Source organism: Pelophylax lessonae (genome assembly GCF_965119305.1).
Source record: "Pelophylax lessonae genome assembly, chromosome: 4".
Lineage (NCBI taxonomy): Eukaryota > Metazoa > Chordata > Amphibia > Anura > Ranidae > Pelophylax > Pelophylax lessonae.
In genome coordinates, this window is record NC_138771.1 from 246740744 (window position 1) to 246884922 (window position 144179).

Here is a 144179-nt window from a genome sequence, read left to right on the forward strand (position 1 = left end):
ACCAGGAATTATTCTGAGCCAACAGAAACATGTCTTTCTTGGGTTGCTTGGGGTTTTGCATACTGAGACCCACTTACTGCAAAATTCAGACATGGCGGTGAAGATGCTGGTGCTCCTGCATGATGCCACACATAAAGTCTTCTTGAACATATTGTGATACTTTAATTTAAACAATGGGGCTAGGATTGCATGAATTATATCTGGCCACCAGATTTTCTAAAAAGGCCATAAAGGTAAGGACATGAGATTTTACTAAAAATCAAAAATATGAATGTGTAGTATTTTGTAGATAAAGTGTATTTGTAGATAAAAGGTGGTTATAATAAAAAAATGTCACCACCAGGTTGTTTTAAACTAAGAGCCCATTTAGACTAGCGCGACTTGTCAACCTGACAAGTCGCGGTCGGTCGCGGTCCATTGAGTAGTACAGGACCCGTTCTAATAGGAGCGACACAAGTCGCTCCGACTTAGAAAAAGGGTCCTGTACTACTTTGGGGCGACCTGGGAGCGACTTGCATAGACTTCCATTATGTGAAGTCCCTGCAAGTCACGCCGAAGTCGCGGTGCACAGCGGTGCACGCGACTTCATAGGTCGCCCCCCGAAGTCGGATCGCCTCAGTGTGAACCGGCTCTAAGACCTTTCACAAAGTTAAAGTAGTGTCATTGAAAAAGAAAAACACTGCTGACAAATATGGAGAACAAGCATCTAGAGCAGTGATGGCAAACCTTGGCACTCCAGATGTTTTGGAACTACATTTCCCATGATGCTCATCTACACTGCAGAGTGCATGAGCATCATGGGTAATGTAGCTCCAAATTATCTGGGGTGCCAAGGTTCGCCATCACTGATCTAGAGGTTTCTGAACATACCTGTAACTACTTTCAGACAACTACTCTGCTTAAATGTTGGCCGTTCTGATCAGGCAACGTTCTATGTTACCTGCTCTCTCTCATCCCACATGCATTACAATTTGCCCATTATTATGATGGGATACCCAATTGGAAACAGTTAGAGGGGGGAGTCAAGAAGGGTCATGCAAGCTTCATCATTAGAAGGAAGTGCTGAAACGTTGTCTGTTTCGAGCCTGTTACTCATTTGGAATGGGATGACCAAAAGCTTCTGCAGATATATCCAGGCACCTCTGGGAGGTGTGTGTTGCACTCTATGTCTCTCAGCAGATTTTTTTTTTTTTAAATGATGGCAGTGGTGGGGCCCATGCTCAAAAGGCACTGCTTGTATCACTTCATTAAACTTAAAGAGGGACTTCAGTCTCCTTTTGTTTGTTTCCACCACCTCCACTGGCACCGCCATTTTTGATATTCTGGTGCATGCCAAGATGTCCCAAAGAGCTCTACCTAGCCTTCAGGTCCTGGTAGACCTGCAAATCTGCACATGCACAGGGGGAGCTTTCATGCATGCTCTGACACCGCAAATTTGAGACATCCAGGACAACCCTCATCTTTGTGCATCTGTGGGAGACCCCAAGTGCGCACAGATGTGTGGGAAACCCATACATATGCAGATGTTTTGCAGGGCTCTGCTGTGACCCCGAAGCCTGCGACACATTTGCACACATGCAGAATCTGGACATGCGAACATCGTTTAAATTCCTTAGGGTTTCATCAATAACTACACCCCAGGTAATTGTTACCATATTGACATTCTGGTGTAGAATATTATACATATACATAACATATATTTATTTAAATAGTATAGCAGGCTGCCATAATTGCCTCCACTCAATAATATTGTTGGCACACTCACATCAATGCTTCTTACACTTCAGATAAAATATAGCTGATTTTCTCTGAGATGCAATTTTGGTATAAGTTGTATGGTATGGTAGTATGGAATAAATACTTGTTTTCTTTAAAAAGCTTGTGTTTTGCCAATTGTTTCCTGGAGATTCCTTTTTATTGAACCACATAGATCTATGTGAATTAAGGCCAGCAGCTGTTGAGCTTTGCTGTTGCTATAATTCAGAAAACAGGTTTGTCTTTTCTTCTTTTTATGCAGCTCGTACATTATTTGATTGCATGGATTCATTTCATGCCAATAGCATGCTGATTTTGTTAGCTTTTATATTGTTTTAGGATTCCTGTGCCCATGATAGTGCCAGGTGTGTATACTGTTCAAATGTTTTCCTCTTTCGACAGTGTTAACCACTTCATTGCAGTAGTTCAACTGATACAATTCATCAATAATTTTAACATTTTAAAGCATGCAGCTACCTTTTGTGGTAATACAGCAGTTACCTTTGAATGTCACTACTTTGCCCTGCTTTGGTAAGGGTTTGCGCTGACAAAAAGTTGCTTTCAAGAGTAAGTATATTGGTATATCTTTGAAAGGTACTACATACAGTATTTCTGGTGGAATGTTAAAAAGCAAGGTAGTAAAAGTTAACTTCCTCTAGTATATCCTTTTTATATAATTCCTCTGGTATATCTTTTTTGATATAATAGGCTGATTATTATCTTTAGTAATTGTCTTTGCCTTGCTTTATTTGTGTTGGGGGAAGACATTTTTTTATAATTAGTCTTAAGCCTGGTACATACTATTATTATTATTTTTTTGTTCAACCCAGTGGTTAAAAAAAAAATTGTCAGCTCTGGTCGGAGCCGCTTTACTAACTTTCCTGCTGGGATGTTGTGTTCTTACAGGGGGATGGCCCCCTCGCCAGAACACTCCAATTAGCGCTCTCAGACATTGGACACAGAGTCCGAGTGGATTTAGATCTCTCCTGAAAGGATTAAAGCAGTGAGTCAGAAAGTAGAACATTGCACCAGAGGTGCTACCTGTGCAGATATCATGGGAGTCTGTTAAAGGTGTTCCCCAGTATTACTGCAATATATCCCAGCTGAGAAGTGAGGGGCTGCCCAGACTGATGACAAAGGACCTGCAAGAGGAGCAAAAGAAGGATCCCCTCTGCAATCTGACTAGGGAGGCCCTCAGGACAAGCAGGCAGACACATTGCTAGCGGAGGACCCGAAGGATGCCCAAATAGTGCTTAAAGTGGATTGTCACTGCATCTGAGCACCACAAACCAAAAACACTACTTGATTAATGTTTAATATTCAAAGCAAACTCCCTTATCCATCCTTGTCTCCCTGCTTTATTTTGGTGAGAAATCACTTTGAACCCCCCCCCCCAGCTTTTCTGGATTTTGGCCATCTTGTGTAGGGACAAATGTTTCATGTAGCATTTACTTCCTGCCCTTAGCTCAAGTATGAATGCAGGAGAGTGTGCTGAGCTGTGAAAACCCCTCCTCCCCTCCTGAAGACTCCTGGGATATATGACATAATTTACCTAGGCATGAAACCAGGAAGTAACTGAACAAATGTAAAAGAATAAGTTTAAAACAAGTAAATATGATGATTCCTATCTATTTACTAATGCTAGCAGCATGAGGATTCAACATAATCAATGTTGATTAGGAGAATGAAGTTCCACTTTAAAGAATTGAACTGGTGACAGCTGCGGGAAGGGGGTCCCCTCGAATCATGCAGATAATTCATGGGAATACCAGAAAAATACAGGGAAACAGTGTTGAAGTCATTACATGATGAACATAGCCATCTAGGTCCGGAGGGGATTTTCAAGTTGATCAAAGATCGTTTCTACTGCCCCTTTATGCAGGATGATGTAGAGGGATATTGTCATACTTGTTTGCACTGCATTCAGCAGAAGACCCTGCCATGACAAGCAGCACCCATGGGGCATCTCTAGAGTCAAGGGCCAAAGGCAAAGCAGGGAGAAAAAACAACAACGTCTCTTAGTAAAAGCAGCACACATGACACACATTACACATTGTTAGGCACACAGTTAACCCATTGATTGCCCCTAGATGTTAACACCTTCCCAGTCAGTGTCATTAGTACAATGACATTGTATTATAGTATTAACACTGATCACTGTATTAGTGTCACTGGTGAAGTCAGTGTCAGTTGGTCATTTCCCACCCAGTGTCAGTTAGTGTCAGATTGCAGTACTATCACAGTTCCACTATAAGTCGCTGATCCCTGCAATTACTAGTATAAAAAAAAAAAAAAAAATTCCAGTATATATACCATCAATTGTAGATGCTATAACGTTCACCCAAACCAATCAATATACACTTACTGGGATTTTGTTTTATTACCAGAGACATGTAGCAGAATACATTTTGGCCAACATTTATGACCAAATTAGATTTTTTTTATTTTTTTATTGGATATGTTTCATAGCAGAATGTAAAAAATATCATATATAATAAAAAATAAAAAACCCAGTAGTGATCAAATATCACCAAAAGAAAGCTCTAGTTGTGTGAAAAAAATTATATAAATTTCATTTGGGTGCAGTGTTGCATGACCGCGTAATTGCCAGTTAAATTAAGAGCAGTGCCGCTTAGCAAAAAATGCCCTGGTCATGAAGGGGGTAAAATCTTCCCGAGCTAAGGTGGCTAATACAAGGTGTGCTGTCTCTTTAAATGGATAAAAGTGCCTTAGTGCTGCAAAATTCAGAAACTGAATGAAATATAAAAAAATATTCAAATGTATGCACACACCTATCCATATGAATGCATAAACACATTAGTGTTACAGAGTGCTCCAGTGCACATTTAGATAGAATCAAAAATGTTATAGTGCATATAGATTAAAGTGCAAGTGCATCAATCACAGTCTACCTGTGCAAAAATAAAGTTCATCCAAAGCCTTCAAGATGTAAAGTTGATCAGAGGATGTGGACCAGGAAACTTCATATATCACCACAGTGCGCCACCATCACCACATAAAATGGCCACTTAATGCATTATACTAACCTCCAAATTATAAGAGGCAAAGGCATCAGTTACACTCCTCGCATGCACCCAAACTGTGGTCCACCTCTCTACAGGATTCCCCCAAATAACACTGGATACAGCAAGTTATCACCCATAGCCAGGAATAAACTTGTAATATTCAAAAAAAACAAACCACGAAAAACCATGGCCCAAAATCTCCCAAAAAAACGACAGGATTTTTTGTTAAGTAAAATACTCACATACATCAATAAAAAAAACAGCATGTAATACATCGCTGCCAGGTCCACAGTGCACGCGCTGAATCTTGGGATTCCAGAAAAGCATAAAATAGCTGATCCCTGAAAGTCTCAGCCCTTTGTAATTTGAAAACAGTTACCTGGGCAGCCTGTGTATAAAATCCACACAGAAAGGAAAACTGGTCAAATAAAATAATATAAATGTGGCACTGAAATCACTTACTACCTATCACAGATGCTGTTAGAAACTCACTACCAACAGACTCTACTTCTCTAAGTGACTCAAGTAGGCCTTGACCTCTAACACACCCCCCACCCCCCCTCCAGACTCCCCTCTTGTCACCAGGGCCGGACTGGGAATAAAATTCAGCCCTGGAAAAAATTTCATACCAGCCCCATAGCATTATTATACCGACCCAACAGCATAACGCCATTATTTTCTTGTTCATAAAAGGGTAAATCATGCATTTTAAAGCACATTTGAAGAGTGTATTATATATAGATAAGAAAGATATGAAAGCATGTAGTGCTTCATAAATATATATATGAGCAAATTCCGGTTAAAAGCGGTAAAAGTGGGGACACGATAAAGGAGGTGCAGGGGCTGCGGGCACGGTACAGGAGATGTCGGGGGCTGCGGGCATGGTACAGGAGATATCAGACTGTGCTGACATGGTACAGGAGATGTCTGGCGCTGTGCGGGCATGGTACAGATGTCTGGCGCTGTGCGGGCATGGTAAAGATGTCTGGCGATGTGCGGGCATGGTACAGATGTCTGGCGCTGTGCGGGCATGGTACAGATGTCTGGCGCTGTGCGGGCATGGTACAGATGTCTGGCATGGTACAGATGTCTGGCGCACAACACTGGATATCCAGAGCAGAGATCACACACATACCCACAATGGAGGCAGAGTTCAGGCTCCTTACCTTTACCAAGAAAAAAATAGCCCTAGAAAATGGGACACTCAGCCATAGAATCTGCTATGCCAACTGCTCACTCAGACACTCACTCTCATTACTTTGTGACCTCAGGCTCACCCCTCACCTGCGATCACATGCTGATGATGATGGCGGTGAAGTCTCGTCGTCTGTGTCTGTGTGGGAGACTGGGGAGGGATCGTCGGCGCCAGCTCGCCTCAGTAACTTGCACCAGCACCGCCGTCCGCCGCGAAGGGCACAGGCGCAGCTGCCCCGTGACGTCATGCCGCTCACAGCGGCTGACGTAGAAAGAGAAGGACGGTCACGGACCGTCATTCTGGAACACAGGGGGGGCCGGGGGCGGGGCAGTGTAGCCTGCACAGCGGCCAGCGGCGAGCGGCCACAATCAAGGCAGCGGCCGGTTTACCGGCAATACTTAAAGCGGCGCTGCGGGCGGCCCCATTAAACCGGCCCCAGGGCCGGCGGCCCACCGGGGATTATCCCGGTATCCCGCTAGGCCAGTCCGGCCCTGCCCGTGACATCATGCTGCTCACAGCGGCTGACGTAGAAAGAGAAGGACGGTCACTGTCACAGACCGTCATTCTGGAACACAGCGGGGGCCGGGGGCGGGGCAGTGCAGCCTGCACAGCGGCCAGCGGCGATCGGGCACAATCAAGGCAGCGGCCGGTTTACCGGCAATACTTAAAGCGGCGCTGTGGGCGACCCCATTAAACCGGCCCCAGAGCCGGCGGCCCACCGGGGAATATCCCGGTATCCCGCTAGGCCAGTCCGGCCCTGCTTGTCACTGAGGAACAGGGGAGTAAAGAGGAAGAGGAAGAAGAGACAGCGTTTGGCAGTGGGCTCTGTTCCCTGTTGAAGAGAGTGTGTCCAGCTCTAGCATTGAAGTGGAGACCCCAAACTCTGAAATATCTGACCTTGAGTCCTTCAAAACATTCCTGTAGGAAGCTGAAGGCTCCTCTGAGTTACAAGTTACAGAGCCCACTAGTTTCAAGCAAGAGCCAGAGAAGGAGGAAGCTCTGGAAGTTGAAGATCAACCTGTACAGTCTCCAGAACCAAGGGACAAGCATACTGTGGGGCTCCCCAGAAAACTAATGTATGATATATTGGGTAAGAGCTCTGAAGAAATCATCCACGTAAGCCAACAGACTCTTGATGAGCCAATTCCCTGCACGACACAATGCATGTTGGGTAATAAGAGCCCACTCACTGACACCACCAGATGGGTAAGTCTTAATTAACTGACCTATAGCCATAGCTACTCCACTTACTTTACCCATTGGTGGGAGGTTCAGCTGTTGAGTTTGTATCACAATTAGTGATGGGCCGAACACCCCCCTGTTCCGAACATCTCGAACAGGGGAAAACGTCTACCGAACATGCAAACATAAAGTCTACGGGACACAAACATGAACAATCAAAAGTCCTCATTTTAAAGGCTTATATGCAAGTTATTGCTATAAAAACTGTATGGGGACCCGGGTACTGCTCTGGGGGACATGTATCAATGCAAAAAAATTTGTTAAAACCATTTTTTTCGCAGGAGCAGTTATTTTATTAATGCTTAAAGTGAAACAATAAAAATTAAAAATTCCTTTAAATATCATGCCTGGGGGGGTCCCCTTAATGTGTCTGTAAAGTAACGCATCAGTACGATGTATGGAGCCAGCTACAGCAATACTGACATTTCTAAAGGAAAAAATGTCAAAAATTTCTAAAAAACTTACGGCTGTAATGTATTGTCGGCTCCTGGCAATACAGTTAAAAAACCATGAAAAAAACAAAATTGAAAAAAAAACGTTGTGTGGTTCCTCCCAAAATCCATACCAGACCCTTATCCAAGCATGCAGTCTGGTAGGCCAGGATGGGGGGGCGAGCGAGCACCCCCTCCCCCTAGTACCACACCAGGCCGCTTGCCCTCAGCAGGGGAAGCCCCCTTTAACAAGATCCCGCCCCCCATGTAAAAGGGTATCAGGTACATCGTACCCCTACCCATTCATCAAAATAGTGTACAAAAGGAAAAACCATAGAACACAGTTTTTGACAAGTCCTTTATTAAAAAGAAAAAAATAAATAGTGTGCCCCGATATAAATCTTTCGTCAATCACGATACCTGCCAACCGGCTTCAGCTTTGACAGCTATTTTCTAGGCAAGAGGCGGGGCCACCCGGTTAAGTCACCTGGTGGCACTGCCCCTTCTGACGTCACATGACATTATGTAACGTCAGAGTGGGCGGTGCCACTGGGTGACCTATCCGGGTGGCCCCGCCGCTTGCCTATAAAACAGCTGTCAAAGCTGAAGAACATCATACGGTGGGACGCTTTAAAGAAGCAGAATTGTTTTTGAAATTATTTTCTTTTTTTCAGGTCGGCGGGCGTCGTGATTGACGATGGATTTACATCGAGGGACACTATTTTTTTTTCTTTTTAATAAAGGACTTGTCAAAAACTGTGTTCTGTGGTTTTTACTTTTTTGCACTTTTTTGGTGAATGGGTATCGGTACAATGTACCCGATACCCATTCACACGGGGGGGGGGGGGGCTGAGATCTGGGGGCCCCCTTGTTAAAGGGGGCTTCCAGATTCTGATAAGCCCCCACCCACAGACCCCTACAACCACAGCCCAGGGTTGTTGGGAAGAGGCCATTGTCCCCTTCAACATGGGGACAAGATGCTTTGTCAGAAACTGTCTGTGCTCTGCAGTGTGTACAGCAGGTGTTGTACCTGGAAGAAAAAGATCCCTTAAAGAGACAGTACTCCTGTTGTTGCTCTCTGCAAGGAAGTAGTATGAGAGAGTCCACCAGTGTTTGAATCTGTGGTGGACTGGTGCAAGCAGCACTGAACCAAGCTAAAGAGGAAAGCAAGCCAACCTTCAGGACAAGGAGAAAGCTGCTGGATGTCCATACCTGGGAGAGGGGAGTTATTGCCCTGGCAACGCTGCTGAAGTTAAACCAGTAGCTGTTGTTGAAAATATAAATGTGTCACAGCTTGAGACAGGGTCCAGCGGAGGGAAGCCTGTGATATGTGCCAGGAAAGAGGCTGACCAAAGGCCACGACCAAGAGTGGTTGCCTGTAGCAACACAGAGGAGGTCAGTTAGGTTGTTTGTGTACCATGGGGTATGCCTACCAAAGGTCGTGGCAAGTGGCTTCAGGAGGAGTCGATACAGTGTGTTGGAAAAAGCCAGCAAAGTCCTGCTGTCAGAGAGTGTGGTCTTCCATAGCAGCAGGAGGAAGATAGCCAAAGAAAAGGAGGAGCTCCAGTCGAGATTTCACTCAGTGTCCCCACAAAGAGGCCTGTGAGTTCCTGCCAGCTGGGAATCACCAGGAGAAAAGCACCCTGGGAAAAAGTCATCCAGTACCATGCCTGGAATGTGGACATCTGGGGCACAACATTTTTTCTTGCCCTAGGTTATGGAATACAGCTGGAGATAATATTGCTGGGCAAAAGTATTTTTCTGTAGGCCCACATTCTTGTGCAAATATGTTTGCAGTCACCTCTGGCAACAAGGTGGAACTTTCTGTTGTGTCTGCAGGTGCTAAACAGTTGGAGATGCCTGCTGTAATTTCATCCTGTGGCCACCAGGGGAGTTGGCAAGTAAAAGTGCAGCAGAGGACTGGTTCATGAGGCATTGTACTCAAATGAAGATGGTGAACTCTACTAGTGCGGTCGGTAAGACTGTCTGAGATAAAGCTGAAACTGCTAATGTCCTGTCAAGAAGGACCAGTTATGAGACTGTCCATGATGATGTTAGTTGGGCCACTAAATGTGCTCTTGAGAGTGGCTTTTTCCTGCACAGTACTCTGTACAGTGGGAGACAGGGGTTAAAGTCAAGCCTTCACCTGTGTGTGCTTCTCAAGAGGAAAATAGTGATGCGTCTAGTGTCTGCCAGTGGCAAGCTGATAGTAGGCTAGGACAGCCTGCAAGAGCTAAAAATGCTGTAAAAATGTTGATGTTAATAAAAGTTTGCTGCTCTTGGGAAAACCCCAGGTTCTTGCAAGGAAAAAGCTGTGGTTAAAGATAGGCCATTTCCCATAGCAACTGGTGGTAAGACAGCACAGTTGTCCCTAGAAATCTCCCGTGAACTTTGTCTGTTGGAGTCGGAGGTTGCCCTGGACAACTGTGATGTCACTCTGTTAATGGGAATGTGTTAGTGCAATCTGCTAATACCGAAAGTGTGCAGGTAAATAGAGGCCTAATGCAAGCTGTGGAAAATGCAAAGATGTGTGAGGTTTATGAAGCACCACCCGAGCAAGGTGGTGGAGGTGGTGTATTGTAACCTGCTGTGGGGAGTCATGTATTACCGAAGTCTGACATGATTCACAATGACTTCTGTAATGAGTCTGCAGCTGAGCCCATCTGTTCTTATGTGTCTCCTTGGGCAGATGGATCAGTGTTGAAGCTTACCGGTGAACAGAGCGCACATACAAAGGGGACATACTAAAACATTTAATGTGAAAATGGCTTAATGTAGCTTAATGTGTAATAAAGTGCCTAAACCATAATCAATTGCCCTGAAACTTTGCACAGACTAAGTTTTTAACTTTCCTAATCTATCCTAGAAGTTTCATGTAGTTTGGTCTTCCAGGAGGCAAACAAGGGACATTAAGCTTGTTTTTTGGGGAGCTTAATGTGGCTTAACGTACAAAAAAGAGCTTAGATGTTAACCAATTTCCCCCAAACTTCACACAATAGAAGACTCTATTGATGCTAAGATAGTCTGAAAATTTTAGCTCATTTGGTAAATCACACCAAAAGTTATTCACATTAAGCTATTTTTTTACAATACTAAAACGTTTAATGTCCACGGCTTAATGTAAAAAGAGCTTAATGTACCAAAATGTGCCTTAACCTCAACCAATTGTCCTGAAACTTTGCACAGCCCAAGTTCTGCACTTCCCAAAGCTATCCTGAAGGTTTCATCGATTTTGGTCTCCCACGTGGAAAACTGGGGACATTAAGCTCTTTTTTTGGGGAGCTTAATGTGGCTTAACGTACAAAAAAGAGCTTAGATGTGAACCAATTTCCCCCAAACTTGGCACAATAGAAGAGTCTATCTATTCCAACATATTCTGAAAATTTCAGATCATTTGGTAAATCACACCAAAAGTTATTCACATTAAGCTCTTTTTGTACAATACTAAAACGTTTAATGTCCTTAGCTTAATGTGAAAAGAGCTTAATGTACCAAAATGTGCCTAAACCTCAACCAATTGTCTTGAAACTTTGCACAGCCCAAGTTCTGCACTTCCCAAAGCTATCCTGGAGGTTTCATCGATTTTGGTCTCCCACACTGAAAACTGGGGACATTAAGCTCTTTTTTTGGGGCACTTAATGTGGCTTAATGTACAAAAAAGAGCCTAGATGTGAACCAATTTCCCCCCAACTTGGCACAATAGAAGAGTCTGTCTATTCCAACATATTCTGAAAATTTCAGATCATTTGGTAATTCACACCAAAAGTTATTCACATTAAGCTCGTTTTTGCAATCATAAAAACGCATAGTTTAATGTGAAAAGAGCTTAACGTACCAAAATGTGCCTAAACCTCAACCAATTGTCTTGAAACTTTGCACAGCCCAAGTTCTGCACTTCCCAAAGCTATCCTGGAGGTTTCATCGATTTTGGTCTCCCACACTGAAAACTGGGGACATTAAGCTCTTTTTTTGGGGCACTTAATGTGGCTTAACGTACAAAAAAGAGCCTAGATGTGAACCAATTTCCCTCAAACTTGGCACAATAGAAGAGTCTGTCTATTCCAACATATTCTGAAAATTTCAGATCATTTGGTAAATCACACCAAAAGTTATTCACATTAAGCTCTATTTTGCAATCATAAAAACGCATAGCTTAATGTGAAAAGAGCTTAACGTACCAAAATGTGCCTAAACCTCAACCAATTGTCTTGAAACTTTGCACAACCCAAGTTCTGCACTTCCCAAAGTTATCCTGGTGGTTTCATCGATTTTGGTCTCCCACACGGAAAACTGGGGACATTAAGCTCTTTTTTTGGGGCGCTTAATGTGGCTTAACGTACAAAAAAGAGCCTAGATGTGAACCAATTTCCCCCCAACTTGGCACAATAGAAGAGTCTGTCTATTCCAACATATTCTGAAAATTTCAGATCATTTGGTAATTCACACCAAAAGTTATTCACATTAAGCTTGTTTTTGCAATCATAAAAACGCATAGCTTAATGTGAAAAGAGCTTAACGTACCAAAATGTGCCTAAACCTCAACCAATTGTCTTGAAACTTTGCACAGCCCAAGTTCTGCACTTCCCAAAGCTATCCTGGAGGTTTCATCGGTTTTGGTCTCCCACGTGGAAAACTGGGGACATTAAGCTCTTTTTTTGGGGAGCTTAATGTGGCTTAATGTACAAAAAAAGCCTAGATGTGAACCAATTTCCCCCAAACTTGGCACAATAGAAGAGTCTGTCTATTCCAACATATTCTGAAAATTTCAGATCATTTGGTAAATCACACCAAAAGTTATTCACATTAAGCTCTATTTTGCAATCATAAAAACGCATAGCTTAATGTGAAAAGAGCTTAACGTACCAAAATGTGCCTAAACCTCAACCAATTGTCTTGAAACTTTGCACAACCCAAGTTCTGCACTTCCCAAAGCTATCCTGGTGGTTTCATCGATTTTGGTCTCCCACACGGAAAACTGGGGACATTAAGCTCTTTTTTTGGGACGCTTAATGTGGCTTAACGTACAAAAAAGAGCCTAGATGTGAACCAATTTCCCCCCAACTTGGCACAATAGAAGAGTCTGTCTATTCCAACATATTCTGAAAATTTCAGATCATTTGGTAATTCACACCAAAAGTTATTCACATTAAGCTCGTTTTTGCAATCATAAAAACGCATAGTTTAATGTGAAAAGAGCTTAACGTACCAAAATGTGCCTAAACCTCAACCAATTGTCTTGAAACTTTGCACAGCCCAAGTTCTGCACTTCCCAAAGCTATCCTGGAGGTTTCATCGATTTTGGTCTCCCACACTGAAAACTGGGGACATTAAGCTCTTTTTTTGGGGCACTTAATGTGGCTTAACGTACAAAAAAGAGCCTAGATGTGAACCAATTTCCCTCAAACTTGGCACAATAGAAGAGTCTGTCTATTCCAACATATTCTGAAAATTTCAGATCATTTGGTAAATCACACCAAAAGTTATTCACATTAAGCTCTATTTTGCAATCATAAAAACGCATAGCTTAATGTGAAAAGAGCTTAACGTACCAAAATGTGCCTAAACCTCAACCAATTGTCTTGAAACTTTGCACAACCCAAGTTCTGCACTTCCCAAAGCTTTCCTGGTGGTTTCATCGATTTTGGTCTCCCACACGGAAAACTGGGGACATTAAGCTCTTTTTTTGGGGCGCTTAATGTGGCTTAACGTACAAAAAAGAGCCTAGATGTGAACCAATTTCCCCCCAACTTGGCACAATAGAAGAGTCTGTCTATTCCAACATATTCTGAAAATTTCAGATCATTTGGTAATTCACACCAAAAGTTATTCACATTAAGCTTGTTTTTGCAATCATAAAAACGCATAGCTTAATGTGAAAAGAGCTTAACGTACCAAAATGTGCCTAAACCTCAACCAATTGTCTTGAAACTTTGCACAGCCCAAGTTCTGCACTTCCCAAAGCTATCCTGGAGGTTTCATCAATTTTGGTCTCCCACGTGGAAAACTGGGGACATTAAGCTCTTTTTTTGGGGAGCTTAATGTGGCTTAATGTACAAAAAAGAGCCTAGATGTGAACCAATTTCCCCCAAACTTGGCACAATAGAAGAGTCTGTCTATTCCAACATATTCTGAAAATTTCAGATCATTTGGTAAATCACACCAAAAGTTATTCACATTAAGCTCTATTTTGCAATGATAAAAACGCATAGCTTAATGTGAAAAGAGCTTAACGTACCAAAATGTGCCTAAACCTCAACCAATTGTCTTGAAACTTTGCACAGCCCAAGTTCTGCACTTCCCAAAGCTATCCTGGAGGTTTCATCAATTTTGGTCTCCCACGTGGAAAACTGGGGACATTAAGCTCTTTTTTTGGGGAGCTTAATGTGGCTTAACGTACAAAAAAGAGCCTAGATGTGAACCAATTTCCCCCAAACTTGGCACAATAGAAGAGTCTATCTATTCCAACATATTCTGAAAATTTCAGATCATTTGGTAAATCACACCAAAAGTTATTCACATTAAGCTCGTTTTTGCAATCATAAAAACGCATAGCTTAATGTGAAAAGAGCTTAACGTACCAAAATGTGCCTAAACCTCAACCAATTGTCTTGAAACTTTGCACAGCCCAAGTTCTGCACTTCCCAAAGCTATCCTGGAGGTTTCATCGATTTTGGTCTCCCACACTGAAAACTGGGGACATTAAGCTCTTTTTTTGGGGCACTTAATGTGGCTTAACGTACAAAAAAGAGCCTAGATGTGAACCAATTTCCGTGTGGGAGACCAAAATCGATGAAACCTCCAGGATAGCTTTGGGAAGTGCAGAACTTGGGCTGTGCAAAGTTTCAAGACAATTGGTTGAGGTTTAGGCACATTTTGGTACGTTAAGCTCTTTTCACATTAAGCTATGCGTATTTATGATTGCAAAAACGAGCTTAATGTGAATAACTTTTGGTGTGAATTACCAAATGATCTGAAATTTTCAGAATATGTTGGAATAGATAGACTCTTCTATTGTGCCAAGTTTGGGGGAAATTGGTTCACATCTAGGCTCTTTTTTGTACGTTAAGCCACATTAAGCGCCCCAAAAAAAGAGCTTAATGTCCCCAGTTTTCCGTGTGGGAGACCAAAATCGATGAAACCACCAGGATAGCTTTGGGAAGTGCAGAACTTGGGTTGTGCAAAGTTTCAAGACAATTGGTTGAGGTTTAGGCACATTTTGGTACGTTAAGCTCTTTTCACATTAAGCTATGCGTTTTTATCATTGCAAAATAGAGCTTAATGTGAATAACTTTTGGTGTGATTTACCAAATCATCTGAAATTTTCAGAATATGTTGGAATAGACAGACTCTTCTATTGTGCCAAGTTTGAGGGAAATTGGTTCACATCTAGGCTCTTTTTTGTACGTTAAGCCACATTAAGCGCCCCAAAAAAAGAGCTTAATGTCCCCAGTTTTCCACGTGGGAGACCAAAACCGATGAAACCTCCAGGATAGCTTTGGGAAGTGCAGAACTTGGGTTGTGCAAAGTTTCAAGACAATTGGTTGAGGTTTAGGCACATTTTGGTACGTTAAGCTCTTTTCACATTAAGCTATGCGTTTTTATGATTGCAAAATAGAGCTAAATGTGAATAACTTTTGGTGTGAGTTACCAAATGATCTGAAATTTTCAGAATATGTTGGAATTGATAAACTCTTCTATTGTGCCAAGTTTGGGGGAAATTGGTTCACATCTAAGCTCTTTTTTGTACGTTAAGCCACATTAAGCTCCCCAAAAAAAGAGCTTAATGTCCCCAGTTTTCCGTGTGGGAGACCAAAATCGATGAAACCTCCAGAATAGCTTTGGGAAGTGCAGAACTTGGGCTGTGCAAAGTTTCAAGACAATTGGTTGAGGTTTAGGTACATTTTGGTACGTTAAGCTCTTTTCACATTAAGCTAAGGACATTAAACGTTTTAGTATTGTACAAAAAGAGCTTAATGTGAATAACTTTTGGTGCGATTTACCGAATGATCTGAAATTTTCAGAATATGTTGGAATAGATAGACTCTTCTATTGTGCCAAGTTTAGGGGCAATTGGTTCACATCTAAGCTCTTTTTTGTACGTTAAGCCACATTAAGCTCCCCAAAAAAAGAGCTTAATGTCCCCAGTTTTCCACGTGGGAGACCAAAATCGATGAAACCTCCAGGATAGCTTTGGGAAGTGCAGAATTTGGGCTGTGCAAAGTTTCAAGACAATTGGTTGAGGTTTAGGCACATTTTGGTACGTTAAGCTCTTTTCACATTAAGCTATGCATTTTTATGATTGTAAAATAGAGCTTAATGTGAATAACTTTTGGTGTGATTTACCAAATGATCTGAAATTTTCAGAATATGTTGGAATAGATAGACTCTTCTATTGTGCCAAGTTTGGGGGAAATTGGTTCACATCTAAGCTCTTTTTTGTACGTTAAGCCACATTAAGCTCCCCAAAAAAAGAGCTTAATGTCCCCAGTTTTCCACGTGGGAGACCAAAATCGATGAAACCTTCAGGATAGCTTTGGGAAGTGCAGAACTTGGGCTGTGCAAAGTTTCAGGACAATTGGTTGAGGTTAAGGCACATTTTGGTACATTAAGCTCTTTTTACATTAAGCCGTGGACATTAAACGTTTTAGTATTGTACAAAAATAGCTTAATGTGAATAACTTTTGGTGTGATTTACCAAATGAGCTAAAATTTTCAGACTATCTTAGCGTCAATAGAGTCTTGTATTGTGTGAAGTTTGGGGGAAATTGGTTAACATCTAAGCTCTTTTTTGTACGTTAAGCCACATTAAGCTCCCCAAAAAACAAGCTTAATGTCCCTTGTTTGCCTCCTGGAAGACCAAACTACATGAAACTTCTAGGATATATTAGGAATAGGGTTGAGCGGACACCTAGATGTCCGTGTTCGACGGGTTCGGCCGAACTTTAAAAAAAAGTCCGGGTCCGTGTCCCGGACTTTTACCGAACTTTTCCCGGACACCGAACCCCATTGAAGTCAATGGGGACCCGAACTTTAAGGCACTAAAATGGCTCTAAAACACCAAAGGAAAGGGCTAGAGTGCTGCAAATGGCAGCAAAACGTAATTAAGAGCATGGCAAGTGCTCTGCAAACAAATGTGGATAGGGAAATAACTTAAAACAACAAAAAAAAACAGAAAAATAAAACAATGTTCTTCTTCATCTCTGAAGGACGAGGCCCATATGGAGTAGGAGGGAGGTTGAGGTGGTGGTGGATGTGGCGGTGACATAGGCGTGCGCACAGGGTGTGCTGGGTGTGCCTGGGCACACCCTAATCACCTAGGGCACATAGCATTGCCAGTGAGGAGATGGGAAAGATCTCCCTGGGACCTGCTCTGCTCTATTTCTCCTTGCCTACAGGTACATGGCCCCGATACATTACTCTCCCTGCTGGCAAACACATGCATGTGTATTTCAACTTTGGGGTGCACACCTTAATGCAATAGGCTGCGCACACCTATGGGCGGTGTAGGTGGAAGCGGCGGTGGAGGAGGACCAGGGCCGGATTAACAGCATCATGGGCTTGGTGCTGAGGATTTTGAAGGGCCTTAAGGGCCGTGCCTTGCCATGCACCCAGAGGAGGAAGGGTGCAGCCATGCATGCCTAATTCAACATGGGATGCTGTCTCTGAAGCCCATAAACACATCCATGCATCGCCAACTGTCCCTCCTTGTCCGGCCTTCACGCTGTGTGGGGAGGTTCTGAGGGTGCTGCCTGGGGAAGCGAGCATAGAAGCCAGACTTCTGTGTTTACAAGTGACAGAAGAGCGGTAACAGTGAATATGGCCAACCCGGGGCCTATATAAAAGGTAGGGGCCTGGAGCTGCAGCTCCAATAGCCCCTACATTAATCTGGCCCTGAGGAGGAGGACGAGGTAGCCAACACTGCTTCTTTTCAAAAATTTTAAATGAGGGTACACCCCAAAAGAGTGAGAAAGAGCAAAAATGGAACAATGGGTGGGTAAGGTCGGTATCCATTGCTATTCTGCATAAGGTACGGAAAAGTCCCGTGGGATCCATGCCTGGTTCATTTTAATGAACGTGAGCTTGTCCACATTGTCTCTGGACAGGCGGCTGCGCTTGTCTGTTATAACGCCCCCAGCCGTGCTAAATACCCGTTCAGATAATACACTGGCTGCAGGGCACGCCAGCACCTCCAAGGCGTAAAGGGCAAGCTCAGGCCATGTGCCCAATTTGGAGACCCAGAAGTTGAAGGGGGCAGACCCGTCATTCACTACATGTAGGCGTGTGCACACATACTGCTCCACCATGTTGGTAAAATGCTGCCTCCTGCTAAGACGTTCCATCTGAGCTGCTGGTGCTGCTGTTTGTTGTGGCGTGCTGACAAAGCTTTTCCACATTTCGGCCATGCTAACCCTGCCTTCTGAGGTGCTGGCGGTGCCCTGGTTGCGTTGGCGACCTCCTCCTCCTCCTCCTCTGCCTTGTGCTTCCACTGTGGCCCCGCTGTCAGATGGGAATGCCAGCAGCATGGCGTCTACCAGCGTGCGCTTGTACTCGCGCATCTTGCGATCGCGCTCCAGTGAGTGAATTAAGGACGGTACGTTGTCCTTGTAACGGGGATCCAGCAGCGTGGCCACCCAGTAATCAGCACAAGTTAGAATGTGGGCAACTCGGCGGTCGTTGTGGAGACACTGCAGCATGTAATCGCTCATGTGTGCCAGGCTGCCCAGAGGCAACGAAAGGCTGTCCTCTGTGGGAGGTGTATCGTCCGTGTCCTCTGTATCCCCCCAGCCACGCACCAGTGATGGCCATGAGCTGGCCTGGGTGCCACCCTGCTGTGAACATGGTTCCATCTCCTCCTCCAGCTCCTCCTCCTCCTCATCCTCCTCATCCTCCAGAACTGTGCCCCTGCTGGACAATTGCGTCCCTGGCGTTTGCGTGTGCAGGAACCCACCCTCGGAGCCCCTTGCGAATGACTGCCCTGAAAGCCTTGGAAATGTTACCTCTTCATCCTCCTCCTCCTCCTCATCCTGTGCCACATCCTCTTCCATCATCGCCCGAATTGTTTTTTCAAGGAGGCATAGAAGTGGGATAGTTAAGCTGAGAACGGCGTCATTGCCACTGGCCATGTTGGTGGAGTACTCAAAACAGCGCAACAAGGCACACAGGTCTCGCATGGAGGCCCAGTTATTGGTGGTGAAGTGGTGCTGTTCCGCAGAGCGACTCACGCGTGCGTGCTGCAGCTGAAACTCCACTATGGCCTGCTGCTGCTCGCACAGTCTTTCCAGCATGTGCAAGGTGGAGTTCCACCTTGTGGGCACGTCACATATGAGGCGGTGAGCGGGAAGGCCGAAGTTACGCTGCAGCGCTGCCAGGCGAGCAGCAGCAGGGTGAGAACGCCGAAAGTGCGCACAAACGGCCCGCACTTTCTGCAGCAGCTCTGACATATCGGGGTAGTTTTTAAGGAACCTCTGCACCACCAAATTCAGCACATGCGCCAGGCAAGGGATGTGCGTCAAACCGGCTAGGCCCAGAGCTGCTATGAGATTTCGCCCGTTATCGCACACCACCAGGCCGGGCTTGAGGCTCGCTGGCAGCAACCACTCATTTGTCTGCTGTTCCATGCTCCTCCACAACTCCTGCGCGGTGTGTGGTTTGTCCCCCAAACAGGCAAGTTGTAAAACTGCCTGCTGTCGTTTACCCCTGGCCGTGCTGAAGTTGGTGGTGAAGGTGTTACGCTGTCCGGATGAGGAGGCGGTAGAGGATGAGGAAGCGGAGTAGGAGGAGTTAGGAACAGGAGGCAAACTGAAGCGCCCTGCAATCCTCGGTGGTGGAAGGACATGCGCCAAATTGCTATCCGCCTCAGGCCCATCCGCCACTGCATTTACCCAGTGTGCCGTTAGGGAGATATAACGCCCCTGACCGTGCTTACTGGTCCACGTATCCGTAGTTAGGTGGACCTTGGCACAGATGGCGTTGCGCAGTGCACACCTGATATTTTCCCCCACTTGGTTGTGCAGGGAAGGGATGGCTTGCCTGGAAAAGTAGTGGCGGCTGGGCACGACGTACTGTGGGACAGCCACCGACATAAGGTTTTTAAAACTGTGCGTCTCCACCAGACGGAATGACAGCATTTCAAAGGCCAATAATTTTGAAATGCTGGCATTCAGGGCCAGGGATCGCGGGTGGGTAGGGGGGTACTTCCTCTTCCTCTCAAGTGTTTGGGAGATGGAAAGCTGAACGCTTCCACGGGACATTGTGGAGATGGTTGTTGGTGACCCAGGTGGTGGTGTTGCTGACAGATCGTCTGTTTGCGGGGTGGCAGGTGCCGGTATCACTACAGATGTGGCTGGAGCGGCCGAGACTGCAGCAGAAGAGGAAGCAGGATGAGCCAGAGACGTTTCTTGGTTTTGAAGGTGTGTACTCCACTGCAGCTCGTGCTTTGCACTTAGATGCCTGATCATGCAGGTTGTGCTCAGGTTGAGAAGGTTTATGCCTCGCTTCAAGCTCTGATTGCACAGGGTGCAAACCACTCGTGTCCTGTCATCAGCACATTTTCTAAAGAACTTCCACGCTAGAGAACTCCTTTGAGCTGACTTTGGTGCGCTCGTTCCCTTGCTGCGTTGGGCAGTAGCGGGCGTAGTGTCTAGGGCACGGCCGCTCCGCTTCTGCACCCTGCTCCCTCTTCTGCTGTGCTGGTGGCTCTGTGCGACCACCGCCTCTTCCTCCAAACTACTCAGGTCACCTGCATGACGTTCATTCCATGTGGGGTCGAGGACCTCATCGTCCTCCACATCATCTTCCACCCAGTCTTCACCCCTGCCCTCCTTGTCGGTCTCCACAATGCTGAACGCCGCAGCAGTTGGCACCTGCGTTTCGTCATCATCGGAGACGTGCTGCGATGATCCTTGCATGTACTCATCTTGAGAAATAAGTGGTTGGGCATCGCTGCACTCAATCTCTTCCACTTCTGGGGCAGGGCTAGGTGGATGGCCCTGGGAAACCCTGCTGACAGAGTCCTCAAAAAGAATAAGAGACTGCTGTATGGCTTGGGGCTCAGACTGCTGGCCTGATTTGCAAGGGGGTGAGGTGAAAGACGGTTGGACATTGGCTGCAGGTGCCAACTCTGACCTTTCTGCAGTAGACTGGGTGGGAGACAATGTGAAGGAACTGGAGGCACTGTCAGCAGCAAACCAATCTACTATCGCCTCAACTTGTTCTGGCCTCATCACTTCTAGGGGCGTTTGATGCCCTACCAAATACTGATGCAGGTTCTGTCGCCTACTCACACTTGAGGAAGGTGTTTCACTTGTGCGTGTAGCTGGCACAGATCGACCACGTCCTCTCCTTGCAACAGGAGCTCTACCAGCAGCACCACGACCCAGGCCACGGCCCTTATTTGACGGTCTCCTCATATTTCTGTAATTTAAGATCTTGCCCTAGAAAGGTTTTTATTGAATAGCGGAATAGGAAATATGATCCAAAAAAGTGTATGTATCTCGCACGTACAAAACCACACTAGGCCCCAATTACTATTGTTTCTACCCCTAAAAGGATGGATGAGGAGTAGGAGGAGTATGGAACAGACAGCACCCTCAAATCTTCAGAAGTATGAGATGAACCCCAAAAACTTGGAAAGGTGGATCTCACACGTACCGACACAGACTATCCCGCAATTCAATTGATCCTCAAAGGTTTTTATTGAATAGCGGAATAGGAAATATGATCAAAAAAAGTGTATGTATCTCGCACGTACACAACCACACTAGGCCCCAATTACTATTGTTTGTACCCCTAAAAGGATGGATGAGGAGTAGGAGGAGGAGTATGGAACAGGCAGCACCCTCAAATCTTCAGAAGTATGAGATGAACCCCAAAAACTTGGAAAGGTGGATCTCACACGTACCGACACAGACTATCCCGCAATTCAATTGATCCTCAAAGGTTTTTATTGAATAGCGGAATAGGAAATATGATCAAAAAAAGTGTATGTATCTCGCACGTACACAACCACACTAGGCCCCAATTACTATTGTTTGTACCCCTAAAAGGATGGTTGAGCAGTAGGAGCAGGAGTATGGAACAGGCAGCACCCTCAAATCTTCAGAAGTATGAGATGAACCCCAACAACTTGGAAAGGTGGATCTCACACGTACCGACACAGACTATCTCGCAATTGAATTGATCCCCAAAGGTTTTAATTGAATAGCGGAATAGAAAATATGATCAAAAAGAAAGTGTATGTATCTCGCACGTACACCACCACACTAGGCCCCAATTACTATTGTTTGTACCCCTAAAAGGATGGTTGAGCAGTAGGAGGAGGAGTATGGAACAGGCAGCACCCTCAAATCTTCAGAAGTATGAGATGAACCCCAAAAACTTGGAAAGGTGGATCTCTCTCACACGTACCAACACAGACTATCCCCCAATTTAACTGATCCCCAAAGGTTTTTGATTAAATAGCGGAATAGAAAATATGATCCAAAAAAAGTGTATGTATATCACACGTACACAACCACACTAGGCCCCAATTACTATTGTTTGTACCCCTAAAAGGCTAGATGAGGAGTAGGGGGGGTATGGAACAGGCAGCACCCTCAAACCTTCAGAAGTATGAGATGAACCCCAACAACTTGGAAAGGTGGATCTCTCTCACACGTACCAACACAGACTATCCCCCAATTTAACTGATCCCCAAAGGTTTTTGATTAAATAGCGGAATAGAAAATATGATCCAAAAAAAGTGTATGTATATCACACGTACACAACCACACTAGGCCCCAATTACTATTGTTTGTACCCCTAAAAGGCTAGATGAGGAGTAGGGGGAGTATGGAACAGGCAGCACCCTCAAACCTTCAGAAGTATGAGATGAACCCCAACAACTTGGAAAGGTGGATCTCTCTCACACGTACCAACACAGACTATCCCCCAATTTAACTGATCCCCAAAGGTTTTTGATTAAATAGCGGAATAGAAAATATGATCCAAAAAAAGTGTATGTATATCACACGTACACAACCACACTAGGCCCCAATTACTATTGTTTGTACCCCTAAAAGGCTAGATGAGGAGTAGGGGGAGTATGGAACAGGCAGCACCCTCAAACCTTCAGAAGTATGAGATGAACCCCAACAACTTGGAAAGGTGGATCTCTCTCACACGTACCAACACAGACTATCCCCCAATTTAACTGATCCCCAAAGGTTTTTGATTAATTAGCGGAATAGAAAATATGATCCAAAAAAAGTGTATGTATATCACACGTACACAACCACACTAGGCCCCAATTACTATTGTTTGTACCCCTAAAAGGCTAGATGAGGAGTAGGGGGGGTATGGAACAGGCAGCACCCTCAAACCTTCAGAAGTATGAGATGAACCCCAACAACTTGGAAAGGTGGAGCTCTCTCACACGTACCAACACAGACTATCCCCCAATTTAACTGATCCCCAAAGGTTTTTGATTAAATAGCGGAATAGAAAATATGATCCAAAAAAAGTGTATGTATATCACACGTACACAACCACACTAGGCCCCAATTACTATTGTTTGTACCCCTAAAAGGCTAGATGAGGAGTAGGGGGGGTATGGAACAGGCAGCACCCTCAAACCTTCAGAAGTATGAGATGAACCCCAACAACTTGGAAAGGTGGATCTCTCTCACACGTACCAACACAGACTATCCCCCAATTTAACTGATCCCCAAAGGTTTTTGATTAAATAGCGGAATAGAAAATATGATCCAAAAAAAGTGTATGTATATCACACATACACAACCACACTAGGCCCCAATTACTATTGTTTGTACCCCTAAAAGGCTAGATGAGGAGTAGGGGGAGTATGGAACAGGCAGCACCCTCAAACCTTCAGAAGTATGAGATGAACCCCAACAACTTGGAAAGGTGGATCTCTCTCACACGTACCAACACAGACTATCCCCCAATTTAACTGATCCCCAAAGGTTTTTGATTAAATAGCGGAATAGAAAATATGATCCAAAAAAAGTGTATGTATATCACACGTACACAACCACACTAGGCCCCAATTACTATTGTTTGTACCCCTAAAAGGCTAGGAGTAGGGGGAGTATGGAACAGGCAGCACCCTCAAACCTTCAGAAGTATGAGATGAACCCCAACAACTTGGAAAGGTGGATCTCTCTCACACGTACCAACACAGACTATCCCCCAATTTAACTGATCCCCAAAGGTTTTTGATTAAATAGCGGAATAGAAAATATGATCCAAAAAAAGTGTATGTATATCACACGTACACAACCACACTAGGCCCCAATTACTATTGTTTGTACCCCTAAAAGGCTAGATGAGGAGTAGGGGGGGTATGGAACAGGCAGCACCCTCAAACCTTCAGAAGTATGAGATGAACCCCAACAACTTGGAAAGGTGGATCTCTCTCACACGTACCAACACAGACTATCCCCCAATTTAACTGATCCCCAAAGGTTTTTGATTAAATAGCGGAATAGAAAATATGATCCAAAAAAAGTGTATGTATATCACACGTACACAACCACACTAGGCCCCAATTACTATTGTTTGTACCCCTAAAAGGCTAGGAGTAGGGGGGAGTATGGAACAGGCAGCACCCTCAAACCTTCAGAAGTATGAGATGAACCCCAACAACTTGGAAAGGTGGATCTCTCTCACACGTACCAACACAGACTATCCCCCAATTTAACTGATCCCCAAAGGTTTTTGATTAAATAGCGGAATAGAAAATATGATCCAAAAAAAGTGTATGTATATCACACGTACACAACCACACTAGGCCCCAATTACTATTGTTTGTACCCCTAAAAGGCTAGATGAGGAGTAGGGGGAGTATGGAACAGGCAGCACCCTCAAATCTTCAGAAGTATGAGATTGTGTTCACTGTACCCCACAAAGATTGAGTTCACTGCACCCCACAATGATTGTGTTCACTGCACCCCACAAAGATTGTGTTCACTGCACCTCACAAAGATTGTGTTCACTGTACCCCCCAAAGATTGTGTTCACTGCACCCCACAAAGATTCTGTTCACTGTACCCCACAAAGATTGTGTTCACTGCACCCTAAAAGGATGTTGTTCACTGCACCCCACAAAGATTGTGTTCACTGCACCCTAAAAGGATGTTGTTCACTGCACCCCAAAAAGATTGTGTTCACTGTACCCCCCCAAAGATTGTGTTCACTGCACCCCACAAAGATTGTGTTCACTGCACCCCAAAAAGATTGTGTTCACTGTACCCCCCAAAGATTGTGTTCACTGCACCCCAAAAAGATTGTGTTCACTGTACCCCCCAAAGATTGTGTTCACTGCACCCCACAAAGATTCTGTTCACTGTACCCCACAAAGATTGTGTTCACTGCACCCCAAAAAGATTGTGTTCACTGTACCCCCCCAAAGATTGTGTTCACTGCACCCCACAAAGATTCTGTTCACTGCACCCCACAAAGGATTTTGTTCACTGCACCCCAAAAAGATTGTGTTCACTGCACCCCAAAAAGGATTTTGATCACTGCACCCCAAAAAGGATGTTGTTCACTGCACCCCAAAAATGATTTTGTTCACTCCACCCCAAAAAGATTGTGTTCACTGCACCCCACAAAGATTGTGTTCACTGCACCCCAAAAAGATTGTGTTCACTGTACCCCCCAAAGATTGTGTTCACTGTACCCCACAAAGATTGTGTTCACTGCACCCCAAAAAGATTGTGTTCACTGCACCCCAAAAAGGATGTTGTTCACTGCACCCCAAAAAGGATGTTGTTCACTCCACCCCAAAAAGATTGTGTTCACTGCACCCCACAAAGATTGTGTTCACTGCACCCCAAAAAGATTGTGTTCACTGCACCCCAAAAATGATTTTGTTCACTGCACCCCAAAAAGGATTTTGTTCACTGCACCCCAAAAAGGATGTTGTTCACTCCACCCCAAAAAGATTGTGTTCACTGCACCCCAAAAAGATTGTGTTCACTGCACCCCACAAAGGATTTTGTTCACTGCACCCCAAAAAGATTGTGTTCACTGCACCCCAAAAAGGATGTTGTTCACTGCACCCCAAAAAGGATTTTGTTCACTGCACCCCAAAAAGATTGTGTTCACTGCACCCCACAAAGGATTTTGTTCACTGCACCCCACAAAGATTGTGTTCACTGCACACCAAAAAGGATTGTGTTCACTGCACCCCAAAAAGATTTTGTTCACTGCACCCCAAAAAGATTGTGTTCACTGCAGCCCAAAAAGATTGTGTTCACTGCAGCCCAAAAAGATTGTGTTCACTGCAGCCCAAAAAGATTGTGTTCACTGCAGCCCAAAAAGATTGTGTTCACTGCAGCTCACACACAGAAAAATGGATGTGGATCACTGACACCTGCCTATCTCCAATCCCACACCACACAGCAATATCGATTGTAGTTTGTAGAACACAGTTTCCCTAAAATTCAGCAGACTCTGTCCCTAACAGGATTGAGAAGAGATCGTAGATCAGGATTGAGTGCAGATTCACCCCACCCCCCACACAGCAATATCGATTGTAGTTTGTAGAAGACACTGACCCTATAATTCAGCAGACTCTATCCCTAAAATGCCTACAACTCGCCCTGCCTAAACACTCCGACCTGTCCCTCAATTCTATCCGGACACAAATGGTTTTTTCCTGCCTATCTTTCCCTAATCAGCAGCCAGCACATTGATGTGTGCTCTGTCCCTTAGCTAAGCAGCAGAATGACGCTGCTGCGGCGGCTGCCTCGAACTTATAAAGACTTGGTCACATGCTTCAGACGGCCAATCACAGCTACTAAGACATTTGCAGGCATGGCTGGGATGGCTTAAGGCACACCAGTTAAACGATTGTTGATTGGCTGTTGAAAGCCCGCCATGAAAAGAGCGCCAAAGCATGCAAAACCCGGAAATAAAACGACCGAACACGGATTTTTACCCGAACATACAGTAAAGTGTCCGTGTCCGTGTTCGGGTAAAAAAAATCCAATTATTCGGTACGAACACGAATAATACAGTCCGTGTTCGCTCAACACTAATTAGGAAAGTTAAAAACTTAGTCTGTGCAAAGTTTCAGGGCAATTGGTTATGGTTTAGGCACTTTATTACACATTAAGCTACATTAAGCCATTTTCACATTAAATGTTTTAGTATGTCCCCATACAAAGGATTGGGATAGTTGGGGTAAAAAGCAAATCTCCATGATAGATGAGACTTTTATGCATAAAAATAAAGTGGACGCTGTATCTGCTGTGCCAGCAGGAGGGATTGCAGAACAGATAAGGGTAAGCACACAGCAGAGACTTTGTCGGTGACCCATAAAAAGCAGAGACTTTGTCGGTGACCCATAAAAGTGATGTTGGCATGGAGTGTGAAAGTGACGTTGCCATTGGTAATGATCTGGAGCAGTTCACTGATGCTGAGCCTGAGAAGTTGGGTATGAGTCCAGCACCTGGCAGTGCTCTGTTGGAGCACCAGGCTGTGGTTACCTCCAGCTGGGAGGAGGTTCTGTTAACCATTGCAACTTCTCAAAACTCAGCAAGGGAGTCTCTCTGCATCCCCAGTGTCATGAAAGTCCCCTGGAAGGACATGGATCTGGAATCAAGGTTCTAGGTCATAACAAAAGTATTACAGGAGATGCTTGAACTTTGGTGTGTACAACCAATCTGTACTGGGGTGTCACTAGGTGGAGCACTGAATGGTAGCCTTTACAGAACAAAAGAGAAAAAGATAGGAATGGTTTATTTCTGAATTCATTACTTTTGTTAAAAGTTGCCCCTGGGCATTCTGCTGGATTACTTTCTGTAAAAATGGTATATGGGCGAGGCTTTAGACAAATGGAAAGTGAGTCAAAAATTTCAGAGGTTTCACCTCCTAACAGCCAGATGGGAAGCATTTCTGCTGCTATGGTCCAGGGTGGTGCTGGTCAGTTATCAGTGATGGTGAAAGGTACATGTACTGTACCAATAGACAAACCAAATGAGATGGAAGGACCAAGTGTGGGCATGAAAAAAGCAGAGATCCTGACTGGGGCTCTGACAGATGTGTTTAAAGAGACTGGGGTCACTAGTTCAACAATAGGTTTATGTCAAACCTGATAAGGTCCCTGATCTTATGTGGATCAGATGAGAGCGCACCTGACCAGGTGTTGGATACAAATCCAGATGGTATTAGAAAAGGTCAGGTGCTAGGACTGCTTCCTTCTGATCCCAGGGGGGTACCAGGGGGGTGGCGTCTGGTAAGGTTCCTGTGGGTGCATGCCCTCTGCAGACTCTGCCCTAACAAATGCTGGGAAAAGGGGAGTTGATAACATTTGCAACATTGAGAGGTGTAATGCTGGTCTGAATATGTCTGTTCATGATAAACTGAGTAACGTGTTAATGGTACATGATTGCTGAGTCTGGTACCAGAAATAAGAGGTGCGGTCTCGTTATAAATACCATAGAAAAAGGCCCTCTACAGACTCGGAACAGTAGTCCTAAGTGGGGTATCAAGAAACCTGGGAACTTGAAGCATGGAGGCAGAAAGGTTGATAGGTAAACCAGGGGGAACCCATTCAAATTTCAGAAGAAGGGCTTATGGAAGTGCACCTAGAAGAAGAGTTGGGAAGGTCTCATTAAAGCCTGTAGCAGAGTGACAGTGGGGCTTAGAGAGAGAGACACCAAAAGGAGGAATTGGGTAGAGTTCCCATTTAGAAAAGAAGATATGGTCAGACAGGATTGGACTCCTGTAAATGGTAGCTGGCACAGAGGTGGCAAAATAAATTTGTGTGTTTCTCCCTCCGGGTTTGAAACAAGGGGGGTTGGGGGATATGTGATAGTATGCTTCCCTATCATGGGGTATGTTGCCCAGGATTTTAAACCTGGCAGGTTGAGGGGCTCCAGGATAATTGTTTAATTTGTCAGAGACTGTGTTTTCAGTTTCCTCTGCGGTTTGTAAAGTCTAGTTGGGGACCTTGAGCTTGGAGATTTCGCAGTGATCTGAGTGGGAGGAAATCTCCAGTCCTGGGGCCAGGATTTTGAATAGTCAGGACGCTGATTGTTTAGGTGTGTGTGGGGCTAATTGTAGAATCAGGACCAGAATTCTGGGTTCCACCCTCCAGAGGAGCCCTGGTGTTCAAGGGAGAAGCGTGTATGTCTGCATGGTACAGTCTGTTAGAGCATACAGGCCCAAGCGTGTGAGCTGTAGCAGCAAGGAAGCTGTAAAAGAGTACCAGCAGAGGCACAGAGTATGTACCAAACAGGAACACTATTACACGGTCAAGAGGGCCAAGGTCAAAGCCTGAGCAACAGTGCTGACCAGAGAGCCAGGCGCCTTGGTATTTTCAGTTTGTAATTACATTATTGCTGTGAAGTTGAAATCCCTACATGGGAATTCTTGATGGACATTGTCTTTTCATTTAATAAAAGTGGGCCAACAAGCCCTTAAACTGAATAACTGGCATGGACTCAACCCACTAGTAGGCTCTACGCTAAGTTAATTTACCCTCAAACTTCACACTAATAATGTGTAATATGTATAAGGTGTGCCAATACTGGGAAACCAACTGTACCCAGGGATATCAGAGAGCAGGAGGAGCCATATAAATGGGAAAGTCCGGGAAATAGCAGGGAAGTTGTAGAGAGTTCCAACTGGAGAGTGGCTGCAGAGAAAGAGGTGCTGTGTTGTGTCTCGCTGGGAAAGGAAGGAGTTGGCAAGTGGCTGGTATGCTGAACACTGTTTTACCCTGAACCAGATGGCTTGACTGAGCTAGACTTTCCTGAGGGAGATAAGCGGGTCAAAGAACCTTCGACAGTGTTATTAACCACTTGCCGACCGCCCCACACAGATTTCCTGCGGCAGGGCAGCTCGGCTGTGCAAAATCACGCAGATCTACATGATTATGTGCACGCGGTCTTGGCGGCACGCGGAGATGGGAGCCAGACCGCGGGAGGGATCTTTACAGAAACTAACAGAAGACCTATGTAAACAAAGCAGGCTGCTCTTCTGTCAAACAAGCACAGAGAGATCATGTATTTCAGCTAAGCTGAAACACTGATCTCTCTATGCCTGTCATAGAGCCCTCCCCCCCCACCCACAGTCAGTAAGCATATATAGGCATACATTTAAACCTTTGATCACCCCCAGTAATTAACCCCTTCCCTGCCAGTGTCATTTATACAGTAGCAGTGCATATTTTTATCACTGATTAGTCTCACTGGTCCCCAAAAAGTGTCAAAAATGTCAGTTAGGCGTCCAATCTGTCCGCCGCAATGTCGCAGTTCCACTAAAAATCACAGATCACTGCCATTGCTAATAAAAACAAAAAAGAAAAAGTCCAAAAATCTATCCTGTAGTTTGTAAATGCTATAACTTTTGCGCAAACCAATTAAAATATGCTTTTTGGGATTTTTTTTTTTACCAAAAATATGTAGCAGAATACAAATTGGCCTACACTGCTAAAAAAAAATTATTTTTTAAAAAGAAATTTTTATTGCGAATGTTTTATTGCAGTAAGTAAAAAATATTCAAAAAGGAGTGAGAAAGAAACCAAGTTCCCGTCTAACCCACTCAGCGCTTAGGTATTATGCAATGCTCAAAAGAATAGACACTAAACACCTAACAACTCCTAGCCAATATCAGCAGGAAGCAGCTGCTATATCTTACCAATATCCAAAAACAGGTGCGTACAAGAGCAATAGCCCACATAAGCACTAGCAGCGCTAAATACAACCTATCTAAAAAAGGTCAGCGGATATATAGCTATATACATTTAGCAAGTGGATCCTTTCGGACCAATGTTGTTGGTAAAGTCCAAAAAAAGTTTGGGCGTGAGCACGCGGCCTATTTTAGTACATTTAGAGTATCCTAGGAGTCCCCGGGTCACGCCATTAGAGTCCGGACGCATTTGGGACATCGCTGGCAGGATCACCCATATCGTGCGGCTCAGTGGGGACAACGTTGACGGCGGGAGGACCGGGATATTGTCTTGGACATGTACTTCTGCCTAATCATGTTTCATCCCATGTGAGTGTGATTTTAATTATTAATAAAAGTTTAGTGTGTGCATATTACGCTATGGGTACCTGTCGTTCTCTTTGCATGTGAGAGGAGAGGAGGAGGTGCTGACCATTGCTCTACCAGTTGGAGTTTAATGCCAAGGAGGATCGCCATTTTAAAGTGGAGGATCTCTGGTTGGATAAAGCGCTTTACCCAAGTGCTAAGGGTACGTGTGCACGCTATAGGGGGGAGCACAGCGGTGTGGTGAAGGATCTTGGTGGTTGCTGTAGGACCAGCAAGGAAGATTCTGTGTTATTCAGCACTGGTTCTTACTATTTACATCAGAACACTAAGTCTCCCATACACCTTGTTTTCTGCAGGACTCCTACCCTAAAAACTTTTTTTGGACTTTACCAACAATATTGGTCCGAAAGGATCCACTTGCTAAATGTATATAGCTATATATCCGCTGACCTTTTTTAGATAGGTTGTATTTAGCGCTGCTAGTGCTTATGTGGGCTATTGCTCTTATACGCACCTGTTTTTGAAGTAAAAAATATTGTGTTTTTTTTCGCAATTGTAGCTCTTTTTTTATAGCGCAAAATCTAAAAACCCAAGAGGTGATCAAATACCAAAAGAAAGCTCTATTTGTGGGGAAAAAAAGGACATCAATTATATTTGGGTACCGCTTCACATGACCAGGCCAGGGTTAGTTAAAGTAACGCAGTGCCGAAATCACAAAAAATGGGCTGGTTCTTTAAGGGGGTAAAACCTGTCCGGAGCTGAAGTGGTTAATTCCCACTTCAAGAAACTATGGGTGTAAGTTTCCACACACCATTTTTCTAACTGTTGCTGATGCTGAACTAGGTCTAACATGGCAAAGTTACCTGTTATTTTCATCCCACTGCATAAACTGTCCATACTGTTCATCTAATCACTCAGTTATTTCCAAAGATCCCTACCTTACTCAACCTTACTCAACCAAACTCCTCCAACTCCTGAGGAGCACTACTGTAACTGCTCAAAGCATAGACATATCCTATCCCAGCGCACCCTCTTCTAGTGCCCCAACCTAGCCAGCAGAAGATTTACAGCAAGGATTATAGTCAGATAACTTCATCCTGAGGGCAGAGCGGTGCTTGACTTTAAATTCATACTCTCAGGCCTAAACCTAGCCCCCTTGTCATGGAGAGCTCTCATGTGACAAAGCCAGATCTCTATTGTTTGCTATTTTGTCACTTGGGGCAGTTCATCTCATGAGGAGGGGTACTGTTTATGCTGTTGGGGGTCACAGTACATGCTGGTGCCTAGAATTACTGCAAGGGACCTTGTAAAGTTGATATGAGGGTACATTCTGTGGAATGATTAAATTTGTTTCTGTTATCACTTGTTTTGTTATTTAAAGTGAATTTCATTTAACCACTTTAAGACCGGAAGGTTTTGCTGCTTAATGACCAGGCCCTATTTTGCGATTCCGCACTGCGTTATTTTAACGGACAATTGCACGGTTGTGTGACGCTGTACCCAAATAAAATTGACGTTCTTCTTTTCCCACAAATATGGCTTTCTTTTGGTGGTATTTGATCACCTGTGTGATTTTTATTTTTTGCGCTATAAACAAAAAAATAGCAACAATTTTGAAAAAAAAAAAAAAAAAAACAAACAATATTTCTCTTATTTTGCTATATGACATTCCTAAAAAAAAAAAAATTAAAAATCAAAATTTTTTTTACATTTTAGGCCAATTTGTTTTCTGCTACATATTTTTGGTAAAAAAAATAGCAATAAGCATATTTTGATTGGTTTGCACAAATGTTATTGCGTTTACTATCTACGGGAAAGATTTATGTCATTTTTATTGTTTTTTTTTTTTTTTTTACTAGTAATGGCGGCGATCTCCGATTTTTTGCGGGACTGCGACAATGCAGCGGACAGATCGGACCCCTAACTGACATTTTTGACACTTTTGGGGGGACCAGTGACATTACTACAGTAATCAGTGCTAAAAATATGCACTGTTACTGTAATAATGACACTGGCAGGGAAGGGGTTAATACTATTGGTGATCAAGGGGTTAAATGTGACCCTAGGGGAGTGATTCTAACTGTGGGGGGGGGGGGGGTTGGGCTTGTGAGTTGATCATAGAGACATGCGATCCTATATAGCAGGATCGCATGGTGTCTGTGATCATCCCAGGGAGAAGGACAGATGGCTGTGTTTACATCAGCCGTCTGTCCTTCTCTGTCAGCGGGGTGAGATTGAGAGTGTCAGGTGGCAATCGCAGCCGCCTGACACACACACTGGCACCCTGGCTGACGAGCGGGGGTGGGAGCGTGCCGGCGGCGGTGCGCGCTCGCCCCCTAGAGTCTCCTGAGCGAGCGGCGTAGTACTAGGTTGGTTTGCCCAGGAGCAGCCGCCTGCCACAGTAAATCTGTGGTAGGCGGTCGTCAAGTGGTTAAAGGATAAGTTCACCTTTCTTAACATGTTACACCCATATTCAGGACTCTGCCCACATCATTCATTCACAGAGCTTTGTGAATGTGAGAATTATAATTACCGACAGCCTTTGGGGCTGTGGGCTTGTTGTTCTCTATGAACTACCAGGGTGCTGTTGAGCTTTCTAGGTAGTTCATTGATGCTACCTGTCAGTTTACACAGACAGTCTGCAAGAGCCCTGCATTGCACCAATGATATGCTGACCATCCAATACTTTGCAGGCTACTAGTAATACAAAAAAATTAATGCACATTTTTTTACCTGCAAAAAGTTGTGCATTTATTTGGTTTTTTTTTTTTTTTTTTTTACAAAGGCGAACGTATGCTTTCAAGCTATTTCATAATAGTGACCACAAGATGGCAACATAGCTCAGTAGGATCCCATACAGAAAATACATTTACTAGCAAGATTTTGCTTTGCAAATATAATGATAAGAAACCAGAACTCTGAGCAGTTTGCTTAGTCCACAGGAGCATATGAACACAAAAACCTAAATCAACAGATACATTTACAGTGTTCATAGAGATGGAACGAAGAGAGTGGCAAAGAGAGCAAAATTATAGAGTATAGCATTGGCTGGAAAGCTTTATAGCTATAATGTGCAGCACAGCTTGTTTTTTTTCAGTTTTGCTCTTGTGCAAATATATTGTATGTGTATTCCCTTAAAGAGAGAAATAATTGCTTTTTTTGAAGCCACCTGGTATCTCTCTCACATGCTAGTTGCCTGGCAGTCATGCTGACCCATTTGCTTCAATACTTTGATTTGCTGATCAAAAATAAATATGAAGACAAGGACTTAAAGGATTTACTGTGACTTATGTACTAATCCTCATACATCAGGTCAGTGAAAATATTGAGTGAGTGAATGCAGCTGATTACCTAAAGAAATAGAAACTGTTCACTGAGCCAAGTGAATGTTCACTGAGCTTGTTAAATATGTTGCAGATGCATCAATTAATAAACCAATCAAACGACTGCATGCTAGCAAAAACCCTGTTTTTTATATTCCTTGCACATGTTTTTATATTCAAAGTGAACACATGTATTTACTATCATAAAGTGAACATACAATTTAAGTAAAGACTCACATTCCTACGTAAAAATGCTCTGTTCTTTAAAAAAAAAAAAAAACAATCAACCTCAATGTAGGAGCTAGTCCACAAATATTTTCTAAAGACAGTCAGCATTGAGCGAAGAATTTGAGACCTGTGTAACTAAGTTGACGCACAAAATCAAACCCTTTATCACCTGCACCTCTAGGTATGTGGTATACCTCATTAGGTGCCCATGTGGCTTGGAATACGTGGGACGCACCACAAGGATGCTTAGGGTGCGTTTAAATGAGCATATCACAAATATCATCAACGGTTTTCCAAAGCACAGTGTCTCCCGTCATTATGACACCTGCCATAACAGAGATCCTGCAGGTACCTTGTTTATAGGGTTTGATAAGTACACTGGTAACTGGAGGGGCAATAATCTCACTAGGGGTGTTTCCAGGCTGGAGACCGCCTGGATTTACAAGTTAAAATCATATACACCGTACGGGTTGAACATATAGTGGGATGTAAATGCTTTTATTGACAACTCTTAATTGCCCCTCTCGTTTAATATTGAATACCTTTTGAAGCTTAATTTATTATCTATGTTGTGTCCGATTTTAACAATTCTTTTAGAGATTTTTAGTCCTGCATATATTTTTTATCGTGTTTTATTGGATTTTATCATGTGTATTGTGTGTGATATTTTTAGTTCAATTTTATCATGATTAGCGAAGATGTGGTTCCTGTCTTTAAACACAAGATGGCGCTGTTGTTGTACACTGCGCAAGTTTTAGTTCTAATTTATCCAACTTAAGTATATTTAATCTTTTAGCATTTGGCAGCTGATTGTAATGTATATTGTGCTGCTTAGGTGCCGATCTATTTATCGGCCGAATGCATATATGTGTGTTTGTATTTGATACAAATACTTTCGGCTGGTTCATTATGAATGCTCTGTTTCCTTCTGGTCCATGGAGCGCATTCAATTGCGACTCCTATTTCTGGGTTTCTTCTGGCCAATCTGCTCCGTCCTCTTGCTACATAAAGGCGCTCATCTGCTGCTGGGCTATGCCCCTGAAGACGGCATTTGCGTATGACGAAACGCGTTGGGCCGCTCCCTATTGGTTGACGCCTGGACGCACATGTGCAGCAGAGGATGACCGCGGCCATCTTGTTGGTTGGATTGGGAACCGTTTGTATGCTCATTACCCCCTGCTACAATGTGAGTGTTTTTCTTATTTAATTAATAAAAGTTTGAAGCTTACATACTACACCATGGGGGGTAACATCTTTCTTTCTATGAGCGTTTTCCGATGTGATATCTGACCTATATCCATGAGACCTCCATCTGAAAAGTGGATTGGGATGGCGACCCTGTGATTGAGACATGCAGTCTGCCATGACTATAGCTTGAATGCTTGTCTATCATATCCATCTGGTAAGCGTGATTTGGCACTTTACTTGGTGGCGGATCTGCTTCACCCTCCTTTCCAGTGGTGTTTGCTGTGTGGTTTTTATTCCTCCATGGGGATCTCTGGATAATTTAATCTGTATGGACTGTCTATGGACTGTTTTAAATTCTGATTAAGCGCTACATACATCTATCTATTTTGTCTACATATTATCAGTATATGACCAGTGTAGCTGCTATTTGCTGTTATTTATATATTCATTTATTTATTTATTTGGAACCCGACTATACTTAGCGCAGCTATTTCTATACAAGTCAGCATTGACAACCTATGTATTTCTTTTTATGTATATCTTGTTATGTATTTCCAGTGTCTTTATAGTTCTGTCCATATTATGCTATTTTTTTATATCTAATGATATATACCTGAGTATAGGGTGGAGCTAAATATCCAACCTCAAAGAAAGTGACCTGCTGTTGGTGATCAGTGGGGAATAAAATTCCCAAAGTCATTGGTCAGCAGGAGAAAAACAAAATACCCTATTGTTGGTGGTCAGTGTCAGAAAAATGCCTGGCATTATTGGTCAGTGGTACAAAAAACTAAACTTCCTGCTGCTCGTTGTCAGTGAGAGAGAGAGATGTCTGGTGCTGTTGGTGGCCAGTGGGGGAAAAATACTTGGCCTTTGGGAGAAAAATACCCAGTATCATTGGTCAGTAGGAGAAAATTGCCCCACGTATTTGTCAATGGGAAGAAGAAGTACCCTGATGTCAGTGGTCAGGGGGAGAAAAAAAATGCCCCTATCAACGGTGGGGAAAAAAAATCAGCCTCCAAATTAGCTCCTCCCATTCAGACCCTGGATCAGTCCCCTCTTTCAACCTCAGATCAGGCCTCCCCCTTTTATCTCTTTAGACCTCTGGTCAGACTCCTTTAAACTACCTTTCAGATCTTTGATCAGACCGCTTTAGATTTTGGATCAGACCTCCATTTAAACTACCCATCCAACTTCAAATGAGACTTCCCCTTTAACCACTTAACGCCAAACACATACATTTGACCTAAAATGCCGCTACAGGCTTCATCCTGCTATTGTTTTCTTCAGCTGCCGGCTGGCTTTTATGTAAAAGCCATCCTAGCAGCTAATTAGCCAGTGCCTCTCGGGGCTCTACCATCCCCATAATGAAATCCGGTGGTTCTGCTGGCTTACCACAGAGCTCGTCAAGGACTAGAAGATCCCGGATGAGCTCTATGGTATAGGAAACCAAAAGGGACAAGCATTTTAGTCACCCTGGATGTTAAGAGCACCATGTTTGAATTTTCAGCGTGATCAGATACTTTTTAGGGCAGAGGAGACATTTGAGGTCTAATAGACCCCAGGTCTCTCTATAAAGAGTACCTGTCACTGCCTATTGCTGTCACAAGGGATGTTTACATTCCTTGCAACAGAAATAAAAGTGATCAAAAAACAGGTGTTAAAAATGGTGCTCGGTGTTTCCTGAAAATTCCATCCTGGCAGGCTTCAAAGCTTTTGCTGATTTTTCCATCATTCCGTGCCACATTGACCTGGCTGTGGCTTTTTAAAATGTCCCCGGACTACAGCAGCTTCCAGATTTCCCTATATCGCTCAGATTATCAAAAATTACATCTACGGTTCACAGGGGTTGGAATGCCAGCTTCCACCACTGGTCAAACCGAATATGACGTACCTCCGCGTCACCGAAAAAATGCCCGTGGGCCACGGTAAACGGCATCTGGAACGCAAAGTGGGGCCATACTTCCTGGTTTTAGCTGGCGTGCATTCCAGCGCTCCAATGGCTAATCCGAGCACCATTTTTAACATCTGTCAGCATATGGGTCTGCATCAGGCATCTAAAGCCCCCAGTGAACCACCATTGGTCCAGGCAAAAGGCAAAATATGGTCAATTTCCAGGCAAGGTCACTTCAGGCAACAGGCAGAGATATGATCAGCATCCAAGCAAAAGATTAGTCCAGGTGGCAAGCAGAAACGTAGTTGATAAACAGGCTGGGGTCAGTTTATGTCGAAGGAAGAGATATGGTCAATATGCAGGTAAAGAATCAGTCTAGGCAGCATGTAGAAACGTGGTCAATTAACAGGCCAGGGTCAGTTCAAGCAGCAGGCAGAAACATAGTCAGTATGCAGGCAAAAGATCAGTTCAGGTGGCAGGCAGAAACATGGTTGTAAAACCATACAGTTGTGCAGCATTACACTTAATAACATGCAATATAACACAAAGCATTGTGTATAAAATAAACTTGCAGGAGTGTTAAAGCAAATATAAATGATTAAAATTCAAAATAAAAAAAAAATAGTGTCCTTTGCTTTCAGTGCAAACAGTGCTCAAAAATATTTTCCTTTGAACGATACTTGTGATCACCTCTTCCAAAAGCACTGCTGTGCCAAAATGTATGTTAGTCTGCTCACCTCTGGAAAGACCTCCAAATTAGAAGAGGTCTACATAAGCATTCATATGTGATCCAGCCAAATCCATACCAAACCCCATACCTAATTTCAATAAAACATATTTACATTTTAATTAATATTTGAGTTTGTTGTGCCATTAAAGTTCAACTTTTCCTCCTACACCATTAAACATATTGTTATTCAGGAGGAGGCACAGTTTTTGATGCCATGTGTGCAGGACCACACTGTGATGACATGTTTTGTTAACTACATTGCACAGAGCAGGTAAGTATGACATGTTTGTTATTTTAATTTAAAAAATGAAGGTTTAATATTGCTTTAATTATATTTACAACATTTCATTAACGATTAAGTTGTTTAGTAGGTTCTCATGGGCAATTACTTAAATATCCCCATTCTCTGCAACACCTTATTCTCTGCTTAGTTTGCGGTCATCAGACATTATCTTCACAGGGAGTATGTTGGGCAAAAGCTTACGACAAAGAATCAGTGCAAGCCTAAGTTTTGTCCTACAGCTATATTATTATGAATCAATTTAAACTGAATTGCAGCTTTTATGTTAACTATTATTAATATTATATTTACAATGCAGTATAAGTCATGATCATCATATGATTGTTATAATATCCATTATCATACAACATAATTATTAAAATCATGTGGTATAAATCACCAACAATCAGGACAGATTTGTATAATAGTGCAATAGCTGACAAAATAGGAATTAGTGAATCCATTACCCAGCAATCTTCTCCTGTTAAATGGTATAAATGCTTACCATTAATTGTTAGTTTGTTTAGTTTGCTACAAGAGTAATAGAAATCTTTCTGGCCATAAATGTATTGATGAAGGTAGTTAAAGTAATGTAAATCTAATGTAAGATTAAAAAAAACCCACATTTTGGAAGAGAAATACATTTCTTTTATTTTTTAGAAAATACATTTATTTGTTTTTTTAACATATTTTTTTTAAAGTAGCTTTTAGTTTTTATTGCAATACTCAACTTCAGTCCAGTGCTTTAATTTAGTCATCTTCACCGCTAGATGCCGTTGATCTTCAAGTTTGAATGATGTTATTCAACCCACTTCCTCTGAGCCCAGGCTGTTATGGAGACACCTGCTGGTCCAAAAAAAAAAAAACACGGATGAGCGATTTTAGGGTGGAGGAACTTAACTGACCTGCACCTCAACCCAATAGAACACCTTTAGGAGGAATTAGAGTGGAGACTTTGAGCCAGGCCTTCTCATGCAACATCTGTGCCTGGCCTCACAAATGCGCTTCTAGAAAAATGGTCGAACATTCCCATAGACACACTCCTAAGCCTTGTGGACAGCCTTCCCCGAATAGTTGAAGCGGTTATAGCTGCAAAGGGTGGGCCAACACAATACCGAACTCTGCGAACTAAGGCTTAGATATCATTAAATGTTCATGTGCGTGTTAAGGCAGGTGTCCCAATACTTTTGGCAATATAGTGTACCTTGGTTGGAGGCCAAACTGACAAGCAAGCTTCCCTTGCAGTTCTGGCCTGAGCACCCCTGAATGTGTGACAGAGGCCCCTGGAAGCATGGGTGCTGGTAACTTGGTAGTAGGTGACTTGAAGGGTCAGAGACGTAGTCAAGGTGAGCCAGAGTCATATAAGGTAAGTGTAGTCAGGTTGCAGGCCAAAGTCAGTACCAGGAAAGCAGACAGAGCCAGGTCAATTAGCAAGTGGACGTCAATACCAGGGAAGTCAGAGTGGAGCCCAGGTCGGTATCCAGAATCCACAGAGCAAGGTCAGAAGCAAATTGGGTCAGCAACGGGCGGCCAGTCAACAGGAGCAGGAGCACCGGAACACAGATCACAGGGAAGCTGAAGAACATTCAGCGATTAGCACACATCAGGGCCTCTATCAATTAGGCAGCTTGGCACCTATCCCTTGTATTGGGCATGTGTGAGCGTGTCATAGACGATCTGACGCGTTTCCTCCCTATTGGGCTTCCACGGCTTCTCCGTGGAAGCCCAATAGGGAGGAAACGCGTCAGAGCGAAGGAGGAGTCACGCCGTCAATGACAATAGCCAGGGCTTGCACTGCAGGCAGCCGCCGCTCTCCAGACAGAACTTGTATCTTTGTTTTTTCCTGTAAGTGCAATCTTTACTTTTCTAATAAATGTGATAAAAGGTAATGCACTATTAGTCTCTTCCCTCATTTTTATGGTGCACCTTATATGAGTGTCATTCCAAGAGAAGAACCAGGAAACACCAGGAGTCCCTCATATACATATCCAGAGAGAGTCTACATTCATTACATGTTTGGAAACAGTGGAATCTGGTAAGCAGCTCACCCCCCCCCCCTCCCCTGTCACACACAAGGGTGGATTCCAACACAGCACTCCCTTTTGGTTATCTACAGAGGTCCCTTTGGATTCATATTCTGTCTATCTGCCCTAAATCTACTTAAAGCTGGTAAGCGGTGAATTCACCAGGTGCTGAGATTTTCACGTCACGTTTGTTGATTTGCAGCAGCACTTGGTTTTCTCACGGCCACCAGTGATTATTTTTGGAATTTTCATGAACACTGGACTTCATTTGCACATTCATCTATTTAGCTTTTTTCTAGTGCAGTTGTTCACGGAAAACACATTATATTGATTGGAAAACACATTATATTGATTTGCAAGAGAAACCAAAGACTTTGTTCACTCACATCTTCATTTGTTTCAAATTGTTTGTACACTATTTTGTATGCATGATTGACATTGTTTATTTTATTGCAATTTAGTAGCGCACCAGACTTTTTTACACTATTTCATTTATACACCTTTGATAGCAGCACACTCACATTTATAAGCGCACTTTTTCATTTATATACATGTATAAGCCCATCTGAAGTTTGCTAATGAATATCTGAATGATACAGAGGGAGAACTGGGTGAAGGTGTTGTGGGCAGATTAGATCAAAATTGAGCTCTTTGATGTCAATATAACTTGCCGTGTTTGGAGGAAGAGGAATGCTGCCTATGATCCCAAGAACACCATCCCTGCCATCAAACATTTAGGTGAAAACTTTATTCTTTGGGGTGTTTTTCTGCTAAGGGGACAGGACAGCTTCACCACATCAAAGGGACGACGGACAGGGCCATGTACCATCAAATCTTGGGTGAGAACTTTCTTCCCTCAGCCAGGACATTGAAAATGGGTCGTGGTTGGGTATTCCAGCATGACAATGACCGAAAGCACACAGCCAAGGCAACAAAGGAGTGGCTTAAGAAGAAGCACATTAAGGTCCGGGTGTGGCCTAGCCAGTCTACAGACCTTAATCCCATTGAAAATGTGTGGATGGAGCTGAAGGTTCAAGTTACCAAACGTCAGCCTTGAAAACTTAATGACTTAATCTGCAAAGAGGAGTGGGACAAAATCCCTCCTGACATGTGTGCAAACCTGGTGGCCAACTACAAGAAACATCTAACCTCTGTGATTGCCAGCAGGTACTAAGTCATGTTTTGCAAAGGGGTCAAATACTTATTTCACTCATTAACCACTTCCATACCGCGTCATGTAAAATGACGTCGGCAAAGTGGTTGTGAGGATCCGGGCCGCCGTCATATGACGTCGCCCCGATCTCCCCTCTACTGCGCGCCCCCGGGGGGCGCGCAGCGCGGCGATCAGGGGTGAGGCTCGTCCCTCGGACATAGCCCATCCCTGATCAAGGTAAACAGCCAATAGAAATTGGCTGTTTACCACGTGATCGGCTGTGTCAATCACAGCCGATCACATGAGCGGCTCCAGCAAGAGCCGCTCGTTCTCTCTGCAATGCGCTCCCCCGGGGGCGCGCAGAGCAGCGATCGGGGACGAGGCTCGTCCCTCGGACAGAGTCGATCCCCGATCTAGGTAAAGAGCCAATGAAATTGGCTCTTTACCACGTGACCGGCTGTGTCCAATCACAGCCGGTCACAAATGTCAACAGAGAACACGGTAACTAGCTGTCACCGTGTTCTCCTCCTCACACTGATCCTGTGTGAGGAAGAGAGTGTGGTAACAGCTAGTTACCAATCATAGTGCACCCCAAACACACTGATTGCCCCCCCCCAATAAAGAGCACCTGTCACTAGCCCATCAAAGTACCCGAGTACCTTTCACCAGCCCATCAGATACTCAGATGACAGGTACTCAGGTACTCTGATGGGCTGGTGACAGGTATTCGGGTACTCTGATGACAGGTACTCGGGTACTCTGATGACAGGTACTCGGGTACTCTGATGACAGGTACTCGGGTACTCTGGTGACAGGTACTCGGGTACTCTGATGACGGGTACGCAGGTACTCTGATGACGGGTACTCGGGTACTCTGATGACGGGTACTCGGGTACTCTGATGAAAGGTACTCGGGTACTCTGATGACGGGTACTCGGGTACTCTGATGACAGGTACTCGGGTACTCTGATGACGGGTACTCGGGTACTCTGATGACGGGTACTCGCGTACTCTGATGACAGGTACTCGGGTACTCTGATGACAGGTACTCGGGTACTTTGAGTACCTGTCAACGGAGTACCCGTCATCAGAGTACCTGAGTACCTGTCACCTACCCATCAGAGTACCCGAGTACCTTCCACCTGCTCATCAGAGTACCTGACGCCTGAAGTACCCGAGTACTTGCCGCCTGCTCATCAGTACCCATCACTACTCATCAGTACTCATCAGTACCTATCACGTATCAGTACTGATCATCAGTACCCATCAGTACAGTATCACCTATCAGTATCAGTACTACTCATCAGTACTTATCACCTGCCTGTCACCTGCCCATCAGAGTATCCGAGTACCTGTCACCTGCCTATCGGAGTACTCGAGTACCTGCCACTTGCTCATCAGTACCAGAGTACCTGTCACCTGCCCAACAAAGTACCCGAGTACCTATCACCCTTCATACAGCCACCATGTCCAAGTCCAAAAAGGTTTATATACGTCCTCCGTTTAAACCTAAATACCGGTGTTATGGCAGCAGATAGCTGCCATAACCCTGGTATTTTTTTAAACGGTGGACGGTTGGCTTTCCGATAAGGGTGGTCCCAGCGGCAGATTCGCCGTGGGATCACCCTTCCGGGATGGCGGAAGAGGCGCCCTCCCCCCCTCCCGCCACGTTCCGGTCCTTTTCCCCGCTTACCGGACCCGCCGGCAGCGGGGAAAACGATCCGGTCCCAGATCCTCACAGACAGGATGTCGAGTGAGGGCAAGCTTGCCCTCACTTGACTCTATGGTCTTGGAGGACCGGAGCTACGGAAAATGTTGTTGCCTAGCAAACGGTTTAAAGGTCCAAGGTCTTTTAGTGTACTTGTGAGATCTGAGGACTTTTTGACCCCAGATCTCACAAAAAAGAGGTCCTGTCGTGCCTATTTCTATTACGAGGAATGTTTACATTCCTTTTAATAGAAATAAAAATTATCAATTTTTTTTTTAAACGGTGTAAAAATAAAAAATAATAAATAAAATAAATAGTAAAAAAAAAAAAAAAATTAAAGCGCCCTGTCCCCGTGAGCTCGCGCGCAGAAGCGAACGCATACATAAACCCCGCCCACATATGTAAACGGTGTTCAAACCACACATGTGAGGTATCGCCGCGATCGTTAGAGCAAGGGAAATAATTTGAGCCCTAGACCTCCTCTGTAACTCAAAGATGGCAACCTGTAGAAATTTTTAAATTGTCGCCTATGGGGATTTTTAAGTACCAAAGTTTGTCGCCATTCCGTGAGCATGCGCAATTTTGAAACATGACATGTTGGGTATCTATTTACTCGGCGTAACATTATCTTTCACATTATGGAAAAAAATTGGGCTAACTTTACTGGTTTCTTATTTTTTAATTAAAAAAAGTGAATTTTTTCCAAAAAAATTGCGTTTGGAAGACCGCTGCGCAAATACGGTGTGATAAAAAATATTGCAATAATCTCTAGGGTCTCTGCTAAAAAAAAATATATAATGTTTGGGGGTTCTAAGCAGTTTTCTAGCAAAACAACTGATTTTAGCTTGTAAACACCAAATGTCAAAAATAGGCCTAGGCAAGTGGCTAGGATGCATGATGGTGCGCCTTGGATGTTGGGCCCCTCTATATGGCTAGGCTGTGAAAAAGTCTCACACATGTGGTATTGCCATACTCAGGAGGAGTGGCAGAATGTATTTTGGGGTGTCATTTTTGCTGTGTACATGCTATGTGTTAGAAATATCCTATAAATTGATAACTTTGTGTAAAAAAAAAAAGTTTTCATTTTTTTCCCACATTTTCCAAAAACCTGTGGAAAAAAATTATATGTTCAAACGACCCATAATGCCTCATAGAATATACGTTGGAGTGTTTGCTTTCCAAAATGGGGTCATTTTGTGGACTTTTCCATTGTATTGGTGCTCTAGGGCCTTGAAAAGTGTGATAGGTAGTAAGAAAGTTTTATGTGTATTTATGCTCCTAGAACGCCTGAAGGTGCTTCTTGGACGTGGAGTCTCTTTTTGTGGCCAGGCTGTGTAAAAGTCTCACACATGTGGTATCGCCATACTCGGAAGGAGTAGCAGAATGTATTTTTGGGTGTAATTTTTGCTGTGTACATGCTATGTGTTAGAAATAGCTTATAAATTGACAACTTTGTGGGAAAAAAAGAAAAAACATTTTTTTTCTTCATTTTCCCAAGAATTGTGGGAAAAAATTACAACTTCAAAAAACCCACCATGCCTCTTACTAAATACCTTGGACTGTCTACTTTACAAAAAGGGGTCATTTGGGCGGTATTTGTACTGTCCTGACATTTCAGGGCCTCAAGAAAGGAGATAGGCCGTCAGTACATCTGGTGTGATCAATTTTCAGTAATTGGTACCATAGCTTCTAGACTCAATAACTTTCACACAGACTAAATAATATACACTAATTTAGGTTAATTTTACCAGAGACATGTAGCAGTATACATTTTGGCCCAAATGTATGAAGAAAAATTAATTTTTTGCAAAATTTTATAATTGAAACTAAAAAAAAGTGTTTTTTTTTTTAAATTTTTGCTCTTTTTTTGCATATATCACGAAAAAAAAAACCCCAGTTGATCAAATACCACCAAAAGAAAGCTCTATTTGTGTGAAAAAAATGATAAAAATTTTGTTTGGTTACAGTGTAGCATGACTGAGCAATTGTCATTCAAAGTGTGAGAGTGCTGAAAGCTGAAAATTGGTCTGGGCAGGAAGGGTGTCTAAGGCTGGCCATACACTGTACAATTTTCTTATTCAATTTCCTTTAGATTTACCTTAAACTATGTAGTGCAAGGGCCTGCCTGATTGCATACAAATTGAAAGTTTGTAGGTTTGACCCTATATTAAATGGTTTTGGTAAATCTAAAGGAAAGTTGCACAAGAAAATTGTATAGTGTATGGCCAGCCTAACTGCTCTGTATGGAAGTGGTTAAAATGCAAATCAATTTATAACTTTTTTGAAATGCATTTTCCTGGATATTTTTGTTGTTATTTTGTCTTTCACTGTTAAAATAAACCTACCATTAAATTTATAGATTGATCATTTCTTTGTCAGTGGGCAAATGTACAAAATCATCAGGGGATCCATTTTTTTTCTCACTGTAGCTTAGCTAGATAGGGGAAAGTGAACGGCCATATTACGTTTGTTGTTGTTCTAATGCAAACACTGTGATTCCACTGGTGATTATTGAACTTGTTACTCTGTCTGCATTAACCATTTCTATTATTTTCAGCATGCAGCGATCACTGAATAAGGTTACATGTTATTTACATCTGTCTGTTTTACAGTGTCATGGGATTTTGAAGGTGTCACTAGACTCATGTAGGAGCTGTACCCACAACCTTCTAAAAGCCAACATTTACAAGTGCTCTACATTTAGATATATTATATGGCCAAAAATAGACATACTATGCAGGTAGTCTGTGCCCCCTGTGACATATTTAAATGACAACATTTTATGCATGACTGAAGTGAAATCTACAGAAAAATGGTATTTGTAAAATAAACTATTCTTGTCTATAAAACCTGATCATCTTTCAGGTATGTTTATTTCAGACAGCAGTCTATATAAATGAGTGAAGTGGCTACAGCCATTCTTTTATCACCTTGAGCCATTTTATGAAATCTTGACATTTAGAGAACCTGACCTATTTTTCACAGTGATGAGGAGCCTTCCGGTGACTCTGGAGACAGCTGAATATGTAGGAAGGAACACTTTTCCAATGCAACCATCTTTATCAGAATGTCGCTGCATAGCATATAATGTCATGACAGTACACAATGCAAATTAATGTACTTGCACGGTGGACAAATGTAAATTTCAAAAACATTTTTCTGTCCTGCATAAATGATTTAAAGGGCTGAAACCCCAGAGGCAGTTAGCTTTATATTTATCAATTTGAGATGCATTACTGGCACAATCATAGCTTTTTATGTAATGGTTATGCTTCTCTCTCTTTTTTTTTTAATCAAGCTAAAAGCACATTACTTCATGACTAAAGATTTGTCTTTGAAAATAATATCATTCAGAAAATATAATTTTGTATTAGATTTGTTTCTATGATTATTTGTACTATGTAACAGTAACATGAAATGAAACAGAATGATAAATAATTTGAGAACTGGACTTTGATAAAATTCATAAGTCAAATTATAAGTGCCACATGCACTATATTACCAAAAGTATTGGGACACCTGCCTTTACACGCACATTAACTTTAATGGCATCCCAGTCTTAGTCCGTAGGGTTCAATATTGAGTTGGCCCTCCCTTTGCAGGTTCAACTCTTCTGGGAAGGTTGTCCACAAGGTTTAGGAGTGTATCTATGGGAATGTTTGACCATTCTTCCAGGAGTGCATTTGTGAGGTCAGGCACTGATGTGAATGAGAAGACCTGGCTATCAGTCTCCGTTCTAATTCATCCCAAAGGTATTCTGTCAGGTTGAGGTCAGGACTCTGTGCAGGCCAGTCAAGTTCCTCCACCCCAAACTCACTCATCCATGTCTTTATGGGCCTTGCTTTGTACACTGGTGCCCAGTTATGTTGGAACAGGAAGGGACCATCCTTAAACTCTTCCCACAAAGTTGGGAGCATGAAATTGTCCAAACTGTATTGGTATTCTGATGCCCTAAGAGTTCCCTTCTCTGGAACTAAGATGCCAAGGCCAACCCCTGAAAAACAACCCCACACCATAATCCCCCCCCCCCCCCTGCCGAATGATTTGAACCAGTGCACAAAGCAAGATCCATAAAGACATGGGTGAGCAAGTTTGGGGTGCGAGAACTTGACTGGCCTGTACAGAGTCCTGACCTCAACCCAAAAGAAAACCCTTGGAATGAATTAGAGCTGAGACTGTGAGCCAGGCCTTCTCGTCCAACATCAGTGCCTGACCTCACAAATGCGCTTCTGGAAAAATGGTCAAACATTCCTATAGACACACTCCTAAACCTTGTGGACAGCCTTCCCAGAAGAGTTGAAGCTGTTATAGTTGCAAAGGGTGGACCAAATCAATATTGAACCCATGAACTAAGACTGGGATGCCATTAAAGTTCATGTGCGTGTAAAGGCAGGCATCCCAATACTTTTGGTAATATAGTGTATTTCTCAATTTCTCAATCACATTTTTTCAATTCAACACATGGATAGTGTATTTATTAATTGTTTCCCTCTACCTGGCAGCTTAGGTCTTAAAAGGTACAGTCCATTCTATAAATATAAAAGGTTTTTACAAAAGTTCCAACCCTTCCCTACTCTATTCAGTGCAAGTTTAGCTTTAAAGTTGTCCAAAAACCAACAAGTGAGGGATCAAAAAATGCAACAAAACCTTTTGAAAGTAGTATATGCAATTAAGATTTCCTTAGTTTGAGAGAAGGAAGAAAACCTAAAGCGATAAAAAAAAAAACAAAAGAAAACATTTATTAAATTGCAGCTTATCAATTCTTAAATGTGATGGCTGCATTTGTTTTCTTTATTTTGGCTTTCTTTTCTTTCATTTTTACCTGGTGATCTGGCCGGTAGGTTTGTTGATTTTCAACAGAAAGTGCTTTCCTGGAAATGTATCAGTTAAGAGTGTTGAGACAAACCTTTTACTCCTGGTGCCAGGGGTGCCTACAATGTTCAGCTTTAATTTATTCATGTAAAATCTTTATCCCAAAATAAAAAAAAAAATTAAAAAACCTGTTGCTGTAAATGCCTATGTAACTGCAGTGTGAGTTGTAGTTTTGCTTCAATTTGCTAGTATATTGTGACGGGAGTCACTTTGGTTGGGGGGCCCATTGAACACAACTTACCTTAAAGAGGTTGAGAAATCCCTGTCTCAGCTCCCTGGGCCCCTCTAATGTGTAGGTCACCCTGTGTCTAATAGGGGTACAGGGGGACCAAGAAAATGATGGACAGCTACCCAATGGACACTGAGAATATAGTCTGGATAACTTCAAATTGGGCAATAATATTCATCTGCAATTTTACTCAAGAAATCTATGATACATTAATTGCACTGTATCAGAATGATAGAACATTGTATGAGTTTTGCCTCATAGACTATTGTAGACTGTTGCCATGAAGTCTGTGACTCCTGAATAATCAAAGCACTGCTTGGGTGTGGATTCCTTGTACTTCAATGCAGAAGATAAACAGTCTGCTACTGGAGTCTCCTTCTATTGTCTGTTTGATAACGTGTTCTGTGTTTATACTTAGGATCATGTGTAATATACTTTGTTTTAGCCTTTAGCTGGCACTCTGGTTTAGGTGCTGAGTTAATTAGCATTTTATTTATAACATTGTCTAGGTCTGGACTCCCATTCACATTATGTTTCTGTCCAGATGACTAGTTAATTAGCTCAGGTTAATTATGTTTCTGTATACAATTTCATCTGCATATGATAATGTAATCAGGCTCACCTGACCTGGCGGGGTATTATATTCTATACTAGACATTAAGCCTGTTAAATTAACGGGCGCTAGAACATATGGCTGACTGAGCGGCTCTCGCTTATCTCTTTTTTTTTTCTAAGAACGCGAGAGCCGCATGACATAGCCAGCTCTGCACATAGCGTCCCTGTTGCCCTAGCAACAGAGACACGCGCAGAGCTGACCGATCGGCTCTCGTGTGCGAGCGTGTACCCACTGAGTGCCCGTGCACCCCGTCATGGGTCAGGAGAAGAGGCAGGTGCCGGGGGATCTGGATAGAGCCGCTAGAGGCCATGACCGGCCACACACACAATCCGCACACCGACCGACCATATTCACTGACAGCTCCGAGTTCGGGCAAAGAGCAGCAAGACTACAACTACGGAGAGCGGCCGGAGACAAATCATCTCTGCCTGAGGAAACCACCGCCATCTTGTGATATCCTACATACACCCCAGTATTATCACCTCATAATATACTACGGACATGGTACAGGAGAATGTGGGGCTGCGGACATGGTACAGGAGAAGGCGGGGCTGCGGACATGGTACAGGAGAATGCGGGGCTGCACGCATGGTACAGGAGAATGCGGGGCTGAGGGCATGGTACAGGGGAATGCGGGGCTGCGGGCATGGTACAGGGGAATGCGGGGCTGCGGACATGGTACAGGAGAATGCGGGGCTGCGGACATGGTACAGGAGAATGCGGGGCTGCAGACATGGTACAGGGGAATGCGGGGCTGGGGACATGGTACAGGGGAATGCGGGGCTGCGGACGTGGTACAGGGGAATGCGGGGCTGCGGACGTGGTACAGGGGAATGCGGGGCTGCGGACGTGAAACAGGGGAATGCGGGGCTGCGGACATGGTACAGGGGAATGCGGGGCTGCAGACATGGTACAGGGGAATGCGGGGCTGCGGACATGGTACAGAGGAATGCGGGGCTGCGGACATGGTACAGGAGAATGCGGAGCTGCGGACATGGTACAGGAGAATGCGGGGCTGCGCACATGGTACAGGAGAATGTGTGGCTGCGGACATGGTACAGGGGAATGCGGGTCTGCGGACATGGTACAGGGGAATGCGGGTCTGCGGACATGGTACAGGAGAATGTGGGGCTGCGGACATGGTACAGGGGAATGTGTGGGCTGCGGACATGGTACAGGGGAATGCGGGGCTGCGGACATGGTACAGGGGAATGCGGGGCTGCGGACATGGTACAGGAGAATGCGGGGCTGCGGGCATACTACAGGAGATGCAGTGCTGCGGGCATGGTACAGGAGTATGTGTAGGAAAGGAGTGCGGTTTGACCATGTGTCCTGGAAAGGAGTTCAGTGTGTATGATTGTATGTGCAGGAAAAGTGTACAGTGTGTAAAACGGTGTGTGCAGGAAAGGAGTGTGGTGTGTATGATGATGTGTGCAGGAAAGGAGTGTGGTGTGTATGATGATGTGTGCAGGAAAGGAGTGTGGTGTGTATGATGATGTGTGCAGGAAAGGAGTGTGGTGTGCATGACAGTGTGTGCAGGAAAAAAGTGCAGTGTGTATCGACTATCAAGGAAAGGAGTGTGGTGTGTATGATGATGTGTGCAGGAAAGGAGTGTGGTGTGTATGATGATGTGTGCAGGAAAGGAGTGCAGTGTGCATGACAGTGTGTGCAGGAAAAAAGTGCAGTGTGTATTTACTATCGGGGAAAGGAGTGTGGTGTGTATGATGATGTGTGCAGGAATGGAGTGCAGTGTGCATGACGGTGTGTGCAGGAATGGAGTGCAGTGTGCATGACGGTGTGTGCAGGAAAAAATTGCAGTGCGTATCATGGAAAGGAGTGTGGTGTGTATGATGATGTGTGCAGGAATGGAGTGCAGTGGGCATGATGGTGCGTGCATGACAAAAGTGCAGTGTGTATCACAGTGTGTGCAGGAAAGGAGTGTTGTGTGTATGGCGATGTGTATGATGGTCTGCGCAGGAAATGACTGCAGAGGTATTGACTGCAGAGGTATGACGTATGGGCAGGGACAGGAGTTTAGATATTATAAAAGTACATGATGTGAACGAGGCCCTAATTCAAAGCTCCATCACTGCAGCGGCCACTGGGCAGTGGCATGCATAGAGGCAGCAACTAATGTTAGCTGCATACAGACAGCATCAGTGCTATAACTAAAAGCTTGCACACTCAGCCCCCTTCTGCACCTCCCTTCCACCTAAGGGGGGAATTCACACTTGTGAATGCACTCTGTTTGCTATCAGCTGTGAGAACCTCAGCATGAGTTCCTACGATTAGCTGCAAGTAGGCAGTCACATTAAAAACAATGGGAATCTACTGCCTCTCACAACTTATTACACCCACTCGCATATATTTGCTCATGCAACGATCACATTGGAGTGATCAGCCCTGAATGCAAACTGCCTGCATCCAGGGACGACCACTTGCATGTGATCACTGTCTAAGTAATTACATGGGGCATAATTATCTGTGGAAGCCAGCAGCTTTCTATTGCTTTCAGTGGGGCTGCCTACTTGTAGCTAACTGTGGGAACCCATGCTGGGGATCTCACAGATGATCGCAGAATGCACCCTGACATCTTGCCACACTGCCACCTTAAACTTTGCCTACCTGACACCTTAACACCTTCCCACCCTTTTGACATCCCACAATATTCTGCCAGCTTACCTCCCCATACACATCCTGGAACAAGCTAGTGGAGGCTACTTTCTTCTTGGCAAAATCTCTTGGCCAGGTAGTAAGCTCCCTTCTTACCCGCACATGTTTTGACATTAGCCAGCAGTAGAGATGGCCCACCCCCACCTCTGACCTTGCTGCAGCCAGCACTAGAGGTACTAAGTGAGAGCGCTGCAGAGTGCTTGGGGAGGATGGAGGGAGAAGGAAGGGAAGCGAGGGCTGAGTGGAGCCATTTGCTGTCGCTTGGCTCCGCCCCTGACTCCACCCCCGTTGCCCTGCCCATGTACACGGTGGAGGTGGCAGGGGTCAGGAGTGTGTAATGCACAGAATGCAGGGGTTTAGGAGTGTGTAATGCACAGGTCAGGAGTGTGTAATGCACAAAATGCAGGGGACAGGAGTGTGTAATGCACAGAATAGAGGAGACAGAAGTGTGTAATGCACAGAATGCACAGGTCAGGAATGGGTAATGCACAGAATGCAGGGAACAGGAGTGTGTAATGCACAGAATGAAGAATCCAAAAAAGTAGACCGCACTCGGGAAAGTAAGATGAAAACAATCAAAACTCCTTTATTCTTCTTCGGTGTAGCAGACAGACAGTACAATGCACATAACAGACGTGCCCGGTTAACGCGTTTCACGAATTAAATCGCTTACTCATAACCATACACTGGCCCAGTGTATGGTTATGAGTAAGCGATTTAATTCGTGAAACGCGTTAACCGGGCACGTCTGTTATGTGCATTGTACTGTCTGTCTGCTACACCGAAGAAGAATAAAGGAGTTTTGATTGTTTTCATCTTACTTTCCCGAGTGCGGTCTACTTTTTTGGATTCTTCATAGCTTGGACGGCGGATCTGACCAGCACCACCCTTTGAACTAACACCTGAGCGGCTCTCTCTTTGTTGTCTAATGCACAGAATGCACAGGTCAGGAGTGTGTAATGCACAGAATCACAGGTCAGGAGTGTGTAAATCACAGAATGCAGGGGTCAAGATTGTGTAATTCATACATTCTTTTACTACATAAAGAGTGCAGAGTTGCGGGGTGTGCTATGTACCGAGTGCAGGGTTGAGGGGTGCACTACGTACTGTGTGCAGGGTTTTGGGGTGCATTATTTACTGATTGCAGGGATGAGGGGTGCGCTACGTACTGAGAGTGGGGGAGGAAGAGGAGGGAGGGGGAGAGGAGGAGGGGGGAGAGGTGGGAGAGGAGGAGGGGGGAGAGGTGGGAGAGGGGGAGGAGGAGAGAAGAGGGGGGAGAGGAGAGGGGTAGGGGGGAAAGAGGAGAGAATGGGGCGGAAGTGAGAGACAGGGAGGGGGCAGCGGAACACAGAGTTCTGTGACCTGGAAAGGGCATAGCATCTATGATTAAAGGGTCAGGCTTTCCAGGACGCCATCCAGGACTCCTGTGTGCAGCTCCAGGTGATCTGACTACTCTCATGTTTCTCAGTGGAGGTGGGCGAGATAACACACACACACACCCGGCATGTTCTGATCTGTCTTGAATCCGCTCAGCCAGCTGGTTTGTTCTTTGCAGGCAGTTTGGGGAGAGGACCCCCCTCTGTGTGCACTGTACTTTGAGCTGCATGCGGCACTGGGAAAATGCCAGGTTTCCGAGATGTTTAAACACAGGGTCTGCCCCCGTGGATCACCGGCAGTGTTGGTAGTAACTGCGTTTAAGTAAACGGCGTTACTTAACGCAGTTACTTTTCAGGGTAATCTATCTGATTACTCGTCCTCTCCCTGTAACGCCGTTGCCGCTACTTTCGGCTGCGTTACCACAATTACATCTACCGCCACTAGATGGCAGTAGATGTAATTGTATTCCCCCTCTCCTCTATGACCGCTGTCCGCGGTACTGGAGAGAGAAGAGGAGGAGACTCAGTCGAGTGAGTCACGCGGCGCCAGGAGTCGGACAGGGACAGCAGCAGCACAGCGCGCCAGGAGGTGAATACTTTGTGTGGGTTCCGGGTACAGGACTAGCACTTCAGCTTCTATTCCATTTTTATTTTAACCTTTTAGTGTTTAATTTTCCTGCAGAAAGATTGCTACAGAAGTAACCAGCAATACAAAACGAGTGTGTCCTGTGACCAATCACAATACAGTTTACTCCCCCGCTATTCCTATCCACAGGGACTGTCCACTGTGCACTGCTGCCCCCTAGAGTCCAATATTCATATTACACCCAACAGGGAGCTCATTATCCACAACACTGGAAGTCAGAGGAATGCAAAGACCTGCAGGACAGGGAATCACTGAGAGGAAGAGCGCCACCCTGTGGGATATACTGTGCATTACTCATCTAATGAAAATTATTTAGAAAGATTACTGCTTTGTATAATGTGCATTCTATTGTAGTGACATCACCGCCCTCCAGATATATTATACAGAGTGACATCACCGCCCTCCAGATATAATAAGATATATTATACAGAATGACATCACCACTCTCCAGATATAAGATATATTATACAGAGTGACATCACCGCTTTTCAGATATAAGATATATTTTACAGAGTGACATCACCGCTCTCCAGATATAAGATATATTATACAGGAGTGACATCACCGCTCTCCAGATATAAGATATATTATACAGGTCCACCAGTGTTCCACACCACCACCACCACCACCACCAGTGTGCCACACTGCCACCACCACCAGTGTGCCACACCGCCACCACCAGTGTTTCACACTGCCACCACCAGTGTGCCACACCGCCACCACCACCAGTGTGCCACACCGCCACCACCACCAGTGTGCCACACTGCCACCACTCGTGTGCCACACCACCAACAGCCAGGCACTCCAGGCAGCAGGTACCAAAAAAACAAAACAAAATACAGCTACTCACAGTCAGGAGGACTCAGGACTCAGACCCCCACAGTGTGCCACACCGCCACAACTATTAAAGATCTCATAGAACGTAATTGCATTATAGAATAGTAAAAAAAGTTGCAGTTACTTTGCTGAGTAACTAATTACTTTTTCAATGTGGTAACTGAGTCAGTAACTCAATTACTTTTTGGGAGAAGTAATTTGTAACTGTAACTAATTACTTTTTTAAAGTAAGATGACCAACACTGGTCACCAGACGGCACTCTAAGTATGACTTATTCATAGCTCAGCTGATAAAGAACGGCTGGCTGTTAAACTATGCATGTGCAGTTTGTATTTGCCATGGGAGCTGTCATTATTACCAACAGGCACCTCCCCCATGTTCACGGTCTGCCGGGAACTACAGCGGCCCCCATGCACCTGGGGCCCCTGGACAGTGGCCAGTGGTGCTTGTACGTTAAGAAGGCCCTGCGGTGTCTCCTCCCACTCCCAGTCTCCGGGTGTCTGCCCCTCTCCAGTGTCAGTCTCCTGCAGGTTCCATTCCCCCGGTTCTTCATGATTCTCATCTGAGCCATCCTTGGCTCTGTTCTCGGGGCACATCCGGCAGTTTAGGGTGCTGAAAGGCACAGAGAGAGGGTGAAGCTCCCCTCCCAGCACCACCCCCCCCCCCCCCGTGCCGGGACATGTATCTGCTGGAACCCACACCCCCCCAGATAGAGCAGGGGACCCCCCAAAGGAGGGTAACCAGTGGTTGTGGCTGCGCCCTAGGCAGCTGCCTAGTTCATCTAGTGGTTGCGCCGGCCCTGACTGTGTTTACAAGTAACACTAATAAGCTGCATGCAGAGGGCCAGCGCTTGAAGCTTCTGTCAAGTTCTGGTTGAAAATAAGCCCTGCTTAAAATTGCAGTTTTACCAGCTGGAGGGGGCTTCAGAACAAAGAGGTCACATAAGGTACACAAATAGAGGATGAGATGGATGGCAAGGGTGTTGTGAGTAAGTTCATCTTTTTTATTTATTTAAACTTCATTTGGTTTTTCAATATAAATTTATAAATTCACACATCTACCAAAAGATAACAATTTACATCAAATATGCGAACAACACCTCCCATTTACCCACCCCTTCCACTCCTTTCTCCCATTTGATTTATATTTCTCTTTCCCTTTATTGCGCAACTTCCTTTCTTATCTGCCTCACAATCTCTATCTCTCCCTTAATTGGCCCATATTTCTGCATATCTTCTAGATCTTTTGTGTTCTGTCAGTTTTCCCCTTATTTCGTTGAGAATTTCTCTGTTTGGCCCTCTTCTCTGCTACTTAAATATTCCATATTATATATGTATTCAATTCTTTAAAACCAATCTCTAATTGTGGGACTTTCTGGGTCTAGCCATTTTTTTTTTTTTTGGGATAGCCCCCTTTGCTGAGTTTATTAAATTGGTACTATTGTACTTTCATATTGTTTTTTTGGATTGTTGGTTTTATGAATTAAACGTATCCATGGGTCATCAGTTATGTCTACCCCGATATGTTGTTGCACCATCTGCCAATATTCTCGGATTTTAAGGCATTCCCACCATATGTGGGTCATCGTCCCCTTCATTATACATTTCCTCCAACATAGTGAGAAATTTTCTGGTTGGCATTTTCGTGCTTTTACCGGTGTTATGTACCATCTTGCAAGATATTTATAGTTCATTTCTATAGTGTTTATATCTGCTGCAAAGTTGTGTACAGCTCTCAGTACTTAAATCACTTGTCCTTTTAGGTGTATTCCTATCTTTTTTCCTAATGTTTCTATGAATGGAGGGACTCTCAGCCCCGCCATCTCAGTCAACATTTTATATATCTGAGATACACAATGTTTCAATTTCCCTTGTGTTATAATTAATTTTTACGCTAAGTTTAATTCCTTCTGAGATCTAACAGGTTGCGGTAGAGATTTCACAAAATGCTTTAGTTGAGAGTACCTCCATTCATTTAATAGCATAATTTCTCCTTTAACTTTCAACTCCTGATATGTGCTTATCTTTCCTCCCTGTGTAATGTTTTTTAACTGTGTTTTTTATCCATTTACCAAATTGTGCCTCATTCCCTGGCCGGAAATAATTTGTGCCCTCTAGTGACATCAGTGGTGAGTTATTTTCCCATTCACCTAATCTGTGTATCATATCCCAACCCTTGTATACTATTCTAGTTATTTTGTGTGTATTTTTGTATATATTTCTGTATTTTGGTGGATCCCAAACATTTTTTTTTAGTTGTGAGTTGCTTATTATGGTTTTTATCTTTACTAGTGTTGAGCGAACACGGACTGTATTATTCGTGTTCGTACCGAATAATTGGATTTTTTGTACCCGAACACGGACACGGACACTTTACTGTATGTTCGGGTAAAAATCCGTGTTCGGTCGTTTTATTTCCGGGTTTTGCATGCTTTGGCGCTCTTTTCATGGCGGGCTTTCAACAGCCAATCAACAATCGTTTAACTGGTGTGCCTTAAGCCATCCCAGCCATGCCTGCAAATGTCTCAGTAGCTGTGATTGGCCGTCTGAAGCATGTGACCAAGTCTTTATAAGTTCGAGGCAGCCGCAGCGGCGTCATTATGCTGCTTAGATTCAGGGACAGAGCACACATCAACGTGCTGGCTGCTGATTAGGGAAAGATAGGCAGGAAAAAACCATTTGTGTCCGGATAGAATTGAGGGACAGGTCGGAGTGTTTAGGCAGGGCGAGTTGTAGGCATTTTAGGGATAGAGTCTGCTGAATTATATAGGGTCAGTGTCTTCTACAAACTACAATCGATATTGCTGTGTGGGGGGTGGGGTCTGCACTCAATCCTGATCTACGATCTCTTCTCAATCCTGTTAGGGACAGAGTCTGCTGAATTTTAGGGAAACTGTGTTCTACAAACTACAATCGATATTGCTGTGTGGTGTGGGATTGGAGATAGGCAGGTGTCAGTGATCCACATCCATTTTTCTGTGTGTGAGCTGCAGTGAACACAATCTTTTTGGGCTGCAGTGAACACAATCTTTTTGGGCTGCAGTGAACACAATCTTTTTGGGCTGCAGTGAACACAATCTTTTTGGGCTGCAGTGAACACAATCTTTTTGGGGTGCAGTGAACAAAATCTTTTTGGGGTGCAGTGAACACAATCCTTTTTGGTGTGCAGTGAACACAATCTTTGTGGGGTGCAGTGAACAAAATCCTTTGTGGGGTGCAGTGAACACAATCTTTTTGGGGTGCAGTGAACAAAATCCTTTTTGGGGTGCAGTGAACAACATCCTTTTTGGGGTGCAGTGAACACAATCTTTTTGGGGTGCAGTGAACAAAATCCTTTGTGGGGTGCAGTGAACACAATCTTTTTGGGGTGCAGTGAACACAATCTTTTTGGGGTGGAGTGAACAACATCCTTTTTGGGGTGCAGTGAACAAAATCCTTTTTGGGGTGCAGTGAACAAAATCATTTTTGGGGTGCAGTGAACACAATCTTTTTGGGGTGCAGTGAACACAATCTTTTTGGGGTGCAGTGAACACAATCTTTGTGGGGTGCAGTGAACACAATCTTTTTGGGGTGGAGTGAACAACATCCTTTTTGGGGTGCAGTGAACAACATCCTTTTTGGGGTGCAGTGAACACAATCTTTTTGGGGTGCAGTGAACACAATCTTTGTGGGGTACAGTGAACAGAATCTTTGTGGGGTGCAGTGAACACAATCTTTGGGGGGTACAGTGAACACAATCTTTGTGAGGTGCAGTGAACACAATCTTTGTGGGGTGCAGTGAACACAATCTTTGTGGGGTACAGTGAACACAATCTCATACTGAAGGTTTGAGGGTGCTGCCTGTTCCATACTCCCCCTACTCCTCATCTAGCCTTTTAGGGGTACAAACAATAGTAATTGGGGCCTAGTGTGGTTGTGTACGTGTGATATACATACACTTTTTTGGGATCATATTTTCTATTCCGCTATTTAATCAAAAACCTTTGGGGATCAGTTAAATTGGGGGATAGTCTGTGTTGGTACGTGTGAGAGAGATCCACCTTTCCAAGTTGTTGGGGTTCATCTCATACTTCTGAAGGTTTGAGGGTGCTGCCTGTTCCATACTCCCCCTACTCCTAGCCTTTTAGGGGTACAAACAATAGTAATTGGGGCCTAGTGTGGTTGTGTACGTGTGATATACATACACTTTTTTGGGATCATATTTTCTATTCCGCTATTTAATCAAAAACCTTTGGGGATCAGTTAAATTGGGGGATAGTCTGTGTTGGTACGTGTGAGAGAGATCCACCTTTCCAAGTTGTTGGGGTTCATCTCATACTTCTGAAGGTTTGAGGGTGCTGCCTGTTCCATACTCCCCCTACTCCTAGCCTTTTAGGGGTACAAACAATAGTAATTGGGGCCTAGTGTGGTTGTGTACGTGTGATATACATACACTTTTTTGGGATCATATTTTCTATTCCGCTATTTAATCAAAAACCTTTGGGGATCAGTTAAATTGGGGGATAGTCTGTGTTGGTACGTGTGAGAGAGATCCACCTTTCCAAGTTGTTGGGGTTCATCTCATACTTCTGAAGGTTTGAGGGTGCTGCCTGTTCCATACTCCCCCTACTCCTAGCCTTTTAGGGGTACAAACAATAGTAATTGGGGCCTAGTGTGGTTGTGTACGTGTGATATACATACACTTTTTTGGGATCATATTTTCTATTCCGCTATTTAATCAAAAACCTTTGGGGATCAGTTAAATTGGGGGATAGTCTGTGTTGGTACGTGTGAGAGAGATCCACCTTTCCAAGTTGTTGAGGTTCATCTCATACTTCTGAAGGTTTGAGGGTGCTGCCTGTTCCATACTCCCCCTACTCCTAGCCTTTTAGGGGTACAAACAATAGTAATTGGGGCCTAGTGTGGTTGTGTACGTGTGATATACATACACTTTTTTGGGATCATATTTTCTATTCCGCTATTTAATCAAAAACCTTTGGGGATCAGTTAAATTGGGGGATAGTCTGTGTTGGTACGTGTGAGAGAGATCCACCTTTCCAAGTTGTTGGGGTTCATCTCATACTTCTGAAGGTTTGAGGGTGCTGCCTGTTCCATACTCCCCCTACTCCTAGCCTTTTAGGGGTACAAACAATAGTAATTGGGGCCTAGTGTGGTTGTGTACGTGTGATATACATACACTTTTTTGGGATCATATTTTCTATTCCGCTATTTAATCAAAAACCTTTGGGGATCAGTTAAATTGGGGGATAGTCTGTGTTGGTACGTGTGAGAGAGATCCACCTTTCCAAGTTGTTGGGGTTCATCTCATACTTCTGAAGGTTTGAGGGTGCTGCCTGTTCCATACTCCCCCTACTCCTAGCCTTTTAGGGGTACAAACAATAGTAATTGGGGCCTAGTGTGGTTGTGTACGTGTGATATACATACACTTTTTTGGGATCATATTTTCTATTCCGCTATTTAATCAAAAACCTTTGGGGATCAGTTAAATTGGGGGATAGTCTGTGTTGGTACGTGTGAGAGAGATCCACCTTTCCAAGTTGTTGGGGTTCATCTCATACTTCTGAAGGTTTGAGGGTGCTGCCTGTTCCATACTCCCCCTACTCCTAGCCTTTTAGGGGTACAAACAATAGTAATTGGGGCCTAGTGTGGTTGTGTACGTGTGATATACATACACTTTTTTGGGATCATATTTTCTATTCCGCTATTTAATCAAAAACCTTTGGGGATCAGTTAAATTGGGGGATAGTCTGTGTTGGTACGTGTGAGAGAGATCCACCTTTCCAAGTTGTTGGGGTTCATCTCATACTTCTGAAGGTTTGAGGGTGCTGCCTGTTCCATACTCCCCCTACTCCTAGCCTTTTAGGGGTACAAACAATAGTAATTGGGGCCTAGTGTGGTTGTGTACGTGTGATATACATACACTTTTTTGGGATCATATTTTCTATTCCGCTATTTAATCAAAAACCTTTGGGGATCAGTTAAATTGGGGGATAGTCTGTGTTGGTACGTGTGAGAGAGATCCACCTTTCCAAGTTGTTGAGGTTCATCTCATACTTCTGAAGGTTTGAGGGTGCTGCCTGTTCCATACTCCCCCTACTCCTAGCCTTTTAGGGGTACAAACAATAGTAATTGGGGCCTAGTGTGGTTGTGTACGTGTGATATACATACACTTTTTTGGGATCATATTTTCTATTCCGCTATTTAATCAAAAACCTTTGGGGATCAGTTAAATTGGGGGATAGTCTGTGTTGGTACGTGTGAGAGAGATCCACCTTTCCAAGTTGTTGGGGTTCATCTCATACTTCTGAAGGTTTGAGGGTGCTGCCTGTTCCATACTCCCCCTACTCCTAGCCTTTTAGGGGTACAAACAATAGTAATTGGGGCCTAGTGTGGTTGTGTACGTGTGATATACATACACTTTTTTGGGATCATATTTTCTATTCCGCTATTTAATCAAAAACCTTTGGGGATCAGTTAAATTGGGGGATAGTCTGTGTTGGTACGTGTGAGAGAGATCCACCTTTCCAAGTTGTTGGGGTTCATCTCATACTTCTGAAGGTTTGAGGGTGCTGCCTGTTCCATACTCCCCCTACTCCTAGCCTTTTAGGGGTACAAACAATAGTAATTGGGGCCTAGTGTGGTTGTGTACGTGTGATATACATACACTTTTTTGGGATCATATTTTCTATTCCGCTATTTAATCAAAAACCTTTGGGGATCAGTTAAATTGGGGGATAGTCTGTGTTGGTACGTGTGAGAGAGATCCACCTTTCCAAGTTGTTGGGGTTCATCTCATACTTCTGAAGGTTTGAGGGTGCTGCCTGTTCCATACTCCCCCTACTCCTAGCCTTTTAGGGGTACAAACAATAGTAATTGGGGCCTAGTGTGGTTGTGTACGTGTGATATACATACACTTTTTTGGGATCATATTTTCTATTCCGCTATTTAATCAAAAACCTTTGGGGATCAGTTAAATTGGGGGATAGTCTGTGTTGGTACGTGTGAGAGAGATCCACCTTTCCAAGTTGTTGGGGTTCATCTCATACTTCTGAAGGTTTGAGGGTGCTGCCTGTTCCATACTCCCCCTACTCCTAGCCTTTTAGGGGTACAAACAATAGTAATTGGGGCCTAGTGTGGTTGTGTACGTGTGATATACATACACTTTTTTGGGATCATATTTTCTATTCCGCTATTTAATCAAAAACCTTTGGGGATCAGTTAAATTGGGGGATAGTCTGTGTTGGTACGTGTGAGAGAGATCCACCTTTCCAAGTTGTTGGGGTTCATCTCATACTTCTGAAGGTTTGAGGGTGCTGCCTGTTCCATACTCCCCCTACTCCTAGCCTTTTAGGGGTACAAACAATAGTAATTGGGGCCTAGTGTGGTTGTGTACGTGTGATATACATACACTTTTTTGGGATCATATTTTCTATTCCGCTATTTAATCAAAAACCTTTGGGGATCAGTTAAATTGGGGGATAGTCTGTGTTGGTACGTGTGAGAGAGATCCACCTTTCCAAGTTGTTGGGGTTCATCTCATACTTCTGAAGGTTTGAGGGTGCTGCCTGTTCCATACCCCCCCTACTCCTCATCTAGCCTTTTAGGGGTACAAACAATAGTAATTGGGGCCTAGTGTGGTTGTGTACGTGTGATATACATACACTTTTTTTGGATCATATTTTCTATTCCGCTATTCAATAAAAACCTTTCTAGGGCAAGATCTTAAATTACAGAAATATGAGGAGACCGTCAAATAAGGGCCGTGGCCTGGGTCGTGGTGCTGCTGGTAGAGCTCCTGTTGCAAGGAGAGGACATGGTCGATCTGTGCCAGCTACACGCACAAGTGAAACACCTTCCTCAAGTGTGAGTAGGCGACAGAACCTGCATCAGTATTTGGTAGGGCATCAAACGCCCCTAGAAGTGATGAGGCCAGAACAAGTTGAGGCGATAGTAGATTGGTTTGCTGCTGACAGTGCCTCCAGTTCCTTCACATTGTCTCCCACCCAGTCTACTGCAGAAAGGTCAGAGTTGGCACCTGCAGCCAATGTCCAACCGTCTTTCACCTCACCCCCTTGCAAATCAGGCCAGCAGTCTGAGCCCCAAGCCATACAGCAGTCTCTTATTCTTTTTGAGGACTCTGTCAGCAGGGTTTCCCAGGGCCATCCACCTAGCCCTGCCCCAGAAGTGGAAGAGATTGAGTGCAGCGATGCCCAACCACTTATTTCTCAAGATGAGTACATGCAAGGATCATCGCAGCACGTCTCCGATGATGACGAAACGCAGGTGCCAACTGCTGCGGCGTTCAGCATTGTGGAGACCGACAAGGAGGGCAGGGGTGAAGACTGGGTGGAAGATGATGTGGAGGACGATGAGGTCCTCGACCCCACATGGAATGAACGTCATGCAGGTGAACTGAGTAGTTTGGAGGAAGAGGCGGTGGTCGCACAGAGCCACCAGCACAGCAGAAGAGGGAGCAGGGTGCAGAAGCGGAGCGGCCGTGCCCTAGACACTACGCCCGCTACTGCCCAACGCAGCAAGGGAACGAGCGCACCAAAGTCAGCTCAAAGGAGTTCTCTAGCGTGGAAGTTCTTTAGAAAATGTGCTGATGACAGGACACGAGTGGTTTGCACCCTGTGCAATCAGAGCTTGAAGCGAGGCATGAACCTTCTCAACCTGAGCACAACCTGCATGATCAGGCATCTAAGTGCAAAGCACGAGCTGCAGTGGAGTACACACCTTCAAAACCAAGAAACGTCTCTGGCTCATCCTGCTTCCTCTTCTGCTGCAGTCTCGGCCGCTCCAGCCACATCTTTAGTGATACCGGCACCTGCCACCCCGCAAACAGACGATCTGTCAGCAACACCACCACCTGGGTCACCAACAACCATCTCCACAATGTCCCGTGGAAGCGTTCAGCTTTCCATCTCCCAAACACTTGAGAGGAAGAGGAAGTACCCCCCTACCCACCCGCGATCCCTGGCCCTGAATGCCAGCATTTCAAAATTATTGGCCTTTGAAATGCTGTCATTCCGTCTGGTGGAGACGCACAGTTTTAAAAACCTTATGTCGGTGGCTGTCCCACAGTACGTCGTGCCCAGCCGCCACTACTTTTCCAGGCAAGCCATCCCTTCCCTGCACAACCAAGTGGGGGAAAAAATCAGGTGTGCACTGCGCAACGCCATCTGTGCCAAGGTCCACCTAACTACGGATACGTGGACCAGTAAGCACGGTCAGGGGCGTTATATCTCCCTAACGGCACACTGGGTAAATGCAGTGGCGGATGGGCCTGAGGCGGATAGCAATTTGGCGCATGTCCTTCCACCACCGAGGATTGCAGGGCGCTTCAGTTTGCCTCCTGTTCCTAACTCCTCCTACTCCGCTTCCTCATCCTCTACCGCCTCCTCATCCGGACAGCGTAACACCTTCACCACCAACTTCAGCACGGCCAGGGGTAAACGACAGCAGGCAGTTTTACAACTTGCCTGTTTGGGGGACAAACCACACACCGCGCAGGAGTTGTGGAGGAGCATGGAACAGCAGACAAATGAGTGGTTGCTGCCAGCGAGCCTCAAGCCCGGCCTGGTGGTGTGCGATAACGGGCGAAATCTCATAGCAGCTCTGGGCCTAGCCGGTTTGACGCACATCCCTTGCCTGGCGCATGTGCTGAATTTGGTGGTGCAGAGGTTCCTTAAAAACTACCCCGATATGTCAGAGCTGCTGCAGAAAGTGCGGGCCGTTTGTGCGCACTTTCGGCGTTCTCACCCTGCTGCTGCTCGCCTGGCAGCGCTGCAGCGTAACTTCGGCCTTCCCGCTCACCGCCTCATATGTGACGTGCCCACAAGGTGGAACTCCACCTTGCACATGCTGGAAAGACTGTGCGAGCAGCAGCAGGCCATAGTGGAGTTTCAGCTGCAGCACGCACGCGTGAGTCGCTCTGCGGAACAGCACCACTTCACCACCAATAACTGGGCCTCCATGCGAGACCTGTGTGCCTTGTTGCGCTGTTTTGAGTACTCCACCAACATGGCCAGTGGCAATGACGCCGTTCTCAGCTTAACTATCCCACTTCTATGCCTCCTTGAAAAAACAATTCGGGCGATGATGGAAGAGGATGTGGCACAGGATGAGGAGGAGGAGGAGGATGAAGAGGTAACATTTCCAAGGCTTTCAGGGCAGTCATTCGCAAGGGGCTCCGAGGGTGGGTTCCTGCACACGCAAACGCCAGGGACGCTGTTAATCCGGCCCTGGTCCTCCTCCACCGCCGCTTCCACCTACACCGCCCATAGGTGTGCGCAGCCTATTGCATTAAGGTGTGCACCCCAAAGTTGAAATACACATGCATGTGTTTGCCAGCAGGGAGAGTAATGTATCGGGGCCATGTACCTGTAGGCAAGGAGAAATAGAGCAGAGCAGGTCCCAGGGAGATCTTTCCCATCTCCTCACTGGCAATGCTATGTGCCCTAGGTGATTAGGGTGTGCCCAGGCACACCCAGCACACCCTGTGCGCACGCCTATGTCACCGCCACATCCACCACCACCTCAACCTCCCTCCTACTCCATATGGGCCTCGTCCTTCAGAGATGAAGAAGAACATTGTTTTATTTTTCTGTTTTTTTTTGTTGTTTTAAGTTATTTCCCTATCCACATTTGTTTGCAGAGCACTTGCCATGCTCTTAATTACGTTTTGCTGCCATTTGCAGCACTCTAGCCCTTTCCTTTGGTGTTTTAGAGCCATTTTAGTGCCTTAAAGTTCGGGTCCCCATTGACTTCAATGGGGTTCGGTGTCCGGGAAAAGTTCGGTAAAAGTCCGGGACACGGACCCGGACTTTTTTTTAAAGTTCGGCCGAACCCGTCGAACACGGACATCTAGGTGTCCGCTCAACCCTAATCTTTACCCATCTTTTATCCGTATTTATTTTATTCCATTCTACCAATCGTGCGATTATGACTGCAGTGTAATATCGTTTGATGTCTGGTGCTTCTAATCCACCCTGTGATTTGTCTTTACTCAGTACTGTGTACTGTCCTCTTGGTTTCTTCCCTTGCCATATGAACTTCAGAATCATGAGTGGAGCCATCGGCAGTGCTGGGAGACGAGCACTGTCACTTGTGGACATAGAAGCTGGGCTGCTGTGTTTACAAGCAACACTACTGAGCTGCATGCACAGAACCTAAAAAAAACCCGAAGTCCCATACTTTGCTAGATTTTCCAAGCAGTTACCTTCTTTGATTAAAGTTATCAGTTAGTCTTGTAATTCACATGCTCCAGGGAGCACTTATTTAAAATTTCACTTTGTCAGATGTCCTGATACTTAAAGCGGAGTTCCGGCCACAAAAAAAAAATTTCAATGAACATACCCCCGGGACAGTCAGGGCTAGTGCATTCCACAATGGCTAGCCTCTGATCTGTCCCGGTTCGCACTTACCTTTTAGAAGAAATAATTACTTTTAAAATTTCTTCTCCAGCGCTGCCATCTCAGGTGTGGGCAGCTTGAAGCCAGCGCGATCCTTTTCCGTGTCCTCTTCTGTCCTCTTCGGTCCCACGATGCACTGCGCCGGCCCCGCCGACACTTCCGGGTCTGCAGCGTCATCCCTGCAAGGTATGATGCGCCTGCACCGGAACTGACGTCGGAGCCGGTGCAGGCGCATTGATTCCTGGGAGCGATGACGTTCAGCTCCCAGGAATCATTGCAAAGCGGAAGTGACGGCGCGGGCCGTGCGGCCGAGGGAGGAAGTGGAAGAAAGGTGAGTATTTTTTTTCTGCAATTACAAGGTAAGTAAAAAAAAAAAAAAAAAATCCTAACTACCCATTTCTTTTTCAGGTGAGCTAGAGCAAGCGGATGGCCCAAAATCGACTATGTCTCCCTAACGGCACACTGGGTAAATGCAGTGGCGGATGGGCCTGAGGCGGATAGCAATTTGGCGCATGTCCTTCCACCACCGAGGATTGCAGGGCGCTTCAGTTTGCCTCCTGTTCCTAACTCCTCCTACTCCGCTTCCTCATCCTCTACCGCCTCCTCATCCGGACAGCGTAACACCTTCACCACCAACTTCAGCACGGCCAGGGGTAAACGACAGCAGGCAGTTTTACAACTTGCCTGTTTGGGGGACAAACCACACACCGCGCAGGAGTTGTGGAGGAGCATGGAACAGCAGACAAATGAGTGGTTGCTGCCAGCGAGCCTCAAGCCCGGCCTGGTGGTGTGCGATAACGGGCGAAATCTCATAGCAGCTCTGGGCCTAGCCGGTTTGACGCACATCCCTTGCCTGGCGCATGTGCTGAATTTGGTGGTGCAGAGGTTCCTTAAAAACTACCCCGATATGTCAGAGCTGCTGCAGAAAGTGCGGGCCGTTTGTGCGCACTTTCGGCGTTCTCACCCTGCTGCTGCTCGCCTGGCAGCGCTGCAGGGTAACTTCGGCCTTCCCGCTCACCGCCTCATATGTGACGTGCCCACAAGGTGGAACTCCACCTTGCACATGCTGGAAAGACTGTGCGAGCAGCAGCAGGCCATAGTGGAGTTTCAGCTGCAGCACGCACGCGTGAGTCGCTCTGCGGAACAGCACCACTTCACCACCAATAACTGGGCCTCCATGCGAGACCTGTGTGCCTTGTTGCGCTGTTTTGAGTACTCCACCAACATGGCCAGTGGCAATGACGCCGTTCTCAGCTTAACTATCCCACTTCTATGCCTCCTTGAAAAAACAATTCGGGCGATGATGGAAGAGGATGTGGCACAGGATGAGGAGGAGGAGGAGGATGAAGAGGTAACATTTCCAAGGCTTTCAGGGCAGTCATTCGCAAGGGGCTCCGAGGGTGGGTTCCTGCACACGCAAACGCCAGGGACGCAATTGTCCAGCAGGGGCACAGTTCTGGAGGATGAGGAGGATGAGGAGGAGGAGGAGCTGGAGGAGGAGATGGAACCATGTTCACAGCAGGGTGGCACCCAGGCCAGCTCATGGCCATCACTGGTGCGTGGCTGGGGGGATACAGAGGACACGGACCATACACCTCCCACAGAGGACAGCCTTTCGTTGCCTCTGGGCAGCCTGGCACACATGAGCGATTACATGCTGCAGTGTCTCCACAACGACCGCCGAGTTGCCCACATTCTAACTTGTGCTGATTACTGGGTGGCCACGCTGCTGGATCCCCGTTACAAGGACAACGTACCGTCCTTAATTCACTCACTGGAGCGCGATCGCAAGATGCGCGAGTACAAGCGCACGCTGGTAGACGCCATGCTGCTGGCATTCCCATCTGACAGCGGGGCCACAGTGGAAGCACAAGGCAGAGGAGGAGGAGGAGGAGGTCGCCAACGCAACCAGGGCACCGCCAGCACCTCAGAAGGCAGGGTTAGCATGGCCGAAATGTGGAAAAGCTTTGTCAGCACGCCACAACAAACAGCAGCACCAGCAGCTCAGATGGAACGTCTTAGCAGGAGGCAGCATTTTACCAACATGGTGGAGCAGTATGTGTGCACACGCCTACATGTAGTGAATGACGGGTCTGCCCCCTTCAACTTCTGGGTCTCCAAATTGGGCACATGGCCTGAGCTTGCCCTTTACGCCTTGGAGGTGCTGGCGTGCCCTGCAGCCAGTGTATTATCTGAACGGGTATTTAGCACGGCTGGGGGCGTTATAACAGACAAGCGCAGCCGCCTGTCCAGAGACAATGTGGACAAGCTCACGTTCATTAAAATGAACCAGGCATGGATCCCACGGGACTTTTCCGTACCTTATGCAGAATAGCAATGGATACCGACCTTACCCACCCATTGTTCCATTTTTGCTCTTTCTCACTCTTTTGGGGTGTACCCTCATTTAAAATTTGTGAAAAGAAGCAGTGTTGGCTACCTCGTCCTCCTCCTCAGGGCCAGATTAATGTAGGGGCTATTGGAGCTGCAGCTCCAGGCCCCTACCTTTTATATAGGCCCCGGGTTGGCCATATTCACTGTTACCGCTCTTCTGTCACTTGTAAACACAGAAGTCTGGCTTCTATGCTCGCTTCCCCAGGCAGCACCCTCAGAACCTCCCCACACAGCGTGAAGGCCGGACAAGGAGGGACAGTTGGCGATGCATGGATGTGTTTATGGGCTTCAGAGACAGCATCCCATGTTGAATTAGGCATGCATGGCTGCACCCTTCCTCCTCTGGGTGCATGGCAAGGCACGGCCCTAAGGCCCTTCAAAATCCTCAGCACCAAGCCCATGATGCTGTTAATCCGGCCCTGGTCCTCCTCCACCGCCGCTTCCACCTACACCGCCCATAGGTGTGCGCAGCCTATTGCATTAAGGTGTGCACCCCAAAGTTGAAATACACATGCATGTGTTTGCCAGCAGGGAGAGTAATGTATCGGGGCCATGTACCTGTAGGCAAGGAGAAATAGAGCAGAGCAGGTCCCAGGGAGATCTTTCCCATCTCCTCACTGGCAATGCTATGTGCCCTAGGTGATTAGGGTGTGCCCAGGCACACCCAGCACACCCTGTGCGCACGCCTATGTCACCGCCACATCCACCACCACCTCAACCTCCCTCCTACTCCATATGGGCCTCGTCCTTCAGAGATGAAGAAGAACATTGTTTTATTTTTCTGTTTTTTTTTGTTGTTTTAAGTTATTTCCCTATCCACATTTGTTTGCAGAGCACTTGCCATGCTCTTAATTACGTTTTGCTGCCATTTGCAGCACTCTAGCCCTTTCCTTTGGTGTTTTAGAGCCATTTTAGTGCCTTAAAGTTCGGGTCCCCATTGACTTCAATGGGGTTCGGTGTCCGGGAAAAGTTCGGTAAAAGTCCGGGACACGGACCCGGACTTTTTTTTAAAGTTCGGCCGAACCCGTCGAACACGGACATCTAGGTGTCCGCTCAACCCTAATCTTTACCCATCTTTTATCCGTATTTATTTTATTCCATTCTACCAATCGTGCGATTATGACTGCAGTGTAATATCGTTTGATGTCTGGTGCTTCTAATCCACCCTGTGATTTGTCTTTACTCAGTACTGTGTACTGTCCTCTTGGTTTCTTCCCTTGCCATATGAACTTCAGAATCATGAGTGGAGCCATCGGCAGTGCTGGGAGACGAGCACTGTCACTTGTGGACATAGAAGCTGGGCTGCTGTGTTTACAAGCAACACTACTGAGCTGCATGCACAGAACCTAAAAAAAACCCGAAGTCCCATACTTTGCTAGATTTTCCAAGCAGTTACCTTCTTTGATTAAAGTTATCAGTTAGTCTTGTAATTCACATGCTCCAGGGAGCACTTATTTAAAATTTCACTTTGTCAGATGTCCTGATACTTAAAGCGGAGTTCCGGCCACAAAAAAAAAATTTCAATGAACATACCCCCGGGACAGTCAGGGCTAGTGCATTCCACAATGGCTAGCCTCTGATCTGTCCCGGTTCGCACTTACCTTTTAGAAGAAATAATTACTTTTAAAATTTCTTCTCCAGCGCTGCCATCTCAGGTGTGGGCAGCTTGAAGCCAGCGCGATCCTTTTCCGTGTCCTCTTCTGTCCTCTTCGGTCCCACGATGCACTGCGCCGGCCCCGCCGACACTTCCGGGTCTGCAGCGTCATCCCTGCAAGGTATGATGCGCCTGCACCGGAACTGACGTCGGAGCCGGTGCAGGCGCATTGATTCCTGGGAGCGATGACGTTCAGCTCCCAGGAATCATTGCAAAGCGGAAGTGACGGCGCGGGCCGTGCGGCCGAGGGAGGAAGTGGAAGAAAGGTGAGTATTTTTTTTCTGCAATTACAAGGTAAGTAAAAAAAAAAAAAAAAAATCCTAACTACCCATTTCTTTTTCAGGTGAGCTAGAGCAAGCGGATGGCCCAAAATCGACTATGTCGATTTTGTGGCCGGAACTCAGCTTTAACGATGAAAAAATAATTTGTTTTTGTTGCTTTATTGATGGTGTGCTAAAAATGTTTAATGTCCACCCAGATGCCAATTGTCCACATACATACATACACATGCAATAATCACATTATTGACATATCTCATAATGTATAAACATAATAGAGTGAGCTATCACAGTTCCCTTTTTAGCTTAGTAAAGTATGTATCTATTTTGTGTCTATAATACATTGCAGCATATACAAACAGATGTAAAGAATCTATTCACATAATGTATTAATAAAACATTGCACTCTAATCTTTTGCAGGCTAAAATGGGTCAGCTTTACTATTTCCATTGGCTATTGATTGCAAAATAGCAAAATGACAGTTCTCCATGATTTTATCATCTAGGTAGCCATTTATAATTTCATACTTTTACAAATAACTGGAAGATAATTGTTTTAAAGTCCAAATCCAGCTAAAACTAGTATTTCAATTTTTGATCTGAGTTGGGATTGAACTGATAGAAGATGATAGAACTGCTGTCGACTTTTGCTGTAGTCCATTAAAAAATTGGATATATTTTCCCTACTTTGATGGGAAATCTCCTCAATGGGGACACACTGCAATAACATGATTCCATAGCATAATGGGGAAGGATAAGGACCTCTGCCAAGTTTTTATTACTGTGTGTGTCTTCCTTTTCCTTATAATGACATTCCTGCTTATTTCGTGCCTTAGGCCTCTACATGGTGGTGTTATGGCACAGAGAGAATATTACAAACAACGTCAGCGACAGAGGACACTGGCAGGCACATATCTGGCTGTGGAACGTATTTTCTTTCTTTTACAAAGAGCTTGGCTTACATACAGTAGCAGCATCCTAATTTGATTCTTTTCAGTTAAAAAAATGAAAACTATATATTTTTTTTATTCAACTAATAAGTAAACCCCAGCTGCTGGATCTTTGCTGTGAATTGCAGCTTCCTACTCGCTGCATGGCTCAACCTTCCTCTCACTCTATGGTAATTGTGTTATGTCTCTCATCCTCAATATCTGAAATTATGGATATTTGTGCATCAGTCAGATTTTCCTCTTGCAGTGAATCAGCAATTACATGATCAAATAATTTTTGATGACTTCTCATAGCCAGTTTGCAGGGCTATGGTGGGATGAGTGGAAGAGGAGAATGAGAGTGCATTAGCAGCATCTGCAACTAAATGGCTGCTCTGTTCCTGGGGGAAAGAGGAAGTTTTTCAGCAGTTATTTAACAATTTCCTATGCATGCTGTGTCTGTAAAGCAGAGACAGAACCTGTTTTCTCCTTCATTTACATGTGTAAGAACTCAGCTAGGCCTGTCCAGTCAAAAATAAAATAAATAATTCTTAAATTTAATAGCAACTATTAAGAATATTATGGTAAAGATCAGGGATCACTTACCCATAGAATGCCTTAGTGAACAAAAGGCTTTCTGTATATATTATATAAATATAAGGATTTATTTTAATGGTGGCTGAGCCCTTTGAACAGAACCCCTTCATCACTGGAGTAGCACTAACTAGTACAATATTGATTAACTTCCTCAGCCGCCCATTAGGTATGAGATATGCACCTTTATATTGCGAAAAGTTGGACCCATTAAACCATGCAATACAGATCATTGCTGGTGTTCATCTTTGAATAATATTAAATAAATAATAAAAAAAAGAAATAAAAAAATAATAAAAAAAGAAAAAAATAGAAAAATACAAAATAAAACATAAAAAAAAAGAATAAGGCTGGTGGTGGGGAGGAGCTGGCAGCAGCTAAATAGAAACTACAATTGTTGCTGACACACACACAAAAAAGGTAGTGCTACAAAGGAATGTTGAGATTCTGAACTGTGAAAACAAGGGGTACATAGGAATAAGTAGCTCACCACAATGCAATATATAAACATTTAACACCCTCTAACTCTCTGCTCATCCCACTCTCTTCTTCTGTGTTAATAGAAAAGGAAGGTTCTGCAGGAATCAAATCTTCTACCTGCAGCAAGTTTTATATAGCCAATTAGCTTTTACTTAAACTATGGCAATGGTGGGATGAGTGGTGCTTTTGGTACACACTATTTACTGGACGTCTTCTGCATAAAGCAAAGGTCACCTCCAAGAACTGCGTTAGCAATGAATGTATGGTGCACACCCCACTCTTAAAAAATGTTTGCAACACAAATTAAAAAAAAAAATGCATATAGCCCCCCAAAAATTAACTCTAAAAAGACTAGGCGCCAAAACAAGCGCCCACTATAGAGTATATTTTTTGTCCATTCGCACACATGGGTATTTTTATACCTTATACCATAAAAAAGTAAAAAAATAAATAAAATAAAATCTAACTCCATGTTTTAGTGAACTTTAAATAGTTAATTTGTACCAAGCTGATCCAAATGAACTATTTCCTTCACTAACGCATGTGCTGCATGAACTATATATAGCAGAGGTGCTGTGTTCCGGCAGCGGGAAGCATATTTCTTGCCCCTCCCCCAAACAAAATCGGGCTGAGCTGAGTGCTGTTTAGCCATTCATAGGAAGCTTTGTATTTCCTGAATGAATAAAAGGCTTCCTCTGATTGGCTGAGGCAGAGGTGGGCGAATGATGCCATGACGTCTACTTCAGCCAAGGCTACATACATTTCAGAGAGTGCTGACAGCTGTTTGATGTGTTACTTAAAGGACATACTGTAACACCCCACGTCAATATGTGGTATTGGGGGGCCACTGGTCTATCACACCAGTTATAATACATTAAAAGTGCTTTTGTCACTGTTTGTAGTATTGCTGCAGCAGTGCTCAGTCACCACACCAGTCACAATGCTGCACAGTGCACAATACAAATCACTATAATATGCTTTCTATATTACAAAGTATATTATACCGTGGATGACACCCCTATATAGTGCACTGCACACCTATACCAAATAAATAGCAGCCCTTGAAATGACTTTTGTGGACATTAACAGAGCGATTTGTGTCACTGCTGATCTCTGTCCCTGGAGCACACTGGATACCTGTCCCTAAACTGAAAAACTGTACACCTATACCAAATAAATTGCAGCCCTTTAAATGACTTTTGTGGACATTAACAGAGCGATTTGTGTCACTGCTGATCTCTGTCCCTAAAGCACACTGGATACCTTTCCCTAAACTGAACAGAAAATGTACACCTATACCAAATAAATTGCAGCCCTTTAAATTACTTTTGTGGACATTAACAGACACACCAAACACAGTGGTGTAGTGGCTAGCACTTTCACCTAGCAGCAAGAGGGTCGCTGGTTGGAATCCCACCCACAACACTACCTGCCTGGAGTTTGCATGTTTTCCCTGTGCCTGCGTGGGTTTCCTCTGGGTACTCCGGTTTCCTCCCACACTCCAAAGACATGCTGGTAGGTTAATTGGATCCTGTATAAAATTGGCCCTACTATGTATGTACTGTATGTATGAATGTGAGTTAGGGACCTTAGGTTGTAAGCTCCTTGACGGCAGGGACTGATGTGAATGTGCAATGTATATGTAAAGCGCTGCGTAAATTGACAACGCTATATAAGAACCTGAAATAAATAAAATAAATAAATAATTAACAGAGCGATTTGTGTCACTGCCGATCTCTATCTGTCCCTGGAGCACAGACTGGATACCTGTCCCTAAACTAAAAAAAGAGACTGTAGTAGACCTATACCAAATACTATACCAGCCCTGAAAAGGACTTATGTGGATCTTAACAGAGCTATTTGTGTCTGGCAATCTGTCCCTGATGCATACAGCAGACCTCTCCCTACACTGACAAAAAGCAGAATGTGAAATGGCTGCCTGCTCTGGTCTATTTATAAGGTAGGGGCATGTCCATGTGCTGAAATGTTTCAATTGGCTGTCCCGTTCCACCTGATGGCTGTGTCATGGGTCAAAGTTCTCCCCAATGTAAACTAATATGTCCGCCGCGAACAACGCCATGTGTTCGCAAAATTGGCGGGTAGCGAACAAGCAAAATTCGCCGCGAACCGACCGCCGGACGAACCGCAAGGCCATCCCTAATCACAACACGTGACGCTTGTTGCTCAAAAAAGGAGCAGGAGCATCTTTTGCGAAACAGCGTCATATGTTGCGATTTGCCACAGTTTATCACATGACAATTGCATCAAAAATTGCAGCACGATTGGGGGGCTATTAAGGAGTAATAGCATTGCAAACGCGTCACACCTTTTGCTGCATTTGGAATCACGGGCAAAGTTATGGCGATTCTGTTGTGCTTCAGATCACCTAGGTGTGAATGGAGTCTTAGTGAAAAGAAACTTCTAGAGTTGATAATAACAAGAAGGAGAAAAAATTGCAACTGGTGGAAACTAAAATAAAAACATTAAAAGAAAAATTGACAACATTGGCAGAAACCAATGAATATAAAGAAAGAATGAAAAAACTCCAGGAGTTTGTGGCAAAATAAGATAAAGATACTCAAAAGAAAAAGATAAGCAAGTAAGGGACTCCAAGGAATCCTCAGAGACAAAGGGAGATAGAGATTAAAGAGATGCCACAAATCCCTAAACTCCCCCTGGTAATGGGACAGAAGAAAAGGGAAACATACAAGGGAGGACAACGAAGGAGAGGTAATTGGGGTAATAAAGTAAAGAAAGAAGGTAATAACCACGCTAAAGGTGACAAAGAAATTGTAAAGCAGCGACTTCAAGTGTGACCACACCCTTAAACAATACTAATACAATAAGTCGCGCTGAGTGATAGAGAACAAATAAATGTCCAACAAAGTAAAAATGTCCCAAATTATGAACGTGAATAAATGAATAATGTGGAGAAATAATGTTGAAAATCTTGTACAGCCTCCAAAGTCCCTTAGGAAATGTGCTTACCAGAAAGGCAATAAAAATCTGCGAGATTCATATGCTGAGGTGAAATTCACATGCCAAGGAGATTGCGTGGAGTTCATGCGTTGGATACTCGATGTAAAATGTCATATATCAAATAAAAAAGAAAAACACTCCATAGCGTGATACCGTACAGGAAAATAAATTTGCAATTACTCAAATTCTATTCCACCACATAATGTGTGAGTATCCTTCACCAATTGTGAGGCTGCTTACCAGAAAGTTAAACAAAAACGTGAATTTCTGTCCCAGTGATAGGAAAGGAGGAGAAACCACCACCAAACGTATAGCCTCTTACCAGATTGAAATAAGAATCAGCAGAGTTCAGATAAATCCAAATACACCTATTGCCAGCGAGACACCCAAAGACACCTTTAGCCTCTTACCAGACCATAGATATAATGCAGAATGTAGTCACTTAATGCACTCTCCCAGCGTGTAGACAGGTAGCCTCAGGGACCCAATGACACCGATGGATAAGCCACTGTAGATACTCAGTAACCAGGGTATGCCAGCAGACCAGCCCAAACAAAGAGAAAGGCGCCAATAGTGTAAAATCTTCTAACACACTTTATTAATAAAGGAAATGCACTTACAAGCGAGTAGTAAATGATCACGAAAGGGATGTGAAGCCGCCGGCCGGACGGCAAAGCGCATCCGCTCCCTCAATACGCTTCCGGGGATGACGTCAGCACGCCCTGACCTAACGGCGTTTCGTCCAAGGAGACGTTATCAAAGGTCCTTTGATAACGTCTCCTTGGACGAAACGCCGTTAGGTCACGGCATGCTGACGTCATCCCCGGAAGCATATTGAGGGAGTGGATGTGCTTTGCCGTCCAGCCGGCGGCTTCACATCCCTTTCGTGATCATTTACTACTCGCTTGTAAGTGCATTTCCTTTATTAATAAAGTGTGTTAGAAGATTTTACACTATTGGCGCCTTTCTCTTTGTTTGGGCTGGTCTGCTGGCATACCCTGGTTACTGAGTATCTACAGTGGCTTATCCAACGGTGTCATTGGGTCCCTGAGGCTACCTGTCTACACGCTGGGAGAGTGCATTAAGGGACTACATGTAAGCACATTTCCTAAGGGACTTTGGAGGCTGTACAAGATTTTCAACATTATTTCTGGACATTATTAATTTATTCACATTCATAATTTGGGACATTTTTACTTTGTTGGACATTTATTTGTTCTCTATCACTCAGCGCGACTTATTGTATTAATTGGGGTAATAAACCCTACCCTCAGAACAACTACAGGGGAGAGAATAGAGGACAGGAGGATTGACCAGATTACTAGGTACTAATGTATAACAGGACTGAACCCATATCTTATGAGGAAACCCCAATTAGGAGTCAGTACCCACTCAGAGGGGATTTTTGGGGGATAGGGCCAAGGGAATCTGCTCTTGAGGGGAGGTATGAGACCAAACATCAGAGGAAGAGGGAAATTAATTCCGCAAGAAAGGGGTAAGAGAGAGGAGCAGGGAGCACAGAATTGGAATCCATTTGTCAACCCCCCATGGAGGAGAGGAGAAAAAGAAAAAGAGAAGTTTAGAGGATGGGATTTTCAACCTTACTGATGTAAAATTCACAGATGAGGAACTGTGTTGGAATTAGGACTAAAATATGTCCCAGACAGAAACATCAATAAATGTAATGCCTATATAGATCAACAACGATGTATGAGGAAATTAAAAAGCATTATGCAGAGAAAAATGAAAAAAAAAATGACTCAATTAAACTGGAACCCTCAGAATTTAAACATAGTATTTTGAGAAACCATTCTACATTCACCCTAAGGCAAAAAAGAATCAATGCTTGGAAGTATTTAAATTGTTAGTGGAAAAGAAAATTCAGAGAATAAAAATTGAACCTATCAGACGTAAAAAGGATATAAAAAGAGGTTTGGAGGAGTTGAAAAAGAGAAATAAATGTGGTAAACTGATCAGCCGACAAAGGGCGGAAAATAATTATCCTTAAGAAAGAGGAGTATGGGAAAGAACTAAATACACTTATAACAGATCAGTATATCACACAAATAGAAAAAGTATGGGTTTCAGGGTCCAGTTAGAAACAGGAAAACCAAGAAATCATATTAATAAAAAATTGAACATATTTTATTTAGATCATATACAAACAGGGCTTTTTTTCAGCGGGAACGCGGGGGAACACAGTTCCGGCACCTTCAGTACTGAATGGTACTATATTTAATGGCAAGGGGTGCTGGGGCGTGCTGGAGGGTCTATTGATACTGGCTGCTGGGGGATCTATTGTTACTGGAGGGGATATATTTATGCATGGTTGTTTATTGTTTCTTGAGAGGTCAATTGTTACTGGTTTGCTGGAGGGGGCTTATGATGCTGGGGAGTCAATTGTTGCTGGATATGACCTGCTGTTGAGGAAGAGGTCTATTGATGCTGGTTGCTTTAAGATCTGTGGCTGCTGGGGAGGGTCTATTGCTGTTGGCTGCAAGGGATCTATTTTACTGCTTTTCTTGCTATCGTTACCAAATTCCATACAAATTACTTAGCACCACAAAATGATACCTGGCTCTGTATTCTCTAAAGGGGGCAGCACTGAGAGGTAAGGGAGAGGGGGTGGTTGAATCAAGAAACGGTGTTCGGAGGTGGGTAGGGGCAGAAACAAGAATTGACCCAGAAAGGAGGAGTTCCTGCACCTATTCTCTGAGAAAAAAAGCCCTGTATACAAATATATAGTGCAGTACATGAGGGATTACTGAATAAACAGAAAAACAAATCCCCCCATCTCTTATAACAGATCAGGACACTTACAAACAACTTAGGGGAGACCTGGGTAATAGGTATAAAGCTAAACTTAGGAAACTGATCAAACAAGCTCAAAAGATAGCATCCTGGACATAAAGGAGGCTTGGTATTTAGTACTAGATGTGCCTATTACGGCAGTGGTTTACCAAGTGCTCAAAAGACACAAAGACGCCCATAACCTCTGGGGTGACCTAGAATTAGTCGAGTGGACTCACTATTTGCAGGACTAGGGGAATATTTGGATTATTTCCTCCAGCCATTGGCCCAAATGTTTCCTGCATATTTGCAAGTGTGGATGTTTATTCACTCTTCACTACCCTAACCACTTTAGCCCCGGAGGATTTTCCTGCTTAACACCCAGGCCACTTTTTTCAACTTGGTACTGCGCAAATTTAACTGACAATTGCGCGATCATGCAACGCTGTACCCAAACAAAATTTACGTCCTTTTTTTCCCACAAACAGAGCTTTCTTTTGGTGGTATTTGATCACCTCTGCGCTTTTCATTTTTTGCAATATTAATAAAAAAAGAGCAAAAATTTTTCGAAAAAATTGACATTTTCTACCTTGACAGTTAAAAAATATCCAATATATTCAATTTTTGTCATATATTTAGGCCAAAATGTATTTAGCTACATGTCTTTGACAAAAAAATTCTATTCTGAATGAGCGTATTTTTATCCACTTTAAGACCGAAAGATTTTACCCCCTTCCTGACCAGGCCATAGTTTGCGATTCGGCACTGCATTACTTTAACGGACAATTGCGCGATCGTGCGACACTGTGCCCAAATTAAATTTATGTCCTTTTTCCCCCACAAATAGAGCTTTCTTTTGGTGGTATTTGATCACCTGTGCGTTTTTTAATTTTTGAAAAAAGAATGACAATTTTGAAAAAAAAAAAAATATTTTACACATTCTGATATATAACATTCCCCCCCCCCCCCCCAAAAAAAAATTTACAAATCAAAATTTTTTAACATTTTAGGCCAATTTGTTTTCTGCTACATATTTTTGGTAAAAAAAAATCACAATAAGCGTATTTTGATTGGTTTGCGCAAAAGTTATCACGTTTACTAACTAGAGGAAAGATTTGTCATTTTTATTGTTTATTTTTTTTTTACTAGTAATGGCGGTGATCTGCGATTTTTTTTGCGGGACTGCGACATTGGGGCGGACAGATCGGACCCCTAACTGACATTTTTGACACTTTTGGGGGTACCAGTGACATTACTACATTAATCAGTGCTATAAATATGCACTGTTACTGTAATAATGACACTGGCAGGGAAGGGGTTAACACTGTTGGTGATCAAGGGGTTAAATGTGTGCCTCATGCTTACTGACGTGTGTGGGGGGGAGGGGGTTGTGTGACACAGACATAGATCACGGGTTCAGCTATGCTGAATCCTGTGATCTGTCCCTGCCTGTCACAGAGGAGATCCGCCTGCTTTGTTTACACAAGTGGGCAGATTTCCTCACTCTTTCCCCCACGATCGGGGAAGAGCAGCGGTGATCACCGCCTCTCCTCCCCTGGCCCGACTCCCGCTGTGTCTGAATACCACAGAGAGAGAGAGAAATCCAGCGATGTAGGTCTACGTCGCTGGACCCAGCCGAGCCGCTCTGCTGCAGTAGCAGCAACGTGAGCAGTCGGCTAGTGGTTAAAGGGTAACTCCACTTTCATGGGGAAAAAAAAAAAAAGCAAATAAAGAAAAAACATTATAGTGTATACAATTGTGACACAAATCAGATTGCAATTGAATGTTATTAAAAATTAACTTTCCTTTTCAATCTGCAGCTGTTGTAATTTTCTGAAAATGCAATGCAATATGGCTACCTGGAGCTGTTCTGTACACAGAATGTGTACTGACCACACCCTAGAAACATCATTTCCTGCTTGTGTGATTGGCTCACCAATTTTACCAGAAGTCTGCCTAAGATACAAGTCAGATTTCAGGCATCCCCTGCAACAAAAATGTCATTTTTTGGTGAGATACTCCCAATAGGAACATATCTAAAGGGATGCAGACCAAGCAGCTTTTCTCATTAGAGCCCTGCAGCTGTAACAGCTGATAGATAATTATGAAACCACTCCCATTATACCCACTCAGCACAGAAGCACAGAGGAACAAACAATGATTTCTTCATAATAACAAAAGGTAGGAATCTGCAATGGAGTTTGTTAAAAATCATTGTAATGTACATAGATCACCCAGAGGGGAATGTTTTTTTCTCAACAAAAGTGGAGTTACGCTTTAACACAGGAGGGTGCCCTCAAAGTAGTAGAGTGGGCTTTAACCGCTTCCCGACCACCCGCCAAGTTTTTACTGTGGCAGGGTGGCTCTCCTTCGCAAACCGATGTATACCTACGTTGGTCGCGCACGGAAAGCTAGTGGGTGAGTGCGCGCCACCAGCGGTGCGCTCCCGCCTCCACTCGGCAGTGGGGAAGCCGGTGCATGGGTTAGGCGGCTCTGATTGCCGCCTGACACCCGCGATCTTTCCCTGCTGAGAGAGAAGAATGGTCAACTGTTGTAAACACAGCTGACCGTTCTTCTCCCTGAAATGATCATAGAGCCCATGTGATCCTTCTATATAGGATCACATGTCTCTATGGTCATTTCAGAAGCCCCACACCCCCACAGTTAGAATCACTCCCCTGGGCTCACATTTAACCCCTTGATCAACCACAGGGTTAACCCCTTCCCTGCCAAAGGCATTATTACAGTAACTGTGCATATTTTTAGCACTGATTACTGTAGTAATGTCACTGGTACCCCCAAAAGTGTCAAAAATGTCAGTTAGGGGTCCGATCTGTCCGCCGCAATGTTGCAGTCCCGCAAAAATTGCAGATCACCGCCATTACTAAATCTTTCCCACAGTTAGTAGACGCAATACCTTTTGTGCAAACCAATCACGCTTATTGTGATTTTTTTTTTACCAAAAATATGTTGCAGAAAACAAATTGGCCTAAAATGTTAAAAAATGTTGAATTTAAAAAATTTTTTTTGAGAATGTCATATAGCAGAATGTGAAAAATATAGTTTTTTTTAAAAAAAATTGCCGATCTTTTTTTGTTTATATCGCAAAAAATTAAAATCGCACAGGTGATCAAATACCACCAAAAGAAAGCTCTATTTGTGGGAAAAAAAAGGACATCAATTTTATTAGGGTACAGCGTTTCATCACCTTGAAATTGTCCATTAAAATAACACAGTGCCGAATGGCAAAATAGGGCCTGGTCAGGAAGGGGGCAAATCCTTCCAGTCTTAAAGTGGTTAAACAAGGATCCAAGTTTAAAAAATTAGCACAAATATATTTTTTATTGAAGGCACTAGAACTAGCAATGAGTAGTAATTACTTTTGGTGTGATAAGAACTTTTAAAGGCAAAAGAAAGGCATGACGATGGAGGCCCTCAGTATACCCTCAGTGTTGCCAATATATTTATGAGCAAGTGGAAGGAGGAGGATATTTATACCAAAATTAGACCCAAATAAAAATTATATAGAAGGTAAATCTATGATGTCATTATTGTGTTGGAAGGGTCAGAACAGAAGATTATCCTAAAACATTTTTTGCAGGAGATAATCCATCATGAGGTATCTTTTTCAGGAAATGATGCCAGGGAAACTATCAACTATCTCTGGACCTGCTAATTTACAAGTGTAGCACTGCCCCCTAGAGGACTGCTGAGAATTACACTTTCTGGATTCCCCTCGGCTACCCTTAGCAACAGACAGCAGATAAAAGCATTAAAAATTCTTTGCTCAGTCAATAATCAATCCAGGGGATGTTGGTTTTTGTGGTTTTATTGAGAACTTGGATAGGAGAAGGGATGAGTGAGATACTCCAACTATAAACTATTCACAGTCTGAGGGACAGCTTACTGTAGAATGCGGCAAGGCCGCTGCTTCACTTTGCCACTAAATGAAGGTACTTTAAATGCTCCTGTGTAAATATTCTCTTCAGGGTTCTGAAACTGGTACCCTCTTTTATCTCAATGCCCGTTTGCTGACACACGTCCGCTGACCCTAGCTTCTGGAGTGGTCCCCTTCCTGACAGACACCCGGGCAAGTTCCTCTGTACTCACAGACACTGTTTTTCCAGAGTCACCGTTGCCTCCAAACTCCACTTGTCAGCATCCACTGGACCTCTGGGTTCAGCCACACCTTCAGGTTCACCAGGCCGTCTACCTGTGACGCCCTTTCACGACTGCAGGAGGAGAGACAGCTGCTCCATCTGGGACTTGGCTTCCCACCCAAAGATCCCCTACCACGTGTGCCCTTGGCTTTTATAGCCTATCCCAGGATGCACCACTGTCTGTGCCAACCCACTGGGACAGCTACAAAAGCCTGTGTGTCACTGGCTGGGTTTCCTCCACTGTCCAACATGCCTCCCTATTGGACACAGTGGGGACACTCCCTCAGACCAGATGAATCACACATGGACACATGCAACAGGCATAACTAATAATCAGGCTCGCCTGATAAGCAGACAGAGCAAACTATATTTCACCTGCCTAGCACCTATCTAGGGGTGAGCTACACAAGAAAGGACATCAATTGGGTACCCGTCAGTGGCCTATCATCCATTGGTTCAGGGTGTTCACTTTACACGTGCCCCGAGGGAGGGCCCACTGTGGTCTGACTCACACTACATTCATGGATGATTCGTCCCTGTTTGTCAGTCAGGGGTGATCAGTGCGGCAATGGGGGCAGTTACAGGCATCAATCTCCCTGTATGGCTTTCAATGAAGCAGCTGATAGCCGTTTCTCCTCCGGTCCCTACTGCGGCTTTCAGCTGTTTGATAGCCATACAGGGAGATCAGTGCTTGTAACTCTCCCCTTGCCACACAGATCATCCCCGACTGTCCCCATGTGTCCTACTCCAGCCCCCCTGTGTTCTCCTCTGGCCCTCCTATGTCATACATAAGCCTTTGTCCTGTTCAGTACAGCTGAGGCTACAGAGAAAGGGTCTGGGGATATGGACACCATCTGCTAACCCTAACCCCCCCCCACCCAAAAAAAAAGTATTGTGAAATTAAAAAAAATAATAATAAAATAATTGCATTGTAAAATAAAATAAATACAAATAAAAAAAACTACTGACACCATCCACTGTCCATCTTGCAAATACTTCCCACCACCATACACTCGATACTCCTCCCCAAGCACATACTACCCACCGCTGAACACTTTGCACTCCTCTCCGTGCACATATTAACCACCACCGTACACTCCTCACTCCTCTCCCTGCACATAATACCCCCTGCCATACACTCCACACCCCCTCCTGCACAAACTACCCACTGCCGTACACTCCGCACTGTATATTCCCAATTTAACAATACCACATTCTGCACTATGCAAGTCATCTCAGAATTTAATCACACTCCTTTAACCACTTATTCACTGGGCACTTATAACCCCTTCCTAACCAGACCAATTTTCAGCTTTCAGTGGTCTCACATTTTGAATGACAATTACTCAGTCATGCAACACTGTACCCATATGAAATTTGTCCTTTTTTACCACACAAATAGAGCTTTCTTTTGGTGGTATTTAATCATTACAGTTTTTTATTTTGTGCGCTATAAATAAAAAAAGTCCGCAAATTTTGTAAAAAAAAAAGTATTTTCTTCGTTTTGGTTATATAGTTTTGCAAATTTAGTAATTTTTCTTCATAAATTTTGGCCAAAAGTTATACTGCTACATATGTTTGGTAAAAATGACCCAAATAAGGATATATATTGACATTTTGTATTTTGTTATAGGGATGGAGACGCCGGGCAACACCAGCTTGGGTCTCATATAAAGTCCCACCTAGTCCAATATGTTTAATATATTATTTGGTTATTTGTGAAGGTTATTGTGTCTACAAGCTATGGTGCCAATCATTGAAAATTGATCACAGCCGATGTACTGCCGGCCTATCTCATTTCTTGAGACACTAACAAGCCAGTACAGTATAAATACCCCCCCCCCCCCCAAATTACCCCTTTTTGGAATGTACACATCCCAAGGTATTTAGTAAGAGGCATGGTGAGTTTTTTGAAGTTGTAATTTTTTCCCACATTTCTTTCCAAAATGGAGATTTTTTATTTTGGTTTTCACAAAATTGTCATATTACTAAGTTATTTCTCACACACTGTATAGGCATACTTGCAACTACACCCCAAAATACATTCTGCTACTTCTCCTGAGTACGGCAATACCACATGTGAGAGACTTTTACACAGCATTACATTTCCTAACAACCTATCACACTTTTGAAGGCCCTGGAACACCAGGACAATGTAAATGCCCACAAAATGACCCCATTTTGGAAAGCAAACACCCCAGCACATAATTTAGGAGGCATTACGAGTCTTTTGAACGTCATTTTATTCCCACAATTTTTGGGAAAATGTGGATAGACAATGAAAATGCATTTTTCTTCACAAAGTTGTCCTTTTATAAAACACATAGCATGTACATAGCTAAATTACACCCCAAAATATATTCTGCTACACCTCCTGAGTATGGCAATACCACATGTGTGAGACTTTTACACAGCCTAGCCACATGCACAGGCCCAACATTCAAGGAGCATTGTTAGGTGCTCTAGGGTCATAAAATTACAAATCAAATTTCCTAACTACCCATTACACTTTTTGTGAGGCACTGAAGGGCACTGAAAAGCACTGTAGTGGCATTGATGTGGCATGGATGAGCACTGATGTGGCTTAGATGTGGAAGCCAAAGACTTACAGTCTATATATGTATATTTTTTTATCATGTCACTTATAATCATTCTATTGGGACTATCTTTTTGGGTATCATCTCTAATTGAATCATATAGGACATTGTATCTACACTTTACACATACACTTTTAAAATGATTCTATATTAGCACGTTTGAGTCATTTTCTTGTTTCTTTGCTGATTTACTAGGATGTACACCACTATTTCTAGATGTTTGCCCAGTGTTGGTTTTGCTGACCTTCCACCACGATCTCTTTGCCACAGCTCCCGGAAACGGTTGATATTCCCTATGCACCTTCAATCTACCTCATGCGATTTTTGTAACTTTAGCTACTTTGTAAGTGCCAACAGGTATATCCCCACAGCCCCTCCCCCCCCTTCTTGGTCTCTTGTCATACTTTACTAACAATTATGTATTTTATTTTAGACATGCACATACTTGTACACTTCGCATCTGCTCCTGATGATTGGTTACAACCATGAAACACGTAGAGCTGTTTAGGATGCCATGTTATGACTATCATGTGCCTACCATCTCTTCATTATTACAATAATTTTAACCCCAAATTTATCAATTTATATATCTTATATGTTGGTCCTAATCCACAATATCCAAGAGGACACCATTGACATCATTATGTGCAATCGCAAAAAGCTATGCCGTAATGGGCTGACATTAATTTAACATTTATCAATGTTATCAACCAGTAATGATTTATCATTATGTGGTGATGTAACATGTATATTAACTCAATATGATATTATGACTTATATGCCTTTATTAAATGTTATCAACCAACAATGATGTATCAATGTCAGTATGTTGTGATGTAACATGTATATTTATTAATTAAATGTGATATTATTTATATATGCTGTGTTATGGATTTCATATACATATATGCAATATCTATGTCAGCCCATTGATATATATTTTTTATATTTTCCCTGATTGCAGCCACATGTTTCATTTAAAGTCCCAATTTCCTTTTGTTTTATAGATGTGGAACAGATGAGCACTGACGTGGCATGGATGTGGCACGGATGAACACTGATGTGGCACGGATGAGCACTGATGTGGCACGGATGAGCACTGATGTGGCACAGGTGAGCACTGATGTGGCACGGATGAGCACTGATGTGGCACAGGTGAGCACTGATGTGGCAGGGTTGAGCACTGATGTGGCACAGGTGAGCACTGATGTGGCATGGATGTGGCACGGATGAACACTGATGTGTCATGGATGTGGCACGGATGAGCACTGATGTGGCATGGATGTTGCACAGATGAGCACTGATGTGGCACAGATGTGGCACTGATGAGCACTGATGTAGCATGGGTGAGCACGGATGAGGTATTGGTGGGCACAGATGAGGCATGGGTGGGCACAGATGAGGCATGGATGTGACACATATGGGCATGAGTGGGGAACAGATGGGCATCCATGAGGCATAGATGGGCATGATTGAGGCACAGATGGACATGAATGAGGCATGATTGAGGCACGAATGGGCATGACCGAGGCACATATGGGCATATTTGAGGCATGAATGGGGCACAGATTGGCATAAATGAGGCAGGGATGAGGCACAAATGGACATGATTGAGGCACGGATGGGCACAGATGGGTGGTCTCCCTCCTCTCCTCGCACGCTGTGCCGGTCGCTGTGTACAGCGTGCGAGGAGAGGAGAGAACTGAACCAGACATGCACAGGTTTATTGACAATTGATTGCTCCATTGGAAGGAGCAATCACATGGTAAAGGGCCACTTTCATTTGCCCTTTACCACGATCTGTGATGCACCGGGTCTGGTGAACCTGATAAGCACGGACACTTCCGTGTGTGCGCCCCAGGGGGCACGGGGGAAGCGGGATTCTGGGATGACGTCATTGTACGCCCTCCCAGAACAAGCCAACCACATTGTAGCCACCTTTTGGCTCTGGCTCGGGTGGCAAGTGGTTAAACCACCCCCAATATTTAAGTGTAAATTAAAACACACCCACTTTTCACTGCGGAACTCTACACACAAACACTTTTTTTGTTTACTGATGCCTAGGGCCCACTTTTGATCTTGCATATGGGCCCACTGATTTCATGATACGCCCCTTGTACCTGTATTTATTTCAAAAGTACTGATCATAACGGGTACATCCCAATGGGAAGCTGTCATCACCTGCAGTGGTTGAGAGCGGTTCTGAAAGGACAACTGTTATGAATCAGAAGAAACTGTGAAGAACAGGCAGATTTTGATACGCAAGCAGAGATATTAATAAATAGATTTCAGGACAAAGGATATGATAAAAGATTTTTATATGATGAAAAAATCAGGTCAAGGAAACAAATAGGGATATACTGCTGAACAACAAAGTGAAGAAAAAGGTATTTTTCATGGAGTTTAGTCGTCAATACAGGGCCATGAAAAATATTATCAGAAAACACTGGCATATACTCCTTAAGGATTATACTTTACAGAGAGTACTTTAAGGAATAAACTGGTAAAAAAATTTGCCGAACCCACCTACCAAGGCAGTTACGTTCTTGGACCAGGTGGGGTTTTTCTGGTGTGGCAAGTCCTTACCATGTAAAATAATAGGATGTAAGGAAAAGAAAAAGAAGTGGTTTTGAATCCTTTGACACAAAGAAAAAAAAAACGACATAGAAAGGTTTATAACGTGCAACACCATACATGTGACATATCTGCTGAATTGTCCCTGAAAATGTGGGAAGAACCATTAGAAAGTTGAGAGTGACACTTGCAGGACATATGAATATTAAGAAAGGCTTCACTAAGCATAGTTTGGGATTATTTTTGTTTATACAATAATGGGGGACACCATACTGCTAACATTCTGTGGTAATGATAGGGTAGAGAAACACTGAAGAGGCAATAATTTAAAGCAGGGGATATCGCTGAATGAAATGAGATGGATGTATGAATTGGAAATGCTTGTAAGGGTTAAAAATTTAAATAGACTTAAATTGCTTTATTACTAATTATTAGAAGGGGGAGTGTAATAGAAAAAGGAAAATTAAATATATACGAGTTTTTATCTAATATATAAAAACATATTTTTTATTAGCTTTTATTAATTTATGTAGACAAATTTTTACTAATTAATCAATTGACTCTTTACTATTACTTTCAATAAATGACTTTCCCCCTTTGATACAGACACCTTTAATACTGAATTTTTACATAGGGAAATAATTTTGTTTCTCTCCATAATATAGACAATATAACAAATAAACACAAGAAGGCGCTGGTATCAGAGGGATATATTGTAGATCTATAAGGAGCTGTTTTTAATAAGTTTTAATAGGTTTTAATTAAGGTTTTATATATTATATACAGTATATACATATGCTATAATTTAAAATGTTAATGTTTTTTCAGTATTGCAATATGGATGTATGAAAGTAGAGAAGGTAGAGATTGCAGTATATGTGACAAATACATATGGGGCAGATGTGCAATGAGAATAACATGCTGTGAAGCCACTACACCCAAAAGTAAGTGAGGTAGAGACCGGAACTTCCGGGTTTCCTGAAGACGCCTGATTGGCTTGGTGAAATGCATTGAGTGGGACTTCCGGTGACATAATTTCCGGACTGTGGAACGTGCACAGCGTTTCCAGGTTTGATAGCGTTTTATTGTAAGGTTCTGGCACTCTCAGTGCCTCCTATCACATTATTTCCGGGTGATTTCCATCTACCTAGATAGAAGAAACACATATAGGTGTGTTTCCCTTTAAGACTGATGCTGTCATCACTCAGCGCCGGACTAGATGGCTATTTAAATCGCCGGCTCTCACTCACATTTGTTCGTTCAAACACCCTTACCTGGATGCTAACTTGGCTTGAAGCTTTCGTGCTTGCAAGCATACCTCGCTGACGGAACCTCGCTGCGCTGATCCCTGCATCTCGCTTCCGGATCATCCGCTCCTCCTGAACCAACCTTCGGCTGTATTGCTATTAGTGCTAAGTACCCCGCAGGGGAACCCTCTATAAACTTATACTAAGCTTACACTATCTAGCTCTGCATAGTAAAGACTATTTATCACATCTGCATATCTAGATTGCTAGCTCTTAAGACTACTGCTACTTATTCCTGCACTGGGTTGATCTCTCTTGTATGTCCACCTGCTACTCTGTCATCTGCTACCATACATGATTGCTAAACCTACCTGCATCCATCTGCTACTGTCTTACCTTCAAGTGTCTGTCACCTACCACCTCCACTCAACCTGTTTCTTAAATCTTCATCACTGTGTTACTACATACATAAAGTCACTCTAGGAACCAGCTTGTTGAGTGTGTGTATTTACTAGCTGAATTAAGACCTTCCACACATGATGAGTCATTGAGGTTGGGAATGGTATCTCAGCATCTCTCTTACATGACTACTGAAGTGGAATATTTCTGCAGCTGAAAATCCACACCATACATGAAACGCAGGAGCGTTACATTTATATATTATATATTTACATCTGAGTGCAATGGCTGTGTTTTAACTTTTTTTTTTTTAATAAAACGTTATTACACTATGTGGGTTCCCCCTCTGCAAAAGAAGCATATGGAATACTGGGAGGGGATAACAGTTTGAGGAGAAGATAGAGGTGGAGGAGAAGCTTCTGCCAAGACCCAGGAGGGTAAAATCCACCAGTGTGCATTGAATTTTGTGCTGAAAAGCATGTGGTCAATACTATCTAGTGAGTGAATAGGAGCATGAGTGTTGCATGAAGCACTGAAAAGTTATTTAGGCACTGGAGTACTTTTGTTTACAATGGCGCACTTTATGTAGAAGAAATAGAACCAGCGATGAATCACTTAAAACTGTGGTACTAATCACATTTATATTGTAGCAGTTTATATATATATATATATATATATATATATATATATAATTGGATATTTATAGAGGTATATGCACTGATTGATATTTTATTTTGTTTGTAACATTTTAAGACAGCGCTGTGAATTAATTATTACGTAGGCATCTTGTAGTGCTACTCCCGTAGGAGCCGCACGATTACTGTCCAGGTCTTCCCAAACCTTTGCCCCACAGACAGGCTCATTCACTCTTTTTTCAAGAACCAGTCTAGGGGATGTTGTTTTTGTGTTTTTTTGTCAGGAGTGTCTAGCGCTCCTGCTCCTCATTCCAGCATGCTGTTTTTGGCTATGGCTTTCTCCCTGACTCTCTGTCCACCTGCAAGGTGATTAATGTGGTCAGTCTCTGGGTGGAAACTAGGGATGGCCTTGCAGTTCGCCCGGCGGTCGGTTCGTGGAAAATTTTGCTTGTTCGCGGTGGCCATATTAGTTTACATTGGTGAGAACTTTGACCCATGACACAGCCGCTAGGTGGAACGGGACAGCCAATTGAAACATTTCAGCACATGGACATGCCCCCTACCTTATAAATAGACCAGAGCCGGCAGCCATTTCCCATTCTGCTTTTTGTCAGCATAGGGAGAAGTTGGCTGTGCCTCTTCTTCTCCTCCTCCTCCGTCATCCTCCCTCTCCTCCTCGGCTGACTCCTCCTTTTCAACTGCTACCGTCTCTTCCGCTGCGCCGCCCAAGATCCCCAGAACCTATTCCACATGCCAGGTGAGACGTTGCCATGCTGTGCTGTGTCTGTTGTGCCTGGAAGCCAAGAGCCACAGTGGTCCTGCACTCCTTTCAGCTTTGCGTTCACAGGCAGATTAGTGGCTGACACCACTCAATTTGACAGTTGGTAAAGTGGTGTGCGACAACGGTGCCAATCTGCTGAGCACTCTGAAACAGGGCAAAATAACACACGTGCCATGCATGGCACACGTCCTGAACTTGGTCATGCAGCAATTCGTTGCCAAATACCCTGGGGTCCAGGACGTTTTGCGGCAGGCCAGGAAAATCACGGGCCATTTCAGAAGATCTTACACAGCCATGGCTTGCCTTGCTGACATTCAGTGGCGACACAACCTGCCCGTCAGGCGTCCTATTTGTGACCGTCGAACGCGATGGAACTCAACATAGCATATGCTTGATAGGCTGCTCCAGCAGAAACGTGCAGTTAATGACTACCTGTAAGAACTCCTGCGGCAGGACAGGTTCTGGGGAGCTTGGGTTTTTTTCACCTCGCCAGTGGCTGCTCACGCGTGACTTCTGCGGCCATTCAATGAGATCACCAAACTGGTCAGTCATGGCCAGCGCGCCATCAGTGACATCGTACCATACGGCTTCTTTCTGGAGCGTGCATTGCGTCGTGTCATTGATCAAGCTGTCGAGGAGCAGGAGCAGGAAGATGAGGAAGTCGCAATGTTGGATGAATTCCCAGTAGGTGCTACTCCATCTGAGACAAGTCAAGAACAGGAGTCTGAAGAGGAGTCAGAGGAGGATGGTGGAGAGGAGAAGCAAGAAGAGCATGCTCTAAACCTTTCTGGGATCCCTGGTGTTATCCGTGGATGGGGGGAGGAGAACGAGGACGACATTCTCCTGGATGATGAGCTGGAAGCAGGCCACTACACCGCTTCCAGTTTAGTGCGAATGGGGGCCTTCATGCTCCAGTGTTTTAAGGGGGACCCCCATATAAAAAGCATAAAGGCCAAGGACCAGTACTGGGTGGCAACGTATTTGATCCCCGGTACAAACAAAAAATGGCGGAAATGTTACCACAATCACAGAGGGCAGTCAGCATGCAGCACTTCTAGGCCTTGCTGTGGGAGATGCTGCATTCTGCTTTTGCGTGTGCTGGCAGAGGAATTTCCAGTCACAGAGAGACAGTTGCAGGTAACAATCCAACAGTGCCTGCAAGAAGAGGGCGGTTTGAAGATGTCTTGGTCACTTCAGATATGAGATCCTTCTTTCATCCAAACCATCGACAGCTGTACTCCGGATCCAGCATCAGGGAATGCCTAGACCGACAGATTTCCAACTACATCGGGTTAACGGCCGATGCGGACGCTCTGAGGAGTGATGAACCCCTGGACTACTGGGTGGGCAGGCTTGACCTCTGGCCAGAGCTTGCACAATTTGCAATGGAACTGTTGGCTTGCCCCCCGTCCAGTGTCCTGTCCGAAAGGACGTTCAGTGCAGCAGGGGGGATCATAACCAATAAGCGCACTCGCCTAGCTCATGACAGTGTAGACTACCTCACATTTATAAAAATGAATGAGGCATGGATCTTTGAGGAATTCAACACATGTGACCAGTAGACCATGAAATTCCTCATGACAGGCCACACATATTCGCAAGACCGCCATCCACCCACAACAATTCCTGGTCCTTGTCTTCGCTAAATACAGCGGCATAAAAGGCATTTCATGTCCATGGAATTTCAAATTTTTGGGGCCTTTCATGGCCGACAATTATTTTTTCTGTGAATGCCTAATGTACCTCCAGCCACCAAATACTACGTTCTTAGCTGTCAGGTAAACCCATGTGGGCTAATTTTTGGGGCCTATACTGGTCGACACTTACTTCTGTATCCTGTGAATGCCTAATGTACCTCCAGCCACCAAATACTACGTTCTTAGCTGTCAGGTAAACCCATGTGGGTTAATTTTTGGGGCCTCTACTGGCCGACACTTACTTCTGTATCCTGTGAATGCCTAATGTACCTCCAGCCACCAAATACTACATTCTTTGCTGTCAGGTAAGCCCATGTGGTCTAATTTTTGGGGCCTATACTGGTCGACACTTACTTCTGTATCCTGTGAATGCCTAATGTACCTCCAGCCACCAAATACTACGTTCTTTGCTGTCAGGTAAACCCACATGGGCTAATTTTTGGGGCCTATACTGGCTGACACTTACTTCTGTATCCTATGAATGCCTAATGTACCTCCAGCCACCAAATACTACGTTCTTAGCTGTCAGGTAAACCCACGTGGCCTAATTTTTGGGGCCTATACTGGCCGACACTTACTTCTGTATCCTGTGAATGCCTAATGTACCTCCAGCCATCAAATACTACATTCTTAGCTGTCAGGTAAACGCATGTGGGCTAATTTGTGGGGCCTTTCATGGCCGACACTTACTTCTGTATCCTGTGAATGCCTAATGTACCTTCAGCCACAGAATACAATGTTCTTATCTGTCAGGTAAACACATGTGGGCTAATTTTTGGGGCCTGAAATGACCGACACTTACTTCTTTATCCTGTGAATGCCTAATTTTTCAGACTTGAATTGAAAATCAATGGGTCTGTAAAGGTTATGCCAAATTGTGGAATGGATGCGGACCCATTTTACAGATGTGTAAATGGACCCTATATGTATTTGACATGCTGTCAGTTCTGGCTGATTTATGAAAAACATCTGTTATGACATTGTCCATGTGCTGGGGCTATTTGTGCACAGCTAGTAAGTCTTTTGTGGCTGCAAATATGACCTAACGGTTTTTAAAGTTTGCCTCCCATTAAAGTCAAAGGGGCCTGCCGAAAATTTGCGGTTCGCGGACTTTTGAGAAAATTTGCGGCTGGCGTTCGCCCCGACCGATGTTCGTCCATCACTAGTGGAAACCTAACCTGTTATAAGCCAGCCAAACCTTCAGACCCTGGTCTGCTAGATTGGATTTCCCTGTGTGTGACCTCAGACCAGATAATGACTATTCTCTGAACTCTGCCTGCCTTTTACCTGGACTGTCATTGAACCACTTTGATTGTCTGCCTACTGTAAGTACTGGTTTGCTTTGCTCAGTTTGCACCTGCCCTGGCATGGTAGCCAGGCACTACTATAAATCATTGTGTATAAGACCTGGGGGCAACCAAGTACCGGTAAGCCTGCTTGCCTTATGGGAAAGGGCGCTGCTATACGTGAAGAACACATTAGCCAGCTATAATGTCTGACAGCCTCTATTAGGGGTAAGCGTGACATTATCACAAGCCTTTAACAAGAACATTTTTCCGTGAAGATGGACTCTACACAGGCTCGTTTATTTTCTAAGGAGATTTTCAAACTGACACACCAAGTCCAGGATGTAAACGCACTTCCAGCAATAAAACAGGAGCCAGAGCCCATGGTAACCCCCCTGATGATTTTTCTGGTGACCCCCATATGTTTTCAAACTTTAAAAATAGTTGTATGCTATAATTTAGGTTTAGGACACGCTCTTCTGGTTCTGAAGCATGGTGGATTAACCTGATTATTACATGGTTGCAGGGGATCCTCAGTCTTTGGTTTTTAGGCCTCATGCACACAGGGCGTTTTTACAGCTGCTTTTAGGAGCGTCAGGCGTTTTTATTTTTTTTGCAGCTTAAAAATACACCTTCATGTTATTCTATGACCTCATGCACACACATGATTTAAGGAGCTGTAAGTGGCAAGGGCGTTTTAAAGCTGCAAAAAAAACCTGTAAAAAAGCTTGAAGCTGCTAAAGGCTACTAAACTCCGCTTAGGGCTGGATACAGCAAAAAAAAAGCATTAAGATCAATGGTTCCCTATGAGAGCCCATCAATTTGAATAGAAGTCGCATCCAAGTCGGATCATGATGATCCGACTTGTGGTGCGACTTGTGCTCTGAGCATCTTAAAGGGGAACCCCACTCTGTTTTTTTTTTTTATAATTTTGAGTCTAGTATGGATCTTGAAAGGAAACTCCATGGCAAAATGGAAAAAAAAAAACAGCGTGGAGTCCCCCTAAGACCATACCAGACCCTTGAGTCTGGTATGGATTTTAAGGAGAACCCCCCTTAAAAAAATGGCGTGGGTTCCCCCCAAAATCCATGCCAGACCCTTATCTGAGCATGCAGCCTGGCAGGTCAAGGAAGGGGAGGGGACGAGTGAGTGCCCCCCTCTCCTGGCACATACCAGGCCACACGCCCTCAACATTTTTGGGCGGGGGGGACTTATTGTACCCCTACCCATTCACCCCCCCAAAAAAAGGCAGTGTAGTGTAAATAAAGACAAGAGACAGTTTTGAGAAGTCCCTCTCAACCATATCTCAAATTGGCACTACCCCTTTATCCTCTGGGGAAAGGGCTAGAATAAGTTTTCAGGGACTCTGGTTATATTGTGGCAACCATGGCCACTTTGTCGCCAGCTGCCGATGGGGTCCAAGCTGTCTCTACACCTGCCGATGCGGTCCAGTCCAGTCTGGGTAATGTCATTGGCTGAGAATGCTGATCGGGGGTAGGTCAGCTGCTGGTTTTCCAGGATGCGCATCCAAAAGATGCCGACTTCTGTCAGACCAGCTGCCATACACATGGGCTGAATGTTGGCCAGTTTTTATTGAACCGGGTCTTAAGCTCTGCTAACTTCCATCATCCAATCATATACAATCAAAAATGCTGTTTTGTTATTTTAAATTCACTTGGTCGGTTATTATTTGCAAAGGCAAACTTCACCATTTTCACTAAGCTCTGAGGAAAATTCCCTTGCAGAATGCAAGTTCACTGGCTTTTAGTGTTTGCCTTTAGTAAATTAACTCATATTGTTAGTCCCATGGATTTATAATTCTGATTTTTATAGGAAGAGGCCTGGCACATTGACAAAGCCTTCATGATCAGCCCCAGTGCTGGGCCAAAGTCATTCAGTGCCCCAGTGCTGGGACAAGGTCATTCAGTGTCCAGAGCGAAGAGGATCGGTAACTGCTCCCCCCCCCTTCTCTTTCGTGGAGGAGGGGACAGGGCTAATAGTGGCCTTTGCAGGGTTAAAAAAGGTGTGTGATTAGACAGGTTAGAAAATTTTTTCTTGTTGCTGCTGTTTTTCCTGATAAGGTGTTTTTAGTGTTCATCTGTAACTTCGTTCCACTAGCCAAATAGGAACAGCTGCCTGATGCAACTATTTCTCTTCAAAGACCCAACCACAGGGGCCACTTCAATTGTGTCTGAATGTCTGTCTGCTCTCTACTGTTTACAGCAAACTTTACAGCAAATTCTATCATATCATGTAAATGTTTTTCTGTTTTTTTTTTATTTAATATATTTTTACTGCAGTTCCAAATAATTCCTTTGCCAACACTCACAAAGGAGGCAAATGGCTCTTTGGTAAGACAACAATTGCTACAAAATAGTAGCAAAACAAACATTGTCTTCTTTAGATAATACAGTAAGGGCTCTTTCACACCGGCAATCCGATCAGATCCGCCTGTCAGTTTTTTAGGCGGATCTGATCGGATCGGATGCAGCTCTATGGGGCAGTGGATGTCAGCGGAGACACCTCCGCTGACACCCGCTGCCATCCGTATCCGATCCTGTCCATGAAATCTGGATGGATGGAAACCCTATTTTTCCATCCATTCAGGGATCAGATCGGATGAGAGCGGACAGGCCGTCCGCTCTCATCCGATCCCCCATAGAGAGCAGCGGGATCTGTGACACCTCCCTCTCCGCACTGCAAGCGGAGACAGAGCTGTCATCCGCCGGCTCAGCGGGGATCGGCGGATCGATCCCCCTGAGCAGCACGGATCCGCCTACGGAGGCGGATCGTGTGAAAGAGCCCTAAGACACACAGTTGATTTCTATAGACAGTGCTTGGTTTTAACTGAAATTTCACCTGCCATATGCTATAATGTGTTATCTTTTTGTGTGCAAGCCCTGAGAGTGTTAATAGCAATATTAAATCATTATTCTCCATGTCTCCTCTAGGGATGTACTTGACATATAAAAAAACATGTATCTCTGACAAAACCATTGAGATTAAAGTCAAAGACAAATAGTGTTTAGCTATTCTCCTAAATTGTTCATGAGTAGTGTTGAGCGAACACGGACTGTATTATTCGTGTTCGTACCGAATAATTGGATTTTTTTTACCCGAACACGGACACGGACACTTTACTGTATGTTCGGGTAAAAATCCGTGTTCGGTCGTTTTATTTCCGGGTTTTGCATGCTTTGGCGCTCTTTTCATGGCGGGCTTTCAACAGCCAATCAACAATCGTTTAACTGGTGTGCCTTAAGCCATCCCAGCCATGCCTGCAAATGTCTTAGTAGCTGTGATTGGCCGTCTGAAGCATGTGACCAAGTCTTTATAAGTTCGAGGCAGCCGCCGCAGCAGCGTCATTCTGCTGCTTAGCTAAGGGACAGAGCACACATCAATGTGCTGGCTGCTGATTAGGGAAAGATAGGCAGGAAAAAACCATTTGTGTCCGGATAGAATTGAGGGACAGGTCGGAGTGTTTAGGCAGGGCGAGTTGTAGGCATTTTAGGGATAGAGTCTGCTGAATTATAGGGTCAGTGTCTTCTACAAACTACAATCGATATTGCTGTGTGGGGGGTGGGGTGAATCTGCACTCAATCCTGATCTACGATCTCTTCTCAATCCTGTTAGGGACAGAGTCTGCTGAATTTTAGGGAAACTGTGTTCTACAAACTACAATCGATATTGCTGTGTGGTGTGGGATTGGAGATAGGCAGGTGTCAGTGATCCACATCCATTTTTCTGTGTGTGAGCTGCAGTGAACACAATCTTTTTGGGCTGCAGTGAACACAATCTTTTTGGGCTGCAGTGAACACAATCTTTTTGGGGTGCAGTGAACAAAATCTTTTTGGGGTGCAGTGAACACAATCCTTTTTGGTGTGCAGTGAACACAATCTTTGTGGGGTGCAGTGAACAAAATCCTTTGTGGGGTGCAGTGAACACAATCTTTTTGGGGTGCAGTGAACAAAATCCTTTTTGGGGTGCAGTGAACAACATCCTTTTTGGGGTGCAGTGAACACAATCTTTTTGGGGTGCAGTGAACAAAATCCTTTGTGGGGTGCAGTGAACACAATCTTTTTGGGGTGCAGTGAACACAATCTTTTTGGGGTGGAGTGAACAACATCCTTTTTGGGGTGCAGTGAACAAAATCCTTTTTGGGGTGCAGTGAACAAAATCATTTTTGGGGTGCAGTGAACACAATCTTTTTGGGGTGCAGTGAACACAATCTTTGTGGGGTGCAGTGAACACAATCTTTTTGGGGTGGAGTGAACAACATCCTTTTTGGGGTGCAGTGAACAACATCCTTTTTGGGGTGCAGTGAACACAATCTTTTTGGGGTGCAGTGAACACAATCTTTGTGGGGTACAGTGAACAGAATCTTTGTGGGGTGCAGTGAACACAATCTTTGGGGGGTACAGTGAACACAATCTTTTTGGGGTGCAGTGAACACAATCTTTGTGGGGTGCAGTGAACACAATCTTTTTGGGGTGGAGTGAACAAAATCATTTTTGGGGTGCAGTGAACAACATCCTTTTTGGGGTGCAGTGATCAAAATCCTTTTTGGGGTGCAGTGAACACAATCTTTTTGGGGTGCAGTGAACAAAATCCTTTGTGGGGTGCAGTGAACAGAATCTTTGTGGGGTGCAGTGAACACAATCTTTGGGGGGGTACAGTGAACACAATCTTTTTGGGGTGCAGTGAACACAATCTTTGTGGGGTACAGTGAACAGAATCTTTGTGGGGTGCAGTGAACACAATCTTTGGGGGGTACAGTGAACACAATCTTTTTGGGGTGCAGTGAACACAATCTTTGGGGGGTACAGTGAACACAATCTTTTTGGGGTGCAGTGAACACAATCTTTTTGGGGTGCAGTGAACACAATCTTTGGGGGGGTACAGTGAACACAATCTTTTTGGGGTGCAGTGAACAACATCCTTTTAGGGTGCAGTGAACACAATCTTTGTGGGGTGCAGTGAACAACATCCTTTTAGGGTGCAGTGAACACAATCTTTGTGGGGTACAGTGAACAGAATCTTTGTGGGGTGCAGTGAACACAATCTTTGGGGGGTACAGTGAACACAATCTTTGTGAGGTGCAGTGAACACAATCTTTGTGGGGTGCAGTGAACACAATCATTGTGGGGTGCAGTGAACTCAATCTTTGTGGGGTACAGTGAACACAATCTCATACTTCTGAAGATTTGAGGGTGCTGCCTGTTCCATACTCCCCCTACTCCTCATCTAGCCTTTTAGGGGTACAAACAATAGTAATTGGGGCCTAGTGTGGTTGTGTACGTGTGATATACATACACTTTTTTTGGATCATATTTTCTATTCCGCTATTTAATCAAAAACCTTTGGGGATCAGTTAAATTGGGGGATAGTCTGTGTTGGTACGTGTGAGAGAGATCCACCTTTCCAAGTTGTTGGGGTTCATCTCATACTTCTGAAGGTTTGAGGGTGCTGCCTGTTCCATACTCCCCCTACTCCTAGCCTTTTAGGGGTACAAACAATAGTAATTGGGGCCTAGTGTGGTTGTGTACGTGTGATATACATACACTTTTTTTGGATCATATTTTCTATTCCGCTATTTAATCAAAAACCTTTGGGGATCAGTTAAATTGGGGGATAGTCTGTGTTGGTACGTGTGAGAGAGATCCACCTTTCCAAGTTGTTGGGGTTCATCTCATACTTCTGAAGGTTTGAGGGTGCTGCCTGTTCCATACCCCCCCTACTCCTCATCTAGCCTTTTAGGGGTACAAACAATAGTAATTGGGGCCTAGTGTGGTTGTGTACGTGTGATATACATACACTTTTTTTGGATCATATTTTCTATTCCGCTATTTAATCAAAAACCTTTGGGGATCAGTTAAATTGGGGGATAGTCTGTGTTGGTACGTGTGAGAGAGATCCACCTTTCCAAGTTGTTGGGGTTCATCTCATACTTCTGAAGGTTTGAGGGTGCTGCCTGTTCCATACCCCCCCTACTTCTCATCTAGCCTTTTAGGGGTACAAACAATAGTAATTGGGGCCCAGTGTGGTTGTGTACGTGTGATATACATACACTTTTTTTGGATCATATTTTCTATTCCGCTATTTAATCAAAAACCTTTGGGGATCAGTTAAATTGGGGGATAGTCTGTGTTGGTACGTGTGAGAGAGATCCACCTTTCCAAGTTGTTGGGGTTCATCTCATACTTCTGAAGGTTTGAGGGTGCTGCCTGTTCCATACCCCCCCTACTCCTCATCTAGCCTTTTAGGGGTACAAACAATAGTAATTGGGGCCTAGTGTGGTTGTGTACGTGTGATATACATACACTTTTTTTGGATCATATTTTCTATTCCGCTATTTAATCAAAAACCTTTGGGGATCAGTTAAATTGGGGGATAGTCTGTGTTGGTACGTGTGAGAGAGATCCACCTTTCCAAGTTGTTGGGGTTCATCTCATACTTCTGAAGGTTTGAGGGTGCTGCCTGTTCCATACCCCCCCTACTCCTCATCTAGCCTTTTAGGGGTACAAACAATAGTAATTGGGGCCTAGTGTGGTTGTGTACGTGTGATATACATACACTTTTTTTGGATCATATTTTCTATTCCGCTATTTAATCAAAAACCTTTGGGGATCAGTTAAATTGGGGGATAGTCTGTGTTGGTACGTGTGAGAGAGATCCACCTTTCCAAGTTGTTGGGGTTCATCTCATACTTCTGAAGGTTTGAGGGTGCTGCCTGTTCCATACCCCCCCTACTCCTCATCTAGCCTTTTAGGGGTACAAACAATAGTAATTGGGGCCTAGTGTGGTTGTGTACGTGTGATATACATACACTTTTTTTGGATCATATTTTCTATTCCGCTATTTAATCAAAAACCTTTGGGGATCAGTTAAATTGGGGGATAGTCTGTGTTGGTACGTGTGAGAGAGATCCACCTTTCCAAGTTTTTGGGGTTCATCTCATACTTCTGAAGATTTGAGGGTGCTGCCTGTTCCATACCCCCCCTACTCCTCATCTAGCCTTTTAGGGGTACAAACAATAGTAATTGGGGCCTAGTGTGGTTGTGTACGTGTGATATACATACACTTTTTTTGGATCATATTTTCTATTCTGCTATTTAATCAAAAACCTTTGGGGATCAGTTAAATTGGGGGATAGTCTGTGTTGGTACGTGTGAGAGAGATCCACCTTTCCAAGTTGTTGGGGTTCATCTCATACTTCTGAAGGTTTGAGGGTGCTGCCTGTTCCATACCCCCCCTACTCCTCATCTAGCCTTTTAGGGGTACAAACAATAGTAATTGGGGCCTAGTGTGGTTGTGTACGTGTGATATACATACACTTTTTTTGGATCATATTTTCTATTCCGCTATTTAATCAAAAACCTTTGGGGATCAGTTAAATTGGGGGATAGTCTGTGTTGGTACGTGTGAGAGAGATCCACCTTTCCAAGTTTTTGGGGTTCATCTCATACTTCTGAAGATTTGAGGGTGCTGCCTGTTCCATACCCCCCCTACTCCTCATCTAGCCTTTTAGGGGTACAAACAATAGTAATTGGGGCCTAGTGTGGTTGTGTACGTGTGATATACATACACTTTTTTTGGATCATATTTTCTATTCCGCTATTTAATCAAAAACCTTTGGGGATCAGTTAAATTGGGGGATAGTCTGTGTTGGTACGTGTGAGAGAGATCCACCTTTCCAAGTTGTTGGGGTTCATCTCATACTTCTGAAGGTTTGAGGGTGCTGCCTGTTCCATACTCCCCCTACTCCTAGCCTTTTAGGGGTACAAACAATAGTAATTGGGGCCTAGTGTGGTTGTGTACGTGTGATATACATACACTTTTTTTGGATCATATTTTCTATTCCGCTATTTAATCAAAAACCTTTGGGGATCAGTTAAATTGGGGGATAGTCTGTGTTGGTACGTGTGAGAGAGATCCACCTTTCCAAGTTGTTGGGGTTCATCTCATACTTCTGAAGGTTTGAGGGTGCTGCCTGTTCCATACTCCCCCTACTCCTCATCTAGCCTTTTAGGGGTACAAACAATAGTAATTGGGGCCCAGTGTGGTTGTGTACGTGTGATATACATACACTTTTTTTGGATCATATTTTCTATTCCGCTATTTAATTTAACTGGGCCTCCATGCGAGACCTGTGTGCCTTGTTGCGCTGTTTTGAGTACTCCACCAACATGGCCAGTGTCAATGACGCCGTTCTCAGCTTAACTATCCCACTTCTATGCCTCCTTGAAAAAACAATTCGGGCGATGATGGAAGAGGATGTGGCACAGGATGAGGAGGAGGAGGAGGATGAAGAGGTAACATTTCCAAGGCTTTCAGGGCAGTCATTCGCAAGGGGCTCCGAGGGTGGGTTCCTGCACACGCAAACGCCAGGGACGCAATTGTCCAGCAGGGGCACAGTTCTGGAGGATGAGGAGGATGAGGAGGAGGAGGAGCTGGAGGAGGAGATGGAACCATGTTCACAGCAGGGTGGCACCCAGGCCAGCTCATGGCCATCACTGGTGCGTGGCTGGGGGGATACAGAGGACACGGACGATACACCTCCCACAGAGGACAGCCTTTCGTTGCCTCTGGGCAGCCTGGCACACATGAGCGATTACATGCTGCAGTGTCTCCACAACGACCGCCGAGTTGCCCACATTCTAACTTGTGCTGATTACTGGGTGGCCACGCTGCTGGATCCCCGTTACAAGGACAACGTACCGTCCTTAATTCACTCACTGGAGCGCGATCGCAAGATGCGCGAGTACAAGCGCACGCTGGTAGACGCCATGCTGCTGGCATTCCCATCTGACAGCGGGGCCACAGTGGAAGCACAAGGCAGAGGAGGAGGAGGAGGAGGTCGCCAACGCAACCAGGGCACCGCCAGCACCTCAGAAGGCAGGGTTAGCATGGCCGAAATGTGGAAAAGCTTTGTCAGCACGCCACAACAAACAGCAGCACCAGCAGCTCAGATGGAACGTCTTAGCAGGAGGCAGCATTTTACCAACATGGTGGAGCAGTATGTGTGCACACGCCTACATGTAGTGAATGACGGGTCTGCCCCCTTCAACTTCTGGGTCTCCAAATTGGGCACATGGCCTGAGCTTGCCCTTTACGCCTTGGAGGTGCTGGCGTGCCCTGCAGCCAGTGTATTATCTGAACGGGTATTTAGCACGGCTGGGGGCGTTATAACAGACAAGCGCAGCCGCCTGTCCAGAGACAATGTGGACAAGCTCACGTTCATTAAAATGAACCAGGCATGGATCCCACGGGACTTTTCCGTACCTTATGCAGAATAGCAATGGATACCGACCTTACCCACCCATTGTTCCATTTTTGCTCTTTCTCACTCTTTTGGGGTGTACCCTCATTTAAAATTTTTGAAAAGAAGCAGTGTTGGCTACCTCGTCCTCCTCCTCAGGGCCAGATTAATGTAGGGGCTATTGGAGCTGCAGCTCCAGGCCCCTACCTTTTATATAGGCCCCGGGTTGGCCATATTCACTGTTACCGCTCTTCTGTCACTTGTAAACACAGAAGTCTGGCTTCTATGCTCGCTTCCCCAGGCAGCACCCTCAGAACCTCCCCACACAGCGTGAAGGCCGGACAAGGAGGGACAGTTGGCGATGCATGGATGTGTTTATGGGCTTCAGAGACAGCATCCCATGTTGAATTAGGCATGCATGGCTGCACCCTTCCTCCTCTGTGTGCATGGCAAGGCACGGCCCTTAAGGCCCTTCAAAATCCTCAGCACCAAGCCCATGATGCTGTTAATCCGGCCCTGGTCCTCCTCCACCGCCGCTTCCACCTACACCGCCCATAGGTGTGCGCAGCCTATTGCATTAAGGTGTGCACCCCAAAGTTGAAATACACATGCATGTGTTTGCCAGCAGGGAGAGTAATGTATCGGGGCCATGTACCTGTAGGCAAGGAGAAATAGAGCAGAGCAGGTCCCAGGGAGATCTTTCCCATCTCCTCACTGGCAATGCTATGTGCCCTAGGTGATTAGGGTGTGCCCAGGCACACCCAGCACACCCTGTGCGCACGCCTATGTCACCGCCACATCCACCACCACCTCAACCTCCCTCCTACTCCATATGGGCCTCGTCCTTCAGAGATGAAGAAGAACATTGTTTTATTTTTCTGTTTTTTTTTGTTGTTTTAAGTTATTTCCCTATCCACATTTGTTTGCAGAGCACTTGCCATGCTCTTAATTACGTTTTGCTGCCATTTGCAGCACTCTAGCCCTTTCCTTTGGTGTTTTAGAGCCATTTTAGTGCCTTAAAGTTCGGGTCCCCATTGACTTCAATGGGGTTCGGTGTCCGGGAAAAGTTCGGTAAAAGTCCGGGACACGGACCCGGACTTTTTTTTAAAGTTCGGCCGAACCCGTCGAACACGGACATCTAGGTGTCCGCTCAACCCTATTCATGAGATCTTAGGAGTAAATGCCAGAGAAATGGCAGTCAGAGCTAAACTTCTCACAAGAGCTGATTTTATCAGGAGGTTAACATATATAAGAATATTTCATTTTGTAGAAAACCATAGGCAAAACAGGATCCAATTTTTGATTGTTAAAAGAGTTTTCCTCTGGCCTTATTCCTGTTTTATTTCCCTGTATTGTGAAAATACTGTAGATGCTTTGTATGAACATCCTGTGGACATTTATCACAGGTGATTAAACATTATTTATTTTTTTTTTTGGAATGATTCCAACAGTAAATGATTGCAAACGTTTGTTGGTATGGAAAAATTGGGTTTTTGACTTACAGTAAAATCCATTTATCTGATGTTCATTGAGGGACACAGCTCTTCATCTTCATAACCGTAGGGTTATATTGCCCCATACAGGAGTAGGACAATCGGCAGAGAATAAAGCTTGAGCAAGTCTATGGGGCAGTCCCTGTGGGTATACTCCCACTTCCACTAGTTTGTGGCCAAAAGAAGCATCCGCAGATGCCAACACATCCACTTTATAAAACTTTGTTAATGTGTGTATAGACAACCAGGTGGCCGCCTTGCAAACCTGTACCACTGACGTCTGATGATGGAAGGCCCAGGAGGCACTAAGTGCCCGAGTAGAATGCGCCCTGACAGGGAAAGAAGGAACCTGACCTTTAATAGAATAAGCCTGAACCACAGTCTGTCTGATCCATCTGGAAATGGTCGCAGCAGAAGCACCCAGCCCCTTGCAAGGTCCAAATAGTGAGTCTGACTCCTGAAATGACTCCGTAGCTCAGGTACACCCTAACTGCCTGAACCACATCTAGGGAATGAAAGGCAAATTCCTTATGATGCCTAGGCTTGGGACACAGGGAGGGCAACACAATGTCTTCATTAGGTTGGAAATCGGAGACGACCTTTGGAAGGAACGATGGACATGGTCGAAGAACCACCTTATCCCTGCGAAGCACTAGGTAAGATAAATGACAAGACAGCGCCTCCAGCTCAGACAACCTGTGTGCAGAAGTAATAGCCACCAAAAAGTCCACATTCTGGGACAACGTAAGCAGGGGAATCTCCCAAATATTTTCAAAGGGAGGTTTCCAGGAGAAATGACAACACCAAATTGAGGTCCCACAGTGGCAATGGAGGCTACATCGAAGGAACCAAGTGTCTCACTCCCTGGAGAAAGGTAGACACCAAGGAGTGTGTGGCCAACGGACGTTGAAAGAAAATCACCAAGGCAGAGAACTGGCCTTTAATGGTACTCAAGGCCAGATGCTGCTTAACCCCTCGCTGGAGGAAGGCCAAGATCCAAGTCACTGAAAAGGAGAGAGGGTGCACCCATAGGGATTCACCCCATGCAATGCATGACTTCCATGGTAAATCTTCCTGGAAGTAGATTTCCTAGCTTTTAAAAACATAGGAATCACCGATTAAGACAACCCTCTATCCTTCAGCACCTGGCTTTCAATAGCTAAGCCGTCAAAGCCAGCAACTGTAAAGCAGTATGGAAGATCGGTCCTTGGGACAGCAAATCTTCCCTGAGAGGAAGTCTCCAAGGAGCATCGCGACCAGCCATACCAGATTGGCGTACCAAGACCGGCCCAGGAGTCTCGGCAGAAGCTTGAGAGGAGGAAAGACATATATATATATATATATATTGTGACAGGAAGTCAGGTAAATCTGGGAATGTAGTCACTGAGAGGAGACACATTCCCACCTGCTTTGAAAAGTTCACTGATACTATAGGGTGTTGGCTGCAAAAAGAGCCAGCAGGAAGTTGAAAACCATTCAGCTGTTCAGAATGAGGAGATCAAGGCCTCTATAATTTGTCCAGAGAAAATCTATTGAGTGCTGCCTCCTGTCGCTGTGTGAGCTGGGAAGAGGAGGACAGACATACGTGTACCTCCCGACGCCGTGTGGGCATGGGAGAAGGACTGCTGCCGCCTGTCGCCGTGTGGGCTGGGAGAGGGGGACAGTCGGATGTGTGCCTCCCGACAAGCTGGTGAGCATGGGAGAAGACCCCCTACAGCGATGTGAAGCTAAGGAGGGTAACCACGAGTGAAGACGTCTCAAAGGTGAGAAGACAAAGTGTTCCATGTGAAGAGTGTGAAGAGTAAAGGATCCTGTTATAAATGAACATGTGCTGTGTGAAAGAAAACAAAGGGACATGTTCAATGGACAATGTTTGTGCTGTGTGAAAAGCAAACAAATGGACATTTGAGTGTCTGCTGTAGGATCAGCAGTGTCGGCCCAACAGTAGGTTGGGAAGACTTCTTAGGTAGGTTCCAGCGTGAGAAGGTAGCCGCCCACAGAGGCAAGGATTTATTTTGTCTTTTATTTTATTTTGGCTGTTTTGACGCTTGCAATTATGTGAAGTAAATTGCATGAATAAATCAGTCTTGTTTTCAACCTCTGCTCGGCTATCTCTCTGTGAAAACGCACCCCCAAAGGGGTCACCCATACGCCTACCAATGAGTAATCCCTCACATATGGTGGAGGTATGCAGTGGGCATAAGCAGAGATCCCTGCAAGGAAGTGCAAATGTTTGATGAACTTTATCTGGTGCATGAGATTGCACAATCTATGTGTGCAGGAGAGAAGATCCTGACAGAAAAAAAAAAAAAGTGTTTTAAAGAGACAGCGGTCTCAAAATTATTTGATGAACTTTGTTGTGTCTGGTGCAAGTGACTGCACAAACTGTGTGTGCAGGAAAAGAGATCTTGCAAGAGAGAGAAAAACTACATGTGTTAAAGAGACAGTGGTCTGAAAATTTTTTGCTGGACTGTGAAAAATTTGTTTGTGGAGTTATTGAAGATGGGGCGTTCAAAACGCCTGAAGAATGCAAAGATAGATGAAATGAGAGACCGGATTCTATGGATGGAGGGGATGCTACCGTCTGAACCAGCCCCATCCATGCCTAAAGAGAGTCTACTAAAGAGGAAGGGTGTTGTCCCTAGCAACACTGATGAAACTGCTATGGAGACGCAGTGTGCTCAGATGAAAAGTAAACCCAAAATGGGGGAGATGCTGAAACAACGGAGCTTTGCAGCTCAACAAAAGGCTCATCAAGAGAGCATGGCAGGCTGGAAACAGAGACGCCAGCAGCCAATGGAGGCCATCGGTTTGGAAGAAACCGAGTATGTGTGCAGGGCTGAGTTGGATGCCTTGCAACGGAAAATGGAAGAAAAGGAACAAGCCTTGGAATTGCTTAAAATGGAGCATAGAAACTTGCAGGAAATGAATGAACTACTCAAGTCTCATGTGTTACAGTGGGAAGAATCCACTGCTCTTCTTTTGGTCGAGTTGCAAAAATGTCAAGACACTATAAAGGAGAAAGATACCATCCTCATGGAAAAGGAAATTGAAATTCAGACTTTGCAGAAGCAAAGTATGTGTGAAATGTTGGAGTTGCGTAATCAGCTGGAAAAAAGTCTTCAGTGTTTGGAAGTTACAAAAATAGACCTGCAGGAGTCGCAGGAACAGAATGTCGCTCTGAAAACGACATTGTCTCTCAGCGACAACGAGAAAAGTGAAAGAGAGGCTAAATTACTGAGTACTGTGTATGAGCTCACCACTTTGAGCAATGTGGTAGATGAATTACGTGCAGACTGTGAAAGTTGGAAAGGTGAAGCCCAACGTTTCCAGCAGCAGTTAAAGGAGAAAGAAGCCTGTGTGGCAGAATTACATTCTTATTCCCAGATGCTAGCCAATGAGGTGAAGGCTCTTATGCAGGGAAAAGGAGATTCTGAACACAAGAGAAAAAAAGTAGAGGCACAGCTTCTGGAATCGCAAGTCAAGGTGTCAGAAGGTGACCGAGTGTGTGCTAAGCTGTCAGAGAAGGCAACCCGATTGCAGGTTGAGTTGGACAGTGTCACAAATCAGCTTTCTCAAGCAGACAGCAAATCTAGAGAAATTGCGGAAGATTTTTCTATCTTGGAATCGCAGCTGCAAGACACGCAGGAACTCTTACAGGAAGAGAGGTGTCAAAGGCTGAGTTTTAGCACAAAGCTCAAACAAATGGAAGATGAGAAAAATGGCTTCCTGGAACAATTAAAAGAGGAGGCGGAAGCAAAGAAAAACCTATCAGAGCAAGTCGCAACATTGCAAGCTCAGATAGCGGATATGAAAAAATGCATGGAAGAAAGCGTTGGTTCATTACAGTGTGTTGAAGATGTGAAAAAGAAGTTTGATCAGATGCTTGGTGAAGAGAAGACTGTGTCTGCAAAATATGCAGAAGAACGCGCCCGTGCAGAAACGGAGGTGCGTGATAACGAGAGCAAAGCCCTGTTCTTGGCTCGCTCTTTGGAGGAAGCTCTAGAGTGTAAGGCTGAACTAGAAAGTGTTAAACAGCTGCGTACAGAAATGGAAGAATTGGTCAGCTCCAAGGATGATGTTGTGAAAAGCGTTCAGGAGCTAGAAAAGTCTAAGCGAGCCTTAGAACAGCAAGTAGAAGAGATGAAGATTCCGTTGCAGGAACTGGAAGAGGAATTCCAGGCAACAGAGGATCTGTGCCAAAGAGGGGATAGTGTGCCTGATGCAGTTTTTAAAAGGATCAGTGTTTTGGGGTCTGTCCTGAGTGAGCCTCAGAAATGTGATGACACGTGGCTTGAATCACCCCTTTGGAATAAACCGTTCCTTCAAAAACTTCAAGCATTGGAAAATGTATCATTAGAGCTTCAGCAAACAAAAGAGTTGTGTAAGAAATGTGATGATTTCTCAGTTCAGGCTGAAAACCTAGTGGAGAAAACTAAAGCGGAGAAAACTAAAGCAAGTGATATAAATCTGGGAGAAAAAAGCAAACGCCACCTAGTGGAGAAAACTAAGGCTGTTGGTGAAAACGTGAAGCAAATGAATAAGTGCCTTTCAGGGAGTGTTTCCAAAATGGAACTGGTGAAAGACGGGTGGCAGAAGTTTGATCGTGATCTTGAGATACATTCCATGTGGAATTCAGATAGAGAAAAGGAACTAGGTGACCTTGAGCGGTCAAATAGTTCAGCAGAAAGTGCATTGAAGAAACCTGTAAAAGAATGTGTTGCAGTTCCATGCTTCTTCACTGATGCAGAGAGGAGGTCTATAATGGATACCACCCAGATCGCTGGGTTCAACTGTGTTGTTGCCTTTAACCCCTATGTTGGTGGAAGGAAAGTTGATGATGTTCTGGTTGGCTACTTCTGTGAAGAGTTTGGCAAGAAATATAAACTGAATATCAAATCAAATAGTAGGCCTTTACTGCGACTCGCTCAGGAGGGCGAAAAGTTTAAGAAGTTGATGAGTGCAAATGCTTCAGATCTGCCTATGAATATGAAATGTTTGAATGATATTGATATCTCTGGGAAAAGGAACAGGGGTCACTTTGAAGAAATGTGTGACAGCCTGTTGTCTCAATTGGAAAATCCTCTGCACAGCATCTTAGAGCAAGCAAAGCTCAAGAAGGAAGATCATTCCCTTTTACAACAAAAAGTCAATGATTGTGTACAGCTGTATGGAGAGGCAACTCAAGTCACAGAGGGATGTCAAGAGTCCCTACTTGGAACAAAGCTTAGTGAAGCAAAGGTTCTCAAAGTTTTGTGGAAAACATTTATGGATTGCAGAGAGAGGCGTCTTAAGAATGTTGAAGACATTAAGACTAGCCCAATTGAGTTGCCTATGGATCACGGTCCTCCATGGTGGATTGGACAGACGGTTATGAGGGACAAGCTATCTGACATTTATGAGAAAGCTGTCAATGAAGATGACAGAAACGAGAAGGAGCAAAATTATGCCAAAAATGCAGTTGAAGAATGTGTATATGAGATGAGAGACAAACTGTGTGGCATTTATGAGAAATCTGTCAGTGAAGATGACAGAAACAGTTTCATCCGGAAGCTTGAGGATAATAGGAGGCTTATCAGTGAGTCAGCAGTGCCTGACACATGCGTGCCTGGAAATATGTGTCCCAACCCTAGGGTTGAAACAAGAGGGGGGGGTATGTGACAGGAAGTCAGGTAAATCTGGGAATGTAGTCACTGAGAGGAGACACATTCCCACCTGCTTTGAAAAGTTCACTGATACTATAGGGTGTTGGCTGCAAAAAGAGCCAGCAGGAAGTTGAAAACCATTCAGCTGTTCAGAATGAGGAGATCAAGGCCTCTATAATTTGTCCAGAGAAAATCTATTGAGTGCTGCCTCCTGTCGCTGTGTGAGCTGGGAAGAGGAGGACAGACATACGTGTACCTCCCGACGCCGTGTGGGCATGGGAGAAGGACTGCTGCCGCCTGTCGCCGTGTGGGCTGGGAGAGGGGGACAGTCGGATGTGTGCCTCCCGACAAGCTGGTGAGCATGGGAGAAGACCCCCTACAGCGATGTGAAGCTAAGGAGGGTAACCACGAGTGAAGACGTCTCAAAGGTGAGAAGACAAAGTGTTCCATGTGAAGAGTGTGAAGAGTAAAGGATCCTGTTATAAATGAACATGTGCTGTGTGAAAGAAAACAAAGGGACATGTTCAATGGACAATGTTTGTGCTGTGTGAAAAGCAAACAAATGGACATTTGAGTGTCTGCTGTAGGATCAGCAGTGTCGGCCCAACAGTAGGTTGGGAAGACTTCTTAGGTAGGTTCCAGCGTGAGAAGGTAGCCGCCCACAGAGGCAAGGATTTATTTTGTCTTTTATTTTATTTTGGCTGTTTTGACGCTTGCAATTATGTGAAGTAAATTGCATGAATAAATCAGTCTTGTTTTCAACCTCTGCTCGGCTATCTCTCTGTGAAAACGCACCCCCAAAGGGGTCACCCATACGCCTACCACCGAGCTAATCCCTCACAATATATATATATATATATATATATATATATATATATATCTCAGATGACACTGATTCCAGGGAGCCACTAAAGTATCTGTGGCTTCGGCTAGAGGATCCCCAGACCGTGCCACAAACCTCTGTACTTTTCTGTTGAGGCAAAAGGCCAACAGATCCACCTCGAGAGTCCCCCACTGGAGACACAACTGATGGAACACCTCTGGATGAAGTGACCATTCTCCTTGGTCTAATGCCTGTCAACTGATAATCTGCCAGACAATTTTCCACTCCTGGAATGTGCACAGCAGAGAGGGCTAGAACAATCAATCATTCTCCCCACCTTGGAATGCTGGCTATTTCCTGAGCCACCAGAACACTTCTTGTGCCCCCTGGAGACGACTTGTCCAATGATACAGACAAAGTCTGATCGATCGGAGCTCCAGTACATTGATCGGTAGCCTGGACTCTTCCAGAGTCCAGATCCCCTGAGCACACTTTGTGCCGAGGACGCCTCCCCACCCAGATAGGCTGGCATCCGTGTTAACAACTGCCCAGTACAGGGGAAGAAAAGATTTTCCCAGAAGAAGTGCCAGAAAACGAAGCCTCCAAACCAGGGACCCCCTCATGTTCTGGCTCAACAAGATCAGATCGTTCAGAGACTGAGGATCCTCATTCCACTTCACCAGAATCTCCTTTTGCAGAGATCTCATATGGAACTGTGCAAATGGGACCGCCTCAAAGGTAGACACCATCAGGCCCAGCACCCACATGCAAGCCCACAGAGATGACCATCTGCTGGACAGCAGAAGCCGAATTGTCTCCTGCAACTTGTGACGTTTTTCCTGAGGAAGGAACACTCTGGCCGAGGCAGAGTCCAGAGTCAGACCCAGATATTCTAAGCTCATGGACGGGACCTGAGCAGACTTCTGAAGATTCAGAAACCAACTGAACTTCCTCAGCGTTTGCAGAGTAATCTCCAAGTTGGCCAACGGAGCAGTCTAAGACTCTGCTCGCAAAAGCAGATCATCCAGGTTATCCAGTATCACGATCCCCCGTTGACGCAGTAATGCTAGAACTGGGCCCAACACTTTTGTGAAGGAGGAGGAGCGGAAGCGAGACTAAAGGGTAATGCCACAAATTGATAATGGTCCTTGCCCACGGCAAAGCGGAGAAAGAGCTGATGGGCGACACATATGGGGATGTGACGGTAAGCGTCCTTGATGTCGATGGAGGTGAGAAAATCCCCCTGATGTAGGGACGCCACCACCATGCGAATGGATTCTATTCTGAACTTCTGTACCCACACTAAGCAGTTTAGCGCATGGAGGTCCAGAATTGGCGCACCTTGCCCTCTTTCCTGGGAACCGTAAACAGGTTTGAGTAGAAACCTTGAAAACGTTCCGACGTCAGAACCAGAACAATCACCCCTTGAAGTGACAAGTATTGCACTGCCCAATAGAGATTCTTTTAATGATCTGGGGATAAGTGCAGGTTGGAAGGGAAGAACCTTTCCAGGGGATATGATCGAAACTCGATCTTTTAACCGGAACAATTGACTTCTTGGACCTATTTATCCTGGACTAGGAAGGTCCATGGATCCGGAAAACAGTGAAAACATTCCCCCACCCCCAATACAGGAAAGGATGCCCCTTCATGTGGAGAAATTTTAATCTGCAGGTCTGGCAGAACCCGCTCTCAGATGAACTGTAGCCCTTGGACCAACTGATCCACCAGCTCCACAAAAGCAGGAGGGAGCAGTTCTCTTCTCCAGGTCCCTGTGTAAAATTTTGTCCCATTCAGTCATAGCTTGTGACACCAGGGTGATAGTAAGCACCAGCCTAAGTGCCGACCCAGCCACAGTGAACATATGTCAGGTTAAGGCCTCCAACCTCCTATCAGCCAGATCTGAGAAGATCGAGGACTCTTCAACTGGTATTACAGTAGCTTTATTCATCCTAGAAACTGGGGAGTCCACCACAAGAGGTACCGTCCATTTTTTAAGGAGGGACTCCTTATAAGGGTACCACATTGCAAAATGCTTAGGGATTGTAAAGGTGCGTTTTGGGGACCCCCACTGTTTTGAGACAATATCGTCAAAGAAGGTGGGAAAGGGGAACACCTTCACCGCTTTGGAGGACCTGAGGGTGGCAAAGGTGACCCGCTCCTCTGATGCTGCGTTAGTTGCATCTGCTATATGTAAGGTTTCCCGCACCAATACAATCTGTGCATCCACTAGCACCTTTTCATGTGTGGCTAGAGGAGCAGAGGTATCATCCTCACTATCTGAGCACGCAGGGTGCGTGGACGCAGACCCCAAAGGGTTACTCAATTCCACTGTGGTTTAATCGAACTCTGGATCTGATGAGACAGAGGAAGCAGGTGAAGGCAGGGGATGCTTTTTGCTAGCCCATTTGCCCAGGACCAAGTCCACTTTGGACACCAAGGACTCCAGGACCGCCGTCATTGCAGTCAGTTGTGGGGCCCCAGAGGGCCCGACAGCCTCTGAGAGGGGATCAGGTGGTGAAACATGCTTCAGGGACTCCATGAATGGAGAGGGGTACCCGCACAAAAAAGTGTAAAAACACTGCAAGGGACACCCCACCATGCTGTCGGCACAACAAGGCCCAGCACAACACTACCACTGTAATAGCAGAAAGAGGGAGAGAAAACCCGCTCTATCTGCACAGCATGCAGTGATCAGGAAGAGGAATATCACCACTAGAGGCCAAGGAAGGGCTGCTAAATTACCACCCATCTGACTCCAAAAACATGGCCGCCACTATTTGCAATGGGAAACCATAGGAAAATGGCCACCAAGGCTACACAAACATGTCCGCCGATCTGTAGCAGACAAGGCTACAAAAAAATGGCAGCCCCAGGTGATGCCACAAGGTTCCCATGGGTTCCAGGGCCTCAAAAAAATGATCACAACAGGAAGGGGGGCCCTGGCAGGCGCCCCCACCAGTCCCATACCCCACCTGAGGAGTGATTGCTCGGTCGCCGGCAGTGCGTTCCCCCCCACCCACATCGCCAGTGCAGCACCCCATTTAACCTAAAAAGGTATGTTCGCCCCAGGGGGGAGGGGGCGTGTGGGCAGATTGGGGGCACAGGCCGCAATAGACCACCGAGCTGGGGGGAAGCGAACTGGGAGGGAGGGAGCTCAGGGGTCCGACCATCCCAGGGAGGGGCCCATGTCCACCCCAAAACCCTCCAGGGGTAGAGGGGGGACAACTACTTACCAGACCAGGGTGGGCATCGCTCCGGAAAGGACACTGTCCCATCGTAATGTGGGTGCTGTCGGTCAGGAGAAAACTCTGCGGCTCAGGTCGAAGCCAGTTCCTATGCGCCCTCGCAAGATGTTTAACTCGCAGGCCAGCTCCCGTTCAGTAGGGCTATGTCGCGGCTGACCTAGGGTGGAGCTGCGATCTGCACTCACTCGATTGTAGATTCACACAAGAACAAAATAATAAAAAGGGAGAAAAAAATTACATTGAAAAAGAAAAAACTGCCAGGACCAGAGATCCCAGCAAGGAACTAGATCCTTACTCCTGACTAGGCAGAAAAAAACGGAATACTTATAGCAGGAAGTGGGAGTATATCCCCAGGGAATGGCCCATAGGCGTGCTCAAGCTTTTTTCTCTGTCTAGTGTCCTACTCCTGTAGGGGGCAGTGTAACCCTACAGTCATGACAAGAAGAGCTGTGTCCGTCAATGAACTAATATTATTGCCGGAAAAAACAATCATAGTGTCCCAAAACACTATTTAAGCCATCATAATAAAGATCCCAAGGGCACTACCTTTCAAGTGATTGACAGATATACTATCACATGGAGAGGAGGGTCTGGTAAACGGGGAGTTTCCCGCCTTGAAACTTACTGGATTTATACCTTGCAGACTTATGTGCCCTATGGCTTAAATGTTGAGTGGGACATAAACGCTTTTATTAGTACCTCTTAAGTTTCGATGTTCCCACCCACATTTGTCCTGGGATTTATGGAGTTTTTACAAATCTATTTATGTCATTTTATGTGGTTTTATACAATTATTTATGTGACCTATTGGCACAATTTTTATGTACATTCTATGAGATTTTTATTATCTAATCTATTGTTCCCCAGTTCAATGTTTTTAATTCATTCCGCTGAGCGTATTTAATTTATCACCAGCCATTGTTGGTGAATTGCTGTTGATCTACAGCTTCCTTATCTTGGTTTATGGTCACTTCCTGGTCTGATATGGAGGCTTGGGTGCATCCTAGGGTCACTTCCGGGTATGTGATTGTGTCATTTCCTGGTGCAACAGGAAGTGATGCTAGATGTACACAATCACAGTTTGGCCAATGAGAGAAGCTGACAGCGTCACTTTCTGATGACGCTTAGTGTTTTCCAACCAATTGGACATGTTTACTTTTAAGAGTGTCATTTCCTGGTGACGGAACGGCCCCTTTGATTGAATTCATAGGGAGGCTTGAACCGCAAGCCAATGTGGCATGGCCACAGCAATGTGAGATATTGAAACAATGCCCATTTTGATTGGTTCTTAATAATGAGGATACCTTCTAATTGGTGCACTAAAAGGAGGCTTGGTTTACATGCCGGTGCCATATTGGAAAGGTCTGGTTTGTCATCATTTTCTGATTTCTATCAGCTGCTCCTATACACCTATACAAGGTATTTTGATTCAGGCACCAGGCTAATTCCTTTGAAAATGTTATGTATAATGAAACACGTTAGGATTGTCAAGAGTGCCGAATTGTATTGAATGCTTCTTACCATCTGACCCATTGTAAGTGCATTACTCTCTTTGCTTTAATAAACCATTTAAACGGTATCACGTTATGGTGTCTTTTTGATTTATCCCACATACACCTTTCTGAGTGGGGATTTCCAGATATCCATACGTGTACCATCCTTGAGTGACCTTCCTATATCCACCATTTGGAGGAGAATTTGTGGAAGCCTCTGCCATCTGTTCGAAGGAGATCATCACTTTCAGCTTGCATGACCCAATTGCTGTAAGGTACTTTGGGTCCATGCCATCTGGTGAGCGAATTATATTCTCTTTTTGGTGTGGGATTTATCAAAAGTATTCACTCTTCTATGTGGGACTGGTCACCTTCCTTTTTTTGTCTAATTTTGAATATTGGACTTTATTTTTGCATTTCAGTGTGTATCCCATTGTACTCACTTTAAATTTTGAGCGCTGCACAGTTTATGTTTATAGATCCTTACTCCTGACTAGGCAGAAAAAAACTGAATACTTATAGCAGTAAGTGGGAGTATATCCCCAGGGACTGCCCCATAGGCGTGCTCAAGCTTTTTTCTCTGTCTAGTGTCCTACTCCTGTAGGGGGCAGTGTAACCCTACAGTCATGACAAGAAGAGCTGTGTCCGTCAATGAACTAAAGAGAAATAGATATTTTCTTGAAGGGCTTGAAGGGAAACCATGGGGAGGAACGTGATTCCATGCTCATTGTTCTGAATACAGAAACTCAACTTTGTTCTAACTAAGCTAACTAATGGCTGCTTTGGGTGGCTGTAAAGAGGATAGGTTGACACATTATCTCTCTAATGACCGAATGTGCTGAGCTTATGAGCATATTAATCAGTGTCAAGTAAATAAAGAAAAAAACTGTACACCAGGTGAAAAAACAATTATGCATTCATTAGAACAAAGAGCTTTGCGTGCAAAAGAACAAACTTAAATTAAACTATATGTAAAGCCACATTTTTTCTTGTTTTTTAGTTTTGGCTTCAGGAGGGAAGGGCTGAAATTTCTGGCAGGTTTTTTATTGTTAACAAAGTGTGCCATCTCTGGGTGATGCAGCATTCATTAACGCTCTTACTTTTATTCAGTCCCTATTCCCCTGTCAGCACTGAATGTCCAGTGCTGAGAATGCCAGCCCGTTCTAGCTGTGTCCCTTGATTTACCCCATCCTCCATTTAGAAAAATAAGCCGTGCGTTCTTTTCACAGAATGCAAGATGTTCCATAATTGGAAGATTGTTCCAATTGCACAATGATTTGCCAGACAGAGATGGGGCACACATCATTAGTGGTCACTGGTCATTTATTTTTACAGTGCAAATGTTTAAAATAGTTTTGGGCTGGAGTTCAGCTTTCCTGAAAAAGGAACAGATGGGTAATTTTGAAATGGGGACACTTGTTTTGGTGACAACTAACAAGGACTTTCCCTTAATTTGGAGAGATTTTCTCTAATCTCCTGTTGGGTCTTTGAAATTGAAAGTGGGACAGAGATGGCGAAAAAAAAAAGGATCAAATTAGTTTTTAGAATTATATACACACAAAGAGAGACTGGATAAAAAGAGTGTTGGCATGATGGTACGACTATTACTGGGCATCAGGGTAAGGGAGAAATGAGACTGAGCCAGCTAACACAACTAACAGCTATGTGGGCATTGGAAGGAAGGAAGAAAGAAAGAAAATAACTTTTAAGTGCACCTGGTATTCAGTACAAGAAAACTGTTTAAGCGTAACGATAATGGCGAATAAAACCTGGAGAACACACTGATGTTGATGTATAAGTTTTAAACTGAAGAGTCCCTGCTCTGTTTGCCTAGAAAATATAATTTTGGTAAAGTTCTGTGTAAGCATAAATCTGCTTTGTAGTAGCCAAGGGAATTAGGAAGATACTGCAGCTATGATGTTCTTTTGCAGCTCCAAACATTTGTTCTGTAACAATGTGTACTGTATTTTTTAGCTAAGAAAATTAACCTCTTCTAAGTAAAGCACAACAAAAGAAGGCAGTGAGCAGCAAATGAGGTCTTAGCAGACGAGATCTCAGTGCGGTCCTATTTACTACACCAGTACAATCATTTACAACATACAATCATTTACACAAGCGCAGTCATTGTTGTAATTAGTGATGAGCAAAATGTATCTGAATTCAGTTCAGCGAACCATATAGAAATTCTGATCCCGAGTACGAACCCCATAGACCGAGCTGAATGGTCATTTTTAATAATGGTAATTTTCTAAGCTAAAAGTCAAGGTTTCGAAAAAGAAAGGGCATAGGGTGTCGGGCACCAAAGACTAAAATGTTTAAAAAATGATTGTTCAACAGGGAGAGACCATTTTAGAGTGGCTCCAAGGCTAACATAAAATAAAATAATATGCCAGTCGTCTAAATTACATGCTTGGGGGAAGCTTTAAAGCTGTACATATACTTTCCAAAAGTTATGATTCTCAGGGACACCTTACTTGGAATCAAATAAATTGCCTGTCTAACCATTTATTTTACTTTTAGAGCAGCAGCAACCCTATATAATTGGTTGTCACCTCAAAATAAATTTGTAATTGGGGTTTTTTACTGAAATTGATTTTGTTTGTAAAAAGCTTTAATTGAGTAATGAAAGGCAATACAGGGAAAAATTATTGTAATGTATAAACATAAAAAGTTTCAGAACAAAGCTTGTAGTGATCTTCTGTTCAGTAACACACTGTATTGTGTACAATTTACAAAGCTACATTGCAAAGCTGAGGCAGTTGTTATGCCGCACCCCCCCCCCCCCCCCCCAAAAAAAAAAAACACAATGTCATGTTTTAGAGACAAAAGCAAGAATTATCACACAGTAAATGGGGGAGCAGGCAAGCTGTTTGATTGTAGCCCAAAAAACAATGTTAAAAGGGGCGCATGCGTGGCAGCTCCTGATATGGCCGCTTGACTCAGGAGCTCTGTCCCGCCCTGACCAACTGAAGCCTCCTGCGGATGATACAACCCCTCAAACAAAGCACAACAGCAGCCAGACCTAGGGGAGAACCCTCCGGTCTCCCCTATGATAGCGGGGACAGCATGCCGGGATCTTTTAGGTCAGTTTTCCGCGAGTGAGTGCCGGGCCATGGGTCCTAAGATGGCGAACGGCCCTCAGCCCCAATTACAGGCCCTCCTGCAGCTACCGCAGATGGTGTCTCCTATGATAAACCCAGCCCCTGGATCATGCGTGAATGCACCTCTCATGAGCCCAGTGTCCCAGGCCTCCACTGAGTTACTTATTGGACGTACGTTGGAAGACCTCTCATGCTCCCCTATGGACGCAGGCATTTCCCAGCCCCACTTTATTGCCCAATCCGCAGGACTTTTACCTAACAACCAAGTTCATGTCTCAGCAATGTTTGCTAAATTTGATGACCTGTCAGATCGGGGCCTCACTAATACTGCCTCCAAGATCACAGGGGACATTAAAGCTGACCTACAAAACATAGGGTCCCACATGGAAGCTATCACCCTAAATCGGTTCCCATAGCAAAATTGATGCTGCTTGGACGGCTCTCCACCTGGCACTCACCTCCAGAGCAGAGAAAAATCTGCGCTGGAGTGGTGCATAGTTTTAATTTCAAAGAGATAAATTGGGGACTATGTTGGTGGGCAGGCTCTCACCTAAAATTCGCTCTCATACTTTACTCACAATCAACATAGTAGAAGGCACATTATCCCAGAATGCACAACAAGTTTTAGAAGCCTTTTCGGAATTTTACCAAAAACTTTATAACACAGGTACGAATCCGTCTCAACCTGAATTGGATCGATTATTTGACTCAATTCAGTTACCCAAAATGGGGGACTGACATCGACCGAGACCAGAACAGTCAATCTCTGCTGATGAAGTGTTGCAAGTGATTTAAATGTAAAATGCTGCTCCGCCCCAAGCCCGGATTGGTTCTCTGTCCCATAATATAATATTTTTTTTAACACGCTCTCCCCCTACCTTGCCCGCTTCTTTAATGCATTATGACGAGGTGCCCTCTTGGATCAATCTCTTAACTCAGCCTACATTTTGGTCATACCTAAACCAGGGAAATACACAAGCTCAGTAAGCAACTATCATCCGATCTCTCTTATAAAAAATGACCTTAAGATCCTGACTAAGATCCTTGCAGACCGTATCTCTTCCTTCATAGGTCTTTATATTCATAAAAATCAGGTGGGTTTCATCCTGTCACGAACCTGGTTGGAGGCTGAGGTGACGAGAGGGCTCCCCTTGCGGCTGAGTGCAGAGCACCCCTGGAGATGGTGACAGAGGGTGCTGTGCCCAAAGGTGCACGGGTTGCCTGCAGGTGTAGCTGTGTCAGGACTCGGATCCGCAGTAGGAAAGACAGTCACTTGGATCACTGGAAGTGCAGGTAGGTTAGTGCAAATCAAGGTCAGAAGCCAGGCCGAGGGTCAAACACGGGTAGTCAATCAGGAGCAGGCAGGGAGAAGTCCGTAAGGCAAGCCGGGTTCAGAGCAGGAGAAAGCCAGAGCAGGTCAAAGATATCCGGGTCGGTAACGGGTAGTCAATCAAGCAGGAGTTTCAAGGCACAAGGCAAACAGGTACTAGCTGAAGATAATCCAGCAATGAATGGCAGCCAGTGCTGAGTTTATATAGGAAGTGGGTGTTGATAATTGGCCCTAATTAGGACGTCCCACATGGCCGTTTTGGAATTAGCATATATGTCATTTCCTGACAGTCCTGCGCGGCCATTTTGGAAATTGGCAGCTTTGCCATTCTTTATCAAGTTCTTCCCTGACACATCCCTGGGAGACAGGGGCCAGACCAGATCCGCAGGGCAATTGAACTCAAGAAGGGGATGGTGGTCAAGCACAGGAAGGCTTTCTGCTTTCCTTAGATCTTCAGAAAGCTTTTGATTCGGTCTCATGGTCTTACTTGTTCACCACCATAGTTACATAGTTAGATAGAAGTTAAGGTTGAATAAAGACAATAGTCCATCCAGTTCAACCTGTGTAGGCGCGCGTGGCCGTAATCATCTCTCATACCCCTTAATGTTCTGATCCTTGAGATGTACATCCAAGAGTCTTTTGAATGTAGCCATACTTCCCGCAGAAACTACCTCTTGTGGTAGAGAATCCCACAATCTTGTAGCCCTAACAGTAAAGAACCCCCTGCGTTGCCTGAGGTTAAACCGCTTCTCTAATCGCAATGTATGTCCCCGAGTCCTCATGCAATCCTTGCGGCTGAATAGGGATGTAACGATATCAAAATCTCATGGTACGATACAATTTCGATATTGACCTCACGGTACGATATTTATTGCGATATTGTGGAAAAGCTCATGGTATTGTTAAATAGCTCATGATAGTGTTTGTGATGATAATAGCGAAAAAATACCGACATTTATTCTGCTTTTGCCAGTCAACAGGCAATTTATTGTTGTATTTATGGATCCATGACAACATAAAACACTGATCACATAGTGCTTTTAAAGTGCAAGTTGTAGTCAGGAACATCAATATTCTGTATAGTAATATTTGGTTGCATAACTGATTCTTCTGTGCAATGTTCAAGTTAAGAAGCAGCTAGAACAATTGTAAACAAACAATAGGCAATTCCCTTTAAGTGCAAACAAAGATCAAGTTAAGTCAGGTTTAAATGTGCAAGGCAAATAAAGGCAGCCATTTAAAACTGGTATTTAGGAACATAACTTAAACTTAAATAAAATAGTCAGTCAAAAAGCCTTTAAAAAAAAACACTGACCTATCATTTAGCTTATGTTCACGTTTTTCATCAGAAAGATCAAAATATCTACATTGCAAGAAAAAAAAAAACAGTAAAAAAAATCCTTAAACTCTGGTCTATGTAGTTAACAATGATTTGTTCCGCGGGACTGTGTTTATTCCTCTTGCTTTTTGACGGACACCTGTCCTTTTAATATTGTAACCCAACCACGACGATATTGAGACACGACCACGACGATATTGAGACGACCACGACGATACGATATCGCGATATCTTCGATATCGTTACATCCCTACGACTGAATAGCTTTTTTTCTATGCTGAGATCACCATTGAGGTATTTATAAATTGCTATCATGTCCCCTCTTAGGGGACAATCTATTATTTTCTTTTAATCCCCTCTCAGGTGTCTTTTCTCCAGGGAGAATAAATTAAGCAATTGTAGACGCTCTTCATAATTAAGGTCCTCCAATCCCCTAATTAGTTTAGTTGTCCTTCTCTGAACTCTCTCTAGGTCCAACACATCCCCCCTGAGGACTGGCGACCAGAACTGGACAGAATACTCCAGATGTGGTCGGACCAGTGGTAGGATTATAGGAAGGAAGTGGTAGGATTATAGTTTTATCTCTGGAATACATCCCTTTCTTTATGCATGCTAATATTCTGCCGGCTTTGGCAGCTGCCACTTGACATTGCATGCTATTGCTTAGTCTATCCTCTACCAAAACTCCCAGATCTTTCTCCATTTTTGATTCCCCCAAAGGTTCCCCCCCTAAAGTGTATTGTGCTTTTATGTTTTTATTCCCCAAGTGCAAAACCTTACACTTCTCCACATTAAACCTCATTTGCCATGTTGTTGCCCACTGTTATTTTGTTCAGGTCATTCTGTAGGATATCTGCCTCATGCTGAGCAGTTATTGCCCTGCCCAATTTTGTGTCATCTGCAAAAACTGATATAGAACTAATGATCCTGTCCTCAATGCTGTTTAGGAATAAATTGAACAAGGTTGGTCCCAGGACTGAGCCTTGGGGGACCCCACTTACCACCCCAGACCAGTGTGAGTGCGCTCTATTTATTACCACCCTTTGGACACGCACTTTTAGCCAGTTCCGTATTCAAGAGCAAACCTTGTGGTCGATGCATGCAGACCTTATTTTATAAATTAAGCGCTTGTGGGGAACTGTATCAAACGCCTTAATGAAATCCAAGTACATCACATCCACTGATCTCCCCCTATCTAGCTCACAGCTCACCTCCTCGTAGAATGTTAAGAGATTGGTTTGACAAGAATGCCCATTTGTAAACCCGTGCTGATTACTGCTGATGATGTTGTTGTCTTTAGCAAACTCTACCATATAGTCCCTTATCATCCCCTCCAGAAGTTTACATACTATCGATGTCAGACTGACCGGCCTATAATTTCCCGGGACATGCCTCTGCACGTTTTTGAATATCGGTATCACGTTAGCTTTCCTCCAATCCCCTGGTACATTTCCTGTCATAATACTGTCAGCAAAGATCAGAAACAGTGGTCTAGATATAGTTTTACTAAGTCCTTTGAGTACTCTCGGATGTACACCATCCAGGCCTGGTGATTTATTTGTGTTAATTTTATCCAGCCTTTCCCTGATTTCCCTGATTTCACCCATAGCGGCAAGTCCTGTGAATTACTGCTAACCATACAGTCATGGTCAGTGTACCCCTCCTTTTCCTGTGTAAAGACCGAGGAGAAAAAAGCATTAAGCACAGTTGCCATTTCAGTGTCCTCTATAACCATCCTCCCCTCATCGTTAATTATGTGTGCAACATGCTCTGCCCTAGTTTTTTTGCTGTTGATGTTTTTAAAGCATTTCTTAGGGTTCTTTTTACTATCCTCCGCTATTTGTCTCTCGAAGTTGATTTTAGCCATTTTGATTTCGTATTTACTTTTCTTATTTGCCTCCTTGTATTGCTGGAAAGCCGGTACTGTGCCCTCTGATTTAAATTTCTTGAAGGCCATTTTTTTTCCCCTAATATGTTTTTAACATTATGGATTAGCCAGCTAGGTTTGGGTTTGTCTCTTCTAAATTGATTTCCCATAGGAATGCACTGCGAGATGCATTTGTTTAATATGTTCCTAAAGCATTCCCATTTTTCCTCAGTTGTCAGTGTTCCTAGGGTTTGGTCCCAGTTGGGACCCTAGTGTTCCGCTGGGGTTTTGGTAAGTCATTTTTGAACATCATCGGCGCTTTGTATTCGGCCCCGGAAGCTCAGATACGTTTGCAGGGCTGATACTCTGAATCTTTTTGGCATCTCAAGAGGTACAAGGCATGGTTGTCCCCTATCTCCATAGATTTTTTTTTATTGAATTCCTAGCTATAGCTTTTAGGGAGCATCCCGTCATACACGGAATTAGTTGTGGCACTCAAACCATACATGCGCTCTATTTGCCGATGATCTCTTACTATTTGTAGCTTCCCCTTTGATATTTAATATCTGCAACATCATAGAGGTCTTTGCCAAAGCTTTAGGGCCTCTGGGCAAATTATAATAAATCGCAACATTCAAATTTTAACCTACCGCCTCCTCTTGTCACAACCCCTCGTGACAACTTGGGTTCTCTTGGAGTGACAGGACAATTCCATATCTGGGAGTTATTCTAGCTTCCAGAATAGATCAGATCTATGAAGCTAAATACCCCCCCCCCCCCGATGAAAAAATTAGAATCCGAACTCGCTCAGTAGGCCCACTGGACCTGTCCTGGCTAGAATTGATAAATTCCATCAAGATGACCTTTCTCCCTCCCCTATCTAAAGAATATTGTGCTAGTAAACTTGATATGATGGCCTCTGAGAAGTTTAGGTTTTCTCAAATTTCCCATTTTCTCCATAAACCCTGGGATACAAAACCTAACCCACCCACTATCACACCCTTTGAAAAGTGGTGTGATCAAGCCATGGAGCAGAGCAGGGGAATCTCAGTGATATACAGCTCACTCTCATCAGCCCAGACTAAGACCCCCTATATGTTAGCTTGAGAAAAAGACCTAGCTCAAGATTGGGATCTCAAGGAATGGAGTAAGAATTCAGTCAGGGCAACCAAAGGCATTTTGAACATAGTTGGCTGAAGCTAACCTTAAAGTTATGATGAGATGGTACTTGGTCCCCATAAGATTGGCTTAACTTTACCCCTCTACCTCCCTAATCTGCTTTTGAACCTGTAAACATGTAGGAGACATGCTGCATGTATGGTGAGAATGTCCCAAAATCCAGCTTCTGGAATAAAGTTTTTAACATACTCCGAAAGATCTCTGGGTCTATCTATCCCAAAATCCCTTCATATTGCGCTGCTCAATTTTCCAATACCCATGCCGCTAAAAGCCTACAACAACTCATTTTATCCATATTAATGGGAGCTAAATTGACCATCGCCAGCACATGGAAGCAATCATTTGTTTTTTTCACTAGAGCTAAGAGGAAAATCTCCTTGATTATGGCCCAGGAGAAGATGGTTAGCAAGCTTTTAAACTTCCTGGAGAAGTTTGAGGCGACTTGGGAACCATGGGCAAAGTATATGAAAATACTGCTCTTCCTATAGAGCCATCGGCTCACCATTTTCCAAGACTGGTTCTTTTCACCTTGGTCTCCTATCTATACTCCCTGAAATCTTTCCACCTTCTCTCTTTCATGTCTGCTCCTCATGTTCTCTCTGACCCTCTGGCTCTCTCCTCCTCCAATTACCCCCCCCAGGACTCAAAGTTTATATGTTAAGAGCAGTGTCAGGCTTCTTGGCTCTGACTTAACCTCTCTTTTTATTATTCCTCTTGGTTTTTTGTTAATACCAATCCTATGCTTTTCTACATTATTTGTGGTTACCTCTGTGCTACAGGGTTTTTATCCAATTGAAAGAACATGAGAGCAAGGTGTGTTGTCATTCCCCGCATGACACAGTTTGATCCCAGATGTGGTGTCAGGAGGTATTGTACGATACCCATGACCTTTTAATCAATTTGCAGCATAGATGCTATTCTCTACTCTAGTTTGATACTGTGTTATATTAGCTGAATTCACCTTTATGACTACCTTTACTATGTTACGATGTATAACAGATTCAGCGTACTCTTTATGTCCTTTATATGTTTCATTTTGTTCTCTGTAAAACATCAATAAAAATATTGAAAGAAAAAAGGGAGAGATAAGTATTAAAAAAAACAATTGGAGTATGATATTCCAAACAAGAGAGCCCTAAAATTTTGGAGATTCCTTGGCCATTAAGCAAACATTTGTATTTAACTACAATATAAGAAGAAATGAAGCATATTTAATTTAGGTTAAAAAAAAGTTGCAGTTTATTATGTCACAAGAGCCAGAAAATTGTACGGACACACAGCACACCACGCAAATTTTTTTACTGGACTGCAATGACCACTAGGTGGATATAAAGGATAGGTCCACCTTCAGGAGCATGTTACATGTTATACCCATATTTAGGGTGTAACATGTAACATGCTCCTGTATATCTACCTCCCACTGCCAGCACTTTCCACTCTGACAGCAGGCAAGGGATCTTCTCCCTACACCTGATTTCACTTTTTGAAAATAGCGTGATTGTGTGGGCCTCCATTTCATTCACTTTTTCCTGTGAATGAATTGGCCACCGCAGCAGATGAGTTGTAGTTGTCAATGAACTACGAAGGCACTGATGAGCACTTTCGTAGTTCATTGATTCTTCTGAAGTTCAGTAACTGGCTTCCCATATGGGACGCACAGGTAGACAACTGCCTGAGAGGATGCAGGATTCTGGCATTGCACCCATGATCTGCTGATTGTGGATGCAATGCTTTACAGGCTGCAATGTAAAAAATAAAAAATAAATAAATGCACTTTTCTTTTTATCTGCATTTCTAAATTTTTTTTTTGTTCTCTAATCCTATTCTTTAATCCTACTAAACATAAATTGGATTGTGATTTTTAAAAGGCATGAGCCAGAAAACTGAAATGATTAGCTGAACAGTATGTACTCCTTATTTGCTTGGATTCTATGTCAGGGGATAGGGTTGAGCGGACACCTAGATGTCCGTGTTCGACGGGTTCGGCCGAACTTTAAAAAAAAGTCCGGGTCCGTGTCCCGGACTTTTACCGAACTTTTCCCGGACACCGAACCCCATTGAAGTCAATGGGGACCCGAACTTTAAGGCACTAAAATGGCTCTAAAACACCAAAGGAAAGGGCTAGAGTGCTGCAAATGGCAGCAAAACGTAATTAAGAGCATGGCAAGTGCTCTGCAAACAAATGTGGATAGGGAAATAACTTAAAACAACAAAAAAAAACAGAAAAATAAAACAATGTTCTTCTTCATCTCTGAAGGACGAGGCCCATATGGAGTAGGAGGGAGGTTGAGGTGGTGGTGGATGTGGCGGTGACATAGGCGTGCGCACAGGGTGTGCTGGGTGTGCCTGGGCACACCCTAATCACCTAGGGCACATAGCATTGCCAGTGAGGAGATGGGAAAGATCTCCCTGGGACCTGCTCTGCTCTATTTCTCCTTGCCTACAGGTACATGGCCCCGATACATTACTCTCCCTGCTGGCAAACACATGCATGTGTATTTCAACTTTGGGGTGCACACCTTAATGCAATAGGCTGCGCACACCTATGGGCGGTGTAGGTGGAAGCGGCGGTGGAGGAGGACCAGGGCCGGATTAACAGCATCATGGGCTTGGTGCTGAGGATTTTGAAGGGCCTTAAGGGCCGTGCCTTGCCATGCACCCAGAGGAGGAAGGGTGCAGCCATGCATGCCTAATTCAACATGGGATGCTGTCTCTGAAGCCCATAAACACATCCATGCATCGCCAACTGTCCCTCCTTGTCCGGCCTTCACGCTGTGTGGGGAGGTTCTGAGGGTGCTGCCTGGGGAAGCGAGCATAGAAGCCAGACTTCTGTGTTTACAAGTGACAGAAGAGCGGTAACAGTGAATATGGCCAACCCGGGGCCTATATAAAAGGTAGGGGCCTGGAGCTGCAGCTCCAATAGCCCCTACATTAATCTGGCCCTGAGGAGGAGGACGAGGTAGCCAACACTGCTTCTTTTCAAAAATTTTAAATGAGGGTACACCCCAAAAGAGTGAGAAAGAGCAAAAATGGAACAATGGGTGGGTAAGGTCGGTATCCATTGCTATTCTGCATAAGGTACGGAAAAGTCCCGTGGGATCCATGCCTGGTTCATTTTAATGAACGTGAGCTTGTCCACATTGTCTCTGGACAGGCGGCTGCGCTTGTCTGTTATAACGCCCCCAGCCGTGCTAAATACCCGTTCAGATAATACACTGGCTGCAGGGCACGCCAGCACCTCCAAGGCGTAAAGGGCAAGCTCAGGCCATGTGCCCAATTTGGAGACCCAGAAGTTGAAGGGGGCAGACCCGTCATTCACTACATGTAGGCGTGTGCACACATACTGCTCCACCATGTTGGTAAAATGCTGCCTCCTGCTAAGACGTTCCATCTGAGCTGCTGGTGCTGCTGTTTGTTGTGGCGTGCTGACAAAGCTTTTCCACATTTCGGCCATGCTAACCCTGCCTTCTGAGGTGCTGGCGGTGCCCTGGTTGCGTTGGCGACCTCCTCCTCCTCCTCCTCTGCCTTGTGCTTCCACTGTGGCCCCGCTGTCAGATGGGAATGCCAGCAGCATGGCGTCTACCAGCGTGCGCTTGTACTCGCGCATCTTGCGATCGCGCTCCAGTGAGTGAATTAAGGACGGTACGTTGTCCTTGTAACGGGGATCCAGCAGCGTGGCCACCCAGTAATCAGCACAAGTTAGAATGTGGGCAACTCGGCGGTCGTTGTGGAGACACTGCAGCATGTAATCGCTCATGTGTGCCAGGCTGCCCAGAGGCAACGAAAGGCTGTCCTCTGTGGGAGGTGTATCGTCCGTGTCCTCTGTATCCCCCCAGCCACGCACCAGTGATGGCCATGAGCTGGCCTGGGTGCCACCCTGCTGTGAACATGGTTCCATCTCCTCCTCCAGCTCCTCCTCCTCCTCATCCTCCTCATCCTCCAGAACTGTGCCCCTGCTGGACAATTGCGTCCCTGGCGTTTGCGTGTGCAGGAACCCACCCTCGGAGCCCCTTGCGAATGACTGCCCTGAAAGCCTTGGAAATGTTACCTCTTCATCCTCCTCCTCCTCCTCATCCTGTGCCACATCCTCTTCCATCATCGCCCGAATTGTTTTTTCAAGGAGGCATAGAAGTGGGATAGTTAAGCTGAGAACGGCGTCATTGCCACTGGCCATGTTGGTGGAGTACTCAAAACAGCGCAACAAGGCACACAGGTCTCGCATGGAGGCCCAGTTAAATTAAATAGCGGAATAGAAAATATGATCCAAAAAAAGTGTATGTATATCACACGTACACAACCACACTGGGCCCCAATTACTATTGTTTGTACCCCTAAAAGGCTAGATGAGGAGTAGGGGGAGTATGGAACAGGCAGCACCCTCAAACCTTCAGAAGTATGAGATGAACCCCAACAACTTGGAAAGGTGGATCTCTCTCACACGTACCAACACAGACTATCCCCCAATTTAACTGATCCCCAAAGGTTTTTGATTAAATAGCGGAATAGAAAATATGATCCAAAAAAAGTGTATGTATATCACACGTACACAACCACACTAGGCCCCAATTACTATTGTTTGTACCCCTAAAAGGCTAGATGAGGAGTAGGGGGGGTATGGAACAGGCAGCACCCTCAAATCTTCAGAAGTATGAGATGAACCCCAAAAACTTGGAAAGGTGGATCTCTCTCACACGTACCAACACAGACTATCCCCCAATTTAACTGATCCCCAAAGGTTTTTGATTAAATAGCGGAATAGAAAATATGATCCAAAAAAAGTGTATGTATATCACACGTACACAACCACACTAGGCCCCAATTACTATTGTTTGTACCCCTAAAAGGCTAGATGAGGAGTAGGGGGGGTATGGAACAGGCAGCACCCTCAAACCTTCAGAAGTATGAGATGAACCCCAACAACTTGGAAAGGTGGATCTCTCTCACACGTACCAACACAGACTATCCCCCAATTTAACTGATCCCCAAAGGTTTTTGATTAAATAGCGGAATAGAAAATATGATCCAAAAAAAGTGTATGTATATCACACGTACACAACCACACTAGGCCCCAATTACTATTGTTTGTACCCCTAAAAGGCTAGATGAGGAGTAGGGGGGGTATGGAACAGGCAGCACCCTCAAATCTTCAGAAGTATGAGATGAACCCCAAAAACTTGGAAAGGTGGATCTCTCTCACACGTACCAACACAGACTATCCCCCAATTTAACTGATCCCCAAAGGTTTTTGATTAAATAGCGGAATAGAAAATATGATCCAAAAAAAGTGTATGTATATCACACGTACACAACCACACTAGGCCCCAATTACTATTGTTTGTACCCCTAAAAGGCTAGATGAGGAGTAGGGGGGGTATGGAACAGGCAGCACCCTCAAACCTTCAGAAGTATGAGATGAACCCCAACAACTTGGAAAGGTGGATCTCTCTCACACGTACCAACACAGACTATCCCCCAATTTAACTGATCCCCAAAGGTTTTTGATTAAATAGCGGAATAGAAAATATGATCCAAAAAAAGTGTATGTATATCATACGTACACAACCACACTGGGCCCCAATTACTATTGTTTGTACCCCTAAAAGGCTAGATGAGGAGTAGGGGGGGTATGGAACAGGCAGCACCCTCAAACCTTCAGAAGTATGAGATGAACCCCAACAACTTGGAAAGGTGGATCTCTCTCACACGTACCAACACAGACTATCCCCCAATTTAACTGATCCCCAAAGGTTTTTGATTAAATAGCGGAATAGAAAATATGATCCAAAAAAAGTGTATGTATATCACACGTACACAACCACACTAGGCCCCAATTACTATTGTTTGTACCCCTAAAAGGCTAGATGAGGAGTAGGGGGAGTATGGAACAGGCAGCACCCTCAAATCTTCAGAAGTATGAGATTGTGTTCACTGTACCCCACAAAGATTGAGTTCACTGCACCCCACAATGATTGTGTTCACTGCACCCCACAAAGATTGTGTTCACTGCACCTCACAAAGATTGTGTTCACTGTACCCCCCAAAGATTGTGTTCACTGCACCCCACAAAGATTCTGTTCACTGTACCCCACAAAGATTGTGTTCACTGCACCCTAAAAGGATGTTGTTCACTGCACCCCAAAAAGATTGTGTTCACTGTACCCCCCCAAAGATTGTGTTCACTGCACCCCACAAAGATTGTGTTCACTGCACCCCAAAAAGATTGTGTTCACTGTACCCCCCAAAGATTGTGTTCACTGCACCCCAAAAAGATTGTGTTCACTGTACCCCCCAAAGATTGTGTTCACTGCACCTGCACCCCACAAAGATTCTGTTCACTGTACCCCACAAAGATTGTGTTCACTGCACCCCAAAAAGATTGTGTTCACTGTACCCCCCCCAAAGATTGTGTTCACTGCACCCCACAAAGATTCTGTTCACTGCACCCCACAAAGGATTTTGTTCACTGCACCCCAAAAAGATTGTGTTCACTGCACCCCAAAAAGGATTTTGATCACTGCACCCCAAAAAGGATGTTGTTCACTGCACCCCAAAAATGATTTTGTTCACTCCACCCCAAAAAGATTGTGTTCACTGCACCCCACAAAGATTGTGTTCACTGCACCCCAAAAAGATTGTGTTCACTGTACCCCCCAAAGATTGTGTTCACTGCACCCCACAAAGATTCTGTTCACTGTACCCCACAAAGATTGTGTTCACTGCACCCCAAAAAGATTGTGTTCACTGCACCCCAAAAAGGATGTTGTTCACTGCACCCCAAAAAGGATGTTGTTCACTCCACCCCAAAAAGATTGTGTTCACTGCACCCCACAAAGATTGTGTTCACTGCACCCCAAAAAGATTGTGTTCACTGCACCCCAAAAATGATTTTGTTCACTGCACCCCAAAAAGGATTTTGTTCACTGCACCCCAAAAAGGATGTTGTTCACTCCACCCCAAAAAGATTGTGTTCACTGCACCCCAAAAAGATTGTGTTCACTGCACCCCACAAAGGATTTTGTTCACTGCACCCCAAAAAGATTGTGTTCACTGCACCCCAAAAAGGATGTTGTTCACTGCACCCCAAAAAGGATTTTGTTCACTGCACCCCAAAAAGATTGTGTTCACTGCACCCCACAAAGGATTTTGTTCACTGCACCCCACAAAGATTGTGTTCACTGCACACCAAAAAGGATTGTGTTCACTGCACCCCAAAAAGATTTTGTTCACTGCACCCCAAAAAGATTGTGTTCACTGCAGCCCAAAAAGATTGTGTTCACTGCAGCCCAAAAAGATTGTGTTCACTGCAGCCCAAAAAGATTGTGTTCACTGCAGCTCACACACAGAAAAATGGATGTGGATCACTGACACCTGCCTATCTCCAATCCCACACCACACAGCAATATCGATTGTAGTTTGTAGAACACAGTTTCCCTAAAATTCAGCAGACTCTGTCCCTAACAGGATTGAGAAGAGATCGTAGATCAGGATTGAGTGCAGATTCACCCCACCCCCCACACAGCAATATCGATTGTAGTTTGTAGAAGACACTGACCCTATAATTCAGCAGACTCTATCCCTAAAATGCCTACAACTCGCCCTGCCTAAACACTCCGACCTGTCCCTCAATTCTATCCGGACACAAATGGTTTTTTCCTGCCTATCTTTCCCTAATCAGCAGCCAGCACATTGATGTGTGCTCTGTCCCTTAGCTAAGCAGCAGAATGACGCTGCTGCGGCGGCTGCCTCGAACTTATAAAGACTTGGTCACATGCTTCAGACGGCCAATCACAGCTACTAAGACATTTGCAGGCATGGCTGGGATGGCTTAAGGCACACCAGTTAAACGATTGTTGATTGGCTGTTGAAAGCCCGCCATGAAAAGAGCGCCAAAGCATGCAAAACCCGGAAATAAAACGACCGAACACGGATTTTTACCCGAACATACAGTAAAGTGTCCGTGTCCGTGTTCGGGTAAAAAAAATCCAATTATTCGGTACGAACACGAATAATACAGTCCGTGTTCGCTCAACACTATCAGGGGATGATTCAGCAGACCTGATATGCGATTAACAAATCACAATGTCCTCTTTCTCAGATCATAAACCTATACAATTGTAAAAACTTGGTGCAGACTTATTAAAGCCTTTCAGCTATTCCATTATTCCAGAGGAAGAGAGCATACTGATTACATAATAAAAAAAAAAAAAAAAGAAAATTTAGAGCTAATTAAAAGGTTTTGAAGAAAACCTTTTAAGCCTTTATAGATAAATAGCACTTTTTCAGGAGAAGGGAGAGAAATCACATTGCTACTTGAATTCAAAAATGTGTGCCATTTTTTTTGAATGAACAGGCGTGAATAAACAATTAGTATGTTTTTTTGTACACTGAGGATGGAAAATGCATACAGCTTAGCTACAAAACTATCAAACCAGTGTGAACAGTCTGCAATTATATGAAAACTATGAAGGAATAGAGCAGGCTAGCATTTTATGCCAGGAAATTATATATCAGTGCCTTTGTTTTGCACACTGGAAGATGAAACAGCATACAGCTTTGCAGCACAACTCAAAAGCCTTCATTGTCAAAGCTTATTATGCCGCAAAATTATGAGGAGAGAGTAACCAGATTGCAATTTGTCCCCAAAAATGGGCTTCCTTTTTCATAGAGCAACAATTAATACATTTTACAGATTTGATGCACACCTTTTGAAAAATTTTCAGACTGTCCACTTGCAAGGGGAATTCTGACTGGGCAGGTGTTGGCGCCAAACTGTACAAGTTCACATCCTGCTTTCAGATAGAACAACCACCCACCTGTTGTTGAGAAACTCTCTGCCATCTCGTGCCATTCTCCTGGCCTAAGGCCCAATCACGACATTCTTGGCTTGAGGTCCTAATACTGTATATTAAAAGTATTTGAGAATAAAGGAATCATTATCACATACATGCATTTTTGCACTTTACTGTGACTTTTCCGTGACATATCACAATGAAGTATTAGCAGAATTTTTGCTGTGGAATGCAACATGCAAGGTTAGACATTCTGTAGCAGTCATTTCAGTACCTGAGCAGTAGTACACCTCTATTAAGCCATCTTCCCTCTACCCCTCTATTCCATTCCTTGCGAACACCTTCCTGTGAGTATTAAAGACACAGCATTAAGCTTCCATCACCAAGTTAAAGAGCCCGCAGCTGAAGGTCAGGGGGGATCAAGGTGCTTTCTTTAGTAAGTTTATCTTCCCAGATGAGCACGCTGCTAGATGGCACTCTCTTCCCAGGCTCCCACTGCTACTTACATAGGAGGTCTCTGTCCAGGCCTCCCATAGTCTTACGTGCCCTGCTGAAGGACCTAGGACAGGATGACTACAGCAATCCCTCCTATGTTCTGTTCTAGCTTGTTTGGGACTTTAGCCCTGCAAAGGACCTTGTAAATCAGCTCTTTAGCAAACTTCATCTTAGTAGCTCCCGGGGTATCTCACTCCCATGCCCCGTTTACCTGCTCCCACCCCATACTGGCATTTATATTGACACTACCTACACCCATGGCATCAATAAGCAACATACTTACTGGCCCAATCAAAAGAAAAGAAAAAAAAAAAACAAAAAAGAAATCTAATGCAGCCATCACATCTAAGAACTGATGAGCTGTAAAATAATAAATGTTTGCTTTTGGGTTTAATACCACTTTAACCACTTGCCGACTGCCTAACGCCGATCTACGTCGGCAGTCAGCCCCTCACAGGCAAAGTGACGTAGGGCTACGTCACTAGCCTGTGAGGGTCTAGGGAGCGAGCGCGCGCCCCCGGAGGCGCGCTCCCGCTCCCGCATGGTCACGGACCCCCCCGCGCGTGTGACCGGCGGACCCGATGTCCGCCGGTCACTCGGCGATCGGCGGGGGAGAGGGAGAATGTCAGGCAGCTTGTGTAAACAAGCCACCTGTCATTCTCCTTGCTGTTAGGATACTGATCACTCGGATCTAGTATGTAGATCCGTTGATCAGTGTCCATACAGCTCAAGCCCCAGCCAATCACAGTAGAAAGCACGCCCCTAGGGATACACACAGCCCCTCCCTCCCAAATAAAGTTAACCCCTTCACTACCAGTGTATTTTTACAGTAACAGTGCATATATATAGCACTAATTACTGTAGAAATGTCACTGGTAACCCCAAAAGTGTCAAAAATGTCAGTCAAGGGTCCGATCTGTCCGCCCCAATGTCGCAGTACCGCAAAAAAATCGCAGATCGCCGCCATTACACGTTAAAAAAAAAAACAACAAAAATGACAGAAATCTTTCCCTTTGTTAGTAAACGCGATAACTTTTGCGCAAACCAATAAAAATACGCTTTTTGCGATTTTTTTTACCAAACATAGGTAGCATAAAACAAATTGGCCGAAAAAGTAAAAAAATTTTGATTTTTAAATTTTTTTTTTGGGGAATTTCATATAAAAAAATGTGAAAAATATTGCTATTTTTGCAAAATTGACGCTCTTTTTTTGTTTATAGCGCGTGATCAAAAAATCGCACAGGTGATCAAATACCACCAAAAGAAAGCTCTGTTTGTGGGGAAAAAAGGACACCAAATTCGTTTAGGTACAGCGTCGCACGACCGCGCAATTGTCCGTTAAAGTCACGCAGTGCCGAATCGCAAAATACCCCCTGGTCGGAATGGGGATAAAATCTTCCGGGGCTTAAGTGGTTAACAGAGCTAATACAAATTAGGCATTAATGACAATAGATATCATAGTAAAACAATTCACCACTTGACAACTAAATTAAATTACCTGTTGCTGCTGTGACTGAAAAGTAAATGCCCAAAGTTTTGGGTACGGTTTTGACAGTATATAACTGTCTTGGGTTATCAGATGAACAAAGTGGCCATGTGGTCCTACAAATAGGACTTGGTTTTGGATCCATTTATGTATTGTTATGGAAATTTTATAGATAGGCAACTCCTATCCCCATATTGATTAGTGTTTTCAAATATTACATCTCATATTACTAAGACCTCTGGTATTCAGTATGGGAAATTTTGGTACAACACAGTAGTTCGGTAAAGTATGGCTTTCCAAAAAATTCAGACAAAGAACCTTGAGACACCGAAGTGAACTAGAAGTTTGGGATATAATATTTTGTCCAGTTATTCTTTGTTCACCTTTGTAGACATGCAACACACATTACAGTCTGATTGTAAAATCTCCATTATATTTACCAGAAGCCATACTGCAAGAGGCTACCTGATTCTGAAGTGTTTGTTTAGACCATGTGCCTCTCATCACCATAGCATAAGGGGTGTGTTATGTAGTCCACAGAGCTGTACCAGCAGGACTATTAACAATGCTTGAAAAAAGACTGCAGAGCACACAGGACACAAGACCACACTGAATTTCTGATAATATTAAATGTGGTTAGCTTCAGCCTCTGTATACAACCTCACTGAAAACCCCTGCTTAAAGCAGAGCTCCACCCAAAAGGGGAAGCTCCACTTTTTTGCTTCCACCGCCCCCCCCCCCCCCCCCTCCGCTGCAGAGATGTATAGTAACTAAGTAGAACTACTTCACTACTGTACTTAAGTACCGAAAGGCGGTATCTGTACTTTCCTAGAGTAGAATTTTTTTCTCCTACTTCCACTTTTACTTCACTACATTTTTTCAATGATTTCAATACTTCTACTCCGATATTTTTTCTTTGTGCTGCATAGTTACTAGTTACTATTATAAAAATTACCACTGCCAGAACAGTAGATGGCAGGTTTCATGAAGTTCAAAACATGTGTTTTATCAGCGCATACGAAAATAAATGCTACTGTATGTATAAATAAAAGCTGCATTTGAAATAATAAAAAACAATATGATGTTCAAACTTTTGACTTCTTTCTTTAATAACTACATAACACAGTACTTGTACTTTTACTTTCAGTACTTGAGTAGCAATTTTTTTTTCAAAACTGCTGGTACTTTTACTTTCAGTACTTGAGTAGCAAAATTAAAAAAAAAACTACTTGCAATACTTAAGTACAAAAAATGTTGAATACTTTAGTACTTCTACTCAAGTCACTTTTTGATCGAGCACTTCCACTTCTATTCAAGTCACTTTTTGATCGAGCACTTGTACTTTTACTCAAGTATGGGTTTTGAGTACTTTATACAACTCTGCTCCGCTGCCACATATGACACCTTTTGGGGGAGGAGGGAGCGGATAACTGTCAAAACCAGGTACTCGCTCCCACTTCCAGGTAAGATCGACACAATCATTGTGCGGTGATCTTTGTAATTTCGGGCCCCTCTTCCTTTCCTCTAGCTGCCTTCTAGGAGACACACAGGTCCCAGAAGACAGCATAACCATTCAGAAAGTGCAGCGCGACTCGCGCATGGTGGTGCGAAACAGGCTGTGAAACCTCCTGTTTCCCTTAGTAAACATGCCGGCGCCTGCACCCGAAGCCGAAGGAAGGATCAGCTTTGGGTGCCAACATTGCAGGATCCCTGGACAGGTAAGTGTCCTTATATTAAAAGTCAACAGCTACAGTATTTGTAGCTGTTGACTTTTAATTTTTTCCCCCCAGGCTGGAACTCCTCTTTAACCACTTTAGCCCCGGAAGGATTTGCCCCCTTTCTGACCAGACCACTTTTTTAAACTTGGCACTTTAACTGAAAATTGCGCAGTCATGCAGTGCTATACCCAAACAAAATTTACGTCCTTTTTTTCCAACAAACAGAGCTTTCTTTTGGTGGTATTTGATCACCTATGTGATTTTTATTTTATGCAATATTAGTAAAAAAAGAACTAAAACTTAAAAAAAAAATGACATTTTCTAATTTGTCTTTTAAAAAATATCCAATATATTATTTTTTTGTCATATATTTAGGCCAAAATTGATTTAGCTACATGTCTTTGACAAAAAAATCTCAATAAGCGTATTTTTATTGATTTATGCAAAAGTTATAGCTTCTACAAACTATAGTGTAAATACTGAAATTTACGCAGCTTTTACTTTCTGACTGCCTATCACATTTCTTGAAGTGCTAAAATGGCAGGGCAGTACAAACCCCCCCCCCCCATATTACCACTTTTTGGAAAGTAGACATTCTAAGGAATGTCCTGAGAGGCATGTGGAGCTCATTAAATATTTATTTTTTTGTCACAGGTGTTTGAAAAATGACAAATAAAAAAATTGTCATTAAAATGATATTTTGCTCACGCATGCCATGGGTATATGTGGAATGGCACCCCAAAATACATTCCGCTGCTTCTCCTGAGTACACAGATACCACATGTGTGAGACTTTTTGGGAGCCTAGCTGTGTACGGGGCCCCGAAAACCAATCACCACCTTCAGAATTTCAAAGGGCGTAAACTGCTCATTGCACTTTCTCACTACCTATCACGGTTTTGGAGGCCCTGAAATGTCAAGATAGCAACCCCCCCAAATTACCCCATTTTGCAGAGTAGACACTCCAAGCTATTTGCTGAGAGGCATGGTGATTCCATGGGATATTTTATATTTTGCCACAGGTTTTGGGAAAATTACACTTTTTTTTTAACACAAAGTTGTCACTAAAAGATAAATTGTTCACACATGCCATTGGTATATGTGGAATGACACCCCAAAATATATTCTGCTGCTTCTTCTGAGTACAAAGATACCACATGTGTGAGGCTTTTAGGAAGCCTAGCTGGGTACGGGACCCCAAAACCAACCACCGCCTTCAAACTTTATAAGGGCGTAAATTGCACATTTTACTTCCTCACCACCTATCACAGTTTCGGAGGCCCTGAAATTTCAAGATAGCACAACCCCCCCCCCCCCAAATGACCCCATTTTGCAAAATAGACACTCCAAGCTATTTGCTGAGAGGCATGGTGAGTCCATGAAATATTTTATATTTTGCCACAAGTTTTGGGAAAATTATGTTTTTTTTTTGTTTTTTTTTTTTTTTAACGCAAAGTTGTCACTAAATGATATATTGCTCACACATGCCATGGGTATATGTGAAATGACACCCCAAAATACATTCTGCTGCTTCTCCTGATTATGGGGATACCCCATGTGTCAGACTTTTTGGAAGTCTAGCAGCGGGGGTTTTCAGGGTTCCGTACACAGCTAGGCTCCCAAAAAGTCTCACACATGTGGTATTACTGTACTCAGGAGAAGCAGCAGAATGTATTTTGGGGTGTAATTTCACATATACCCATGGCATGCGTGAGCAATACATAATTTAGTGACAACTTTGTGTAAAAAAAATATATAAAAAAAACCGAAATTGATATCTTCCCGAAACTTAGGGCAAAATACAAAATACTCCATGGACTCAATATGCTTCTCAGCAAATAGCTTTGGGTGTCTACTTTCCAAAAAGGGGTCATTTGGGGGTGTTTGAACTGTCCTGGCATTTTATGTTCAATCACCCACTCTTCTAACCACTTGAAAACCAAGCCTTTTCTGTGACTTTTTGCTTACATGAAAAAATATATATTTTTTTTACTAGAAAAAGATGATCTTATGCTGAGTACATAGATACCAAACATGACATGCTTTAAAATTGCAGCGGCAACAAAGCCTTTAAAAGTCTTCACAGGTTACCACTTTAGACTTACAGAGGAGGTCTACTGCAAGAATTACTGCCCTCAACCTGGCGTTCACGGCAATACCTCACATGCATACTGCAATTGCCGGTTACAAATTACACTAGACCAACACTTGCGTGCGCCTTTGCGTGCAAGCACAGGGGGACAGGGGAGGCTTGATTTTTTTTTTTTAATTTATTTTGCTTTTTTATGTTATTTTGACACCTTCCCTTTCATTTTTGTTTTTAAATCATTTTTATTGTTATCACAGTGAATTTAAATATCCCCTATGATGGCAATCTGTAGTGACAGGTACTCTTTTTTAAAAAAAATTGGGGTCTTTTAGACTCTAGATCTCTCCTCTGACCTTAAAGCATCCGACCACACCAAGATTGGTGTGATAAGATGCTTTCCCAATTTCCCAATGGCGCTGTTTATTTCTGGCGAAACCAAAGTCATGAAATGCTCGTAGCTTCTCATATCTTAGGCCATAGAGATGATTGGAGCCATTCTGGTCTCCAATCAGCTCTATGGTTAGATAATGGAAGCACCTTCTGCACTCGGTTACCCGGTGGGACAGGCGAGCCCGAGAAAAACCGCGGAAGGCGGCGGGAGGGGGGGGGGGAGTCCCCTCCCACTGCTTGTAAAAGCAGTCTAGAGGCTAATTATCCACTAGGATCGCTTTTACATGTAAGCCGACCGCTGGCTGTATAAAACAATACCCAGATGATGCCTAAATCTGCAGGCATCCTCCTGGTATAACCACTCAAAGTCCAGCAACGTACCAGTACATTGCTGGTCCTTGTTTGGCATATATTGTAGGGTTTTTTTTTTTCATGCAGCCTGTGGGCTGAACTAAAAAAAGAGAACCTAACAGATTCCTTCATCCACATTGATCGATGTGGATGAAGAAATCTCCGTCAGAAAATGTGTAGTATACGCATCATTAGACCGCCCAAAACATCCAACCCACTTTTCTAATGATGGGTATACATGATGTAAACCATGTATACCTACTTTTTTTTTTTTAACTGGGGTGGTGAAATCACCTCCTACAGCGCTGCCATCATAGATTTCCATATATGGTGAGCGCAAACGCAGTTTGTGTCAGAATATATATAAATCAGTGTGGCAGCTGATGAGTGTACCTGCAAGGCAAACTGAACAGTAAACATAAAACATTACATTGGTACCTGTAATGTCTCGGCTGTGTGTTGCTTTAGGTACACAGCTCTACATCAAGTTTAAACTGAATCTCAATGAAAGAAGCGTTGGTTTCTTTAACTGATGCAATCTTTACTGAGATATAATGTGCGGTAAAACTGTGAAAGGCAAATATAAGCATGGCTATTCAAACAACATACATTATGCATAATTAATACAAAAGATAGGGCTTAACTAACATGTGCTTGCTTACTACACACTGAAACACACATTATCTATATACAAATGTCTAGCATCTCTCTACACAGGCTGAACTAGCAAAACCCCTTACTCACAGGCTTTGGTATTCATCAGATTTGCAGTCTACAAGAAGTCCTGTAGATCTGGTCCCTACGGTAGTTAAAGCTGGAATGAACAGAACGAGTCTAGATAAGTCTTAGGCAGTAAAGAGAAGACCCGCCCCTAGGCTTCAAGAAAATGGAAGGTCTTAAAGGGACAGACACTACTGAGTGCCAAGCATGTAATATACATTGCGAAGGCAGCACACTCCCCACCTGGCATACTTTTTGTTATGCCACTAACCATTGGACAGAAGTAAAACGACTTCAGAAATTGGCCTAGAATACATCTTGGGAGTGCCCTGTCTAACAATTCTAACTTCAACCTTTCTAACTAGCATCACTACTAGGATCAGTCCCCCACATTGAGTCCAATAGGCCACTCATTCCTGTGGGCCTGAGTGTCTTTTAGTAAGACAACGTCTCCAACTTGTAAGTTGGGCTTGTCATCTTGCCATTTCTTGCGTAGCTGGAGTGTCACCAGGTATTCCTGTCTCCACCTCTTCCAGAAAATGTCCGCAAGACTTTGAACTTGTCTCCATTGCTTGGTGTACAAGACCTTGAGGTCAAAGTCTCCTGAGAGAGCTGTTACTGGTTCTATCTTCTAGGTCAGCAGCATTGCGGGTGTCAAGACTGCCGGCATCTCCGGATCTGTGGACACTGGAACCAAAGGTCTGGCGTTCATAATGGCCATGACTTCAGCCGTTAATGTAGTCAAAGCTTCATGTGTGAGTCGAGTAGATCAAACCTTTAGGAGCATAGCATCCAGAATGCGACGAGCTACTCCTAACATTCTCTCCCAAGCCCCTCCCATATGCGATGTGTGAGGAGGATTAAAAGTCCAAGTCTATCCTTGGTCTTGAAGATAGGAACCTGTTTCAAAATCTGTAGAGATGATCTTCAACTCCTTGCAGGCCCCAATAAAGTTTGTGCCACAGTCAGAACGAATCCATTTCGCTGGTCCTCGGATAGAGAAAAATCTTCTCAAGGCGTTGATGAAACTTGAAGTGGATAAAATGTAATCACTTCAATATGAACTGCTCTGGAACTCGGGCAAGAGAACAAAACAGCCCAATGTTTACTTTCGGCACTGCCTCCTCTGGTCTTGCGAGAAGAGATGTTCCAAGGACCAAAAACGTCTAGACCCATGTGAGTGAACAGAGGAAGCAAGTCTGTCTGCAGGTAAGTTTGACATCTTCTGAACCTTAGGTTTCCCTCTAATCTTCATGCAAATCGCGCATTTGCTGATCACGCTGGAGACTAGTCTCTTACCTCCTATGATCCACAATCCTGCTAACCGTGCCGCTCCTTCAGTGAAGTGTCGTCCTTGATGTGCGACTTGCTCGTGATAGTGTCTAACCAGAAGAAGAGTGATGTGATGATTCTGGGGTATGATGAAGGGATGTCTCTCTTGGATAGTCATATCCGCTGCCGACAAGCGACTTCCAATTCTTAACACTCCTTTGTCGAGGATAGGGTTCAAATTCTTGAGCGAACTGTGTCGAGACATCTCTTCCTTTTTCAGAAGGCTTTGGATTTCTTCTTTAAAGACTTCCTGCTGGATGCATCTGATGATCGTGATCTTGGCTTGTTCAAGATGGTCGTTGCTACGCTGATCAGTATTGGTAGCTTTGCAGGAGTATCTGGCTAGACAGATAAGTTTTCCGATTACACGGGTCAGCGACTTCCAGCTGGAAAACCTTTCAAATCTATGGGCGCCCAAACTGTGTCTTGTAACTTAAGTCTTGCAAACTGCAACTTGAGGTCTTACCTCTTTGTCTTGATCTGGTTCTACGAGCTGAAAAGTCTCTACCCGAGTAGTCTCTTTGGTTTCTGGCTTACCAAGAAAGGAACAAAAAAGATTGCTCATGTAGTCTAGATCCCAACGGTGCCACATCCCGGGAATAGCTACTAAACCAGAAAGGAAAATTTCCCCTAGGGGTGGGACTTTTTAGGCACCAATAAATTGTATACAGTAAATCAATTTATATAAAAGTTAAATTCTTTATTAGTTGATGCAGAAAAAAGATTAAAACAAAAAGGCAAGCTAGAACATATTGCACATGAAACAGTCGAACTTAATACCACATAACCCCCGGGCTGTGACCCGACGCGTTTCGGAGTCTTTTGGGCTCCTTCCTCAGGGGTGCGCCCTTAGAGGGTGGTATAGTTCACTGTGAAAATGAGCATGGATAGCCTGCCTGGTGATTAAAAACAAATGGGCCACATATGCTTGTTGTCGATCAGGAGTGCCGTATTCGTGGTGTTATAGGTCAAAACCAGAGATCTTAGGTCTTGAAGTGTTTCAGGACTTTTAGTGCTAACCAAGTCTTGGTAAAAGACTGGGTAGGAGCAACTGGAACCTCAAATGACAGCAGGTCTTGAGGACAGCTGTATCTTGTTCACAAAAAATGGATGGAAGTCCTCACAGGACCTCTGGTTTTGACCTATAACACCACGAATACGGCACTCCTGATCGACAACAAGCATATGTGGCCCATTTGTTTTTAATCACCAGGCAGGCTATCCATGCTCATTTTCACAGTGAACTATACCACCCTCTAAGGGCGCACCCCTGAGGAAGGAGCCCAAAAGACTCAGAAACGCGTCGGGTCACAGCCCGGGGGTTATGTGGTATTAAGTTCGACTGTTTCATGTGCAATATGTTCTAGCTTGCCTTTTTGTTTTAATCTTTTTTCTGCATCAACTAATAAAGAATTTAACTTTTATATAAATTGATTTACTGTATACAATTTATTGGTGCCTAAAAAGTCCCACCCCTAGGGGAAATTTTCCTTTCTGGTTTAGTACCAAGAAAGGAAGGACCTACAAACCAGTTAGTTTGCTTGAGTACAGTGGCTGACACCAGTCTTGTCCTGTGATCAGCTGGGTTCTTGTCCGTGCTGATGTGATGCCACTCTTCTGGACTTGTAGACTTTCTGATACGTGTGACTCTGTTGGCCGCGTATGTATAAAATCTTCTTGAAGCATTGTAAATATATCCTAACACAATCTTACTGTCTGTATAAAAGTTCACTGCATGGATCTCAATGTCCAGTTCTGTCATAATCATGTCTGCCATCTCTACAGCTAAGAGAGCAGCACAAAGTTCTAGACATGGGACATTGTGAGTGGGTCTGGGAGCCAGTTTAGATTTTCCCATAATGAACCCGACATAGCTTTGTCCATCAGTGTCTATTACCCTAAGGTAGGTTACAGCTGCGATAGCCATAGTGGAAGCGTCAGAGAATACGCATATTTCTCTTCTCTTTGTAGCAGATAAGGAAACAGGTACGTATGGTCTTGAGATGTTGAGTTGTTCAAGCTCTAACAATGAGTCTTTCCACAACTTCCACTGCATTTCCTTCTCTTCAGGTAGAAGAATGTCCCAGTCACTTTGTTCTTGCTCAGTAGTGAACTGTCTCAAAAGAGCTTTTCCTTGCATGATGATAGGTGCTACGAATCCCAGGGGGTCATAAAGACTGTTGACTGTAGATAGGACACTTCTTTTTGTGAATGGCTTCTCTTCTCTGGCGACCTTGAAGGTGAAACTGTCAGTCTTCCGGTCCCAACTAAGCCCAAGACTTATTTGCAAGGGTGGTGATTCTGTTCCTAGATCCAAGTCTTTGAGGTCTTTAGCACGGTCTTCCATTGGAAATGCTGCCATGACTCTGCTGCTATTGGAAGCTATCTTATTCAGTCTTATGTTAGATTCTGCCAACATTTCTTTTGTACTTGTCAAGATGTTAATAGCTTTTTTGTTGCTGGAGAAAGAAGCAAGTCCATCATCTACCTAAAAGTTCTTCATGACAAACTCTTTGGCTGCTTGACCATGTCCTTCATCTTGCTGTGCTGTTCGTCCCAGGTTGTAGATAGCTACAGCTGGAGAAGGGCAGTTTCCAAATACATGTACCTTCATCCGGTACACTGTGAGGTCTTTGTTAAAGTCATTGTCTGCATACCACAGGAACCTTAAGTAGTCTCTGTGATCTTTTCGAAGCAAGGAAACAGTAGAACATT